This window comes from Clarias gariepinus, chromosome 21, assembly GCF_024256425.1.
Source record: "Clarias gariepinus isolate MV-2021 ecotype Netherlands chromosome 21, CGAR_prim_01v2, whole genome shotgun sequence".
Lineage (NCBI taxonomy): Eukaryota > Metazoa > Chordata > Actinopteri > Siluriformes > Clariidae > Clarias > Clarias gariepinus.
Genome location: NC_071120.1, coordinates 11281688 through 11425866, shown reverse-complemented (window position 1 = coordinate 11425866; position 144179 = coordinate 11281688). Strand labels below are relative to the sequence as shown.

Below are 144179 nucleotides of genomic sequence, written 5' to 3'. Positions count from 1 at the left end.
AAACCACACTAAAAACAGAATACATTTAAGGAATTTTTACTGGAATATTATTAAACTACAAATTCAACTTCTCTCATCAACATGCTCTCTCATTTCTTTGTCTTTGCCTCTTCACTTTATTGAACTTATATAAAATATATTTAATATTCAACGAATTGTTATTTATATAGTCTATTAATTAGGCGAAATATAATAAAATGTTAAATTCAACCTTTAAAATCCCAGTCATATAGCATAATTCAATCTTTATTGGCATGTCGAGCATTTACAGTAGGCTATCATTTTAGGAAAAAGGAAAAATGAAAAATTAGGAAAAATTCTTTTGACTATGTAAAGCTGCTTTGCGGCAATGAAAATTGCTAAAAGCGCTATACAAATAAAATTGAATTGAATTGAATTGAATTTACATTCAGAACGTAAAGAGATCGAAATGAGGGGGAAAATCGAATATAAACAAATATAAAAATATTACCAATAATTATTTAATAATAATAGTATACAAATATTACGGGGAAAAGACGATCAGTTAATGTACTTACAAGACTGTGGGATGGATAAAAATTATTTTTTGTGGGCTTATTTTATTTTATGTTTTATGTAACAATTATTAATGGGAAACTTCATTCGAATGCTGTCTACACCACGTATAGACACTAGAGAGCATCGCCTATGGTTAATAGAATAATTTAATAAATTTACTAATTAAATAGAATAATTTATTAATTCAAAATAAAATGTAATAAATCCTAATATTATGCATGGTCAAGCAGGTTTGTTTACGCATTGAACTCGTTGTTCTTTCTTTTCTTTTTTGATAGATTAACATTATTTAACATAATAAATTCACAGATCCATCAGATAGGCTACTGTCTGTTAATGTTTATTTAAGATGTTACAGACTTGTCATAGCCATTCAGACTGCTCAAGAAAAGACACAAGAGAACTATTCTGTGTGTGATGTGGGGTTGACGATTAGCTACCACTTAACTAGCGTTAGCAATTTGATCTTGAGGTAGTAACAGACTTACTCTGTTTGGCAGTCTTTTTCAACATATGTTCAATATTCTGCAATAACGACGCTGCTGCCTGCTTTCTCTTCCATCTCTCCTGCTCTTTTCGACCCATATTATACACCGCTGGATGCCGCCGCACACATTTAAAAAACGTCAGTTGCTGCGCAGATTTGTCACGTCGCGTTTTTTTTTTTTTTTTGTGTAAATTTTTTGTAATAAAGTGTTATTTTAAATAATGCCCAACAATTTTAATCTGTCTCCAAAATAAAAAAAAAATGTAATAATAATAATAACAAAAAATTCTGGACCTTTGGCAGTGGGGGGTGGGTCTTTCGAACCACCCGAACCCCCCTCGGCTACGGGCCTGTATGTATAGATAGATATGTATAGCGCGCCATGTTTATTGTCTTTATTTTACAAAAGCACAATGTTTTATTGACATGTGAGTGTAAATTAACAAATAAAGACCCTTTATAGATTCAAATGATGTTTTACACTTATGTGTATGATTAAAAATGATGGAGCATTTTAAGTTATTTTTCACGGTTACCAAAAAAAATCCAAGTGGTCCCACCCCCAGAACAGCTGACCCCATGATGCTGGTTCCAGTATGCTGGTAACCCTACTGATGCTGGTGACCAGCATCATAATGCTGTGATGCTGGTACTGGTATGCTGGTCATCAGCATACCAGCACCAAAACAGAACATATGCTGGTATGATTGCTAGTCAAGCTGGTGACCAGCTTATGATAGTCTATGCCAGTGGTTCTCAAAGTGTGGGGCGCGCCCCACTAGTGGGGAATACAGATATGACAGGTGGGGCGCAATGAACGGGAGGAAAGTACCTATTCTAATTCATGCTTTTCTTTATTGATTTATTTAATCTTTATTTTCTTTATCGGACACTCGAAACTAAATAATGACACACAAAGAAATAGATTATTAATACAAGTAAATTAAAATAACATCAGAGAAAAAGTGGAACCATATTGCAACAATAACGGTTTAACGTCGGCATGTTAATTGCAGAGGAACGATATATAAGGAAACATTCGGTATTATATATGTCATTTTATTTATTTCAATGTGTATGCTGATGTTTCTGTATTTTTGTTAAACATTAATATTTTATCATGCAGTCCTAGTCTGGCATTTCTAGTTTCCAGTGTGGCCACAAAGTAGCTTTTTGATCCTTCAGGCGCTGAACAGAAGGGAAGATCAAGATCATTCTACGCTTTTTGTTGGTGTGCGGCATTTTGCGATGATCCCTAAATCATTCGTTGCACCGTAGAGAATAATGGTGTTTATGCTTTTAAACATGTATAATTTAAGAGAGGAAATATATCTGGGTATCTTATTTGCGGGTTTATTTACGCAGCTATTGAATTCGGAGATGCGAATATCAAACTAACTTTACTGCGGACACAAACAGGTGTTATGCGCTAAAATGCCCCCCTGCCACGGATTGCCCCCCTACATAATCTCTATCAATTATTATATTAGGACATACATTTAAAGGTTTATTATTATCAAATATATTATTACTATTATAATTAACACTAGGCACGTGACCCTCGTCGAGACGATTAATACAAATCCCCAAAAATGATTATTTTATGGCACATTTATTTTGCAGGGGTTTGTCAATGTACAAATAACAAATTATTTATCACAAATTACACTAAATAAATATTGTTCGTGGTGAAAAATTACAGGAAAAGATTTTTATTATAAAATAAGCAATATAAAAATATACATGTGGTATATGAAAAAAATATATAATTTATATTTTTTATAAATTAAATTTTTATATTAATTTATATAATTTTTATATATTGCTTACTTTATAATTAAATTCATTTGTTATAATTTGTAATTTGTAAACCATGAACCTATGAATTTAGGTGGGCAATCCGTGGCCTAGGTCGGGGGCATTTTAGACCATAACACAGTAGCGTACTGTATGTAGTGGGCATAATAACATCAATGGATACATTTGTTACATGGACCACAAATAAGCAGGTGATTCAGCATCATCAGCCTAATCAACCAAAAATCCAGCCGGAAGGAAAACATGATGAAGCCTATGTTGCGTTTTGTGTCTTAAACCGCTGGCAGCAGACAGCATGAGACAAAGTAGGAAGACACTTATCGACAACACACCCCAGTCACGTTAATAAGCCACTTAACTTTTTTGAAAGAAAGCTCTAGATAAGTGACAAAGTAAGCCTGTTATAACAATTGCACGTGTATTTTATTTGTTTTAAACTTGTTTTTCAACAAGATCAGATAACAAACCAGTTATATCAAATTGGTGTTATTTGATCTTACTGGTTTAGAAATTGATTTTTCAATAAATAGTACACTTGGCCGTTTTCGTTATCATTTTGTTGACAAGTGGGGCTTGAAAATTCGCCCACCACCTTAAGTGGGGAATGACAGAAAATGTTTGAGAACCACTGCTCTATGCTTTTGTTTTGTTTTAATTGATTGCCATTGATTACTTTTTAAAAATATGGATTCATTGCCAGTGCATTTATATAAAATGTTCATGTTTTGCACAACCCAGCAGATATTTAATAAATATTAAATAATGTGGTATACATGTTTTTGGTAAATGGATTATTTTCGTCTCTTGTATGTAAATGCATTTAAAGATAACACTACACGGTACATCTATTTATATCACACACTATTTTTAATACTAGCTGTTAAAATATAAGATAATGAGCTACAATGGTAATAGATTTTAACTACCAAAACCTTTGGTGGCCCAGCATATAAATCAGGTCTTCCATTAGTTATGCTGGTTCACCAGCTAAACCAGCACCAGACCAGCACTAACCAGCAAGACCAATGCTGATTGTAAGGTTTCATCAACGTAGATATGCTGGTCTTCCATTCGTTATGCTGGTTCACCAGCTAAACCAGCATCAGACCAGCACTAACCAGTATTATCCAGCACAGACCAGCATATAAATCATGCTGGTCTATGCTGGATTTTTCAGCAGGGTGCTACAGTACATTAGGTTGAGCTAGCATGTACGGGCTATGCTAACTGCTAATGGCTAACCTTGAGCCTTCTTTAGCTCTTAAAAGGGGTAGGTTAGCAATTAGCAGTTATTGGCTAACATTTAACCTATACTCAGTTTTAACTAAAGATTTGCTGCTCCACTTACACAATAAACCGTATGTTTATCTCCTTGGCCATGTCAATAGCTGTGAACTAACTGTAAAGCACACAACCTCCTGCTACCTCTGGGGTAACGCTATAATGAAAGTAGCAAGTCTAGACACCATAGTAAACTTTTTAAATTTATTTTAGTTATTTACTTAACTAGAGATAGTACCATCGTCACGGGAAAATAGTTTTTAGAAAAAGTTAAAAAGTTAAAGCTACACAAATAAGCTAATCAGCTTTAATGTAATCAGTGATATTTCTATTTTACATTTGGGCATTTGGCAGACGCTCTTATCCAGAGCGACTTACATTTTTATCTCATTACACATTTGAGCAGTTGAGGGTTAAGGGCCTTGCTCAAGGGCCCAACAGTGGCAACTTGGTTGTGGGGTTTGAACCGGTTTGAACCTGGGAACCTATTGGGCCCTTGAGCAAGGGTCAAGATATGTATCAGGTAGTAAATCAAAATAAGAGTCTATGCATGTTAATTTATATGAGCTTTATTGTGCGTAAAGACATTTCTTGCTCTCTCTCTCCGGTTCTCTCATTTACAGATTTTATAGACTCGGTATCATGGACACATGTTTGTTTTACAAGGCAAAGTCATCAATACTCAACATCTGAGTTTTACACACTATAATTAATAGCCCTCTACTAATTTCCCACAAATCCTTTTCCAATAAATGTACACCGCCCTCTCTTGAGGTGCTCTGCTGCATCCATTACGATGCTGGACAGTTTTACAAATTCTATTTCATAGCATCAATGTTCAGTGAAATACACTGACTGGATTATAAAATCAACAAATGCAAAAATATGGCATAACTTCCACAGAAGTGTTCTTTATCTTTTTAGCTAACACACACACACCCTGCCTCATGCTCTGTTCTATAATAAGGGCACTGGAGCATACTGCCATATTATCAGGCAAACAGTATCGCACTCATACCAAGAAAGAGGTCTATTGACAAACGAACGCTCAGCCACATTGCTCGTCATTTGTAAAATAAATACTGACCCATATTATATATCATTTATCTTTTACAATATATTTGAAGTAAAAGGAAACACAAACTAAGTTAAATGCTAGCCATTAAACAGTGGTGATGATTATTTTCAGTCGGTTGCAGTGCAGGAAGATGAGCTTGATTGCATCCATCGCCCATGTTTGAGTCTTTTTACTCCCCAAGGTGGTTCTCTGTCTCTGATTGGGGAATGGGAGTGTGGCATATACTGTAAAGTACACAACAGAGCTTGGAAGTCATTTAAATGTTGAAGCTCTCTCCACAACCACATGTTCCCTTGATGTTTGGGTTGTGAAACACAAACTCGCTGGAGAGTTTCGTCTCAAGAAAATCCATCTCTGTGCCCAACAAGGTCAGCTGAGCCTTCTTCTCAATGAAAATTCTTACACCTGAGAAATAGAAAACATGCATTTAAATTTACAGCATGGAATCATAATTACCCATATTCATTGGGAACTGCTGTTTTAATTAACTCAACAGGTGAAAAACAGAAGCTCTCTGCTGTTGGTTTGTGGACACTCATGGCTAAGACAAAGGAGCTCACTGAGGACCCGTGGCTGCACATTGTGGCTGCTCACAAAGTAGTATTAAAAAATACAAGACATTCCGCACTGTGAAAAATCTCAGAGGACGTGGAAGCCAAAAGTGACACCTCTGCTGGCCAGGGGGATAGTGAGAGAAGTAGAAAGGAATCCAATGATCACCAGCAAGGCCATCCTGATGAATGGACTCTGCTGGTGGCAACATCTCAAGGCAGACAGTCCAACAGACACTTTACACCGCTGGGTTCCACGAACACAGACCAAGGAGGACACCACTTCTCCAAATAAGGCACACAAATGCATGCTTGCAAATGCTCATCTGGATAAAGAAGACGATTTCTGCTCTTCTGTTTTATGGTCAGATGAAACAAATATTTAATTGTTTGGCCACAATAATGTGGCATTCATTTGGCATAAAAAAAGAGAAGCCTTCAACCCTAAGAACACCATTCCCACTGTCAAACATGGTGGTGGGAACCTAATGTTTTGGGGGTGTTTCTTAGCCGGTGGACCAGGGAACCTAATCACAGTAAACGGCACCATGAAAAAAGAACCAATACATCAAAATTTTCAACATCATCAGGCAGTCTGCAGAGAAACTTGGGTTCAACAGAAAAGACATTTTCGACTACAGGTTTAATACACCACCTTAAGTCAAGACTTAATTAATCTTAATTAATTTGTATTTTTTTAAATACAAACAAAAAGAAAATATTTTAAACATGTTTTTTAATGAAGCCATTTTCGGTTTCGGTATCGGTTTTCGGCCAAGTGCATCCAAAAATTTCCGTTTCGTTTTCGGCCCACAATTTTCATTTCGGTGCATCCCTACCTAAAACATTATACAAAGGTAAGACTACTAAGTTTTTATTAAAAGCTATACATTTGCCTTGTTTAACACAATTTTCAAATCCTCTTCGAAATTCCCCTTTGTCATGGCTTATGGTCTTTCATTGCACTACAGAATGTTTATGGAGATCACATAATTGATAAGAGCAATGTGCACACATGGATGAAGTAAGAAAAAAAACAGCATGGGAGACAAACAACACAATGGAAAAAACCTAAAACTGCGACAAAGCAGATTTTCAAAGAGGATTTGGTAGTCTGGTTCAACTATTACTCAACTGCATGGCTTGTGAGAGACTATGTTGAGTTCTACCTCTCCCTCTACACAAAGGTAAAACTGATCTGCAGACAAAGTAAAAGGTATGTAATGCACATCAGCCACAGTGTTGTAGAGAGATTTAATAATATTTTCGTACATCTCTGTTTGCTATCTTTATTAGCAGTAAAAAAAGATCTTCGTCTCTCACTCTCTGATCCTGATTTTCTACAAGTTCAGTATCCTATAAATTCCAGCATCTCTGGAGGTCAATATACATGTTTTTTTTCTTACAAAATAGAATGCATCAGATCTTTTCCTCCAAAAGTCTTCTAGAGTAATTTTTTTTACCATACCAACAGTTTTAAAAAAAGGAAACTGGAAGCTAAGTAGTAGGGCAATGTGCGCTGGCTTGCTAATTCCTGCAACCAGCTATAATCAGCATTGACACTGTTTCAGTACAGAGCTTGACCTTTACCCTCAACTGTCCTGTTTGGACAAGATACTGTTCTTATTTTTAAGACAAAGCATTTCTACACAATGTTTTAATGTACTTGTTTGTGAACATCTTATCACCACTCACCATCCTGTACCACCTCCTCATCTGATCTGTCCTTCTCCTTGGTATAGTCGAGTGTGTAAGTGAGGCCGTTGCATCCTCTGGTCCGTACACCAACCTTGAGCCCAATCTAGACATGTAAAAACGGTTATTTTACTAAACTGTCTGAGAAAAATATAAAAATAAATAGGCAATCAATCAACAATCTAAACATGTCTACTTACATATTGGGGCTTATTCTCTAACAGCAGCTTGACTTTATTTACAGCTGAAGGTGTCTAAAGAAAAATACAAGTCAACGTTACTTAATTTATTTTATAAATCTATAACTCTCACCCAAATTACTATTTAGTCACACAATGCTATAATTACAAGTTGCAACATGAATCAAGAAATGGTTGTTACAACAAGCAATAGACATACTAATTTCTTACTGATTAAATGTGGGTTCGAAACAAATACAGACCTGGTACTGATGGATATTGACTAAGAGTATATATTAGAATGTACACTGCCTGGCCAAAAAAAAGTTTAGATTTCAAAAATTATTGGGCTGCAACAAGCAAAGAAAACAACTAAGGAGTTATAAAAATACTGAAACTGGGCTAAGAACTCTTCAACACATTATCAACACCTGGAAAGATAGAACTTAACCATCAACTTGTAGGAAAAAATGAGTTGAGAAAAAAAAAAAAAAAAAAAAAAAAACATGCACACACTCACTACAGACAATTCGGGAATGGCAAGTAAGCTAATCTGTATGTGTTTGGGTTGTGAACTCTCTGCCTAACTTAATTAATAAAAATAAATGAAAACTTGTAAGGTTGAGTATTTTATGCCTTGTTTATGTAAAGTTCTTTCATCATTAGACAAACATACTTCCTATTTGGTAATTGGAGAGTAAATCACAGATGAGATTAAAAAGGTAGATCAGATAAAGATTAGGTTTTGTATTAGAACGACTCCAGCACGGTTAAATTAACTTGTACCACTTCAGCGGTAAAAGCATTTCAAAGCATATAAGCATTTAAAAGCATATAAGCATTTCACTGCATATCGTACTGTGTATGACTGTGTATGTGACAAATAAAATTTGAAAAAATTAGAAAAATATTAACTAAACCCAGTAAAAAATATTGACTTATATAACTATTGGGGCAGGCGTTTGTTTAAATTGGGCAAGTGGCTTATTTGTAGCTTTTAGTATAAGTAGTAAATACTGCCAAAATGTCATTAAATTCTGTTCATCAAGTTTTGTGCGGTGCTATGACAAGTCTGGTTGGACAAACGTACCAAATCTTTTTTGATGAATCGAGTTTTATGTCCTCCAGTGTAGTAGACGTAAAGATATCATTTAAAGAGCAAGTTCTGACCAATGTACAGATAAAACCTTTATATAATTATTATTTTTATTTGCATGGTTAATTTAACAGTCGACTAGAGGATCCACATGTCAAACAAAGCTAACAGTAATAAAGCGATAGGGATTATAATTGGTACAGCATATTTCTATTTTTCCTAGTTTAATTTAATTTTTTCTATTTAATTTTTCTATCTTATTTCTTTTATTCATATTTATTTCTTATTATAAGCTTTAATTCTCTTTTAGGGTCACTGGCAGTCGTATAAGCATTTCACTACATTTCGTACTGTGTATGTGACAAATAAAATTTATTATATTATATAACAGCACATCAATAAGTGCTACCGCTATGTCAGGAACTGATACCGCTAGTAAATCTGTACTATATATTTCTTATATTATTTACTTATTTATTTATTGCAATGCTACTAAAATATAGGAAGGAAATATAAAAAAAATGTATAATTATACATTTCTGCTACCAGTTGCACATTCTGACAGGGAACACTGGGGTTGTGCACTGAAATGCCCCCCCCAACATAATCGCTATCAAATATTAAATTAGACCATAAATTCATAGCTTAATGGTTTACAAATTACATGAGACAATAAAATAAAATAAGAAATATGAAAATATATATGTTGTATATAAAAAACTTTTTTTTTTCATAAACATATATATTTTAACAATATTTATTGTTATTATATATAAATGTTTATTTGCATATTCATGACAAACAGCTGAAAAACAAATGAGCCACAAAATAAACATTATACAAGAATTTGTATTAATGGTCTTGACGGCTGTAACGTGCTTAGGGTTTATTATAATAGTAATATCATATTAGACATAATATGTGATATAATCTTTGATAGCGTTTTTTTTGGGGGGGTGGGGGGGCAATCCATGATCCGGAAACACTTTCCTGTGCTGTTACACGAAAATGAATGCACATCTTCTGACCGATCATACACGAGCATTTAATAAACAGCGGCGTATCATTTAATACAGCAGTACATTTTTTGTGTAATTATTGATTAAAGCACTATATTACACCTAGAATCAAATGTACTGTTTTCTGCTTCAAGCTTTTCACCAGCATAATCCATACAGTTAAGGCACTTAAACTAAATCTTAATCCAGACCACTAAATAAACTGTATAGATGAGGAGATGTTATGTAATGTTTGTACAGCTCTATCTCAGGAGGATTCTCTAACCGTTTCTCTTCAAACACCCGCCCTGACATCAGGGAGCTAAGGTCACACTAACGCTAGATAAACCGCGTTACTATCCACAGACATACAGGCATTATTTCGCAAAAACAACGTGACATTTTTACTGCAGTAATTAATGCGACAGGTAGATGTTCAGAAGTTAGTGCACCTCAGAAAGAAACTTCCAGAACACTAGCTGTGTAACCTTGCTAAAGCTAAGTTAAGCTAGCACTGAGATGTTTATAGTAATCACGCAGTTTTTCTCGCGGTCTAACCCGTGTAACCCGTTGTTCTTACCGTATCTACAATGTAGTGAAGAAACACTTACCAACGTCAGAGCAGCTCTTGTAGATAAAATCTTTCTTCTGCTCACCGCCTTTACAGTAGCTCTGACTATGGGAGCAGACATGTTGGTTATCATCAAGTTCTCTCTGACTAGATGTAAACACCAGTGGACAAGGAAACACCCGCCGAGATCCGAGCCGTCATTGATTGGTTGTTGATTTGACGAGCAGTCGCTTTGTCCTATCAGTAACCTTGCTGCTCCTACAACGGCATAGACTGTTACGCAACAAAGTGCAGTTTGTTGTGCAATGGGATTATAATCAAATAATGGGGGAATTTGCAAAGGTTGAGAACACTGTGAAACATATTTTGGTAAACAGAGAAAGAACACAAGGAAGAAAGTATTTGATGGGTTTCTTAAGGGCGACGGAACTATAAAAGAGGATTTAAAAGAAAAAATGAAGCAAATAATGACCAGAAGGTGGCGGTATTTCATAGCGGATGCCATCCATCCATCCCTCTAAAAACATCTGTAGTCCAACTAGAGACAATGGAGGCCAGAGGTGATGACAAATGTATTCCCACACTCTACAGCCAATTTGGGAACGCCATTTCACCTCACTTGCATGTCTCTGGACTGTGGGAGGAAACCTGTCTATACCGCCGCATGTCTCTGGAGTGGGACCAAAAAGTGGCCCTGGACTTCCTGGCCCACAGCAGCCCACATCATAATACATTGGCTCAATAATGTAGAGATACATTTTTAACATAGAATGGGAGGTTTGCGTCAGGAAGGGCATCCGGCGTAAAACCTGTGCCAAACAACATATAAATCTATAAAGATAATATTTGAAAAAGAATGGCAATAAAACTGAACAGGTAAGCTGAAATAAAATCAGTATCAGCATTAGCTCATTCTAGTAAACTAGTTACTTATTTTAATTATTATGGTAGTCAACAATAATTCAAAATAATGCTGAGAAACGTTATTTTTAATTAATATTGACGACCATAATGAATACTAGCGCAAGTTAATGCTGCTACTGATTTTATTCCAGCTTACCTGTTCAGTTTGATTGCCATTCTTTTCACTCGATTCTGGTAGATCAGGGGAGAGGTGTTGGTCATCATCAGCAGGCACTGGTTCATCATCATTGACCTGCTGCACTTACAGCTTACACTGATGAGTGGTATATCTTATACTGACTGCATGAAGATGATACCCCCTGCAGAATGTGCATCTCACAAACAAAAAAGCCAATTTGTCTTTTCCTTATAAAGTATTTAGCTGAAATTCCACCCATACAAGTGTGACAAATATGCAAAGAAAAAAATTCAGAAAGGGGCAAATACTATTTCATGGCACTGCACATGTGGTCAGATTGTTCCACTGGAATGAAACTGTGCCAGGTGGAGTTATAGCACTTTCAAAATTATACTAACTTTACTCTGATCTGAAATATAAATAACTTTAAATAATTAATTAACACACTTGTGACTCAATAAGAGTCAATGCAGAGAATATTTTCTAACAGCCTGTAAATGATACATTTTGGCAGTATTGTCTTGCATCTTTTGAAATAAATAAATAAATAAATCACAATACTGCCAAAATGTCTCATTTTGCTGTCAAACTGTTTAAAAGCCTCCTGGGTCTCTGTGAGACTGGTGCTACTGGACACTGAAAATATTGTCATCATACGTGGTTTTATATGATGTTTGTCTTATTGTACTTTCCTTTGTTTCTTTGTTTTACAAATATGACCCAATATATGTTCAGTGATACTTTTTTTTTCTTTTTTTTTTGAGTCATTTTCTCAAATATATGTATCTGATTCAGTCTGTGTCCATTCTGTCAAAGTAGGTGGGTGGGTCTTTATTCAATTCACTGTAATTATCTTCCTAGCTGTTGTTAATAATATATGTAGTATAAAAAGGTGAGACTTACTGAACTGATCAGGGGGGAAACCATATCCTAAAACTTTACTAATCTCCCTTTTAACTTCCTGCCAATACACTTGTATTTTGGGACATTCCCAAAATATCTGAACATAATCCCCCACTTCTCCACACTCTCTCCAGCATTGTGATAATTGTAAAGAACTATCAAATTTGGCAACCACTAATGGAACTCTGAACTCTTCATCTTCCAGTCGAACTCCTTCCATATTCGACTACTTACGACAACTGGCACATATTCTTTCCCACATCTCATCCTCTATGATAGTGTTTAACTCTAATTCTCTATTTCTTTTGATATAGTAGGAGTCATCAAATTTATCCTGCATTAATTTTAATTATGTCCCATTGTTTATGGTTTGTGATATAGTGTCATAGTTGTAAATATCTAAAGAAATCATTAAATTTCAGAGTAAATCTACTGGATAATTGAGAAAAGGATATTAAGGTCTTCCCATTAAAAAGTTGATTAATTATCATTAATCCATTCTTTTCCCATCTGCTGAAGAGACTATCCCTTATAGATGGTAGAAAATCTTGGTTATCTTTAATTGGTATTGCACGTGATAAGGCTATTGTTCCAAATTTTACAGTGTGTTTTATTCATATACTGTATTTGTTTTTTTTCACTTCCTTTTGTGCGTGCAAATCCATGAATGGCAGGATTTTCAGTGATATGAGATATTTTTACATTGAAAAGATACCTCATTGTCTAACTGCGATGGCCAGTATCCTGATATCATCATTGCTTCAGACTTATCTGCATTTACTTTTTTATCCAGAGACAGATACATAATCTTCAAGGCATTCTAATAGGGCTGGTATAGAAGTAAGAGGGTTTTTAATGAATAATAGCACGTCATCTGCATATAACGATATCTTGTGACATTTTCCTCCTTTATCTTTTATCTCCTGTATTCTACTATTACTCCTTATTAATTCTGCTAGTGGTTCGATACTAAGTGCAAATAATACTGGGGACATTGCGTCTCCCTGACGAGTTTCCCTACCTAAAACAATTCTGAAAAATTACCATTGACTTGAACTCTTGATTTAGGATTCCTATAAAAAACCATTACTCATTTAACAAAAGTGTCATGGAATCCCATGTATTTTAAAGTCTGTTTTAAAAACACCCAGTCTACCCTATCAATTTTCAGCATCTAAGCTGAGGAGCATTGAAGGTGTTTTACTATCTTTTCCAATCGGCTGTAGATTTAATGTTTTTCTTATATTATTTATTGCATACCTTTCATTGATAAATCCAGTCTGATCTGGACTTTAATATGTTTTTGAATTCTAATTGCTAATATTGAAGTTAACATTTTTATATCTTGACATAATAAGCCTATTGGTCTGTAAGCCATACATTGTGTAGGATCCTTCCCGTTTTTATGAATTACAGTAATGATTGCATCAGACCATGAATGTGGTGAATCTTCATTCCGTAATACATAAATATATACCTTGCATAAATTTGGAACCAATTAATTTACAAATGCCTTATAAAATTTCCTGGGTAGTCCATCTACCCCTGGTGACTTATTATTTTTTTATTTTATTATAGTTTCTCTTATTTCTTCTTCTGTAATAAGGGATATTATTTGCTTTGCCTCTTCTTCTGTTAATTTATTGAAATTAATTGGTTGCAAAGATTTTTTTTACTTTTTCTTCCTTATTTGCAAGGTTCTGACATCTTCCTCCTTTTCATTCATGGAAATTATTATTAATTTGCTTAGAGAAATTTGCTGTATCGAGAAAGGATCAATATCTCTCCCTCCATAAATTAAAAGTGAAGAGGTCAGGGGTGGTGTTTCAGAACACGGATGGAATAGACCAAACTAATTAATATTGAGGGAGGGCAATACATCCGCATGCGAGGTTACATTAACACACGCTCTTTGTCGGCTCTTTGATTGACGCACTCATCCATATGCGTAGAAAGGAGATATTATGGTTTCCGTCATTTTTTATACACTCACCTAAAGGATTATTAGGAACACCTGTTCAATTTCTCATTAATGCAATTATCTAATCAACCAGTCACATGACAGTTGCTTCAATGCAACTGATCAAGACAATCTCCTAATCTCCAAACTGAATGTCTAAAAGAAATGTGATTTAAGCAATTTTGAGCGTGGCATGGTTGTTGGTACCAGACGGGCCGGTCTGAGTATTTCACAATCTGCTCAGTTACTGGGATTTTCGCGTACTGATTGGGCTGCCCACATTGGTCAGAGGCCCACCAGACAAACTCCCGGTGCTCCAGATGCAAGTGGTGCTCGCTGCAGAGCCAAATGGGAGGAGCTGGAGCTCCAGCTCCCCCTCGCTGGAGCTCTAGCTCCGCCTCGCTAGATCTAGTGGGCGGGGCTTGAGACGGTAAGAACACTGTACTTTAAAGATAAACTTTACATTAAACCATCTTACATTTATCGCTGTCTCGACATGACTATGGTTGCTATGTTTTCACACCCTTGAACAGAAACGTTAATCAGTTTTTTTTTCGCGTAACTAATGCTAGCATTCTCCCATCTCCCATGCTACATTTTAGCATGTGTAGTGTTTATATATAATCATAGTTTTATTTTTATTTTTATTATTTTAGATTAACCTGTACAGATGCATCAGACAATACTTTTGCGAGGACAGGATCCCCTGCTGTCTATCCAGAGATGCACAGTGTGCTGCCAAAAATACCACTGTACCTACTGTAAACCTGTTTACAACCATTTGCATGAGCTCCGGAATCATGTAGCTAATCACATGCGAAATGCAATTCAAGAAGAAGGTATGTGTGTTGTGAATAATTTTAATTGTAGTACTGTGCGTGTGAGAAACACATCATGCTTGTTGAACCTTTAAGTTTTTGCATTGTCATTTCTTCTTAGCATTTAAATCTTAAATATATTGTTCATTTAATATGTTCTCCTGTTGTGAAACTTTTGGGAATTTCGAATTTCACATACTTATGTTTTTTAGTTTTTTTAACTGAAATGTGTAGCGCATTATGAAATGTATGGTGGATCTGTTTGAGCTCATATTTTTATGTTTCAGCCAGTTATGGTTTTCAGTATTATCTAATTATACTTTAATCATGGTAAAACACAAACCCCTGGCTCTAACATAAAGCTCCAACATTTTTATTGCAATATGGTCAAATACATCTTTGTTTACATGTGACTGCCTGTAATTCCTTTAGAAAACTGGCAAGTCACATTTACCTGGCCACTGGAACATGTCTGTACTGGCAGATTTTAAGGTACAGCTTTTTAACTTCTTTGCTTGTGAACGTTTCATATCTGTAGTTGAGTGTTAAGAAAGAATGCAGTGCACAGATGTCACAAATAACCCGCTATGGGTGAACTGAGTTCAAAGAGCACTTTCTTAACAAAACTTTAAACAGAGACAAAACAAAAACATATACCGGACATGACAGCTACAGTATATAATGTATTTATTGAATATGGTCTAACTGTAAATTGTCTAAAATTTACAGGGTGCCCCTCTTCAGCTTGGAGGAATTGATTGTGGGGTATTCATGTTGATGGTAAGTGGTTTTATAATTGCTATGCAGCTGTGTTTGTGTGCTAAACACCACATTGGTTAATAAAGTTTTGTTTTTTAGTATGCACTCCATGTTATCTTTTATTAGTCTGACATGCCTATAATCAGGAAGTGGTGGTGCTATCAGCTAATTTGGACATTTCCTCTGACAAGGTATGGTACTGATAATCATACTTTTGATTTAAACATCCATACTGTGGATTTCCAGTGTGCAGACAATATATAAACAATGCATGCCTAAAACCATGCCTAATGTTTGTCACTTGGCACAGTCAAGTCCAACAACTAGTCACCCAGGAACAACTACCAAATCCAGATGACATGATGGAAGTCACTCCAGCTGAGTCAGATAGCTTGGAGATCACCCCATCCACAGGAATCTATGTATGTAGACACAATGTTTATGTATTGCTTGAATCGTTTATGCATTTACCTTTTCCGTTTTATATAGGTGTTTATAAGCAGAACTTCACTAATTACATTATTATTGGAATCCTTATATTGCACACAGGACTCAGCGGCGATGAAAAACATTTTGCTGGCCTGTAAGTGGGTGGAGGAGAACCAACACCAATTTGCTGGGAAGATTGAACTGCCAAAGATCCTGAAGATGAAGGAGGAAGATGCATTGTTGGCTATCACAATGCAAGACTTGTTCCTAAACACCATGTTTTATGAAGGTGAAAGGGATAAAGAAAAAATTTAGGCTCCCTTTCTTTTTACTTTTCAGAGAGTAAAGGACATAGACATTTTCTTGCAGGAAATACGAGACAAAAGAGACATCCGTGTGTCTTGTTTACACAACCCTCACTTGTGAATATACTAGTGGGGTACTATAATGTAAATATTGATTTTTGTTTTGTAAAATTTCTTTAATATTTTGTGTGAAAAATTAGTATTGTGTTTTTGAAATATATTTATTTATTTTAATATATTGTTATACCATTAAAACCTTGTGTGAAAAGAAGTGTTGTGTTCTTGAAATATATTCATAATTTTATGACTTCTTATTATGACATTTTATCTAAATTTAAGATTTATTTTGTGTTTAGATGCACATTTTCCTGTTTTAGGTTAACAGAAACAAATAAATCCAGCAAAAAACTTGTAGGACAGTGGAGTATGTGACCATTAAATGAAGTTGCATGGCTTGTTTTAGGCTACTGGACTGGTCACTTATTTCCATTTAAAATAATAATAATGAAACATAAAAAATAGCATAATGTGTAGCCTATCACATGAAGGTGGAGTCTGTCGAAAATTATAGTTAAAATTCAATCTAAATAAACTTCATTATTTATTATTATTATTATTATTATTTATTACATTATTTATCAGCCTTAGAATAGTTGATGAATTAAAGAGGGGTGCACAGAGAGTTAGCAAACAGTTTTATCCATAGCGCCTTATGTGAGGAAACTATTCATCCTTATAAATAGTAAATAAGACAAGCTTACATAAATACAACGTTTAAAAAGCTATTAGAAACACAAATATATATAGTGTGAGTAATGTTCTTATCAAGTATTTGCGTAAAACTACACTATTTGTGGGCAATAAAGCAATATTAAAATGAAGTATTTACGTAATGCCGTTAGTCACAAAAATGGTACTGGCCATACTGAAAATAATAAATCATAATCATGAAAAATATTAGAGAAAGATAAGCATTTACTTCCATTATGTTTGAACTTGCACTGACATTAACATCCGCTTGGTAGCGCTTGATACCGTCTCAAGCCCCGCCCACTAGATCTAGCGAGGCGGAGCTGGAGCTCCAGCTCCTCCCATTTGGCTCTGCAGCGAGCACCCTCTCGCCAGCAGTGTTGCCAACTTAGCGACTTTGTCGCTATATTTAGCGACTTTTCAAATCCCTCTAGCGACAATTTTTTTAAAAAGCGACTAGCGACAAATCTGGCGACTTTTTCTTGTGTTACTGGAGACTTTTGGAGACTGTGATGTGTCTGTACTGACTCTTCTCAACTTGCCACAGCAGCTGCCGCCGCCGGCCCCACCCCCGTCCCAAAGCACGCACAGACAGGCCTGTCCTCTCACAGGAGTCCCCCCCCCCTAGTGTTAACTAGTGTTAGTGTTGAGGGGGGTCTGGAAAAAACAAAAAAATTTGGACTACTCTGTTAAATTGTTAATGTATATGGTATTTAATTTTTTTTTTTTTTTTTTACAATTTTATGGTTAAACTGTTCATGTTTTAAGGTTCTAAGTGGATTATAAGATTATAAAGATAAAAACAAAGCAAGCAAAAAAAAAAAAAAAACAGAAAAAAAAAAAAAAACTCCGCCAAAGTGTCTCATTTGGGTCACTTTTGCCGGTCCCAAACCCGGGTAAAGGAGGAGGGTAGGAATTGTGATATTAAAAAAACTAAACTAATGTTAACCAGTAACACAAGCTTTCCTGTTCTTTTTGTTTACTATATTTTTTATTTTATTTAGGCTATTATATATATATTTTAAAAAAATAAAAACAGAGGCCTACCATAAGCATGTATTATTCTTTTTCTATTCTATTATCAGCATTTGCTAAATGCACTGTGTATAAGCTAACTGAGACATGGCATAGCATTTGCATGTCTTTGCTCTTTTGTTGATTTTAATTCCTTTAAATGTCCTCATTTATAAGTCCCTTTGGATAAAAACATCTGCTAAATATGAAAAAAATGGTGATATATATAGTAATATATATTTATATATCTATGTATAAAAACTACGACGGTACGATGGAGCTTTAGTGCCACGTTAAAAAAAAAAAAAAATGTAAATCTACAAGAATAAACTCAATGTTATGAGATAAAAGTCGAAACGTTACAAATGGGTTTGTCAGATACTGTACAAATACACATTCTTACCATATTTCAAGCTTCAAATAAGTGTCACGTAACTTTATGAAAGCCATATGACAGAATTGTCTCTTACTTTCGGTTTCTGAATTTGCAAATAACTTGCATGTGCAGCGTATATTATGCAAATTACGTGATGACGTCATCTAGCGACTTCTAGCGACTTCTACGACAGCCAATAGCTACTTTTCTTACTGACGAGTTGGCAACACTGCTCGCCAGATGGCCAGTCCGTCACTGTGTTCAAGTCACATAGGATTTGTGTTCAAATCCTAACACAGTTAGGATTGTCTGGACTGTTGACACACTGACAATGGCAGCAATGTTGTGGATTGTTTTTCGACGGTTATCATGCTCAAGTTGATGAATGTTTTCGACATTTTCGGGGGTAAAAAATTAAAAAATATATTTTTTTGTATTAAGACAGAAAGTCCTGACAAACAGAAAGACAGGAAGACATGTACGTGGGCTCCAACCTAAAATAGAAATATCACTGATTACATTAAAGCTGATTAGCTTATTTTTGTAGCTTTAACTTTTTAACTATTTCTAAAAACTCATTTTCCCTTCAACACCGGGTACTATCTCTAGTCAAGTAAATAACTAAAATAAATTAAAACATTTTGCCATTGTGTCTAGACTTTATTTGCTACTTTCACTATAGCGTTACCTCAAAGATAGCAGGAGGTTGTGTGCTTCACAGTTAGTATACAGTAATTGACATGGCCAAGGAGATAGAAAACATACCGTTTATTGTCTAAGTGGAGCAGCAAATGTTTAGTTAAAACTGAGTATATGTTAAATGTTAGCTGATAACTGCTAATTGCTAATGGCTAATCTAGCCCTTTTAAGAGCTAAAGAAGGCTCAAGTTTAGTCATTAGCAGTTAGCATAGCCTCTACATGCTAGCCTAACCTGACGTACTGTAGTATCTAAAATGACACCCAGAGAACAGCTCTGCTGAACTGATGATGAGAAATGTTAATGACGTCATCGTGAATGAACGAACGAACACACACATCTATTTTGTTTATCAGAAATGCGGTGCATTCATAAAAATACAAGTCTGTTTCATCACAAAACTGTTGAGGACACTAAATGCATATGATTTTTTTTTTTAAACAATCATTAAACCACTTATTGCACTCACTGAAGTTAGCAAAGCAGCATGTGGGACATGACAAGATTACACACATCCAGTCAACATGAAGTAAATAAAATTAGGGAAATATATATATATATATATTTTTAAATGATCATTAGACTGATGTTTGTGGAAATGTTTCATCATTTATAATAAAATCTCAAAATTAGTGTTGATGACTGAGGCAGTCCTGATCTACTGCAGCTTTTTTGCCTCCTGACAGGAAAAATAAAATAATAAAAAAGTTTTGATTTCCTTGTATTTCCTTAGCTCCCTAACATTTGTACTCAGCCCCCCTAAAAATTCTCTATAAACTTCACACAAATTGCTGGTCGCCCATCGTCCCCTTTAAATTTGATATGAAAGCGGCTGCAGACTTCGGCTCCTTCGGCTCCTCCCCGTTTTTAGCGGGTCTTCAATTCGCCATCACAGAGGGAGGATTAAGGCAAGGTGTGTGTTTTTCGATTAATTGTTATAACTGCATCAGTGCAGTCCTTTCTTATACATAGTTTACAAAATGTCATGAGGGATGAATCAGTTAAATCTTCGCTGTGTTCACCCTCATCACACCAGCTGTTTCCTCTAGTGAAAATGAAGCCCCTAATACACACTCTATGAACCTATAGTCTACTTTATAAAATAATCATGCCGTTACTGTTTTAATTGGAAAACCTAACTGTCTATATAAATTATTGCACAGTTAATTACCATAGAGTTATGCACATAAATGATTAAAAATAGTGACAGACAGCATTCAGTGCACTAGCTTTAACTGCATAGCAGTGTGATTTACAGAGATAGAAAAATACTTTTTTTGTAATAAATGTATTGTATTAAATAATGTCCCAAATCGTAAAATACATTTGTTAGCCTTAGAATAGGGGCTTTGTCACTTTGATTTAGAAAAAGTTACTTTTTTTATTAATAGTAACAAAAAAATAATTATATTAAAAAAGATGCTTTGTGTAATTATATAAAACAATGTTTGTCTATATTAATGAACTTAAATAAATAGCCTAGTAGCTATAAATGTATGTAGCTAAAACACTGAATTAAACTAGATAACATGATTATCAAAGTTTCAATAGGTATATTTAACTGTAGATGAAAGGTTTTTCAAGTCACATGAAAAAAAGATGTTCTATTCTTACCTGCTGCTCATTTGGAGACCTGCTCCCATGTGACTTAAAAAACCTTCAATTGTCAAAGAATTAACAGATAAATGTTTGCCATTATTGGCACCCACACAGTTTATTCCCTTGTCAATCCTCATAGGTGTGTTGTTTATATTGCTAATCAATGTAAGTTTAAAGTTATATGCTGTTTTCTGGTTACATTTTTCTGATTGTACCTGTACTTAGAAAAAAAGTTTATACGGTAAACAGAGTGTGTGATCAAGAAGACTCATTTGAGTACTGATTCTGAACAAGCCAAATATGTGTTAAACATCTATGGGGACTGGGCCCCCCTTAACTGAAAATCCTAGAAACGCCCCTGCTGTGGTGCATTAGTGATGATCAGATAGACATTTTATTATGCAAATAATTAATTAAAGTGCAAAATTTCTTTTTATTAATAAAAAATATTATTGGTTAATATTAGTCATTAATATCTAATCAAAACTATACTGGCTCTTTATCGTTTGACACTGTAGGCCTGTAACTGTGGCGGCGGGTCACTAGAGGGCGCTCGGGAACCTTCCAAGAGATTTTGAGTGTAGATTTTGTCTGCAGTTGTTGGGGCTTTAAACATTAGTTTATTTCTTTCTTTTTTAAAACATACCGGTGTTAAGTCAGTGTAGCACATCCCTACATACAACATTTTCCACCAGCCGCCACTGCTGTTCACACAGTACTAAGATAATATTTACTATTTATATATTGTTAAAACATAAATATGCTACATACTGTGAATAAAAATATACAATAAAATATAAAAACCCAAAGGAAACATGTTTTTTTTTAATGTTAATAACTGGATAGAAGATAATATGAAGGAACAGCGCGTGCCGCTTGTCAGGTTGCCATGGTGACGGCGTCAGTTTGCGTCATGTTTATTTTCTAACTGCCGTGACGCGCTATATCAAGCCGAGTTTGACTTTGTGAGCATTTCTGCAGAGACGTCACTACACCGTATAAGAGATTTTCTGCGCCGACTACAATTTATCAGTGAAATTAATCTTTAGATTACTGAGATTTAACAGCAACCGAGATGAGCGTGTGGAGGTGGAGAGACTCCCCGCGACTCCGGCAGGAGGAGAAGAAACCTCAGACCTCAGGTGAGTTTATTACCGAGTTCTGTTTGCTCTCTCTCTCTCTCTCTCTGTAGCACAAAAAGGGTTAAAACAGGAAACTAATCAGGAAAATGAAAAAGAGGGATAATTTTGTGTAGAAATAAAGCACTCGGCTAATGTTGGTGATAATGATTATGGCTTGTTATCACTTGATTTTACTTTAGTTAAAACAAAGAGCTATTTTAAAATTATTTTTACTAAAGTCAGTTGGAAAAAAAATCAACAACAACAATAACAGAGTTAAAATCAGGACAAATGCTTACAATCATGTTAAATGTGTCTAACCTGTTATTTATTCATAAATCTATGAAGCTGTGACTGTAAACCTGTGAGTGTTTATGTGATCAGACTTTAAAGCAGGGTTTCTCAAAGTCCCCAAAGCACCCAAGTGCATCGTTTTTCCCCTCGTGTACCCTTTTGTTGTGATCATTTATTTTTAATTAAATGTTTAAGCTTAATACTATTTAAACTTAATAAAGGTATTTTCGGTGCTGGAAATCCATTTAAATGATGCAGCTTCCTCGTTGCCATGGAGCGATGCCATGAAATCAGTTTGTTATTCAGGTGTCTTGTTTTGGTCCTTTAAGGCCAGTTGTTTAATCGATTTATTCAGGCATAAAATGAAATAGACTTTGCTAATTTGGTTTGTTTCAGTTGAAAAATTAAGATTTTTATCTTGTATCTTTTGTTAATTTTTATCTTTAAAAACGCATGTGAACTTTGTGATGTTAAAAGCTGGAGCTGTTTAGGTTCACAAACAACAATTTGCAAGCAGATAGTGCCATTACTTTTGCACTTACTTGGAACGGATTTTGAATCTCTCTGACACTTTTTTCCACAAGACTTAAAAGTATTTTGTTTTAGACTTTCCTAAACGTGAGCGTACCATGCTTGCAAGTAAGTTTTTAAAAAGTAATTTGCCAATCACTATCTGTTCATCACTGTTCTTGACCTTTGACTTTAAATACAAATCAAATTCGGACATTTAAATATTTTGAAAAGTTTAAGAACCTCTGTCCTAGATTGTGATAGCAGTCTCATTTAAATGTTTTCTAGGTACAGTATCTCATTAGGCATCTGCTATAACACATTTATTCCCCGAATTTTTTATTCCCTCCCATTATTCTTTATTTTCCCAATTTCTTCGATACATAGACATCTAGTCTCTCAGGCTCTGAGGAAAAACAACATATCGAAATTTATGATGGTATCTGTATCGAAACAAAAAAAGCAAAAAACAATAATCAGAAGAAATAGGGTTCATTTTTTTTACTATTTAAAAATTAATAGCCATTGAGAGCATAGAAATATCTTTAATTAAATGAAATACATTTTTGACTTGCAGGTTTTGACTTGACGGGACAGCACGAGTCTGACAACAGACGAGAGTCTCCACAGCAGTCTGTATTCGAGAGAGATAATGAAGAGATCACAGGGCGAGCCAGGGAGGAAGGCCACGTGGACGTGATATTTCCGGGGCCAGTGACACATCATAGCTGTTGTATTTTCATCTGTGAACTCCTTAAGTCTGTCCTGTACCAGAGACAACAGCTGCCCATGACCTATGACCAGATGGTCTCCTTCCGAATGCAGCAGCTTGCAACAACACAGGTAAGAGAAAAACACATAGATTTAAACAGAGAGAATAGGCTGAACAGTGCTGTAAAATGAGTTCAGTTATGATGTACAAATATTAGGCTCATGACTACTATTTTCTGCCCACAGCTGGAGGAAGGAGCTGTTAGGAATACCATCAAGTCATCAGAAGACTTAACTTGGCAGCGGTGTGAGCGTACACTCCAAGAACTGGAGGAGGTGCTTGATCACCTGGAGGAGCTCTTCTCCCTGAGTTACGTCCCCCGTGTGCTCTTCATGCTTGGAGGCTCTGTGATCCTTCCCACCGAAATATACGAGATCAACATGGAGGCTTTGGTGCGGGAAGGCAGTGTGAGGAGTTTGAGAACTTCCCTGTGTTTGCAGCAGATGTTTCACACCCTTTTCTTGGCAGATTTGCTCTCTGACGTTAAGCCGGTGCGTCTCATGGGCACCACAGTCATGGCGCTTGCTCATCGTAACTGTGGTGTGGAATGGTTTAAGCCTAAGGTTGACTTCAGGCTTCCCACTAATGTAAAGAGACAGATGATAGTTTTAGCCAGTGGTGGGTCTGGAAGTGGCCAAATGAAGGCTGACCCTAGAATCAGGGATGATTATATTTGGTTTCAAACACCTGTAGCGATTAAGGGTTTCTGTAAATAGTATAGATAATAGCATAGGTGAGGTTCAGACTGTGTACAGAGTTCTGTTTTAAAATAAGAAAACCAAAATCAGTAAAAGAGGTTCTTTAAAAAAATAAAAAATAAATACATTTTGTAGTATATTGTTATATTGTAAATAGTTTTATTTTGTTCAAAATATATATGTATATGTTCTTTTGTACTGGTCTTGAAAATGTAACAATAATATTACATAGAGTAATTGCACTGTACTTTTGTTATAATTTTAAACAACTTGCATTTGTTTTCTAATAAATATAATTTTTGTAAGCATGCTGCTTCTTTATTTATTGAAAGAGAATAAGAAGTGAGATTTAATGGGTTGAAGTTTACAGGGTTTGTAATGACATCTCTCAGCTATTCTTTGCTACTTCACTATGCAGGTGGAAAAAATTTCCGAAGGCACACTGTAAAAGCAACCCAAGAAGTGGACTGTTATACAATGACTAAGTCTGTCACTTGACATGAATAAAAGATGCCAGTTTTAGGTACATCTGGCTAAAAGTGTAATCATTCGGTCCTGCAGCAAATCCTCCTATAAGAAAGTGATATTCAGGATTAGGTAAAACTGTATGATCATTTAGGAGGCTGTAGTTTGTGCTGCTGTTGAACTGAACTCTTATTACTCATTAGAAATACAGTTGATTGCAAAAAACCATAAACAACTGTTTACGCTTGTAGGAGGTTTCTGAATGTACTATAGTGCTGTCTTTAAAGATTTTGTCTATGCTTTTGTCTGGATAAATTATGTTAAAAAAAAACTTAAACCAGCAGTCACCTCTGACCCGGTCCCACAGTCCATAGGAAAGCACAACAGTCCTGTGAATAAATCACAGATAAACATAACCTTTATAAAACCATTAAACACACAGTATTAGTACTACATCCCTAAAGTGACAAAAAAAACATTAATTTAGTGTAGAAAAAGTGTATTTAAGTAAATGTAAAATACTGTACACCTTCATATCTTGTGCACTACATAAGTATGACAAAAAAAAGCATTAAAAATGTTTGTTTGCCAAATAAATTTTGTAATGATTTCCCGCTAATGTTTTTATAAAGGTATTTTTAAGGGTTTGTATCCTAAGGACCCAACACTGGGTTCCACCCTTAAAAGTCTGGCAACCAAGTATTTCAAATCTGGCAACATAAGTATTTCAAATCAGCACATTCTCATGAACAGTTTAGGAGTAATGTGGGAGTAAAAGCCTCCAAGTGTCACTGCCACACAGCTCCAAAGCCTTTGCTTTGATCCTAAGCTCAGTTTATTGTCTGTGTGCACATTTACATGTTCTTCCCCTTTTCTGTGATGTTTCCTCTGGGTTCTCTGGTTTCCTTAGACTTGTACACATGGAATGTGACTCTGATCCATCTCTCTGTATGAATGTGTGTGTGTGGTGCCCAGTGATTCACTGATTTCAAATTCAGGGTGTATTCCTACCTGTACCTCCCACCTGCTCTTTCTGGGATGGACATGTAATTCACCCCCACACTAGGATTGCTAACTGTCCCATAAAGTAAGGACTCGTCCCATGTTTGGAAACTGAAAGATCAGTAAAATAAAATAATCTAAAACTAAAATAATCAGTTCAGTGAAATCTGTGGGAGAGAAATATTACAGGTTAGCCGACAATGTGATTTGTATGACATGAAACAGTCAGTGGATAAAAAGAAAACCCTCCTCCTCTCCTTCAGCATGTCTGTCACGTTTTCTACCAAAACTTATCATCTGGGGATGAACTTGGCAGCAACACACTACATGTTCAAGTTCAGGGGCGGACTGAGACCAAAAAGTGGCCCTGGACTTCCTGGCCCACAGCAGCCCACATCATAATACATAGATAAATAGCTAACTAGTCAAAGATAACATAATTGAACACAAAATGCATTTTTTAAATGAAGGTTTACGTTATTAAGGGAGAAAAAAAAAAACTCCAAATCTACATGGCCCTGTGTGAAAAAGTGATTGCCCCCTTGTTAAAAAATAACTTAACTGTGGTTTATCACACCTGAGTTCAATTTCTGTAGTCACCCCCAGGCCTGATTACTGCCACACCTGTTTCAATCAAAAAATCACTTAAATAGGAGCTACCTGACACAGAGAAGTAGACCAAAAGCACCTTAAAAGCTAGACATCATGCCAAGATCCAAAGAAATTCAGGAACAAATGAGAACAAAAGTAATTGAGATCTATCAGTCTGGTAAAGGTTATAAAGCCATTTCTAAAGCTTTGGGACTCCAGCGAACCACAGTGAGAGCCATTATCCACAAATGGCAAAAACATGAAACAGTGGTGAACCTTCCCAGGAGTGGCCGGCCGACCAAAATTACCCCAAGAGCGCAGAGACAACTCATCTGAGAGGCCACAAAAGACCCCAGGACAACATCTAAAGAACGGCAGGCCTCACTTGCCTCAATTAAGGTCAGTGTTCACGACTCCACCATAAGAAAGAGACTGGGCAAAAACGGCCTGCATGGCAGATTTCCAAGGCGCAAACCACTTTTAAGCAAAAAGAACATTAAGGCTCGTCTCAATTTTGCTAAAAAACATCTCAATGATTGCCAAGACTTTTGGGAAAATACCTGGACCGACGAGACAAAAGTTGAACTTTTTGGAAGGTGCGTGTCCCGTTACATCTGGCGTAAAAGTAACACAGCATTTCAGAAAAAGAACATCATACCAACAGTAAAATATGGTGGTGGTAGTGTGATGTCCTGGGGTTGTTTTGCTGCTTCAGGACCTGGAAGGCTTGCTGTGATAGATGGAACCATGAATTCTACTGTCTACCAAAAAATCCTGAAGGAGAATGTCCGGCCATCTGTTCGTCAACTCAAGCTGAAGCGATCTTGGGTGCTGCAGCAGGACAATGACCCAAAACACACCAGCAAATCCACCTCTGAATGGCTGAAGAAAAACAAAATGAAGGCTTTGGAGTGGCCTAGTTAAAGTCCTGACCTGAATCCTATTGAGATGTTGTGGCATGACCTTAAAAAGGCTAGAAAACCCTCAAATAAAGCTGAATTACAACAATTCTGCAAAGATGAGTGGGCCAAAAGTCCTCCAGAGCGCTGTAAAAGACTCGTTGCAAGTTATCGCAAACGCTTGATTGCAGTTATTGCTGCTAAGGGTGACCCAACCAGTTATTAGGTTCAGGGGGCAGTTACTTTTTCACACAGGGCCATGTAGGTTTGGATTTTTTTTCTCCCTAAATAATAAAAACCATCATTTAAAAACTGCATTTTGTGTTTACTTGTGTTATCTTTGACTAATAGTTAAATGTGTTTGATGATCAGAAACATTTTGTGTGACAAACATGCAAAAGAATAAGAAATCAGGAACGGGGCAAATAGTTTTTCACACCACTGTATAATACAATACAGAAATCAATGCTATTTAAACATATTATTTGAAGTAACACTGAATATATATATAGGGTCATATTAGTAAAACAAAGAAACAAGGGAAAGAACATCAAGACAAACAACATACAAATCTATAAAGTCAATATTTTAAAAAGAATGGCAATAAAACTGAACAGGTAAGCTGAAATAAAATCAGTAGCAGCATTAGCTTACACTAGTAAACTAGTTACTTATCTTAATTATTATGGTAGTCAATATTAATTTAAAATAATGCTGAGAAACGTTATTTTGAATTAATATTGACGACCATAATAATTACTAGCACGAGTTAATGCTGCTACTGATTTTATTCCAGCTTACCTGTTCAGTTTTATTGCCATTCTCCTCACTCGGTTCTGGTAGATCAGGGAAGAGGTGTTGGTCATCATCAGCAGGTTCATCATCACTGACTTGCTGCACTTACAGCTTACACTGATGAGTGGTATATCTTATACTGACTGAATTTTTTTTATTACATTTTTGTATTGTGTTATATTTTTATACTAGTAAGTAGTTTAAAAATTAACCTCCACTTTAATGAGCCAATGTATTATGAGGAGGAATGTGGTGGGCTGCTGGATCCAGCCTCGCTGTCCCTGACCAGTTACAGGCAAAATCTGTTCATTTGAAGCATTTCACAGCATTTCCCTCAAAAGCTTTTTCTTATTTTCGCATAACTTTTAGCTCCATCTTTTCTTCATCCTCCTTTTCATTCATGGAAATTATTATTAATTTGCTTAGAGAAATTTGCTGTATCGAGAAAGGATCAATATCTCTCCCTCCATAAATTAAAAGTGAAGAGGTCGGGGGCGGTGTTTCAGAACATGGATGGAATGGACCAAACTAATTAATATTGAGGGAGGGCAATACATCCGCATGCGCGGTTACATAAACACACGCTCTTTGTCAGCTCTTTGATCTGACAAAGAGCTCATCCATATGTGTAGAAAGGAGATATTCTGGTTTCCATCACTTTTTATATATTTGCGTACTAATTGGGCAGGCCCACATTGGTCAGCAGCCCACTGGGAAAACTCCCGGTGCTCCAGATGCGCCACTGATCCCGTATATAGGGTTGTAGGGGTGGGGGGACCTAGAGTCTATCCCAGAAGACTTAGGACACGAGGCAGGATACACCCTGGACAGGGTGCCAATTCATCGCACGGAACACACTCACATGCTCATTCACACACTACGGGCAATTTGGAAATGCCAATTAACCTAATATGCATATCTTTGAACTGTGGGAGGAAACAAGAGTACCCGGAGGAACCCACCAAGTATGGGAGAACATGCAAACTTCATGCACGCAGACTGTAGAAAATATTTTTGAATTTTAATTTGATATCATTAGGTATCCTTTTATCTCATATATCAAAAGTATCTCAATCAAATCATCATGCAAAGATTGGGAGGTTAGGCCATAAGGCCCAAAATGTTTTTAGGGAACATCTGCTCAAAACTGCTTATCTGAGCACAAAGCAGGAAAAGGTTCACAGATGTCCTAACTTCCCCTTCTTAGGGATCATGTAAAGTGCTGTAATCACAGCAAATAATAATAATAATAATAATAATTATTATTATTATTATTATTATTATTATGTCATAAATATTAAACAAATATTATTTAATCACCCATCAGAATTATTATCACAGGTGGGATCAAGAATGATAAGGCTATCAGAAAAAATGTTTGACTGTTACTGTTAGCTATACAGTGTATAAAAATCACATAATATGAAAATAGGTATAATAGCATAAGCATATGATAGGGGGCATAATAGAATATAATGATGTCTTTCGCATTAACCTTTTAAACTTGACAGTTAAATATTTGATATACTAAACACATAATAATTAACAAATAATAGATCACAATCTGTTTAGGAGCACAGAAGGTAATATTTATGTTTATTAGTAGACTTAGTTATATTCCAGTAATTCTAAAGCATAAAAGGCCCCACAGGCCAATAAGAGGGAAATCAAATGCCTAAAACACGTATACATTATGGAAGCAGGTCAGAAGAAATATTGAAGCAACATAAAATTATCTGATGGAATGCCACAAAGAATCTGGTCAAACAGAGAGAAAAAAAAAAAAAGAAATTAAGAAGGCAAGTAGGCCATAGCAAAAGGTGTGGTCTAACTCGATAGAAAAGGGGTGGGAAATAAAGTGGGCTTGTATATTATATAAAAATTATAATATACAAAATAAATTAGAATATAACTATTATATATAAAATATATTAGCATTTTTATGTGGGCTGTTTTGCTTTTCTTTGATGGCTTTTGTTCTCTTTTGGTTTTGGGACATCATGGAGCATCTGTCTGTCTGACCTGTTCATATTTGTCTAAGTCTGTCTTCAATTAACTTGATTTGCTTTTCTCCATTTAAAGTTTGCCTAGTGACTTTTTTTGAAGATTTTTGGAGTTTTAAAAATTTGCCATGGCAAGACCCCGAGGCAGGAACCGAACCCAGACGTGCAAGGTCATAATGCTAACCACTAAGTCAATTTGCTTTACTTAAATTCAATATTAAATTTATTTTTTCCCATTACAAAGAACACTACTCTTGCATAATTCCTTGCAAACCCTGGCAGGAAAGCAGGGAAAATTAGGGAAGACAGAAGGATTGGGAAAAACTCATCAGATTGTAGAACTGTAAGGGAGTACGTATTATACTAAAAAGGAAACCAGAAAAAGATGCCAGTGTACCAGGGATCAATTGCATTCCATTGAATGACATTCCACTTACTCATTTATACCACTCCTGTATTCAGGGTCATAGCCTATCCCAGCAGCTTAGGGCACAGTACACGTTGGACAGGGTGCCAATCCATCGCAGGGCACACACACATATACTTTGTTGTTCACAATTTGGGAACACCAATTAGGCTAATCTGCAGGTCTTTGGGAGGAAACCCTACAAGCACAGGGAGAACATGCGAACTCCATGCACACACATGGCCGGGAATCGAACCTGGACAGGAACCAAACCCAGACTCTGGAAGTGCAAGTGCTAACCATTATATTCTATTATTTAATAATTAGACCACCGTGCCGCTGCTTTGACATCTGATTAAAGAACGGTACTGACAGGCTAGCATTCTACCTGGAAAAGGAAGGTCTGATGGCTACTTAGAAAAGGATTCAGAAAAGGAAGGAACACCATAGACCCAGTAATAATAAAAGGTATAGAGCACAAATTATGAAACAAATGAAATAAAACGGAAAACAATTTATGAAGAGCTCATGGTACAGTCTAGCACAAGAGATAACACCCATTGGTTGGTAATCTTCCAGTGAAAGGCACAAAGCCTCATGCCACTTTTAGTGAAAAAGGAATTCCTTATAAAACAATAGGTCTGGAATAAAAGAGATATAGTGATTGTAAATTATTCCAACCCATGCAAAAGACTGGTGTTAAGAAATGTATCAAGTATTTATCATTACAGAGAGAGAGAGAGAGAGTGAGAGAGAGAGAGAGAGAGAGAGAGAGAGAGGTGAATTGAACTGAGAAACATTTATTAAACATTTTTGTAATAAGTCTACATTGTAACTACAATCAGTGATAAAGCTAATTATTGTGGTTTTACAGTTAGCAATGAGAAGCATAAAACTATTAATGTGGTACTACTATTAAAAATCTTGATTTTTTTTTTTTGGTCCATGCAAACATAGTTTGCCAAAGGTGGAGTAGAAGAACTCAGGATGGCCTGCACAGAGCCCTGAGCGTAACCCTACATACTGATATGATGGATATAAGGAGTCCACAGACGTTTGGTCATGTTCTTTATTAAACAATAGAATAATTACATATTAAGGAAGTCAATTAGATAGTTTATTTGATAATTATGCTATCGCTTTCCATCAAAGAAAAAACAAATATTAGTCTGTTCAAAATAATAGCAGTGTGGAGTTCAATTGGAGAGGTAAATTATTCTGTGGAAAACAGGTGTCAAACAAGTTTCCCTTATTTAAGGATAAATGCAGAAAAGATTGTCCTTTGCATTTTCCTCTAAAAATCAGAGTAAAACGGGTTGTCCAGATATTGTTCAGAAGAACAGCATACTTTGATTCAAAGATGGTTAGAGATGGAAAAACAAACAAAGAAGTGCAGAAAATGATAGGCTGCTCTGCTAAAATGATATCAAATGCTTTAAAATGGAGACCAAAACCAGAAAGACATAAAAGAAAACGGAAAACTACCATTCGAATGGATCGAAGAATAACAAAATTGACTTAAACAACATCTAAAGTTACTGTTAGTACTGTTACTATTAGAAGATGGCTATGTGAAGTCAAGCTATCAGCAAGAAGCCCTCGCAAAGTCCCATTGTTGAAAAAAAGACGTGCTGAAGAGGTTACAGTGCGCCAAAGAACACATTGACTGGCCTAAAGAGAAATGGTGCAATATTTTATAGACTGGTGAAAGCAAGACAGTTTGTCAGGCCCTCCAACATTGAATTCAAGCCACAGTACACTGTAAAGACAGTGAAGCATGGAGGCACAAGCATCATGATATAGGGATGCTTCTCCTACTATAGTGTTGGGCCTATTTATCACATTTTAGGGATCATGGATCAATTTGAGTACATCAGAACAGTTAAAGAGGTCATGTTGCCTTATGCCAAAGAGGAAATGCCCTTGAAATGGGTGTTTCAACAAGACAACGACCCCAAACACACCAGTAAGAGAGCAGCATCTTGGTTCCAGACCAACAAGGAGTGGCCAGCCCAATCCCCAGACCCTAATCCAATAGAAAACTTGTGGGCTGACATTAAAAATGCTGTTTCTGAGGCAAAACCAAGAAATGCAGAGGAATTGTGGCATGTATACAATTTTCACAGATGTGAAGCAGTTCTCAGAAACCATGGTTATACAACTAAGAGATGCACAAGAAAGATTGAACTTCAAGCATTTCTGTTTAAACGGTAAATTCATCACTTCGTAAAGATGAATGATGACACTGCTATTTTTTGAACAGACTAATATTTGTTTTTCTTCACTTACTGTAAACTAATAATCCATTAAACAGATTTTTTTTTATGTTGTGATTCAGAAGTGCAGGGTGTCCAATGCATTTATGTGATTTAAACTAAAAGTTATTATTTGGATATGGAGCTTTACTCACTTTTTTCAACACACTGCTATTATTTTGAACACAACTGTATGTTAGAAGGCTTAAGATTTGTCAACTTTCCACATTACCAGCTGTATGTTTTGTATGCTTTCTACATCACAACTAAAGCCAACATCAATACATTTGAAATGAAAGAAACAGAATTTCACTGCATGAAAAAAAATTATAAATTCTGGCAAAAATAAAAATTGTTACATTCCCTTACTGTTACTACACTTATGGGCTGCAAGTTAATCTGGGTGTTGGCATGGCAACACATGATGCTCTATTCAGATGTGGCTTTTCCCAATGGTGCTCTTGTGCTGAGTATCAGTAAAAATGAATTTTATGTTAATGAATAAAAAGTACACAAACACCTGATGAAATAGCAGTCATTTTAATTGTCAAATGCTGTAACATTATTATTTTTTTGCACATTAAAACTGTTCAGTAAAAATGCCATTATTTATATACTAGAAACACACAGACCAAGTGAGCATTAGGATACATTTAATTGTTAAAAAATACAATTATTAGTTATTTTAGGCAAAACCACATGAACGGATACAGTATCCCAGGTCAGGTTGTGACTATCAAAAATACTATCCAAGTATTTATTTAAGACTGAATAATGTAGTGTTTAATTCTAATATAATTATATTAGAAAACAATTAAACAATTATGTCAGAGCTGCATGAATGTCTCTACTGTACAGTAAGACAATGCTAGCCACAAAGGAAAGTGATTATCACAATACTACAAAAAGAAAAAAAAACTGATGCTGATACAGATTAACCTACAAGCCCTGTTTCCATGCAGCCTTAATGATCTATTTTATTAGACTGATGTTTATTTAGAAACTCCTTCATGTACTCAGCGAGGGCCTGAGTCTCTTCCAGAGTCACTGCATTGTACAGAGAAGCTCGTATTCCACCAACACTTCTGTCAAAATAAAAACACAAAATTAAAGCTGCATCAGGTGTTGTTGGTGTTCTGATGATAATTATTATGGTTAGTTAAAAAAAATATTTAGTTCCAAACTAGTACAGTAACTGTATAATGTAACTTACAGTGTAGTCCATATTACATTTGTGCATGATGTGTAATACCTGTGTCCTTTTAATGACATCATTCCAAGTTTGGAAGCCCCTTCCAGAAACTGTTTTTCCAGGGCTTCGTCTCCTTTTATGTTTCCAATGCGGAATGGAATGTTCATGCGACTCCGGCACTCGACATCGATGGGGGATCTGCAAAAAGAAAATGCAATAATATAATGAAAGTGTGCTAATCAGTAATTCATTACTTCTGACTGGCAGTTTTTATACTAGTTTCTTGTTTTTAATTTTGATAAATTTATTAAAACTAGGCACGTCCTGTCCCTGGTTAAAAAGATTTTCCCTTAAAATATTTTTTTAACAAAAATCCGAAATGGAAACCACTGAATCTAAAGATTATTTCCCCCAAAGCTGTACAAAAGACTCTGAATAAATATTATTTATGTAAATATTTTTCACATCACATTTAAAGGAATGAATCAAATTTCAAATGATAAATTAGGGTTTTTAATTATGAAACAATTTTTACTTACGAGTAAAATCCATTGGAGCTGTCGATGATGTCGTAGATCAGAGAGGATTTCTGCTTGCTCAGTTTCTCCATGACATCTATGCCTCCATTGTTTTTGATCCACTCGAGGACCAGTTTCACAATGTAAATACTATGAAAATCAAATAAGAACTTAATAAATAAAAGAGCATGGCTTTAAAAACAACTGCAGCTAGGACTTACAACAACTGGAATTACACTGTGTCTGATTCTGTATGAAAAAATATACAGCAGGGACCCAATTGATATTTAGTTAAAATGTGACAAATGTACAGAAACAGTTCCCATCTTAAACCACTGACACCTACCTGTTATACATTTCGTTCCCGACCACAAATAAGCAAATAAACATCAGAGGTTATCTAGTTACCTGAATTTCCTCTTTCTTTCATCTTCAGAATTGGCCATATCTCATAAAATCACTAATTTTATTCTGCTACCTTTTTGTTAATAATTCTTGTAATTAGAACTGTATGAACCCTTTTGAATTCATTAAAAACTCATAGGCTGTACCTGAAGCAAGGTGGCGTGTTGTAGAGGGAATTATTTTCAGCTTGCAGTTTGTAATCAAATATAACAGGACACTCCTTCAAAGCTTTTCCCATAAGATCCTCCCTTATGATCACGATAGTGACTCCTGCACATCCAGCATTTTTTTGTGCACCTGCGAAAATGAGCCCAAACTTGGAAGAAGACAAAGTAACACAAATTTAAAACCACTGAAACAACACAACAATGACACTATCAATACAACTACAACCTAAATACTGAAGAATATATCCCACCTTGGACACATCTACTGGTTGTGAAAGGAAATTTGACGACATATCACTGACAAGAATCACATCCTTGGTGTCAGGAATGAAGTTAAACTCAATGCCATGGACTGTTTCGTTGCAGCAGTAGTAAACGTACGAGGCTGAAGGGTTCAGTGTCCAGCTGCTGCTGTCTGGAATCCCTAAAGTAATGCAAAAGATTTTTTAATTTACAAAAATATCTAATCAACCGGCATTACATGGCTTAATCTTAAACGCCATTATTATTTAAAGCAAATGAGTAAAAAGTTATGGGATTTTTAAAAAATTAAACACAAGGATCTTTTTGAAAATCCTGAAAAGGACAGATGCAGGTGGGTGTTTTTGAACATCTTTAGCATTTCTATTTAAATTAATGCTTAAAACAAAAAAACAAATCTACCCAAGGGTAAATAATTTGTCTACGCAGAAGAATCAACGGACAGCAGCATGATAGTCTGTGCCATATTGGCTGCTTTGAAACTGCTGATCTCCTGAGATTTTACACACGATGTGGAAAAGATACCATGACAACGTTTACACAGAGGAAGAGACTTAATCATGTTCTCTCTGTGGATGTTGTCATGAACATGCGCAAGTGTAACGCATTAGGGGTTTAACTAAATAAAAAGACAATACGTCTTCAACAAACAACAAAAAATAATTGAGTTGCTGCCATTCGCGTATGTAAAAGTGTAAAATGTATAAGTTGGGACCCTTCACCTATAAGATGGCCTATTTTTAATAGACCTAATTTTTTCATCTTCAACAAGTAAATCTTAACACATGAAAAACAGGCCGAAAAAGCTTAATGTAAAGACATGGATTATTCTACTTTTCTGTTTTCACACCCTATTTTTACATTGCACCAGGAACCAAAAGTTCCTGCTCATGCTGTACTGTAGTTTCTAAAGAACTCACCAGTGTGACGGTCTACTTTTGGATTTACAACGTTCACTTTGCCGTACTTCTCCGCCTCTTTGACAGCTCTTGCAGAAAAGTTTCCTGTTACAATATAATCAGCACATCTGTCCTCCTTCAGGCCCAACAGATTCAGAGGAATAGCACTGAACTGGCCTGTACCACCGCCTTGCAGAAACAGAACCTTGTAGTTTTCTGGTATATTCCTGAATTCAGAGTAGTCAGGGTGAAAACAGGTAAAAATCCATTATCGGTGAAAAATGTAACATACATGTGCACATGTTGCATTTCCATATCATAAGGACATACATTTCCTAAAGGTTCATGATAATATGTTAGGAAATATGTACGCATAAAATAGGGCTATAGCAAATAATCCTCACCAGGATGTTGTGATGAGGCTTGAAGTGAAGCAAGGTTACTATAACCACTTTAAAGTTTAATTATTATTGTATCACAGCAAAGTGATTTGCAACAGCTTAATTTTTTTATTAAGAAGTAAACATTTAAACCAAAGTTTAAACCATGTTAATGAAAATAGGAGTGACAAAATTAAACAAAATTGTGGACATTAGATCCTAGTTAAGATAAAAGTTATTCATGGAGCATCTACAGTAAACCCTTAAAAGAGCTCCTAAGGTGAAAAATTGTTTGGAGTAGTTAGAAGGACTTTAAAGAGCCTTAGGAGTTTCTTAAGCAGAGGAGCAAATAGTAGAAAGATGGAAATGAAGTACTTGCTCCTGGGTTTGCTACAGTACATAAAAACCAACCTCAGCACTTAAACTGACAGGCACAATCACATCAAAGAGCCAGACCATTTTCTCCTGTTACTTACAAATAGATTATGCACAAAAATTATGAACTTAAAATAAAAATAAATAAATTTACGTGCAAGAAAATAGACGAAATAGACTTGTTATATCAAGGTAATAGCTTGTAATATATTATAATTAAGAGAATGTTGTTGTAATGCACAGGAATGCTTACCCATCCATTTATTCAAGAAATATAGTATGTTTTAACACGAAATTATTCTTAGAAACTTTCTAAATACAGCCCCAGATTTGACCCTTTGTCTGGGTTAAGGACTCACAATAGTTCTCGAAGTAGAGTTTCAGCTGAGTTGACTATCTTGAAAAAATCTGATGACCTGTGGCTCATTTCTAGGTAAAAAGGAAGAAACATTAATGTTAGCATAAATTACACACCAGCTGAGCAATTTCATTTTATCTAAACAACGCTACTTACCAAGGACACTCATTCCGAGACCATTATAATCCAGCAGTTCTCTCTGAGCCTGGATCATAACCTGAGAAAAAGCCAGAATAATTTTTTCATTAATTAGTACAGTTACCCCTCAGAGTCATAATCATTGTTTTTGAGCAGCAGCAATGCAAAAAGACTAGGGTTTATTTCGCAGGTGAATGTAGAGAAGTTCTTCCTAGCCGGAACTAATACATTTGATTTGTTATTACTAGGTGCGTTTACATGAAGCCTAACCTTCCACTAATAATTGGAAAAAAGCCCAATCAGAACAAAACTGCATTATGTTAATACCTCAGTTGGAATGGTCTCACAAAATCCAGCCATGAAAAAGAGAGGTGGTGTAAACTTTTGATCATCCCTTTAGAAGGTAAATATTAGACATGTAAACACTTAATCCAAATGTTTCTCTTTATTCAGAATAAAGATATTCTTTCTGTGCAAGTTTGCAGTTTGTGGGAACAACTCTCTCCCACCACATTTTGTACATAATAAAGCATGTAACTAATCATAAATGAGACTGCATTGTTGTAACCAATCACAACGCAGAAGTTTAAACGCTTTACAGAAGACATCACTATGATGCTCATCAAAAATTTTTTTATTATGAATTAAAAAAAGACATATCCTTCAGCATGTATATGTGTATCTTTCTGAATCAGAATTTCAATCGATTGAGTAAATATTGTCCATGTAAACAGAGCTACTGTTGAAATTTAATTTCAACCAACTAATTTGGTTTATGAATTAATTTGGTCATTCACCACCAAAGTGAAAAGATACACTGACGGGGTAACGTATTATAGTTAAGACATTAACCCGAGACATGGCTGCATCAAATACTTTTGGAAATTTCTGCAACATGTTAGTAATTAATTTCTTAAAATAAAAATTTAAAATAGCCACTATAAAAAGGATATAACTTAATGATTTTGGCCATACCATTCTTGCCCAACTTCTGTTGTTTTATTTCAATTATTTTTTTTTTAAATAAAATGTAATTATTTAAAGGCTTTTGCTTGAGACTTTGTTCCGTCTGGTGCAAAATGCTTTATTGTTTACAAATGCAGTATAAACTATAAGAGAACCGATTATAAAAATTCTTAACATTTTTTTAATTGTGCCAGGGTTTACTTCACAAGAAGCATCATTATTTTTGACAAGCCTATTCAAATTTTCATTTGTGTATAAAGAGGGACCAAGGGTTAGTAGGACACAGAACTGAACATGTCAGCAGACTGCATGAGGTCCAGACTTGGGGAAGAAAAAACATTATAAATAGGCCCTTAACAACCATTTCCAGCCTCTTTCATTCACAAACAACTAAGTCTTTGTCAACAAGTCCACAAGTTGAGTGAATAGGTATTGGTCACAGGCATGCATGAAGTTCTAACATGCATTTAACTCCTACTGAGCACTGCAACTAATAATGAACCTTATAAAAAAAAAGAAAAAAAAAAATGAAAAAGTTATGAATTAATTAATGAGCTACAATTATACACAATATTTTTGGTGTGCAAGTGTATATAATTAAAAAATATATATAAAATATTATGGTTTTTGGCCACTTGATAGTGTGGGGAAAGGGGACAGAGATTTAGTCAAGTGCTTTACATTGTATATTTGTTTCAAAGGCTTAGAAGGCTACTTTGGCGGACTTAAGAACAAATCTGACTTACAAACATGCTCCCGAAACAAAAATTGGACAAATTGGTGAGCAAATCCGAATGAATCAGAACTGAATGGACTGAAATGACAAAGCATAAAGGAGTAGAACATATCATCTGTAATGTTTTTAAGGAGCAAGTGTCAGCAAAGTTCCAAAAGAACTCACTCACACTCAGTACTTAACTTAACAGCTGTTTTACTTAGAGTACTGTACAAATGTCTTTGTAATACAAAAAAATCCATAAGAAAGATGCTTTTGAAAACATTTCTACACTTCTTTTTTTTGAAACTTTTATAAAATAAAACTTCAATATTTTTTGTCAGACTTTTTATTAGACTCCTTTTTATTTTTATGCAAAACTCATGAGCCTAAATTACTTTTTCTTTTTTATCTGTAAACTAGTCAGTCATTTAAAATATTGCTTTCTTAAGAGACATGTGAATATTCTTCTGTAACCTTATTTATTTAATGATTATGTGGTAGAAGTAAATTGTGAATAATGTGAATCATGCAGACAGGATAAACATATAATATCTGTACTACAGATAATACGGTGCCTAAGACTTGCACAGGACTGTATATAGGTAAGAAATCACCTTCATCACCACGTCTAGTGCTAAACAAAGTTAGAATGCAATTTTACACAGGACGCTGTGCTGACTGTCAATGTGTGAATAGTGTAGAGCCCCTACATTTTACCACCATTGTTGCCTTAAGCTACTCATTAGCATACCTGATTAAACTTAAGACATTAATTAGCCAAATTAGACATGCTAGGAGTTAATTCTGGAAAACATACAGGTGCTGTGACAATTTCAAACACCAGGATGCTTTATGGAGAGGTTTGAAAATTGAATTGATAATCAGATTAAAGATAACAGAAAACTGTACTTGAAAAATATGGAATTTAATTAGGCACATATAAATGTAAGAAATGAAGTAAGTTGAGAGCAGAAACTCCTGTGCAAGAATAAATCACCCCGTATGTGTTTATATAGGTTAAATCTAAGGATGTAGTGGTGTTCACTTATGTACAAGTGTAGATCTAAAAGTTCAATACAATTAAATTGTATTTATCTAGTGAAGAGAGATGGAATAGTGTAAGAATAGTCACTGTCATAAAGCAAATGTCAAAGGTTCACCTATTACAGTTTTATTTTTATTGTGATAGAAATAAATAATGTCTATTATATTTTGATAGTTTCTTAAATAAATGCTTTTGTTCCAGTAAAAAGAGGTTTTCACTCAGCAGTTCATAATCCCATATAAATCCCACAAACATTCAATTACTTTATCTTTAGACAAAGAAAACAAACACAAACAAGTCGACTGGATTTCATTTTTGTGGTCAGTTTCGATACAGAAAGAACGTACTACCTTCAGATATCTCAGCCTGCAAACATGTTCTTTAGCCAGTACATTTAAAATACTTTAGACAAAAAAAAAGACTTTTTTTAGCATGAATGTAGGCTTTTAACTTTCAACAAAATTTTAAGTAGCACAGTGTACTATTAAATGTTCACAATGTGGGAGTTAAGATTTTATTTTTAGGCCTAATGACTTTTAGACAATTGCCATAAAAAATAAATTTACCATAAATAAATCTTAAAATGTTTCTTTGATAACCTCTGTTGGGGAAGGACAGCATAACCCATTTCTCTGATGTGTCCTAGGTCATATTGTATGGCTTGGCAAACAGATAAATCCAACAGATAACCTTTCATGCATGGAACAACATTGCTCACACAATCAATCAGGGAAATGAACCCAAGTCCTGTTTATCAGCACTACTTCGCTATAAAAAAATAAATAAGTATCTCCTCTGTGGTACAGCACAGAGCATATGTTCACTATAACCTTTACAACTTGTTAGGTTAACAGAAAGATTAAGCCATAGTTTTTTTCTGGCACATTTAAGATGACTGAGCTAAGACTATGTACGGTATATCTAGTAGACCAATCATTATTAGCCATCTGCACATCTGAAATTCTGTTAATGTTTACAGGAAAGTCTTAACTAAACTGGCAAAGGGATGTCTCAGGACCACGTTCGCTGCTTAAATAACTTTAACAGTTTTTTTTTTTTTACTATATTTGTCAATCAAGTTTCATTTGCTCAATGCACACACAGAGTTTAAAACTGTACAGACTAGTCCAACAACATTCCTAGGATAGATTATACTTAGACATGCCATTGTCCTAGCCAAATCACCATGGTAGTTCATGAGGAAAAGGTAAGTATATCTTTGAAAATTAGTAATATTTCAATATTTCAGGTTGCCAACAGGTTTGTGACGTGACAACATACTGTCTTATGAGATCCTAGGACTGCTTAGGGTTCCGGTTCTTAAAAAAAGCCTATGTTTTAGTAGGGTTTAAAAATAATAAATCATTCTTTTGATTATGTGAAACTGCTTTGCGACAATGACAATTGTTAAAAGCGCTATACAAATAAATTGAATTGAATTGAAAAACACAAAATTTGCATCATCAATAAATGTAATACGAGACTAAATTTGAACATTACCACATTAAAAGAAATTTAATAAACTGTAAAATCTACTGATCAACCAATTTTGGGGGACAAAACCTAGACAAATCAAAACTGTCACTTTCAGGACATAAGTCCTGAAAATATTTAAATGTGGGATTCTAAAAAAATTGTTTGGCTTAAAATACTAAAATAATCAAGTAGCCTAAGGTGCAGACAGAAAAACAAGCATTGCATGTCTACATACAAAAACCTCATCCATCATAGTGCAAAATAAAATTGTTTAAAAAAATATGATGGGTAAGTATATTTGGGCTTCATTTTTTATTCCTGAATTTAAACTTTTGTGTTTTTTCCCCCTTTGTTTATTGCTGTTTGCTTGCATGTACACAAATTATATTTTTGCTTGCTCAAATATTATCTCATGCACTGGCTATATATCCAGAAAAGTTGCCATGTTTCACTAACAAAAACTCCTATGCACTGCTAAAACAAACTCCAGGCCCAAATTATTTCAGTGTGAGAAGGCGTACTGTAACTCAATTATACTGTTTATGCACATACTCTGTTTCACCAAAAAAAAAAGAAGCATTTTGCAAGTCAAGCAAAATCTTATTTTTACTTGTTAAATAAGCGAGGTCCTGTTATACATGCACTTTGTCCGCTGGGCGTCACATGATCACAACTGAGACAAAGGCTCTTCTCTCTCTCTTAGTCTCAATCCGCGTGCATCATTTGTATAGTCAACATCCATGCGCACATGTACTGTTTACTATAACACTGTGACCACGTGTGTATGCACGCATAAAAGCATTTTTTTTGTCTCCATTTTTTAGTAACTGTACTGCAACAATGGCCTCCATTAAGAAATAATCTGCTTCTACCACATAGGATGCTGTGCTGCCTAGTTTTATCTTAACAAACAACCAACCATAACCATGGGACAATCCAACCCACATATTTTGAGATCTCTTACACCTACACTGTTTAGTGTACACCACCTGCAGGAATTTAAACAAATATAGTGGAACCTCAGATGTAAATCTATAAATTAGACATAGATTGCCTCGCCAAATAATTTTAAACATAACTAAATAGATTTTTAGATATTTCAGTTACTGATCTCTAATCAGTATCTTCTTCCTTTGAAAAAAAGGAAATAAAAAATAGCCCATGTCCACATAATCAAAAAAGTTAAAAAATAAAAAAGGCATGCTTCTTTATGCCTTTTAATTTAACAACAGCTGAGTTTTCAGTATTTCATGATTTTATTAAAACAGCAGAAATTTCTTGCTTTAAGCGTTAGATTGGTAAGAAATCAAAATTTAGTTGTCACCCTTTTTTTTTTAAATCTGAAAAACAACCAGATTTATAACCAAAACCATGGGACAATCTGACCCACATATTTTGAGATATCTTGCACCCACACTGTTAAATAATAACATTCATATGTTTGAAGGGTTTGGCAGGATATCTCAATAGACACCAAACAAAACAGCAACTCAAATGGATGCAAAGCAATCAACAGAAAAATGGTTGTGATCTGCTATGAATCTGGTTGTTTATAGCAACTACACCCTGCCCAAAAGTCGCTGCGTTGAGTGAAGCAGCTACACCCTGCCCGAACATCTCTGATGGAGCATCTGCAACCTGTCCAAACATCAGGAGGAGCAGCTGCACACTGCCGACGTGTCGCTGTCCCAGAAGGATCAGCTACTCACTGCCCACGTGCGCAGCAGGTTAAGGAGACCTCTGCGATTGATGACGTCATGCAGTTGGAAGCGCTGCGTGAGAACAGGGATTTCATCTTTTTTTTTTTTATTATGGGAAATCCAGCTAATTCTCTAAAAGTGAACACGGAATCTTTATACGAATACTGCAGGTCGTAACCAATCCAAAGGAGAAGACCATGTGGCTGATGCAACATTACCACGCATCAGCACCGAAGAGTCTAACTGTTTCTCCAATAATGCATGTGGCTTGCGCTCATATTTACACTAAGTCTCACGCAGAACTCATGCACACACGTTCTGATTTGCAGTAAACGTCGTTTGCACGGAGTGTAAGAGTGTTTCAGCTGCAGCCTGACTCCCAGCGCGGGGAGAGGAGAGGGGCAGCAGGGCAAGGAAAGCCTGGCACATACGAGAGGACGAGACTGGCATGAAAATAAACATCTTCTATGCATTTGCAAAAGAACGAATGAAAGAACGAAAGAAAGACTTACAGGTTCTGGAAGTTTCGCAGGTCCCGAACCAAAGTTTATAACTTTCTTTGTTGCCATTGTGTAAAGAGTGTATTACTGAAGTAGATGTGGAACCTGCAGAGAACTTATAACTGCCCCTGGAGTCGCGGCGCTCTCTCACACACTCGCAAACACACACACTTTGCGCTTCCGGGCAGGTGATGCTTGATCCCAGCTGGAGCGGCCCTTCTGCCTTACGATTGGCCGCTGGAAAAAAGAACCCGAAGCCCCGAGTTCTGATTGGCTGTGTGTTATGAGCGGGGAACATGATTGGCTTTTCTCTTCACGCCACTAAAACGTGATCGCTTTAGAGGAAATCTACAGTAAAATGGGGCAGCGTTCCGATCGGCTTGAAGTTCCCTGATCAGGGTGCTTAGTCATGTTAAGTGCGAATCCACAGGGGAGCTCAGTTCAAAAGGAAAGTGTGAATGGTGTAGAAAGCACAGTGAACAATGGTTCCCATCAGTCACTGCGCCTCAATTGTGGCAGGGGAAAATGGATTTGCCCATCATTATTATCGAGGATGACATAAAATAATATGACGCAAAAATATATTTTAATTAATACATCAATGTAATTCATTAACAAATAGTCTCATCTCACTTGGAAACTCTGTAGTCCAACTAAGGAAGTTATTATACACTATTGACTGGAGGACAATGGTGACCATTTTTATGACTGTGTAGGACCTCCAGTCAACATTCATACACTACTGGCAATTTGGGAACGCCAATTACCCTAACCCTTCATGTCTGTAACCTGTGAGAAGAAATCCACCAAGCACTGGGAAAAACATGCAAACTCCACAGACACAAGACAGGAATCGAACCCGGACCCTGGAGTTGCAATGCAACAGTGCTAACCACTAAGCCACCGTTGCCGATTGGATTAGCTAGTAATCTGTAAAAAAAAAAAAAAAAAAACCTGCACAGTAAAGATTTCTTTGTATATCTTGTAAATTTATTTTGTTATTTATTCACGAGTAAATACACAATTCAAAAGGATAATTGTAACCTTTTGTAATGTTATGAGTTTCTACTTTAATAATTATTTACTTTTTATTTTCTGTAGTGAAATATCCACAGTGGGTGGCACGGTGAGGTAGTTTTTAGCACTTCACGCCTCCAGGATAGAGGGTTCGATTCCCCAATTAGCATTCCCCAATTGTCTGTTGAGTGTGTGTGTGTGTGTGTGTGTGTGTGCTCCGCAATGAATTGGCACCCTATCCAGGGTGTACCCTGCCTCTTGCCCTAAGTTTCCTGGGATAGGCTCCAGGCCCCCACGACCCTGTTAAGGATAAGCAGTATAGACAATAAATAAATGAATGAATCAATGAAAAAAATTTCCACAGTAGCAGCAACAGTCATTTCAGGTGTTTATGTTTACTAGAGTAACACACAGAGGACGTGATGTCTGCACTGGTGATGTCGCAGTGTGACTGAGGGAACAGAGGGACTCTGTCAAGGGAAGTTCCCTTAACCAACATTTAAGTACTGTGTGGAATCAAACACAGCCGCTTGGTTTTAACATATGTTGCAGGAAGGCAGGACTGAACTTGTTTTAATTGGGGTAAAGGTTGTGGAAGAAGTGCACTGTCACTAATGCACTGGTTAGTCCTAGTGGACTGCTTTAGTAATTTGTTTCTTTTGACTTGCATAAATTCAACAGTTGTTTTAGACAGAATCAAAGTCATACAAGCAGCTTGTCTTTTTTTTTTTTACTTTTGATTTCTTATTTTTATGCTTAACTCCTTCTATATCTTGCAGTTTGTTCTTAGTTTTTTATTGCACTAGTAACTTCTGGTCAGTTCTTACATTACCCTGTGTGTACAGACGATATGTTAGATGTACAGCGTGCAATTTTACAGCCTGTCTTTTGTTACTGTCTCTTGTTACTGTCTCTATGGCTGATGGATATCTGGAATTTTCTTTGCTATCTATCTATCTATCTATCTATCTATCTATCTATCTATCTATCTATCTATCTATCTATCCATCTATCCATCCATTTATCCATCATCCATTCATCTATCATGTTAATGCTAGTTCTACTGTGCTTCTTCACTTCTTCTTAAGTCAGAAAAAATGTACTGTAAAACTAGACAGATTTATATAATATATTCTGTCATCTGCAAAAAAATATGGTGGCAGCATACCTAAATTCCCCAAGATTTTAATACAGCCATTAAAATTTCCCCAAAATGTTGCATCCTACTGTGCTACCAAGATAATTCTTCAAAAAATGTTTTTGCAACAGGTTTTAGTTAAGGTCTGTTATGTTACAGTGTAAAAAAGAAGATTGTGCTACATGCATTTTAGAGCAAACAGAGTTTAAATTGTTTTTGGGGGGCGTTTTCTAACTCCATGTGCATTTTGTTTAGATTCAGTTCTTGTCTCCATATTTATTGTCATTTGATTGCTTTTAGGTACAGTACTTACTGAATTTCTGTAATTAAAAACTACTGTACTATGTTGCAAAGTCTTATCATCCTTTCGTGTATGGTTTCTGAGTAAAGACTTTTCTAGTATGTCTCTGTCTGTCAGGGTTTTGACTTCTATTATACATTTAAATTATTTTTTTTTTAAATGAATTTAAGCACTTGTGTCATGTTGCTTACTACCATACTAGCGCCACCATCTGTCCTGTGTAATGCCAATAGTAAAGCATCTTGAGGGGTTGCTTCTCACTTGAGTGCTTTAATTCACAAATTTGCCCAAGAATACAGCCATGAATAAAAAATGGTACAAAAACATCCCAACCATCCAGAAACAGTTTGGTAACTAACAATACCTTTTCCAGCATGATGGAGCACCTTGCCATCATCACCAAAAATGATACTAAAACTAAAAATAATACTGAAACTAAATGTCTCCGGAAACACAACATCAAATTTTTGGGTCCATGGCCAGGAATGTTCACAGACCTTATTCTAATTGAGAACTCGTGGCCAATTCTCAAGAGGCGGGTGGACAAACCCAAACTCCCGCCAAATTGTGACAAGCTCCAAGTATTTATGCCAAGTATTTTTAATGTGTTTTCATTGTCGAACGAGGCCAAAAAATGCACGATAAACCTAGACTAATCTTTTTTTATATATATTTTCTGTCATCTGCAAAAGCTTATTATTAAAGAAAGTAAATTATAAATAAATGTAATAAAACTTGCATAAATATTTTAATAAATTATATATATATATATATATTTTAATAAATTATATATATACATATTTCTTATATGTAATATTTTTTTCTATGAATCATCAGAAGTTTCTATTATTTCTTATGGTGAAATTTGCTTTGATATATAAGCGCTTAGATATACAAGCACACTTCAGGAACAAATCATTTTTGCGATCCATGTTCGCGATGCATTTACAAAACCCAACAAGCACCATAATGAAACTGGATCACAGGAAAAAAGACCAAAACTTACCTGTGCTGCAGAGGAGAACTTCATTTAGAGTTACCAGCTAAGATTGTAACTCTAATTTCAGATTTAATTACAATTTTTCTCAACTGCTTTAAGTCATTTCTTACAACAGAACTGCATTTCTCAAAACTACTTGTTCCACTGTCAGATCCTGTTGTCAGTTTTTCACATTATATCAGCTATGTCTTTTTTTCATGTTGTGTTTTCATCTAATTGCAATTGCTTTTGGACAACATGCAAATAGTACATCTGTACATCTGTCAACTGTTTTTGACAATTCTTGTTGCTTTTGTCTTGCTGTGCAAAATAACTTGTCCTGGTTCTCAGCTGAAATGTCACAACCACCAAACTAATTAGTCTTTTTCTATCAAAAGGTCTGTACTATTGAAATGAGTAAACATGTTCTCAGAAATCTGTATTTCTATACAGATTTCTACAAATTGTACGTACATGTTTGCTAAGAAATATGTCCAGAATTAAGAAATTGCTCTCAGGTAAGTCTTCACCTTCGTTAACAAAGGGATACATGTGCAACTCTAGATTAACCAATGATCAACCAGTTCTGTGAAATAGCTCAGAGTTGCAACTCATAAAGACTGATTTGGCAGGGTCACATATAAATACAGTGCACAACACAAGTGTTCCCCTTTCTGATAATGGAAGCTGAAGGAAGAAGAAGAAGATTAAGACACAACAGAGGAAGGGGTATAAGATGCCAAAGATACACAGAGATTCCAAATAAAAACAGGGCCACACTGGTGGATCACGTTATCAATCATGGCCTTACAATGGAAGAGGCTGGTCGAAGGGTGCAGCCAAATGTTGGAAGAACAACTGTGTCATCAATAATTGAATCATTTCGTACAGAGAACAGGTATGTAATGTACTGTATAGTACAGTAATACTGTAGACTTACTGTTACATATACTGTAACACACCTTAGGTTATCCATGCATACAGTAATTTTAGGTATTTACTGTATGAATCAAAATCCTGAGATCCTTATACTACTGTAATTTACAGTTTTTCTCCATTGGTTTGGCTCATTTCTTGAAACAGAAATGACATTCTCAAAACATCATGGACAAACCTCCAAACCACTTGGCAATTGTTCCCAACAGAATTGAATTTCTCATTCATTTCATCAAATTGCAAATGTCTAAGTACATCTTTGCAAATGATTAAGTACAGATAGCCTACATTTAGCACAATTTCCAAGTGAATAGATCTTGTTGATCTAAACTGATTGTTAATTCTCAGTCTAATGGTTGTTCTCTCCAAAATGTGTCAGCATCATTTCATTGTATAAGTCATTACATGCACAATAGTCTGTTCAATTGTCAAAATTAGTCAAGAGCATACTACCATGAATACCATACAGTAGATCAATCCTTGGAACATTTGATTACAATTTATTACTGTACAGCAATGAACAGTCAGGTGAAACTAAAACTTAACTAATGAAGGAGGAGTTTCACACATCTCAGATGACCAATCAAACAGTATGTTTAGTTACCTGACAGGTGCTGCCCATGACTGTGAATGCTGCCAAACATGTATGTAAAGAGCTTGACCATGCAGGACCAGTACTATTTCTGAACATGGAGGCACCTGGCCAAGTAAATGAACAAGGGCAGCTGCCTGCTCGAGGAAGAGGAGGAAGAGAAGGAGTAAGGGTGCGTGGTGGAATAGGTGGAAGAGGCCGTGGTGCACAAAGACACTGTGCTGTTCCGGATGAAATTCGGGCCACAGTTATAGACCATGTCATCAACCATGGCCTCACAATGGCGGAGGCAGGTCGCCGAGTGCAGCCTAATGTGCTTGCTCTACAGTCTTCTCCATGGTGTTGTGCCGAACCATCCACATTATTTTGGCAAAAGCACCAAGAGTGTTGAGAATGTCCGGTCTGTTTCAAGAAATAAGCCAAAGCAATTGAGAAGGCTATTTGGCATTTTTTAAATGGGAAAGGAATTTAGTTTTGATGCATGAGTGAACTGTTTTTGGAGAGATACAGTATTAGCCTTTGCAGGTGAGCTATAGTGTTGTGCTAAACTGTAACACTGTTTTGCCAAATAATCTTAGAATTTTGAGAATGTAATTTCTGTTTTAAGAAATGAGCCAAACCAATGGAGAAAAACTGTAAAACATATCTTCTCATGCAAGACAACCTCGCAGGGGTGGCAGAGGGACCCTTTTCACCCCTCAGCAGGAGGAAGCTATTTGCAATATGGTTATGGCTAACAATGCCATAAGACTAAGCAAGATACAAAGTGCTATTGTTGAAGACGACATTATCTTTGAAAATATATAATCTGTGAGCATTTCAACTAAGACAGGGTCTTGAAAAGACATGTTATTACCATGAAGCAGCTGTACAATGTACCCTTTGAAGAAAAGCTGACAGAGTGAAATAGCTGTGACTCCAGTTTGTACAGGTATGTTGTATACCCACTATACTGTAAGAGTAACTTCTACACATTTGATATTGGTGTAACTTCATAGATTTTTACATTTGATGTAGCTGTAAAAAATGAAGACAAATACTGTAATTTATGCACACTGTGTTTTTTCTGGTATACTGTATAGCGCATAATGGAAATCAAGAGAATCACCTCTCAACTTCATATACTAGAATGAGGCTGGCTTCAACCTGGCCAAAGGCAGAAGGCGTGGTTAAAATCTAATTCGCCAGAGAGCTACTGTTAATGTCCCAGGCCAATGGGGAGGAAGCATCACTATGTGTGCTGCTATTTCATACCAAGGTGTGCTAGCTCATATTCCTATCATGGGAACGTACTGTACAACACACAGCATCTCCTTACATTCATAGACAATCTTTATAGAAATGTTATTCCTGAGGATGAGAGGGACCTTAATTGAGTTGATCTACCAAAGTGTGTAGTAATTTGTGATAATGTCCGTTTCCACCACTCTGACAACACCAGGCAGTGGTTTGTCCACCACCGCAGGATGCTGATTGAATTCCTTCCACCCTACTTCCCATTTCTAAACCCAATTGAAGAGTTTTTTCTCGGTTTGGAGGTGGAAGGTTTATGATCATCAGCCACATATGCGGATGACACTGCTGGATGCCATGGATGCAGCATGTGAGGACATCTCAGCAGATGCATTCAGAGGCTGGATTAGGCACTCAAAAAGATTCTTTCCACCGTGCATAGCAAGGGAAAATATATTGTGATATGGATGAGAATCTGTGGCCCAACACACAGGACCGACATGACGCATAAAACCTGCCACGTAATTTCACCTTTACTGTACCTTCTAATGTACATGTATGTTTTTACCACTTTGTCTTTTTCATGTTTCCATTTGTCGGTAAATAACCTACTGTATGTATAGTTTCCTTTGTTTTCTGTATGTAAGTACCACTACTGACAGTACAGTAAAAATGTGAATACAGTCTGATCTTTTCTTTCGATTCTTCCATATACTATTACGTGTGTTGATTGGTTAGATGAGGTTAGATGGAATAATTTAGAAAAATGATCTATTCTTACCATGTAAATTACTGTAATACCTCTTTGACACTGTAAATTATGACACATACCAGTACGGTAATTTAGTGGTTTCTAGTCATCATCATACTGATGTTGGGTCTGCAGTCGGGCTGGGTTATAAACAGCAAGAAACAAACTAACTAAAAAAATGACAACTCAATCGGGAGTGGAACACCGAGGGCTGAGTCTCACTCAGCCTTGACCTTAACCGTGACGGTTCTTTGTAACCCACGTGACGTACCCGTTCCTGCAGACACCGTTCAGTCCTGCAGTAGTTTACACAAACATCTGATCAATAACACTCACAAAACACAATATGGTGCACAGCAGTGAACAGACAAAGGGCTACGGGTTTAACTGGAATAAATAGGGAGACACACGGAGAAGACACAGGTAAACTTGATTTGGTGCAAAAGACATACATGTATAGTGAAACAAGTACACACGTAGACACACTAGGAGGAGACATAGCGGCGGCGGCTCAGTAAAAGCAAGACAGATCTTATTTCCCAAGGCTGAGGTGGGCCAGGTGTGACAGTTGTGCAGTTTGTACGTATTGTTTTGAGAAATGCACTTGGAGATCTGCATGACTGAAAGCAGATGAGAAAAACTGTAAAATTCAAATTTTATTTGTCACATACATAGCCATCCATACACAGTATGATATGCAGTGAAATTTTTAACAACCGCCCTTGACCTAAACTTTTTTAAAAATAATTTAATATTCCAAATAAAGAATATTACAGTATAGAAAATATATGAGCAGAGCAACATACTGTGCAATGTGTTATATATGATCATGAAATTATAATGTGTTTCCAAACTTTTTGAATGGTAGTGTGTATAATCTTTTTTTCTTTTTAACTCAGTAAAGTCAAAGAATAAATAGTTCATACATGACGAGAAGATTTGCAATCAATTTTATTTTTATATTTGAATCTTTCATACAAATTCTGTATATTAAATCTGCATTTTCTATAGTTATGCCACAAATAAATTTAATATAAGATTGTTAAACCACAATATTACAAATTATAATTGTTTTATCAAAATACATTATATGATACTACTGTTAATGTCAACAGTGTCTTAGACTCTCTAAAATGACCTGTAGGTTAGACATGTGTTTTATTTGGATAATGCTTCTTTAGAAACTCTTTCATGAAGGCAGCAAGAACTTGAGTATCTTCCAGACTCACTCCATTGTAGAGAGAAGCTCGTAATCCACCAAGAATCCTATCAAAATATAACAACATTATAGGTGTATCAGGTATTTGTAGATAGATAGATAGATAGATAGATAGATAGATAGATAGATAGATAGATAGATAGATAGATAATACAACAAATAAGCAACAAGCAAAAATCACAATGAGAAAATGGTAAAGTAAAAAAACACTGTACACTGATACATTGTCTATAATTTAAGGAGGTAAAAATGTGGTAAAATAATAAGAATATACTGTTTCTATGTACATGTACCATTAGTATGAGATTAAAGATCATTTAAAGAGCTCAATTAAAGAGCTTAGGAATAAAGCTCAATGATAAAAGATTATAGATTAGCACAGGGATTTTATATTTAAAAAAAACAGAAAATCTTAAGTGAGTATGTAGTTTAGATTATTTATAGAAATTATAAATTAAAAATGATAAAATTTGTTAATATTAGGTTAGCTAACATAATTAACTTATGAATTCACTGATGCATTGTAAGGCAGTGGTCTGAGCTTGGCAATATATTTACACTGTTTATTTTATTAATTATGACTTATGAATGAATGATAAAATATGAATGAATTATAATTCATTATAATAGTTATATGATTAAACTATGCTGTCTTTTTGATCGATATAATTTTTTTGGGGAAATGATCTAGATCTACTAATTAATTTTCATCCTTCAAATTCTGCTAACATTGTAAATTGTTATTTAAGTCATATTTGTGTATTCCGTAAATTTTAGTATACTGGATACAAGAGCCATAACGTATATACTAAAATACTTTAAAGCCCTCAACCCTGTCTGCTCCAGCTGCACCATATAATGGCTGATCTGGAAAACAATATATATATATATATATATATCAGTGTCTGACCCCACAAATGCGCTTCTGGAAGAAGGGTCAAAGATTTCCATAAACACACTCAAACCATGTGGAAAGCCTTTTCAAAAGGGTTAAAGCTGCTCTAGCTTTAAAGGAGGGTGGGGCCAACATCATATTAAACCCTATGTATTAAGAATTGGATGTTACACAAGTTCATATGCATGTAAAGGCAGGTGAGTGAATACTTTTCAACTCAATACCAGAACACCAGGATTTTCCTGCTATAAATGCTGCAGTGCTAAAAATAACACTGCAAATAATATGGTTATATAACAAAAAAAAAATTGCACGCTTTTCTATCACAACTGGTGTAACCAGCCTGAATACTGTTTATTGAAGTGCTTTAAAACCACAATTACTATTAAAACTTTTTTAAATCTGTTAAAGGATTTGGAATAAATGGTGTTTATTAACCGATTTTTGCTACATTTACAGTACACCTATAACCTATACACCTTTTACCTAGTGTAAAACTAACTTGTGCGACTTACAGTAATACCTGACTTGATATGACAAGTCACTAATTATCTGGCAAAAAAAGTAACTATATTATAACATAACTATATTATGTCATTCATTTCAGCAAAATAGTGTATTACTAAAACTTTCATGAGCCGATATTATGCTTAAACAAAACATTATAACATTTAAAAAACACAGATTGATGCTATATCCTCATCACACTGAAAGAACCATAATACTGTAAATGACCTTCAGTCCTCTGACCGTAAAAATGTAAAAAGTAAATTAAATTATATTACATTTGTGCACGATAGGTACCTGTGTCCTTCTAATGCCATGAGTCCAAGCTTGGAAGCACCTTCTAGAAACTGTTTTTCCAGGACATCGTCTCCCTCAGTGTTTCCAATGCGGAATGGAATGTTCATGCGACTCCGGCACTCGACATCTATTGAAGATCTGTAGAAAGATATAGATGTAGAAATGTGGCAGCCAAATACTCTCAATAATACATATCAAAATGTTCCACAATTTTAGAGACAATGTTAATCTGACAATTGTCATTCGGAATTGTTAGTTAAGCAACTGTAAAGCATACATTATACATGTGTTTTTTTACTCACATATAAAATCCATTGGAGCTGTTAATGATGTCATAAATCAAAGCAGATTTCTGCATGCTCAGTTTATCCATGGCATCTACGCCTCCATTACTTTTTACCCATTCCAGAACCAGCTTTGTAATGTAAATGCTAGAGGGAAAAAAAGGAAAAGCTAAATAAAAAAAATGGCTACTATAATTTTATCAAACCTTTAATTGAGAAATGATTGTATGATTTTTTTTTTTTCATTATTATTTTGTTTATTGTATTACTTATCACTTATCAAAGCAGGCAGCTCAACTATTGTTGTTGGAAAGATAAATAATTACTGTAGTTCTATATGTCACAGTAGATATGTGATCTTAATGATGATACTTCAATACTGTGATTTGTCAAGTAATAGTTGAATAGTATAGTTGCTGGCAACTGGAATCCACACGTAGGAGTAACAGTAATTAAAAAATATTCTTAAAATAGGGAATCACTCCTATCTCTACCAAAATTAAGGAGAGCTCTGGATGTGTTCAAAGTGGATAGAAAAAGCGAAGAAGGAAATGCCATTTTTTTGGACACGGAGCTCATAAAAGATAAAAATTGAATATTTTGTACTTTTTTACATGCAATATGCAACTGATTAAAGCAATGGCGAAGATGCAGCTTTTAAACAGTGATTATTTGGGTTTGTCATAGCCGACAATGCTGGAAATAAGAAATCAAAATTTGCTCTTACAGCAACACAGATTTTGCGCAGATTCATAAATTCCACCCAGTGGAGGACATAATGTTCCTATAATTATTTCTTTACTTTGTCCTACCTTCTCCGCAAGCAGTTAGATGTTAATTTTAAGCAGTGTTTGAACACTGTGGGATGTGGACTCATGTGTATCGTACTTTGGGAGGTTGCTTTGTTACGGTTGTGCGCAGGTGGAGGGAGCACTTTAGGAGGAATGGACTACAATACCCAATCACTCCAACATTATCTTCAAAGTTTTTTCATAGCACTGTAAGAGGGAGACCACTACAAATTTCTTTTGCTAAAGTTGCGAAGTGTATTTAAAAATCACAAATCATTTGAATATAAAAGCAGTTACCCTAAAGATTATCCCCAGACAAAAACAAGAGCATTCTGGTTTTACCTGAAGGTAGGTGGGGTGTTGTAGAGGGAATCATGTTCAGCTTGCACTTGGTAATTTAATATAGCAGGTGTCTCCTTCAAAGCTTTTCCTAACAGATCTTCCCGTACGATCACAATAGTGGTTCCTGCGCATCCTGAATTTTTATGTGTACCTGCAAATATGAGCCCGAACTTAAAAGAAGAAAATATAACACAAATTAAACCACTGAAACAAGACAACAATGGCATTGGCAAAAAAACCCTGCAAGTTTCGAACCTAACCAGTGTAAAATATATCCCACCTTAGACACATCTACTGGCCGTGATAGGAAATTTGACGACATATCACTGACAAGAATCACATCCTTGGTGTGAGGAATGAAGTTAAACTCAATGCCATGGATTGTTTCATTGCAGCAGTAGTAGACATAGGATGCTGAAGGGTTCAGTGACCAGCTGCTGCTGTCTGGGATCCCTGAGGTGATGCGAAACATTCTTTGATTATGAAAAACCTAAATCGCTCTGAATAAGGGCCATATGCCAACTGTCATAAATGTAAATGAAAATCATGAAGCACTGTATTAATCAGCACTAAAAGCTTTACTTTTTCAACTCTCTCTCTATTTATGCTCCTTTAAATGTAACCTAACTGTAAAGTAACATCAATATTTATAGATTTCTTTCTTTCATGTAAATATGTAATTTAGCTCACAACAGCTTTTAGTTTCTGAATAACTCACCAGTGTATCGGTCCACTTTTGGATTTACCATGTTCACTTTGCCGTACTTCTCCGCCTCTTTGGCAGCAGTTGCAGACCACTTTCCTGTTACAATATAATCAGCACACCTGTCCTCCTTCAGACCGATCAGATTCAGAGGAATAGCACTGAACTGGCCTGAACCACCACCTTGCAGAAACAGAACCTTGTAGTTTGTAGGGATATTCCTGCATACAGAGTTTGAAAAATAAATGTGGATGTTAAAGCTGATTTAATTTAAAACAATTACTACACAATAGGCTTGTGTGCATATTTTGTCTAACATTATGGCTGAACTTTTATTACTATTGACTAGGACTGCATGATTATGTCCAAAATGCATAATTATGGCCACAATTATTTTTATTAATATTGAAATTATGAGTATTTATTAAAATTTTTAATAACAAAAATGTTTTTCTTGCATTGTCACATAAATACACACGTGGACAAAATTGCTGGTACCCTTCGGTCAATGAAAGAAAAACTCAGAAATAAGGTCCAGAAATAACTTTAATCTGACAAAAGTAATAATAAATAAAAATTCTATAAATGATAACCAATGAAAGTCAGACATTGCTTTTTACCATGCTTCAATTAAATTATTTTTTTAAATAAACTCATGCTTCAGGCCTAGACAAAAATGATGGTACCCCTAACTTAATAGTTTGATGCACAACCTTTTAGGGCAATCACTGCAATCAAACGATTCCTGTAACTGTCAATGCAGACTGTCTTCTGCACCTCTCAGCAGGTATTTTGGCCCACTCCTCATGAGCAAACTGCTCCAGTTGTTTCCGGTTTGAAAGGCACCTTTTCCAGACGGCATGTTTCAGCTCCTTTCAATGCTTAATAGGATTGAGGTCAGGGCTCATAGAAGGCCACTTTGGAATAGTCCAATGTTTTCCTCTTAGACATTCTTGCGTGTTCAAAGCTGTGTGTTTTGGGTCATTGTCCTGTGGCAAGACCCATGACCTGTGACTGAGACTAAGCTTTCTGACACTGGCCAGCACATTTATCTCTTGATAGTCTTGAGATTTCATTGTACCCTGCACAGATTCAAGAAACCCTGTGCCAGATGCAGCAAAGCAGCCACACAACATAACAGAGCGTCCTCCATGTTTCACAGTAGGGACCGTGTTCTTTTCTTGATATGCTTCATTTTTTCGTCTGTGAACATAGAGTACCTTTTTTGTCCATAGGACATTCTTCCTGAAGCTTTGTGGCTTGTCAACATGTAGTTTAGCACATTTCAGTCTGGCTTTTTTATGAATTGTTTTTTGTCCTCCTTGGTCGTCTCCCATGTAGTCCATTTTGATTTGTCATCAATTTTCCTCCTGCGGCCACGCCCAAGGAGGTTGGCTACAGTCCCATGGATCTTAAATTTCTGAATAATATGTGTAACTGTAATCCTTGCTTTGCAGTCTATGGCAGAACATGCATTTTTAATATCAATTATGTACATTTAACCGTGGGAGGCCAAAAACATAATCGAGTTAAAAATTCAACTACTTATCCATAATTACATTTTATGAATAATTATGTATGAATAAAACATAATTAAGTACTAGATATAGATACTATATAGATACTAAAATATTCCTTATTAAGAGGACTGTTAGGAATTACTAAAATTCCTTATAAAGCGAAATGGGTTTGCACTACTCATAGATATTTAATGATCACAAAATCACATACTGTACAGTATCTGGTGTTGGAAAGTGTATTTGATTCATGTAAATGAATCAATATGAGATCAACTTTACAACTGTATAAAAAATTTATATTTAATTTAGAAAGTCAATATACTGTTTCCTTGATATATCATGTCACATTTTAACTATCCCAGTTTATGGGACATGCACATGCATCTACATTGTTTTCTGCAACTGTAGTCACAGGAACATCTAGCTGCTTGGAGATGGTCTTATAGCCTTTACCTTTAACATGCTTGTCTATAATTTTCTTTTGAATCTCCTGTGAGAACTCTTTCCTTTCCTTCCTCTGGTCCATGTTGAGTGTGGTGGTACACACCATGTCACCAAACAACAGTGACTACCTGGAGCCCTATATATAGGCCCACTGACTGATTACAAGCTTGTAGACACCTGTAATGCTAATTAGTGGACACACCTTGAATTAACATGTCCATTTGGTCACATTATTTTTAGTCTTTTATAGGGATACCATCAAGGCCTGTTCCATGAGTTTATTTTTAATTAAATTGCAGCATGGTTGAAAAGCAATGTCTGACTTTCATTGGTAAACATTTATAGAATTTTTATTTATTATTACTTTTGTCAGATTAAAGTTATTTTTGTGACCATTGTGAGTTTTTTTTTCATTGATTGAAGGGTACCAATAATTTTGTCCACATGTATAACATTACATCTTTGCAACAAAATTTAATGAAGATACTAGAATAATGTCACAATCAGTGACACAAATCACATAATACAATATTATTTATTATACAATAATAATAATTATAATTATTATTATTTATTTATTTAATAATAGTTATTATTATTATTATTATTATTATAACTTCTTGTTTTAATAACAACGACATATTTATCTATTACAAAAGAGGGGTATGGGAGCTAAAACATTTTGAAACAGAACAAAACCACATTGTTTAGCAGCGACAACAGCCTTATTAAGATCCCACATAACTAAAGATAAAACTTGGTCTGCACTACTCATAGATCATTGACCCTGGAATAAACAAAAAACTATGGTTTAAAATTTGTAATGTAATGTTAACATATAGTACTTTTTATTCAGAAAAAAACTAGCTTTCATTATATTCAAGCAAATAAATCATTCAAATTTTTTTTTCTTTCATCTTTAATATGTTGAATAATAATCATAAACCTAACCTAACCTAACCCAACAGCTCCACTGTTTACTCGTATTTGCTTACAGACCAGTCTTGTGATTTGCATTTGCTACTTGTTTAAATCCTTGTGGGTATTTCTTATTTAAGCTCGCTCATTTTGTCTGTATTCAAATATTATATGCTTGCTTTGCAGTCTATTGGCAGAACATGCATTTTCAATATCAATCAATTATGTACATTTAACTGTGGAAAGCCAAAAGCATAATCGAGATAAAAATTAAACTAATTATGCTCACTGACTATGTTTTAGGTTTAATGTGCACACATAATTAAGTACTAGATATAGAAACTATATAGATACTAGAATATTCCTTATAAAGAGGACAAATAATCACAAAATCACATTCTGTATCTGGTGTCGGAAAGTGTTTGAAAACATGTAAATGAATCAAAATGAGATCAACTTTACAACAATACTTAAAAAAAAATCCATTCAGAAGGTCAATATACGGTGTAGTCCTTGTGATATGTCACATGTTAAGTATCCGATTTTATGGAACATGCACATGCATCTACATTGTTATGGGGTTTAAAAACTTACACAAGTTCACAAAGTAGAGATTCAGCTGAGTTGATTATATTGTAAAAATCAGGTGACCTGTGGCTCATTTCTAAGTAAAAAAAATCAGTAAGGTTAGCACTCATCACACACACAGGCTGTGCAACTTTATTTTATATGAACGCTGCGCTCCTTACCAAGAACACTAATCCCGAGATCAATGTAATCCAGCAGTTCTCTCTGGGCCTGGATCAAAACCTGAAGGAAAGTCAAAGAATTGATTATATCAAGTACTGAACTGCAATACAGCCTCAACAGAATGGTATCATGCACTTGTTTATCAGTAAGTCAGTCAGATAAATGTCTATTTTTTGTGGACAAAAAAAATATATATATGTTTCGTTGTGGAGTACATTTCAGAGAACATATGTTTAGATAATAAGTTTTAGGAGGATAGATTTTAAGTTTTATTTTCAATGTGTTGGAAAGTTCTTAACTCAATTCCAGTTATTTTTGTATTTTTTTATTGTATTTTTTTTTCATACAGGCCAATAATTTAACTCGTTTGAAATACAGAACATCTCTTCCATAACACATTACATAGTGGACCATAAACCAATTAATCACTTCAATACTTATCATAGTTAAAGGTTTTGTTCAATAAGTCAGATAAGTATTTGCTTATTTAAATACAAATTAATCCAGTTTACACCTCATTTTGAAACAGGCACTGTATGATCAATGATAAAGATTTCTGTTAGGTCAGCACAGTCAGTTTCTAAATATGTCACAGTCTTCAGGACAGAGGACTTTACACATTATGGTTTCTTGGTGACAGCTATTTTTTTTAAATAAGTAACAGCAAGCAAGCAACTTTATATTATAACTGATATAACTGAAGCTTTATTAACCTGTCCTTTGACATTTCTGTTTAATGTAAACTTGACATTACTGTGACATGTTGATTATTAATAAATTGTAATCATTGGCAAATCCATGTGGCATACTGTACGTGGAATAACACCCTGGAATGGTGGAATGGCAAAGTGTTTATTCGATTATTGTTGGATTTTTTTTTCCATAACACAGCATGTTGCATGTTATTCCGTGCCTATCTGATATATTATAATCTATTATACCAAAGTTAAAATGAATGTCTTAATCTGATTACATTGCGTATATTTTGCATTTTTGACATTTAATGCAGCTGTCCAACTAAGGTAAGATTATTTTTGGTCATAGTACAAAGTTGTCTTGAGGTCTTTAGGACAAAAAATCGGTGCAGGTTTAAATTTTAACCAAGCAGGAACTACATCTGATTCGACCTCTTCAATCAGTTAATCTTGTATTTTAGTGGAATAGCGGTCTGACCCGGGGTAAAACCCACCCTTTCACTAAGCTTTAAATTATATTAAAAAAACTATTACATGCACTGTTTAAAATGTAAATTAACATAATTTTAATGAGGTACTTAAACATTTATATTTTGTATCGCAAGGCAAAAAAAAGGGGAAAGGGGGAAGAGGTAAAAAGAAGGATAAAGGATAGGTGTTCTGCAGTTATGCATTGTTGTCAGTAAAGTATTCATTGTGTTGTATTGAAAACATGTTGTGTCATAAACACAGTTTTTGTGCATCAAATCAAATCTTAAAACGAAGATAAAACATATTGTTCCACCACCAGAGAAGCCAAAATTTGTACTCAAGTAAGAGTAGCTGTACTCAAGTAGTATTTGAGTATACTGTACTACTATACTACTAGTGTTACTCAAGTAGAAATAAAAAGTAGTCATACAAAATACTGTTTAAGTAAGAGTAAAAAAGTATAAGACTACTCTGGTATTGAGTAACTGTTTTATCGACATGTCAGATTTTTTTTTTTTTTAGAAATCATGTAAGCAGCCAGAAAAAAAAGATAAAATAATGTACAAATTCTGACAAATAATAAAAAAAGGAAATAAATTAAATAAAAATAAATTAATAAAACTAAAGATCTTTACAAAATAGCAAATTAAGGAACAAGAAACACAAATTTTCTAACTAAATACTACCTTGTTTTACCAAAAGTTTTACAAAATTTTCTAAACTTGATACTACCCACTTCTGTCCACCACCAATAGTCAGACCACTGACTGCACTTACATAGGGCCTTTGAGGATTGGACAGGACACCATTGTACAGGCCTTTCAATAACAGTTGTAAATTATGTTTCATTTGCAACTGTTTCATCTGTTTGTTATCAACTCGAATTTGTTTTGAATGTGAAGTGTAAAAGGAAGACAACAGCTAAAAGCAAACAACACCCAAACTTACTGGTTGTGGAAGTTTCACTGGTCCTGGAGCAAAATAAATCACCTTCTTCATTTCCAATGTATATAAGTGTACGCTTTGAACAGATAAAGAATATGTATTAAATAATTGAAGATACAGTAGAAGTTCAGTGCTCAGTCTCATCTACCTAGTTCTTCTGCAGCTGTGTAATAATTAAAATCTCATTTCATGCTAGAGTAGTTATACATTTTTGTATCTGCCTTATGATTGGCTGCTAACCCTAATCCTCAGCTTCTGATTGAGTAGGTAGTGTTGAATGAGGAAAATAATTGGATTTTCACTTCATACCACTATAACGTAACGTGATCATGTATTATACACTCACACACACACACACACACACACACTGTATATACAGAAAAGTGAAATTATTCAATTCAATACACACTTTGTTGAATAAAATTTGAGAATAAGTAAGGTACCATTTCTAGTTTAAGCATAAATACTGCTTTCCATATTATTAAACAAATATTGAAATCTATTAAAATATAAAAGATTATTTACTATGTGGATGGGAAAGCTGAAGGGCTTTGCTGATACAAATGCAATGTGCTTATTAATTTCATAGACAAAACTTGCCCTCCCCTAGGCAGTTTACATTTTTTAAAATGTTGGTTTGTCTTTAACATTTGTTCCGGCAGACTAAACTGCCAAAAAGTTTTAGGAACCAAAGGCTGTCAAAACAACCAATTATCAACAAATGTATAAGAAAATAGGGAAAAAGGAAAAAACATATTATTCTTACTAAAATACATAATGCGTTTTGCTGAATTTTGGGTTCTATCATAACTTTGCACCTGGAAAAGTCCTGGCAATAGATCAAGGACTCAATTAATAATTTAAAAAAGTTAATTCTGCATGTTGCTGTTAGCAGTTATTTGTTTTGGATGTTATTTTATCAAAAATTTTGAATAAAATATATATATTTAAATTACAACAAAATAATATTTCAAACAATTTATTATTTACAAATTGGCTACCTTGAAAGTTTAAAAACCCATGAAACCATAAATCATGAAAATGAACTCTATAAGAATATTCTGTAAAATACTCACATGGCAGGCTGAAGTCAGGGATATTTGCAGATCTAAATAAAGAGAAATTTAAAGCCCACTGGGGCCCACTGGAGCACACTACCACCTGAGAGGAAGGCTGAGGGGAGAGTCACACCATCTTTATAAACCAGAGACCAACCAGTAAATCTAGTAAAACTAGTATAAAAAATGTGCTGTCATATTATCACTAACCACTTAGTTATCAGTAGTGACTTAATTATCCAAAGACTGAGCAGTTTGATAGTTGGAGATAGCTTTCAGTTGAGTCTAATCCAACAGGAACAGAAAGCAGTGTGGTGTATGGAGGAAAATGTAGTTCTACCCATCAACTGGGTCAACCAGTTTCAGTTCTCATTCTGCATAACCCAAAGCTTGCAAGCATGTCAGCTGTCATGGGATCAGTCCAACATACTGTAAAGCTGATGACAAAATGTAATTCTTCCCTTGTAATTCTCCCAACTACAGATGGCATTGTAGGCATAAGGATGCACTTCAATCCACAGGAACATCAGCAAGGGCATTGAAGATAAAACAGGGCTGGGTCTTTCAGCATGACAATGATCCCAAACACACCGCCCGGGCAACGAAGGAGTGGCTTCGTAAGAAACATTTTAAGGTCCTGGATTGGCCTAACCAGTCTCCAGATCCCAACCCCATAGAAAATCTTTGGAGGGAGTTGAAAATCTGTGTTTCCCAGCAACAGCCGCAAAATTGACGTGTCATATGGAACAGTCCAGGTAATTCTCATGTATGATTTAAACATGCGCCTGAACATGCAGCGTCTGTGGATAACCCATCCTTCACGTCGAGGATCATTACAGGTGACAAAACTCGCGTGCATGGATGAGACATTGACAACAGTCACAATCTAGTAACAGTACACCACTCTCAATTACTGTAAGCAAGCATTTTGGTGCAGTATATTTTCTGTTATCTGCAAAAGCTCACGATTAAAGAAAATAAATTATAAATAAATGTAATAAAACTTAACTGTATATAAAAAGGCAGACCGCAAAAGAATTAAGATTTGCAACTTTAATTCTATAAAATTTTGTAAACATGCACAGAGTGCTCCAAGAGGCCGCATCACATATGACTGGAATATGCTTGTGAAATTGTATCCACTTTCCAGTGAGATAAACGTTGCTTGGACACAGGCTTGCCTGTGCACTTTTTATCATAACATACAAATAATCGTGTATATGACTGCCGCAATGGACCAGTATGCTCAATGTATGTACACAGTGCTCTGACTGGACATAAGGAAGGGCTATTTAGCTCAGTACTTGACCTAGGGGATTCTGGGTGAAAAGCATCCAGCTCAATCACCTAATTTATTGTACCAGGTCTGAGAACTTTGGGTAGAAATGCCGGATTTGGCCAGAGAAAAACTCGTTTTCCACCCTCCATCTCAGGCAGTCCTCACTGACCGATAAAGCATGCAATTCACTGACCCTCTTGGCTGAACATATTGCCAGGAGGAAGACTGTTTTCCATGTCAGGAACTTCAAGCTGGCCTGATCTAAAGGTTCAAATGGTGTTTTAACGCAGAACAGTAGTAAGGTCCCAAGCAGGTGACCTTATGATCTTCCCTGGGCATAAGCGGTGTGCGCCCTTAAGGAACTGAGACACTAAGAGGTGTTTACCAACCTTACAACCTGCCCTGATGCATAAAAATGTGAGATGGCTGAGATGTATACTTTTATGGTGTTTACCGATTTCCCAGAATCCAACAACTGGAGGAACCGGAGAACAAAGCTAGTGTCACAATTGGTAGCATCTAGCTGCTGATCTCGGCATCATGTGGAGAATATTCGCCATTTGCTTGAATAGTTATTTCAAGTAGAGGGTGCCTTTGAGCTATTTATTGTTCTCCTTACAGCCTCATCTAAGCCCAGGTTAGAGAGGGGCTGAGTAGAGGCCACACCCACAATTGTAGAATTTCCGGCTTTGGGTGCCAAATTTGTCCTGCTGTTTGAAACAGGAGATCGGCTGTTTTTGGTAGCTGCCGAAGGGTAAACTTAAAAGTAAGTAACTTTGGAAGAAGTTAGAAGCGTAAAAGTGCTGGAGTTTCTTTGGCCATCTTGGGGCCACCAGCAAGACTTTGTGATGACCTATCGTTATTTTCCTTAGCATACAACAACTCTTCTGGCCATTCTTGAGATAGTGCATCTATCCCCAGGGGATCTCCTAGGCTGCTCAGGGAATACCACTGGGCGCAATGAGTTGTCTCTGCTGTTGCAAACAGATCGATCTTTGCCGTACCGAAGTGTTCCCATACAAGTCTCACTGTTTCGAGATGGAGACGCCACTCTCCTGGAAGTGGTCCAGTTCGAGGCAGCAGGTCCGCCGCTTTGTTTACTGCTCCTGGTATAAACGCAGCTTTAAGAGATATAAAGTTTGGGGATGCCCAGAAAAGTAGTTTTCTTGCCACCGGGAGGCATCGTGCTGATCTGGTGCCCCCCTGGTGATTGAAGTGATACACCGTGGACATGTTGTCTGTCCTTATTAAAACATGTTTTTTTTGTAATAACAGGAAAAGGCCTTCAGAGAGAGGTAGAGCTCCAATATATTTGTCAGGGATCGGTAGGGAGCGTGGTGGATCCAAACGCAGAAGAGACAGATCACTTTAGATAGCAAATGGAGTTTGGGTGCTTGTGACTTGGGTTGACAATGTTATAGTTTAATGCCTTGACCTTAATTCCGCGTAGAGCTGGGATTTGGAATAAATCCGCTGGAAAGCGGAAGCACGGAGCGCCAGCATGAGCGGGCCGAGGCAGTGTGTATGACGCTTGGCTCGCAGGAATGCGGAAGCGTGAGCTTTATGCCGGTATGAAAAAAGCCTGAGCCTTGCGGGGAGGCAGGAGCGAGCAGAGCCGGCGAGAAGCGGCAGCGTGAGTCCGGTGAGGAGAGGAGATAAATCGGGGTCGTGGAGCTGGCGAGGGTCGAAGCCGAAGAAAGGGGAAGAGGTCCTTGATCCAAATTCGTTATCGGTGGCAGGTAAGCAGTCGGTAACGGGAAAACTCCAAATGTGTCAAATCCAAAACGAAAAGGCAAAGTCGTAGTCAAAAGGGCGAAGCGAGGTCGATATTTGGCAGGCTGAGACGAGAGATACCGCTGGTAAATTGGAGCTGAGAAGGCACACAATAAACTGGCGATGTGGTGGTGTCAGCGCATGGCTTAAATAAGCATGAGAGGTGATGGCTGATAGGAGACAGGTGTGTGGAGAGCGGAAGGTGAGGTGGTGAGTTGGAAGGAGTGGTTGGGAGAAAGGAACGGGAATGCTTTAGTGATCATGGCGAGACTGTGGCTTGACGTGGCATGACAGTACCCTCCCCCCTACGAACGCCCCCGGGCGTTCTACCAGGTGCCTCGGGGTGGAGCCTGTGAAAATCAGTGATCAATGAGCGGTCTAGGATAATTCTTGCGGGTACCCAGCTTCTCTCTTCAGGACTGTAACCCTCTCAGTCCACTAAATACTGGAGACCACGCCCACGGCGGCAAGACTTGAGGAGTCTGTGAACAGTGAAGGCTTCACCCCCGTCTATGAGTCGGGGGGTGGAGGGGGTTGGGAGGGTGTGGACAGTGGGCAAGAGGCCATGCGGCAAATCGCGGCATGGATTAATAATGCGGTTAAAAGTGAAGGGACCAACGAACCTTGGAGAAAGCTTCTTCGAGGTGGTCTTGAGGGAAAGGTCCCGTGTAGATAGCATGACCCTTTGACCGACACGATACCTGGGGGCCGATGATTGATGACGGTTAGCATGACGCTGGAAGGTACTCACTGTGTGCAAGAGTTGCTTGCGGGCCTGCAGCGACGGACAAAGTTTAGCGCTGAGGGAACCGCCACCTCCTCTTCTTGGGCAGGAAAGAGGGGTGGTTGATAACCCAGGCAGCAGTGAAAGGGGGACATGCCTGTGGAGGAAGTTGGGAGCGAGTTGTGGGCATACTCGACCCAGGGAATGAATCTGCTCCAAGAAGATGGGCCTTCAAGAAGCCATGCACCTTAGGGCCTTCTCAAGTTCCTGGTTCATTCGCTCAGTTTGTCCGTTAGTCTGTGGGTGAAATCCAGATGAGAGGCTGGGGGTGGCACCAACAAGGTTGCAAAATGCCTTCCAGAACTGGGCCGAGAACTAGGGACCCCTGTCCGAGACGATGTCGACAGGAAGCCCAGGAAGTCGAAAGACATGATTGACCAGGAGCTCAGCTGTTTCCTTGGCAGACGGAAGCTTGGGTAGTGGGATAAAGTGGGCCGATTTAGAGAACGGTCCACAATGGTCAGGATGCAGGTGTTATTCTGTGACGGTAGGCCAGTGACGAAGTCGAGAAATATGTGAGACCAGGGGCGGTGAGGGATGGGGAGAGGTCTGAGTAGGCCCTCCGGAGGTCGGTTAGTGATCTTGTTTCTGGAACAGATATCGCAGAAGGTCACAAAGTTCTTTACATCCTCTTTGAGGGTGGGCCACCAGAAGCGTTGGTGCAGGAGGAAAAGAGTGCGTGCTGCTCCTGGATGGCAAGCCAATCTGGAACCGTGGGCCCAGTCCAAAACCTAAGGGCGCACGGAGGCTGGAACAAAGAGTTTATTCGTGGGAACGATACTTGGGCCTGGTTCTTGTTCCAGGGTCTGCTGAACCAGGTGCTCTACGTCCAGTTGGGTGATTGCAACAAGGCAGTGAGGGGGTAGGATTGTCTCTGGCGTGGACTTGTCTTGAGGGGTAGAGAACTGTCGGGAGAGAGCATCAGGTTTTACATTCTTGGTCCCAGGACGGTAAGACAACGTGAACTGGAAACAGGAAAAAAACTGTGAGTTCAGCCTGGCGTGAGTTCAGTCTTTTAGCTGTCTTCAGATATTCAAGGTTTCGGTGATCCGTCCATACGAGAAAGGGATGTTCCGCCCCTTCCAACCAATGTCTCCATTCCTCAAGTGCCAGCTTGACTGCCAGAAGCTCATGATCCCCGATGCCATAATTAGGTTCAGGGGGGGTAAGTCGGCGAGAGAAGAAAGAGCAGGGGTGGAGTTTATTATCCTTTGGAGACCTCTGTAACAGGATAGCTCCTACTCCAGTTTCTGATGCATCTACCTCCAGAACAAACTGGAGGGCGGGGTCAGGAAAAATGAGGACGGGTGCTGTGGTTAAGTGGTGCTTGAGTTCCCTGAAAGCCTGCTCAGCCCGTGAGTTCCATCGGAATGGCGTTTTGGAAGAAGTTAGTGCCGTAAGCGGGGCTGCCACCATGCTATAACTTCGGATGAAGCGACAATAAAAGTTGGCAAACCCCGGGAACCGCTGAAGTTCACGTCGCGAGGAGGGTACTGGCCAGTCAGTGACTGCCTTGACCTTTGCGGGGTCCATCTGGATGCTTACCAGGGAGATGGAGTGACCTAAAAAGGAAGTGGAGGTGCAGTGGAACTCATATTTTTCTGCCTTAACGTAGATCTTGTTTTCCAATAGCCGTTGCAAGACCTGGCGGACATGACATTTGTGTTCCCTTACAGAACATGAAAAAATTAGGATATCATCCAAATAAGCAAAGACGAAAACATTGAGGAAGTCTCTAAGGACATCGTTTATGAGGGCCTGGAACACGGCCGGTGCATTGGTCAGACCGAATGGGACTACAAGATATCCGTAATGGCCCGTGGGGGTGTTAAAGGCAGTCTTCCACTCATCACCCTCCCGTATCCTGACAAGGTGGTAGGCATTTCTTAAGTCAAGCTTGGTAAATACACGGGCATCCTGAAGAAGTTCGAAGGTGGACGTTATCAGCGGGAGGGGGTAACGGTTCTTTACTGTGATCTTGTTTAAGCCTCTGTAATCAATACAAGGTCTGAGGGACTTGTACTTTTTTCAACAAAGAAAAACCCAGCTCCCGCCGAAGAAGACGACGGACGGATTATGCCTGCTGCTAGTGACTCGTTAATGTTATGATTCATGGCCTCTCTCTCTGGGCGAGAAAGAGAGTAGAGTCGCCCCTTGGGTGGGGAGGTGCCGGGAAGCAGGTCAATCATAGGGCGGTGAGGTGGTAAGGAGATCGCCCCTGACTTAATGAACACCTGTCGCAAATCGTGATATTCAGCGGGAACCTTGGTTAAGTCGCGGATCTCCTCTCGTGATGCTGGCGAGGTCCGGTCCACAGGGCCTGGGGCCTGAACAGAAAAAGGCTGGCACAGGGGAGTGAGAGGGATTTGGAAGTTGGAGGCAGTAGAGGAGGAAATTAGGTTCTGGTCCGCCCCGGAGTCCACTAAGGCATAAGTGGCATAAAACCGATCATCATGGGTCACAGTCACTAAGAAAAATGAGCGCTGGTCCGGGGAAGAGCTAGAAGTTGGGCCCCCCTGCATCCCCAGAATTACGGGGGGGCCTGCCCTTTTAGTGGGCAGGATCGCACGACGTGGCCTGTCTGGCCGCAGTAGAAGCAGGCGCCATCGTCTCTGCGGCGCTGACGCTCCCTTGTCGAAATGCGCGTGCGACCTATCTGCATGGGTTTAAGGGGTGTCTCGGGGGGGACTAGGACAGGTACTGGGGTGTAAGGAGCGAGCGAAGGCTGCCGTTCACTTCGCCGAATCCTTCTCCGGGTGTTGCTAGGTCGATGAGCCCCTGCAGATCCGAGGGGAGATCTCAAGCCGCGAACTCATCTTTGATTGGATCTGAGAGTCCATGGAGGAAGCAGTCAAAAAAGGCTCTTTCATCCCAATCACAGGAGGGAGCCAAAGTCCGGAAATCTATGGCGTAGTCTGAGACGGAGCGTGTTCCTTGACGAAGCTGAAGTATCTGGGTTGCCGCCTGATGCCCCGTAAATGAGCGATCAAAAACTCTTCTCATTTCGTCAGTGAAGGTCTTATACGTGAAACAGCATAGAACTTGGGCATCCCATGATGCCGTCCCCCACTCTCTAGCCTTTCCAGTGAGGAGGGTGATAATATAGGCGACATTGGAACGCTCTGTGGAAAATGACATAGCCTGCAGCTCTAGCACAAGAGAGCATTGGAATAAAAAAGAGCGACACGTGCCTGGGTTGCCATCATACATAGGTGGAGCAGGGAGGCGTGGCTCCTGAGCGGGAGGAAGTATCTGAGTGGGGGTGCGAGGAGTGATGCAGGAGGTGGCCGATCCTGAATCTGAGCAGAAAGAGATTGCAAAGTTTCTGTAATGGTTTAAAGAGTATTAGTTATCTGAGAGATTTCCTGCTGGTGAGTGCCTAAGAGGGCTACTTGGCTCTCTAGTGCCCCCCTCAGGCGAGCGGCTTCTGCTGGATCCATTCCTTGACCAGTTTATTCTGTCCGGGATCGGTAGGGGGCGTGGTGGATCCAAACGCAGAAGAGACAGATCACTTTAGATAGCAAATGGAGTTTGGGTGCTTGTGACTTGGTTGACAATGTTATAGTTTAATGCCTTGACCTTAATTCCGCGTAGAGCTGGGATTTGGAATAAATCTGCTGGAAAGCAGAAGCCCGGAGCGCCGGCACGAGTGGGCCGTGGGAGGAGGTGGTGTGTATGACGCTTGGCTCGCAGGAACGCGGAAGCGCGAGCTTTATGCCGGTATGAAAAAAGCCTGAGCCTTGCGGGGAGGCAGGAGCGAGCAGAGCCGGCGAGAAGCGGCAGCGTGAGTCCGGTGAGGAGAGGAGATAAATCGGGGTCGTGGAGCTGGCGAGGGTCGAAGCCGAAGAAAGGGGAAGAGGTCCGTGATCCAAATTCGTGGTCGGTGGCAGGTAAGCAGTCGGTAACACTCCAAATGTGTCAAATCCAAAACTAAAAGGCGAAGTCGTAGTCAAAAGGGCGAAGCGAGGTCGATACTTGGCAGGCTGAGACGAGAAATAGCGCTGGTAAATTGGAGCTGAGAAGGCCCACAATAAACTGGCGATGTGGTGGTGTCAGCGCATGGCTTAAATAAGCATGAGAGGTGATTGCTGATAGGAGACAGGTGTGTGGAGAGCGGAAGGTGAGGTGGTGAGTTGGAAGGAGTGGTTGGGAGAAAGGAACGGGAATGCTTTAGTGATCATGGCGAGACTGTGGCTTGACGTGGCATGACAATATTGATGTGTTCTGAGGTCTAGGGAGGGTCCTAGGTGCCCCTGACAGATCTGCCTTCCCAGACTGCTCCCCTTCCTGTTAGGGAGGCGTCTGTTGTTATCACAGACCGTCTAGCTGGGATGTTTCCTAAGGGTGTCCCATGTGATAGTAGCCACTTGCTCCACCAAGGGCATAGCATCTGGATACACTTCTGTGTAATTCTTACACATGTCTTCACATGTCTGTTCAATTTGGGATGCAGATTGAAACTGTGCACCCACTGTTGTAGCGGGCGGGCTCTGAAAAGGCCGAGGGGAACCACAGTTGCTGCTGCTGCAATCATACCCAGCAGCTGCTGGAACTAAAGTAGTTTTACTTTCTTGTTCAGGTGAAATGACTGGGCCAGACTGGATAATTTTCTCACTCTCTGATGGGATAATGAGGCCATCATTAGGTGAGAGTCTAGGGAAATCCCTACAAAGAGTGTATGATGTCGAGGACTTAAATTGGTTTTGTCCCAGTTTATTTTGAACCCGAGAGACTTGACATGTTGGATTACTGTTCCAGTGTCCCTTATAACCTGACTGCGGGTAGGTGAGCAGATTAACCAGTCGTTCAGGTATGCTAGGATTTTTATTCCTGCACACTGAAGGGGATGAAGGGCTTTTAAAACCACCCTGGTGAAGACTCTTGGAGATAACGAAAGGCCAAATGGTAGGACCTTGAAGTGGTAAACCCAATCCAGAAAGGTAAAGCGAAGGAATGGGTGATGATCTGGACAGATGGGTACATGGAAGTACGCGTCCTTTAGGTCTATGGAAGTCAACCAATCGCCTGGCTCTATGGACTGTAGAATTTGTTTTGTTGTCAGCATTCTGAACGGCAGCGTTTTTATGAACCGATTCAGTTGCCGCAAGTCCAGGATTGGTCGAAGTCCACCATCCTTTTTTGGCACAAGGAAATATTTCGAATAAAGCCCAGTGGGCTGTTCGCTGAGGCTTATCTGTTAGCTTGTATCCGTTCTTGACATTACCTAGGACCCCGGCGATCTGATGTATACTTTTCCCAGCTATCCAGGCAAAGCTGGGAGCATGCTCCGGCGGCCCCGAGACCGTTATGCAGGACCTCCCCGGGGTTTGGACCCCCTGGGGGTGCGCCTCCTTGGAAATCCTCCATGTGCTGGAGGCTGATCAAACTGGGGAGTATGGTAGGATGGTCTGGTGCTCTTTTCATGGAGCTGGGAACCCTTAGTTTGTCTCCTATCATGCCCCCAATGATCCAAATGGTGGGAGTGTGGGGGCCGAAAGAGCTGAGCACCTCTATGGTCAAGTTTAGTGGATGCCATATGACCAAATGTTTGCTAGACAGACTCCCTCCTGCGCCTTGCCAGGTCGGCGGTGTCCAACATGGACTGAAAGTCATTGTGAAAAACTCTACCAGGAATCACCGGCATATTGGTCAATTATTTTCTAATGGTCTCAGGCAAGGATGTTTGAGCCAACCAAATCTGCCTTCGGGCCATGACCGCTGAAGACATGGATGCACCAATATCCCTGGTAAGTTGTGAACAACTGGCACATTAGTCGATCTGTCTTCTGACATTCTCTACCAGGACACCTAGGGTTATCTGTGACCCGGTCAGGACCTTAAGAGGTTAATGCTGCAATTTCTCTTTCTACTGGAGGCATGTTATCCATGCCACTCTCAGGAGCATAATTTATTTTGGCAAATCGCCTGCATACTGCATTAAACTGGGGTGCTACTTTTGGATTATTCCATGTTTCTCTCAACATTTGAGACTAATCCTCAGGGCCACAGGGATATACACAGGGGGTTAAGCATGGGAAATACTTGCCCAGACACCTTGCTGTGGGGTTGAGACACTAACATCTTCTTTAGTTTTAAGACCCAATAGTTTTGCAGCACTCAAAACGCGAGAAAGAATGTCATAGTGTGGAAGCACCAGATTTGGATTCATCCTCATCATCCTCTTTAGCGTTCCCCTTGCTGCCATAATGTGAGTCACTTGCATGCAGTGAAATAACATCTACTAAATCATCTGTCCCCTCCCGGTGTGATTGCTCATCACCTAAGGAGGTTGTGGGTGGTTGTGCACTCCCAGTAGCTGTATGTGTTTCAAATTTATCGGCTAAATCACATAAAGCAGCTAAAATCTGTAACTGGGTATCATTTTCAGGTTTCTGATTTATTATGGTCCTCCCATGTTTAGCTTGCAATACATCAGAGCGTGAGGACATGGAGTTATTGGGGGTGCGATTCCTCCTGCGCTTACAGGGATGTTCGCCGGCGGCGCATCCTTCTTGTTACCATTTGAGTGCCTGGCTCTTGCACTCTTTTCTGAACAGGGATGCTCAATATCGTCAAGATAAGGTTACAAGTTGAACTGTGTATATATATATATATATATATATATATATATACACACACACACTACTGTTCAAAAGTTTTAGAACATTTCTAACTCTATGATCGTTCCTTATTTTTATTTCTTTCTACATTGTAAAGGAATGCTGAAGGCGTCCAAAAATGCATTAATCTCCTTTGAACATTTGATTATGAGATGTTTCTGCTACTTATGCTCTGTAAAGACTTCATAATGCCTCTGATCTGAGGTGCTGTTAATTGGTCATTTTTCAGGCTGATAACTCTAAATGAACTTCTCGTCTGCGGAAGAGGTAGGTTTTGGTCTCGCCCTCCTGGGATGGTCTTCATGAGAGTCAGTTTCATTGTGGTGCTTGACGGATTTTGCAAATGCACTTGACAATACTGTTTTTGCAAGATCTATAAGAGAAAGGCTAACCTCTGTGTCTTAAAATTGTCATGCACTCCACCACGTTCCTGGGTTTTGTCATCTCCCCCCAGGGTGTGTCCATGGACCCGCAGAAGCTAGAGGCTGTGCGTCATTGGCCCCTACCCAGGACGCTCAAACAGCTTCAACGGTTTCTCGGGTTTGCGAACTTCTATCGTCGCTTCATCCGGGGCTACAGTACAGTTGCAGCACGACTGACCAATCTGACCAGGCCCGCAACTCACCCCTTCCAACTCACTCCGGCCGCCACCTCGACATTCAGAGAACTCCAGGGCGCCAGTGAGCCATTCATCGTCTGGACGGATCACCAGAACCTCATCACCATCGGGAACCTCAAGCAACTTAATCCACGACAGGCACGGTGGGCATTATTCTTCGAACAATTCAACTTCCATCTGTCACACACGGGGTCCCCGTGCCTGTCCTACCAACTTCACGCATCGTGGCACCTCTCCAGTGGGATCTCGAGACAAGGGTTCGCCAGGCTCAGGCTGCGGAGGCCAGGGCCGGCAGGTGCGCCACCTGGACGACTCTTCGTGCCCCAACCACTAAGAGCTGAGGTCCTCCAGTGGGGTCACTCATCGCCCGTCGCCGGACACCCGGGAAGGGGAAGAACCTTGCAGTTCGTGAAACGGGCGTTTTGGTGGCCCTCCATGAACAAGGATATCGAGGAGTTCGTTCAGGCGTGCCTGGTGTGCGCCAGGGCCAAGGATACCAACCGACCAACCCCCGGAGAGCTCCAACCTCTTCCCGTTCCTCGACGGCCCTGGACGCACATCGCCTTGGATTTCATCACAGGCCTGCCGGTTTCCGAAGGGAAGAACACCATCCTCACGATCGTCGGCAGGTTCTCCAAGGCAGCTCACCTGGTGGCCCCCACCGGACTCCCATCAGCTAAGGACACCGCCGAGCTGATATTGAAACACGTAGTTCGCCTGCATGGGTTCCCCAAAGACATCGTCTCGGACAGAGGGCCCCAGTTCACCGCCCGGTTCTGGAAGGCCTTCTGCCGTCTGATCACCTCCACCACTAGTCTGTCCTCCAGATACCACCCCCAGACTAATGGTCAGACGGAACGGACCAACCAACAACTGGAGCGCTACCTGAGATGCTTCGTGTCCGATCACCAGGGCTCCTGGGGCTGCTACCTCACATGGGCTGAGCTGTCTCACAACTTTCCTCACGTCTCCTCGGCTACCAACTTGAGCCCATTTGAGGTATGCTATGGTTTGGTTATGGTTGACGTACCCTCAGCCCAACAGTTGGTCCGTAGGTGTTGACGGCTATGGAAGCAAGCCAACCATGCCATCCAAAGTACCAACGCCAGCTAAATCACCCAACACCGCCGTCGACACCCTCCGGGACAGTTGTTCAAAGTAGGTGACAAGGTCTGGCTCTCAACCAAGAATCTCCATCTCCACACAGAATCCTGGAAACTTTCGCCAAGATTCATCGGCCCGTACTGCATCAATCTACAGATAAACCCTGTCACCTACCGGCTCCAGCTGCCTGCGGCGCTCCGGATCCATCCAGTATTCCACATTTCGCAACTAAAACCCTTCACCACTTCACCTATGGTTCCACCCACCCTCCCTGCTCCTTCTCCCCGAATCATTGACGGATTCTACACCGTGCAACGGATCCTTGATTTGCGCCCTCAGAGCAGAGGCACCCAGTACCTGGTCGTTTGGGAAGGCTACGGCCCCGAGGAGCGATCTTGGGTTCCAGCACGGTTCATCCTCGACCCCGAGCTCATCCGGGACTACCGTCACAGGGTATCCTCCACCTCAGGACCGTCTGGAGCCGGTCCTGGACAGGGGGGTACTGTCATGCACACTCAGAACGCGACCGGCACTGGGACCCAGAAGTTAAGCGGTCGCGAACCAGGAAGTGTAAAAGAGGTAAACAAACCATAGCACTTCGCTCAGTCATTGAGTCGCCGATGCCACATCGGAATTCTCCAACAAACCGTGAGTACTCACCTTCTTGGTTTAATTTCCTGATCGAGTGTGTATTTATAGGACGCGGGTTAGATTGTGTCTTTCCCTTACTTCCCATTCGTGAGAGTCCTTAGACTAAATAGCATGATTATCCTGCCTACTCGTGTTCTTTTGTTTACCATTCACGCAACAAAGGGCTAACCGCTAAAGCTACGCCTTCTGGTCACTCCAGGTTAGTTCTTGACAAAAATAACAACTAACTGTTGTTTCTCTTGTTGTTAGCTAATTCCCTAATCCCATATGTGTTATTTTATAGTTTTGAAATCCCCAGTATTGTTGTAGAATGTAAAAAATAAATGACTAAACAAAAAAAAGAAATTTGCAAGTCTTCTAAAACTTTTGAACGATAGTATTTATATATATAAATATCATTTAAAAAATGATTTTATGTAATAATTTTTTCTTTGAATATTTTCAGGCAGTGGAACAAAGCATCAGATGTTTCATGTTTCATGTACATGTCCATTATTTCTTATGATGACATTTGCTTTGATATAAGAGTGCTTAGATATACAAGCACGCTTCCGGAACAAATCATGTTCGCGATCCAAAGTTTGACTGTATATCTATAATAAAGTATATCTACTGTATAATAAAGCTGACATCACTGAATATGTGTACAAATTAGCTCTGATTATATAAATATATCTTTCTTTGTTAAACATGATTTATGTATTTACAAAACTCAACAAGCACCATAATGAAACTGGCTCTCATGAAGACCATCACAGGAAAGCAAGACCTAAACTTACCTGTGCTGCAGAGGAGAAATTCAATTTAAGTTACCTGCCTCAGAAATCACCAATTAACAAACCTCAGATTGAATTCAAATTCAAATTTTATTTGTTACACACACAGCCATACACAGTATGATATGCAGTGAAATGTTATAACAACCGCCTTAACCTAAAAATTAAAAGAATAATTGAATATTTTTAAATAAAGAATATTACAGTATAGAAAATATATAAAAAAAAAACTATACATTATGTACAAGTAATAAAACAAAAAAATAGAATTGAAATGGAAATGAGCATAGCAGCATAACAGTGTGCAAAGTGTGTGCAAATGGGTTAAATGTGCAAATCTGCATTGATGTTTAATGTGCAATGTGTTGTATGATTAGGAGCAGAGTGTTTTGTCCTGTATGGTGTTGTGATTTAGAGCCCATATAGCCTATGGGAAGAAACTTCTCCACCGTGTCTCTGTGTTGGTCTTCAGGGAGCGGAAGCATCAACAAAGAGAACAGTCTATTGTTGCGATTAGAGCCCATATGAAGGTTTTACAGAGCATAAGTAACAGACACATCTCAACATCAACTGGTAAAAGGACAGTATTGTCTATTTTAAACACCTTTAGCCAAAAAAAAATCAAAAACAGGAAAGACCATGAAATTACAATGTGTTTCCAAACTTTTTGAATTGTAGTGTGTATAATCTTTTTTTATTTTTGACTCAGTAAAGTCAAAGAATAAATAGTTCATACATGACGAGAAGATTCGCAATCAATTTTATTTTCATATTTTAATCTTTCATACAAATTCTGTATATTAAATCTTTATTTTTCTATTGTTATACATCGAATAAATTTAATATGAGATTGGTAAACCACAATATTACTAATTATAATTGTTTTAATAATTAAAAGACATTATATGATACTACTGTTAATGTCAACAGTGCTAAAGTCTTAGACTCTCTAAAATGACTTATAGGTTAGACATGTGTTTTATTTGGATAATGCTTCTTTAGAAACTCTTTCATGAAGGCAGCAAGAACTTGAGTATCTTCCAGACTCACTCCATTGTAGAGAGAAGCTCGTAATCCACCAAGAATCCTATCAAAATATAACAACATTAAAGGTGTATCAGGTATTTGTAGATAGATAGATAGATAGATAGATAGATAGATAGATAGATAGATAGATAGATAGATAGATAGATAGCAAAAATCACAATAAGAAAATGGTAAAGTAAAAAAACACTGTACACTGATACATTGTCTATAATTTAAGGAGCTAAAAATGATGTAAAATAATAAGAATATACTGTTTCTATGTACATTAGTATAAGATTAAAGATTAATTAAAGGGCTTAATTAAAGAGCTTACGGATAAAGCTCAATGATAAAATATTATAGATTAGCACAGGGATTTTATATATATATATAAAGAAACAGAAAATCTAAAGTAAGTATGTAGTTTAGATTATTTATAGAGAATATGCTTGTTAAAATTAGGTTAGCTAACATAATTACAGTAAGTTATGAATTCACTGATGCATTGTAGGGCAGTGGTCTGAACTTGGCAATATATTTACATTGTTTATTTTATTAATTATAAATGATAAATGAATGATAAAATATGAATGAATTTTAATTCATTATAGTACTTATATTATCAAACTATGCTGTATTTTTGATCGATATAAAAAATAGAAAACAATCTAGATCTATTGATTAATTTTCATCCATTGTAAATTGTTATTCAAGTCATATTTGTGTATATTTTAGTATACTGGGTACAAGAGTCATAAAGTATATATAAACGGTTTATACTTTAAATCCTTTAAATACTTTTGGCTGACCCGTGAGCCAGGCATTCTCGTCCAACATCAGTGCCTCTGACCTCACAAATGCGCTTCTGGAAGGAGGGTCAAAAATTCCCATAAAGACACTCCTAAACCATGTGGAAAGCCTTCCAAAAGGCAGGCGAGTGAATAGGATTTCCCTGCTATAAATGCTACTAGTTGCTAAAAATAACACTGCAAATAATATAGTTTTATAACAAAATAAAAAAAACTGGTGTAACCAGCCTGAATACTGTTCATTAAAGTGCTTTGTAACCACAATTACTATTAAAACTTTTTTAAAAAAGGAAGGATTTGGAATAAATGGTGTTTATCAACCGATTTTTGTTACGTTTACAGCACACCTACCACACTCTATTGGCCATAGTGGAAAACTAACCCATGCGACTTACAGTAATACCTGACTTGATATGACAAGTCACAAATTATCTGGCAAAAAAAGTCATAACTATATTGTGTCATTCTTTTTAGCAATTCCAAACTAAAAAGTAAGCTAAGCAAAATAGTGTATTACTAAAACTTTCATGAGCTGATATTATGCTTAAACAAAACATTATAACATTTAAAAAACACAGATTAATGCTATATCCTCATCACACTGAAAGAACCATAATACTGTAAATGACCTTCAGTCCTCTCAACATACTAGAAAAAAAAACACTGAATGTAAAAAGTAAATTAATTTTATATTACATCTGTGCACGATAGGTACCTGTGTCCTTCTAATGCCATGAGTCCAAGCTTGGAAGCACCTTCTAGAAACTGTTTTTCCAGGGCATCATCTCCCTCAGTGTTTCCAATGCGGAATGGAATGTTCATGCGACTCCGGCACTCGACATCTATTGAAGATCTGGAGAAAGATATAGATGTAGAAATGTGGCAGCCAAATACTCTCAATAATACATATCAAAATGTTCCACAATTTTAGAGACAATGTTAATCTGACAATGGTCATTCGGAATTGTTAGTTAAGCAACTGTAAAGCATACATTATGCATGTGTTTTTTTACTCACATATAAAATCCATTGGAGCTGTTAATGAGGTCGTAAATCAAAGCAGATTTCTGCATGCTCAGTTTATTCATGGCATCTACGCCTCCATTACTTTTTACCCATTCCAGAACCAGCTTTGTAATGTAAATGCTAGGAAAAAAAAAAGGAAAAAGCTAAATAAAAGAAAATGCTATTTTGAAATTGCTATTTTGTGAAAATGCTATAACAATTTTATCAAACCTTTAATTAAGAAATGATTGTATGATTATTTATTTTTCATTATTATTTTATTTATTATATTACTTGTTACCAAAGCAGGCAGCTCAAGTTAAGTTATGTTAAGTTAAGCCTTTATTGGTCACATATACATTACAGCACAGTGAAATTCCTTCTTCGCATATCCCAGCGTAACTGGGGTCAGAGCGCAGGGATTGAACCGCCGATCTTCCGGTCAGTAACTCAGAGCCACCACTGCCCTCAACTATTGTTGTTGGAGAGATAAATAATTACTGTAGTTCTATCTGTCACAGTAGATCTGTGATCTTAAAGGGGTCATACAGGCCTACATGCACTTTTTTAAGCTGTTTGGACTGAACTGTGTGTTAGGAGAGTGCGTACACAACCACTCTACGGTGATAAAGAGCCGCCCAGTGGTTTTCTTTTCATTTATTACAATAACATGCCTCTTCTGAAATCAGGCCAATCGCAAATGCCTGTCACTGTGACGCCACACCACAAGAGGCCGCTCCTACACTAGTTGATTGACACTGGTGTTTTAGCAAAGACCCGCCCCAAGTTAGAAGAAGTCGGCCATTGTTTTTCGCCGCTGGAGCAAAATGTCGCCTAAGCGAGTGTTGTGTACAGTTGTTGGGTGTAATAGCGAACACAGCAGTTGTCATTCACTACCGACATCTGAGCCGCTGAGGACGCAGTGGCTGAATTTAGTTCTTAAAGCTAACGTCCCCGCCAATTTACTAAATGCGTTCATGTTTGCGATAATCATTTTTTACCAGACTGCTTTATAAATGCGGGTCAATATAAAGCAGGTTTTACTAGGAAGCAGCTCCTAAAAAATGGATCTGAACGCTTCATGTTCCTGCTTCATCTTCACCAGGCTCAGTGAGTAATTTCTTTTTCTATGAATCTTTGCAGATCGCCTTTTCTAATAATCACGATGAATGCGGAGTGTAAGTTAACTTATACTCTCATAGAACATGGTTATGGCTTTTTCTCTGTGTACATCCGTCTCTAAACAATGCATTAAGGTGATTGTCTAGTTGCAAATTGTGTACGTAGTCGGAAAACTATATTATGCTTACCTTTGTTACGTTAGATGGTTTATAACGATGTCTGTCGAAGATTAAGAAGTCATGTAAACACATCAGTAAACACATCGCGTTCGTATCTCTCTCAGTAAGTTTTTCCGCTTTTGTTGTTGTTGCTCGCGGCAGCGTAACAGCCCGTTAATTCATGCCCATGCAGTGATGTGAAAGACAAATCAAGTCGATGCATGTACATACTTTTAATTTCTGTGTTGTCAGGCGATATTACAAACTTCCGTGTAGGTTCCGTACTTAAATTCAACCAAAAACTAAAACAGGCTCAGGCTCTATATTCCAGCGTTTTCCAGTTTGGACTGCATTACCCACAAAGCACTGTGTTGTGGGCAATGCTTTGTGGGTAATGCAGTCCAAAGCATTGCCCGCACTGGACTACACACCCGTGGCTATACCCCACGTGTGTTGTGAAGACACGCCCCACAGAACTGCACAGCAGAAATCATAAGCATTTAAGAAAACATGCACTGAAATAGGTTGCTGAGAACAGAGCTAGTTTTGTGTAAGTTACTTTAAGTTGTGTAAGTTAATTTTTTATTAAATATATTACAAACTTTTCATTAAGACCCTAAAGATCATATTAACATTTAATGAAATATGTTTCTGGATGATCCTTTTAATAAAGATACTCCAATACTGTGATTTGTCAAGTAATAGTTGAATAGTATAGTATCAGTTCCTTCACAGAGGTATCAATTGCTGGCAACTGGAATCCACTCGTAGGAGTAACAGTAATTTAAAAATATTCTTAAAATAGGGAATCACTCCTATCTCTACCAAAATTAAGGAGAGCTCTGGATGTGTTCAAAGTGGATAGAAAAAGCGAGGGAGGAAATGCCATTTTTTTGGACACTGAGTGACACGGAGCTCATAAAAGATAAAAATAGAATATGTTGTACTTTTTTACATGCAATATGCAACTGATCCATTAACAAACATTTCACGTTTTTTAAGCAATGGCGAAGATGCAGCTTTTAAACAGTGATTATTTGGGTTTGTCATAGCCGACAATGCTGGAAATAAGAAATCAAAATTTGCTCTTACAGCAACACAGATTTTGCGCAGATTCATAAATTCCACCCAGTGGAGGACATAATGTTCCTATAATTATTTCTTTACTTTGTCCTACCTTCACCGCAAGCAGTTAGATGTTAATTTTAAGCAGTGTTTGAACACTGTGGGATGTGTATCGTACTTTGGGAGGTTGCTTTGTTACGGTTGTGCGCAGGTGGAGGGAGCACTTGGAGGAATGGACTACAATACCCAATCACTCCAACATTATCTTCAAAGTTTTTTCATAGCACTGTAAGAGGGAGACCACTACAAATTTCTTTTGCTAAAGTTGCGAAGTGTATTTAAAAATCACAAATCATTTGAATATAAAAGCAGTTACCCTAAAGATTATCCCCAGACAAAAACAAGAGCATTCTGGTTTTACCTGAAGGTAGGTGGGGTGTTGTAGAGGGAATCATGTTCAGCTTGCACTTGGTAATTTAATATAGCAGGTGTCTCCTTCAAAGCTTTTCCTAACAGATCTTCCCGTACGATCACAATAGTGGTTCCTGCGCATCCTGAATTTTTATGTGTACCTGCAAATATGAGCCCGAACTTAAAAGAAGAAAATATAACACAAATTAAACCACTGAAACAAGACAACAATGGCATTGGCAAAAAAAAAAAAACTGCAAATTTCAAACCTAACCAGTGTAAAATATATCCCACCTTAGACACATCTACTGGCCGTGATAGGAAATTTGACGACATATCACTGACAAGAATCACATCCTTGGTGTGAGGAATGAAGTTAAACTCAATGCCATGGATTGTTTCATTGCAGCAGTAGTAGACATAGGATGCTGAAGGGTTCAGTGACCAGCTGCTGCTGTCTGGGATCCCTGAGGTGATGCGAAACATTCTTTGATTATGAAAAACCTAAATCGCTCTGAATAAGGGCCATATGCCAACTGTCATAAATGTAAATGAAAATCATGAAGCACTGTATTAATCAGCACTGAGAGCTCTACTTTTTCAACTCTCTCTCTATTTATGTTCATCAAATGTAACCTAACTGTAAAGTAACATCAATGTTTATAGATTTCTTTCTTTCATGTAAATATGTAATTTAGCTTACAACAGCTTTTAGTTTCTGAATAACTCACCAGTGTATCGGTCCACTTTTGGATTTACCATGTTCACTTTGCCGTACTTCTCCGCCTCTTTGGCAGCAGTTGCAGACCACTTTCCTGTTACAATATAATCAGCACACCTGTCCTCCTTCAGACCGATCAGATTCAGAGGAATAGCACTGAACTGGCCTGAACCACCACCTTGCAGAAACAGAACCTTGTAGTTTGTAGGGATATTCCTGCATACAGAGTTTGAAAAATAAATGTGGATGTTAAAGCTGATTTAATTTAAAACAATTACTACACAATAGGCTTGTGTGCATATTTTGTCTAACTTTTATTATTGACTAGGGCTGCATGATTATGGCCACAATAATTTTATCAATACTGACATCATAAGTATTTATTACAATTAGTAACAAACATATTTTTATTGCATTGTCACATACATAACATTACATCTTTGCAACAAAATTAAATGTTGATACTGTCACGTTTGGGGTGTATAGGCGGATGTTGATCACCGTGGGCGGAGAGAACAGGCATACCAGCAGTTGTAACAGAAATAATAAATACATAAAACAAACAAAGGTACAAACAAACTCAAACAATACTTAACAGAATGGGGTTAAACATGGACTCTATGGCAGGACACAGACAAAGGGACATTACCAGGCACTAATACCTGTTACACCAGGTTTGAGATTGGTAGTGAAACACAGGCTAAAGGGTGCCTAACACACGTCCTGTGGTGAAACACAGGCAGACAGACGACTAACGCTCGTCCTGTGGCGAAACACAGGCAAACGGATGCCTTACACACGTCCTGTGGCGAGATACAGGCAGAAGGACGACTAACACATACCCTGTGACGAGACACAGGCAGAAGGATGACTAACACATACCCTGTGACGAGACACAGGCAGAAGGATGACTAACACGTAACAGGACACACAAACCACACGCGGAGCTGAAACTAGACACAACAAGACAAGACGCCCGACGAGACGGGAGAGATGGGAGACTAGGAACAACACGTAGAGACTAGGGACAAAGAGAGAGACGGGACTAGGGCTAAAGACATGGCAATCAGCTAGCTAAACATGGTTAAGTGGTACTTAACCATGACAGTCAGCTACACATTCACCTAGCTAAGCACGTCTTTAGCCCCAACATGCACTAAGCTACACCTACCTAATATTTTAACACACACTAAGAGATTGGGACACAGAAACACAGACGGAGGATACCCAGTGGCTAGGCTAGGGGACACTCAAATGCTAGGCTAGGGGACACTCAAAGGCTAGGCTCACTGGGACACTAGGGAGACAGGAAACACAGCACAGCTAGAGACACAAAGGGGCTATGGCTAGAAGCATGCTAGTTAGCTCAACATATATTTTAGCTAAACACACTCCTAGCCAAACACACACCTAGCTACTTACCTGGCTCTAGCTAAACACACAAGAAACAGGGGGACAAAACCATAATACTCACACCACACAAGACATGACTGCATCAGCTCCACAAACACAGACACACAGAACATATACAGAAACATTGCCAATATGAGAGCCCAAGTCAACAGAACTTAAATCAAAATATAAACTAAAAGAACTAAACACAGAATGCCCACACAAATGACAGCAGTATAACTAATAATGCTCGACCCAGTTTCCCAGACTAAACAGCTGGGAAACTGAGTCAGCCAACAAAAACTACAACTAAAAAACAGTGACCTTTGGTGGTGGTCCCTTACAGATACTAGAATAATGTCATAATCTGTGACTTAAATCACATAAGCCCACAATAATAATAATAATATTTAATAATACACATAATAATAGTTAGATAGATAAAATATTAATACATGATTAATATAGTAATAATAATAGTATTTTTTATTATTATTATTATCATTATTATTGTTGTTGTTATTATAACTTATTGTTTTAATAACAATAACATATTCATCCATTACAAAAAAGGAGTATGGGAGCTAAAACATTTTGCAACAGAACGGATACCCTATTGTTAAGATCCCACATAACTAAACATAAAACTTGGTTTGCACTACTCATAGATAATAAACGCTAGAATAAATAAAAAAAAACATTATTTCAAATTGGTTGAGTAATGTAAACATATAGTACTTTTTATTCTGAAAAAAATAGCTTTCATTATGTAGAGTTTTTCTAAAGTTAGGTAGTGTCACATCTGAGCCACCTCAGTCCTGGGGAGTAAGATCTGGCTCACCTGACTACTAAGCCGTCGCTTTGTCTTCCCCTAGTGTGTCTGCGTGTGTAGTGTTCCCCATTAACCCTGTTTATTACTAGATTACGTTCACCTGTGTCTACCCTATGTGTGTCCCTATTTATACCAGCCAAACCCGTAGCACTTCATCTGGTCTCCGTTGTGCACCCTTTGTATTGCTTGTTTATTCATCCTTGTGTTTGTATATGTTTCTACCCAGGACTGAGGGGAGTCTGCAGGCGAAAGCTCTTTGTTTTTCTCAAGTTCAAGTTCAAGGCTGACCACGAGTCAGCGCAGGGTCCGACACAGAGGCTGAGTAACCAGTTTGTTTGGTGTGGCCTAGCTAGCTCTATTAAGCCGCCTGCAGACCCAGTCTGGTGAAGTAACCCCAGCCCTGTTTTTTTCCTTTTGTGTTTATTTTGTTATTGGACCTTTTACTTTAACCATTAAACCTTGTTTTCGTTATAACCCTGCATCTGCGTTCGCCTCCTCCATACACAGTCATGACACGTAGTAGGAGAGGCGAGTTGCTCGGTCTGTCCGCTGTGCTTCGGTAAGCTTCTCTGGTGCCAGGAGAGACTCAGTCAAACACACACACAGATGTTGTCTGACAGAAAGGTCTCTGTTTATTAACAGCAAAAGATGGGGTTTATATATGTTTGACCAAACGCCTGTGCCATAGACATATGTTACTACAAGGAACATGAACCATTGGAAATGTCCTGGTGAGATCCTGAAGAATCAAAGGAGAAAAAGATAGAGAGGTGTCCGTCCAGAGATAGATCACAAGATGTTGGCTCGAGTTAGGGGGAGAGGGAGAAGGAGACAGAGGGGGAGAGAAAGAGAGGGGGAGAGAGACATAAAGAGAAAATGGGAAGGTGAGCGTGCGAGCGTTTACACCTTAAAGAGCAGATGCAAAAGGAGACAGGAAGATAGCAGCAGGAAATTTTTAACACGTAAATATCAGATCTACTGTATGAGGAAGAAAGCAAGAGAGTAGATATTACTCCTTTATATATAAAATAATTCTAACACATTATATTCAAACAAATAAATTATTCAATTTTTTTTTCTTTCATGTTTAATATGTTGAATAATAATCATAAACCTAACCTAACCTAACCTAGCAGCTCCACTGTTTACTCGTATTTGCTTACAGACCAGTCTTGTGATTTGCATTCGCTACTTGTTTAAATCCTTGTAGGGATTTCTTATTTAAGCTCACTCATTTTGTCTGTATTCAAAAATTATATGCTTGCTTTGCAGTCTATTGGCGGAACATGCATTTTCAATATCAATCAATTATGTACATTTAACTGTGGAAAGCCAAAAGCATAATCGAGATAAAAATTAAACTAATTATGCTGACTGACTATGTTTTGGGTTTAATGTGCACACATAATTAAGTACTAGATATAGATACTATATAGATACTAGAATATTCCTTATAAAGAGGACAAATAATCACAAAATCACATTCTGTATCTGGTGTCGGAAAGTGTTTGAAAACATGTAAATGAATCAAAATGAGATCAACTTTACAACTATATCAAAAAAATCAATTTAGAATGTTAATATACAGTGAAGTCCTTGTGATATCATGTCACATGTTAAGTATCCGATTTTATGGAACATGCACATGCATCTACATTGTTATGGGGTTTAAAAACTTACACAAGTTCACGAAGTAGAGATTCAGCTGAGTTGATTATATTGTAAAAATCAGGTGACCTGTGGCTCATTTCTAAGTAAAAAGAATCAGTAAGGTTAGCACTCATCACACACACAGGCTGTGCAACTTTATTTTATATGAACGCTGCGCTCCTTACCCAGAACACTAATCCCGAGATCATTGTAATCCAGCAGTTCTCTCTGGGCCTGGATCAAAACCTGAAGGAAAGTCAAAGAATTGATTATATCAAGTACTGAACTGCAATACAGCCTCAACAGAATGGTATCATGCACTTGTTTATCAGTAAGTCAGTCAGATAAATGTCTATTTCTAAAAAAAAATAAATAAATTTGAGAACATGCTGTACTTAATAGTTCAACTTGAATTAAAAAGGTGGTACTTCTAGTTTTAAGTGAGGTACACTTTTAGGCAAGTACTTTTTGTTAAGTACTGGTTTGTGTACCTTTCTTAATTTGTTTTTAATTTGGTTTTAAAACAAGAGAGCAAATAGAGCTTGTGCATGTGAGAGATGGGAAACCTGCTCATCTCTCACATAAGGAGAAGGATAAATAGTGTATTTATGTTCAGATAATATGTTTTAGAAGGGCCAAGAAATTTTTGTGCGTGCAAATGCTCCTTCTTTTAAACATGGATGTAAATTCTTCTGATGATTTTCATGATGCAAATTTACCAAGCATTTAAGAAATCTCTAATCACGGTCATTCATGATTCAGACTACATTTGTTGTTGTGTCCTCACCATCAAATTCATCTGAATTTTGCAAATAAAATAAAATAAAATTTAAACAAGGTTGAAAGTCCTGGGGACAGATGAGGTTAAAGTGGAACTTTTTGGCAGCAATGATCAAAGGTATGTTTGGAGAACAAAGGGTACAGAACTTCATTAAAAGAACACCCGGTGCAACTGTGTTAAGCAAGGACGTGGATCATACTTTGGGGCTGTAATGCTATGCAGAACATTTTACAGGTAGAGAGAAGAATAGATTCAATTAAATTCTGGAAGCAAACATGGCTTCTTCAGGTGAATCCACACCACTATGGACCACCTCAAGAGGTTTTGCTGTAACCCTCACAGTCCCCTGAGCTAAACATCATTGTAAATCTGTGGATAGAGCTTAAAAGAGCAGTGCGTGCAAGACGACTCAGGAATCTCACAGAACTGTAAAACTGTTATAAGAAAGAATGGGTGGAACTCCCTCAAACAAGAACTTAAAGACTCCTGGCTAGCTACAAAAAGAATTTACCATCTTTGACACTTGCCTAAGGGGGTGCTATTCGGTACCAACTTTGCAGGGTTTCCCAAACTTTTGCTGCGGGCCCTTTATTATTTATTTTTTTTTTTTTGATATTTTTTTATTATTTAAAAGATGAAAATAAAAGAAATGGTTTTGTTTAAAATATAAAGGGAATGTGTCATCTGTAACTTTGTCTTTTTTTGGAGTTTTCCTCTTGTTTAACTGGCCACAATAACAAAAATTTTGACCAGGGGTGCCTAAACTTTTGCATGTCACTGTAAGTTGGGTAAGTATTTGCTCATTTAAATCCAGTTTACACTTCATTTTGGAACAGGCAGTGTATGATCAATGATATGCCAAAGATGTCTGTTAGGTCAGAACAGTCAGTTTTCAAAATAAATCACAGTCTTCAGGACAGAGGACTTTACACATTATGGTTTCTTGGTGACAGCTATTTTTTTTAAATAAGTAACAGCAAGCAAGCAACTTTATATTATAACTAATATAACTGAAGCGATAACAGATATTAACCTGTCCTTTGACATTTCTGTTTAATGTAAACTTGACATTACTGAGACATGTTGATCATTAATAAATTGTAATCATTGGCAAATCCATGTGGCATACTGTACGTGGAATAACACCCTGGAATGGTGAAATGGACGCTTTGCTTTTTTAAAATTAAATTGCAGCTGTCCAATTAAGGTAAGATTATTTTTGTTCATTGTACAGTGTTGTCTTGTTTATTTACGCAAAAAATCTATGCAGGTTTTCATCTTTACTAAGCAGGAACCACATCTGATTCGACCTGTTTAATCAGTTAATCTTGTATTTTGGTGGACTAGCGGCTTGATCCAGGGTGAAACCCACATTTTCGATAAGGCTAAAATTATTCAAAAAACCTTTCACATATGTTGTTTAAAAATGAAAATGAAAATAATTTTGCTTAAACATTTTTACTTTGTAAGCAAGGCAAAAAAGGTGGAAGAGGAGAAGAGGAAAAAGAGGGATGAAGCATAGGTGTTCTGCAGTTATGCATTGTTGTCTTTACAAGTATTTGTTGTATTGGTTTGAATACATGTTGTGTCATAAAGACCGTTTTGTGTATCAAATCAAATCTTAAAAAAAATATTAAAACATATTGTTCCACCGCCAACAGTTAGACCACTGACTGCACTGTACATGGGTCCTTTGTAGATTAGAGAGGATACCCCTTATACAGGCCTTTCAGTAACAGCTGTAAATTTTTATCTTATTTCCAGCAGTTTTATATGTGTTATGAACTCGAATTTGTTTTAAATGTGAAGTGTAAAAGGAAGACAACAGCTAAAGAAAAACAGCACCCTTACATTTACAATAAACGTAGTGGTGGTGAAACTTACCGGTTGTGGAAGTTTCGCTGGTCCTGGAGCAAAATAAATCACCTTCTTCATTTCCAATGTATATTAGTGTACGCTTTAAACAGATGTATTAAATAATAGAAGATACAGTAGAAGTTCAGTGCTCAGTCTCATCTACCTAGTTCTTCTGCAGCTGTGTAATAATTAAAATCTCATTTCATGCTAGAGTAGTTATACATTTTTGCATCTGCCTTATGATTGGCTGCTAACCCTAATCCTCAGATTCTGATTGAGTAGGCAGTTGAACGAGGAAAATTTAATTTCTCTTCATACCACTATAACATGATCACTGGTGAAGTGTTATACACACACACAAACAGACACACATAAGAATATGCTCATTCATTTCATTTGCAAAACCTGCCACCCATGAAAGTCAGGGATATTTGCAGATCGAAATAAAGAGAGATTTAAAGCCAGTCTAAATGCAAATACTGTAAGTGCCCCCAGAGCACACTACCACCTGAGAGGAAGGCTGAGGGGCGAGTCACACCATTTTCATAATCCAGAGACCAACCTAGTAAAACTAGTATAAAAAATTTCACATTACAAAGAGGGTGCTTTCTTATCAGTAGTGAGTTGATTATCCAAAGACTGAGCAGTTTACTGGTTGGAGATAGCTTTCTGTTAAGTCTAATCCAACAGGCACAGAAAGCAGTGTGGTGTATGGAGGAAAATGTAGTTCTACCCATCAACTGAATCAACAGGTTTCAGTTCCTATTCTGCATAACCCAAAGCTTGCAAGCATGTCAGCTGTCATCTGTGGGATCAGTCCAACATAAAGCCGATAACAAAATGTAAATTTCTCCATTTGTAATTAACTCCTGATGGAATTGTAGGCATGAGAATTCACTTAAATCCAGAAGTTAAAAGTCGACTGAACTCAGTCGGCACCAGATAAACCACCTTTTCCCAGCCTCAGGAAGAAGCCAAGCCAGTTTAGAACATTTTGGAGTGTTTTGCCTACTAAAATTAACCAGCCCCATCAAATCAAATTCAAATTTTATTTGTCACATACACAGTCATACACAGTACAATATGCAGTGAAATGCTTACTGGTCTCATCCCTGTGACTGAGGAAGGTTTAGATCATTTAACAGGTTTAGATAATTAAACACTGCAGACCACAAAAGACGCAGTTTAATAAATTTCCTGGCCATAAAAGAGTTGCATATTCTAATACTTTACTCTTGGATAAGTAAAAGCCTTTAGCTTGGATTACAGTGTGCATTTGCCATGACATTGTTTCAACAACCTTATGCAATGTCATGACATTTACTTACATCAAGAGTTTTTAAAGTTTTGGCTGAGACCTTATTAATGGTATTGGTGGCATGATAGTCAAACCACTCTATAAGGTCTTCTAAAAAAGACTGGTCAAAAGTTCTGTTATCATGTTCAGTTAAACAAGAGGAAAATGAAATGATCTCCAACAGCAAATTACAGATGACACATTCCCTAAAGATTTTTAACAAAATAATTTTGTTTTCATCGTTTACATTTTTAAAAAATAACAGAAAAAGTAAAGGGCCCGCAGCAAAAGTTTGGGCACCCTGCAAAGTTGGTACCTAATAGCACCTCCTTAGGCAAGTGTCAAAGCTTGTAAATGCTTTTTGTAGCCTGCAAGGAGTCAGTTCTTGTTTGAGGGATTTTCACCTATTCTTTCTTACAACAGTCTATCAGTTCTGTGAGATTCCTGGGACAGATTTACAAGGATGTTTAGCCCAGGAGACCGTGAGGGTCACAGCAAAACCTTCAGCTTGCACTTCTTGAGGTAGTCCATAGTGGTTTTTGAGGTGTGTATAGGATCCAATTGTAGAACCCATGTTTGCTTTCAGAATTTAATTGAATCTATTCTTCTCTCTTTGTGAAATGTCAAAGTATGATTTACGCCCACGCTTAACACAGTTGCACTGGGTGTTCTTTTCATGAAGTTCTGTACCCTTTGTTCTTTAAACCTTTGATCATTGCGGCCAAAGAGTCCTGTCCCCAGGACTTTTTTACAAAATGTTTTTTTTTTCTGAATTTTTATGAATTTGGTGGTGAAAACACAGAAGAGGTTTTCTTCTGATGACTCTTCCATAAAGGCCATATTTGTGCAGGTATCACTGAACAGTTTACACGGCGTACCATAACTCCATAATCTTCCTGGAGTTCTTTTGCAATCACTCAGGGGTTCTGCTTTTCTAGCAATTCTACAAGTCATTCTCTCTGATATTTTTCTTGGTCTTCCAGACCTTATCTTGACTTCCACTGTTCCTTGCATCCCGAACTGAGAAAATAGGTAGCTGAAAACACTTTATCTTCTTATAGGCTTCTCCTGCTTTGTGGGCATCAATGATTGTAATTTTCAGGGTGCTAGGCAAGTGCTTGGAGGAATCTATGGCTGCTGATTGTTGCAACAAAGAGTCTGGGTATTTAGAAAGCTTAGAAATCACCTGGTCTTTCCTAAAAATGACAAGCCATGACCCTAACACACTAATTAAGGTCTGATACCCTGTGTTTCATGTTGAACTTTATGCCTTTTGGAGATCATTCAATCTTCCACTAGATTAAATGTTTAATGTTAATAGAAACCAAACCAACAGTAGACATTCAGAACTATCAACTGTTTAAATAGTCAATCCAACAGAGCAAACCTGGACAACATGAAATACATGTTACGCGTATGTTCCATTATTTTTGATCAATGGACAAAAAGGCATGTGTTCAAATAAAATATGCCAAGACATTTGTTTAACATATCTATAGATGTAAATACAGTGAAACCTCGGATTACGAGTAATGTGGTTTACGAGTGTTCCGCAAGACGATTTGGAAAATGAACAAGCCTTGGTTTATGAGTACCGAGTATCATGTATCACGCATGCCCTTGTTTTGACGCCGAGCGTCACGTGATCACAACTTAGCCAACGGTTTTTCTCTCTCTTGAGCTGCGGAATTGTAGGTAATCGACTCCCCTGCTGGGTCTTAATGCTGTGTGACCCCACGCGCGCGCGAGAGAGTGTGTGTGTGTGTGTGTGTGTGTGTGTGTGTGTGTGTGAGTGTGAGTGTGTGAAGCAGAGAGGGGGTGCTTTACACACACACAAACACACACAGAAACTCTTTGTCGAGATTCTTTTTAAAGGTAAAGTGCTGGTTCATTTCCTTGTAAATTTTTCAGACAAAACAGTCTTTCCGTTATTGTGTTTATGTGAAATTTTTTTACAGTTAAAAATCCATTTCCTCCCTCAGCCTCTCTTATGCGCGCACGTAATTTGACAATGTGCCGGTTTACACACTCTCTCTCGGGACAGGAGGGGCTTCACACACACACACACACAGTGTAAAACTTTTAAATGGAAACATTTATCTGTCTGGATTTCTTTTTACTTTTTTAAAAAGGTAAAGTGGAGGTTAATTTGTTTTATTTTTACTCTATATTTTGTGTTAATTATATTTATGTATTTATTTTTTTGGGCTGTGGAACAAATAATTTGTGTTTCTATTATTTCTTATGGGATATTTTCATTTGGTTTACGAGTGTTTTGGAATACGAGCCCACTTCCGGAACGAATTACTCTCGTAATCCATGGTTCCACTGTATCAGGAAATAAAAACTGAAACATCAGTTCAATCATCTCATATTTATCTTTTGATCTTAAACACAATTTTCTTTACTCTGGAGCAAAAATAAATAATATAGCCTTGTCTTTCCAATACTAAATAAATGAGACTGTGAAGCTGCAGCTTTCTCTATACAGTAATTTAATTATACGTTGCATATCCAACAAAGTAAATAATGGATAAAGGAGTAAAGGATGGAAAATTTTGCAGAAACACTCCAACACAGGTTCGTGGAATTTTACAAACAGATAAAATGAAATACAGTATGTGGTTGCATAGAAAAAAAATGTAAACTTAACACTGCCATCTCATAACTTTGTATTGCAATTTCATTTGATAAGACTGTATATTTCAAAATTACACAATTAGACTACAGTATATCTGAAAACTCATGAAGTTCATTAAACCATGATGTCTTTCACTGACATTAACTCTCATTTAGTCCACTTTCTGTTCAAATAATCAGTTATATAAAGATGAAGATAAAAAACATATCATACACTATTATTATTTTTATATTAATAGCGCTGCAGTATTGCAGCATTAACACAAAATCTCACTCCCGTAATCATAGCAGCTATAGAAAAAAGGGTTTAATGAGTAGCGTTCTGTGATCAGTAAGGCTCTGAAGAAGTGGATAAAAGCCTAAAACTCATCCTCATTGATCAGTAGAGGTGTCACTTTGAGTCACTTCTGCCGTTAGCAGTTCCGGGCTCAGGTTGCGAGTTTCCGCAATGAGGCGCTTGACGCCCACCATCCACTGGCTCACTTCGTTAACGTAGTCCACTATCAGGGCTCGGTGGATCTCATCCGCTTTGTCCCAATTCTTATTGCTCAGCTCTAAGAAAAGAAATGTGTAATTATTTACATTTTCTCAGGAACAACATTTTAAAGCAAAATGAATCCTGATCCAGTTTAATGCTGGGTAAGCTAGTGTGAGCAGTGTTGGATGGGAATCACTAGGGATCAACTGGTGTTAAAATGTTTAAAATTTCTTTACAATCCTAAACAAACTTACTACACAGGATGTTGTGCTGCCTGCCAAAAAGTGAATAGTTTAAATTGCACCACCTGTTGGATTATAGCGGTACAGCAATATCTTAAATGTAAACAAATATACAAAAAAAAAATTTTTTTAATAGAAAAACATTTTGGAGTAGAAATTGCCACACAAAAGAATCGCAATACATACCTAAATCATTTTTTTCCTGCCATCTCTAATACCACATGGTTTTGAGTATAATCAATTTTATAACATTAATGAAACCCAACTTAGTTTAATTAATGTTATAAAATATAGAAAAATGTATGTGAAAGTGTGTGATGGTCATGCTTTAACTATTCTGAATATGCTATGCATGATCATAAACAGAACCATGAGAGGCCTTGGGCTTGAAAAATTAGATGACATTTCAGGATTTCAGTGACATTGAATTAATAATCTAAGTGGGTATATGCTAATAAAAATTTAAATAAATAAATTAATTAATTAAAATCAAGCTCTAAAATGTGTGAATTCTTTAATTAAAGATAAATGTTGTACAATTAATCATTCTTCTGAGAAAAATATCAGTTAAAAAAAAGTGTTCTTGAGCACGCGTGCATGCCAGAGCATGTATGATGGTGTCTGAATGATCTCTTTGGTTTATTCTGCTCTACTACATCAAAGCCACATTGTATAGAAATCCAGGGAAACAAGTATGTTATGGTGAGCCATCGGAAGTACTACAAATCAAATCGAGAAAAGCCTGGAAAATTATACCATCTAAGAGAAATGTCAGAAAAACAATTGTTTTTAGAAAAGAGAAAAATTTGGAATTTTGAGGACTCTGAGTGGCGCAGTGGTGAAGTTCTCGCCCTGTCATCTGGAGATCGCAAGGGTGATGCTGTAACCTCTCGCAGCCAGAGGTCTAGAGAGAGCTGATTGGCCGAGCTCTCTCAGAGGGGAGGGATGAGAAGTACTTCGTGCTCCCACATTAATTACGGTTCTACAGCCAATCAGGGGCCTCTGTGAGCTCATGAAAGCGGAAGGAGCGGATAGCGCTGTCCTCCGTGTGTGTGTGTTACACCGCCCCCAATGGTGCGTGAGCGAGCAGTTCGAAAAGATGCGGTCGGCTGGCGTCACGTGGTTTGGAGAAATCCCCCCTTAGTGACGGGAGGAACTGGACACGAGGAAACATTTAGGAAAAAAAGGGGGGGGGGGGGAATTCCCCCTAAAATTTGAAATTTTGGATTTAATACTAGCTATAAATTCACATTCTAACCTTATGATTCTTCGACTCACCTTGGGCAAGTCCATTCATTCTACATTTGACCGGAAGAGAGAGTTTTTCACTTCTCCACATCTCCTCAAACACCTTCAGTCGCCTCTCGACATCATCACACACCTGTTTCTGGAAAGACAGAAGCAAGGTCGGATTTAATGCTCCCACATTTCAAACAGCTTCAGTTTCAGACACTGTCCTGGCTGATGCAAACAGCCGGAATAAAAACTGATTCCAGCAATTAAAAGAAGTTGAAACTGACTTGCATTGTCTGTTACAGTTTATGGAAAGGCAATTCTGAGAGTTACTAGTTTCCACTAGGTGTCACTGATATTATATGCACATTAAACTTCAAATTTTATTCAGATTTCCAACCCTGTACTAAAAACTGCTCCTGAACAGGTGTGACTGAACATTTAGCACCACAAAAGGGGATTAGATTGGTCAGATTACACACATATATATATATATATATATATATATATATATATAATTTTATTTATTTATTTTTTTTTTTATTACCTTTACAGTTTGTCGACACGTTGTCAGTGCCCAGAAAAGCGGTGCTTGAACATTGTTAAAGTTTGGTTCTTTCTCCAGCTGTACAGTCGAGTCACTCTGGACCTTTGGAGAACCCTGGTGTGAATCTGCTGCTCCACCGGAAGGAATTTTACTCTTGGGAGGTGGGGTAAATCCTGCCACAGGCGGGGGTACTGAATTACTTGGAGGAATTGAACTAACCGCTGGAGAGGAACTTAACCCGGATTCAGGACCTGCCAACACAGTGCAGGAAATAAATCAGTCTTAATGTCATCTGCACCTAATGTCACAGCAACTGCCTGTTGTTATTTTAAGACATGAAGGTCAGCTGTTCTGGAATAGTTCTTGCAAGAACAATATTGTCAAGTGCATTTGCAAAACCCATCAAACACCATGATGAAACCAAAACCAATAAGACCAAAATTTTATTCACTAAAAAGTTCATTTAAAGTTACCAGCCTCAGAAATCACCAATTTACAAACAGCACCTCGAGTTAGAGCCGTTACGCGTATACGTAGCAGACACGTCTTAATAACAACTGTTTAAATGAGATAATTTCATATTTTGGACGTCTTCAGCCTTGTTTTATGGTGTAAAAAGAAATAAAAATCAACAAAGACCATGGAGTATGTGCATCTAAACTTCTGACTGGTAGTGTATATCTCCTGTCATGCTGGAATAAAACATTCAGCTATCTGATCCTTTGTGGATAAGACTGATAATGGTGTAGCTGCCAACATACACTCTTTATCACACTTTATCCTGTATTCAGGGTCGCAGGGGGCCTGAAGCCTATCCCAGGAGGCTTAGGGCACGAGGCAGAGTACACCCTGGACAGGGTGCCAATCCATCGCAGGGCACACACTCATTCACACACTATGGGCAATTTGGAAACACCAATTAGCCTAACCTGCATATCTTTGGACTGTGAGAGGAAACCGGAGTACCCAGAGGAAACCCACTAAGTATGTGGAGAACACGCAAACTCCATGCACACCGAGATGGGAATCGAGCCTGGCCGGGAATAAAAAACCCAGACCCTGGAGGTGCAAGGCGACAGTGCTAACCACTACACCACCGTGCCGCTGCCAACATACCGTATGTGAGTATTTTCAACAGTGCTCTGCTACTTATCGACAGCCCTAGTAGTGTCTTGATCTCAGATGAGATGGTCTTGACTACAGCACTAGCTTAGATAAATCAAACAGTCTGGGTCGTAAGGCAAACATCAAGAGGGCATTTTAAACAGTTAGCAAAAGTATCATGCAACTGACTGTGCTGATATAGAGCAATAAAGCAGTGATGGATATTACCTTTAAAAGTTTTAATGATAAAACAGTTACCAAAGAAAGAAACTTTGGTAAACATAAAGAAAGAAATCTTGAGGGAGGATTGATGGAAGAACTATTTTATACCAGGTATGGCAATCACAAGAAATTACCCAATCCGATATTATTACGATAACTCAGTGCCGATTCGATTTGTAATGCGATTCTTTAAGTATCACGATTTTATAAGTATCCTATTGTGGGATGTTCCTGGTCAGCAGTGGTTAGGACTTACCAAAAGCGCTCTAAGGAAAAAAAAACAGGTGAATTGGCAACACGGTGCTCCCTGTGCTCAAATGTTTCAGCAGATATATTATCCCCCTCACAGCATGATATTGTGGCGTGGGCGGGGTTTTGGAACTAGTAACCATCATGCTTTGCGGGAGGGGTTGTTAGGTGTTTACCCTGTCGAGGAAAGGTGTTTGGGTTAGTGGCTTCGGCCAGGGTGTGTGTGTGTGAGTTAGAAGTGTGTCTTGTGGATCTGTGTTGAATGTGTGACTTATCGTGCTATGTTCAATAAATTACTCCCAGCCATTTGCATTGGGCAGCAAGGAAGCTCACTCGTCTCTCCACCATCCTTCCCGGCGATAAAACGCTACAGTGGTGTCAGAAGTGGGATGAAGAGTAACGGGTTAGATCGCACCCCGGAGCAAGCTACAGCTCCGTGCGCCGTCAGCCGGCGAAGCGACCTGCAGCTGCACCTGCCGTCCTACAATGGCGCTGTCAAGCCCCACGCGTTCATCGCCCAGGTGGAGCTAGCCGCCGACTTTGCGGGCTGGTCCCCGGCGGAAACAGCCGTCCGGGTGGCCCTCTCGCTGGAGGGCAAGGCGCTCCGTCGTTGGAAGCCCTCCGGGCGGATGAGAGAAAGGACTGGGCGAAGCTGCGGGAGTCGCTCCACTTCCGGTTCGGCGCGGGTGACCGCCAGGAGGCCGTGTGCGAAGAGCTAGCGACCCGCGAGCGGAGCGCCTCCGAGCCACTGGGGGCGTTCGCCATGGATTTAAGATCTCTCGCACGCCAGGGCTACCCGGAATTCGGGCCCGTCCAGCAGGAAGAGCTAGCTCGCCGTGCGTTCCTGCATTGAATTCAGCCGGCGCGGCTGCGCGAGCACATCCGGTTAGCAGCACCGGCTTCCCTATCTGAGACGCTGCGCGAAGCCAAGCGTGCCGAGCCAATCCTGGCAGAACACCGCGGCGAAAGAGCCGAGCGTTTTCCCGTGGCTCGGGGCCGCTCGGTAGGTGAACCTAGCCGGGGACAGGGCTACCCGTCGCGGCTAGGCCTCGACTCAGCATCCGAGATTCCGGGACGACAAGGACCGCCGGATCACCGCGGCAACGTTCCCCGGCCTGAGGACAGCGTACCCCAGCAGCCGTTACAACTAGCTGCGGGGAAGCCGCCTCCCACAGCCGTCTCTGGTCCCCAACTGCCGGGCCCAACTTCCGGTCAGGACGTGTAGGAAATCGCGCGGGCGTCTACGTGAGCTGTGACCTGGACAACGTTTCGCTACGGGCACTCGTGGACACCGGCTCTATAGTTTCGCTGCTGCGCTGTGGAGTATTAAAACAGGGCGAGCGCGGTTGTATGCTGCCGGCCCCAGCCTTGACTATTCGCACCGTGTCGGGGAGCTATTTGGAGATACGGGCCTGTCGCACTGTGCGAATACAAGTAGGTGCAATCAGTCTTTCTCATCCATTCTTTGTGGCAGACATTGAGGACGATTGTATCTTGGGGTTGGACATTTTAGAAAGGTGGGGTGCGGTACTGAATCTCGCTGATGGAACGTTACGTGGTAACTTCGGGTTAGCCAGGTTGCTAGTTCCCAAAGCGCAGCCGGACGTGTTAGTAGCGCGCACCAGGGGGGCGGAACTTCTGGTGGACGCGCCATGTAAACATCCGGTAGCAGACCGAGCGAGAATAATGGCCGAGCTTATGCAGCGTAGCAGCATGGGGCTGAGTCCGACACAGACCGACACAGTGAAGTACCTTTTACATGAATTCGCGGACATTTTCGCGGTAGATGAGTGCGAGTGCACACATACTAATTTGGTGCAGCACACGACTGATACGGGTAATGCAGCTCCTGTTCGGTTACATCCAAGACGCCTTCCCTTAGCTAAACGAGCTATCGCCGAGCAGAAGCTGCGTGAGATGGCCGACTCGGGCGTCATCGAGCCAGCGTCCGGACCGTGGTCTTCACCGGTTGTGTTGGTGCGTAAAAAGGACAAATCGTGGCGGTTTTGTGTCGACTACCGGCAGTTGAACGAGGTAACGCGCAAAGATTCTTATCCGTTGCCGCGAATAGATGATGCGCTGGTTTAGCTCGTTAGATCTGCGTAGCGGGTACTGGTAAGTAGAGCTCGCCCCAGAAGCGCGACCTAAAACCGCGTTCCCGATCGGGCAAGGGCTATGGCAATTCCGGCGCATGCCGTTCGGCCTATGTAACGCTCCAGCTACGTTCGAACGGTTGATGGAGAAAGTGTTGGCCGAGATTCCTCGCAATCGTTGTGTCGTCTACCTGGACGATTTACTGGTGCACGGCAAGGAGTTTGAGGTCGCGCTAGCTAATCTACGGGAGGTATTTTTGGCTATACGGCGGGCGAATTTGCGGCTCAACCCGAAAAAGTGCCAGCTGTTGCGGCAAGAGACCGTGTTTCTGGGACACGTGATTAGCGCTCAAGGGATTGCCACCAATCCAGCCAAAATTGCTGCGGTACAGAATTGGCCTGAACCGTTAAACGTTTCGCAGCTACGCACCTTCCTCGGGTTAGCCTCGTACTATCGTCGGTTCGTGAAGGATTTTGCCACGACCGCTAGTCCGCTGCACGGGCTCACGAAAAAGAATCAGCCGTTTCGCTGGGATGGGGTGCACGCGCGCGCTTTCACTTGGTTACGGGAAGCTCTGGTCACGTCGCCCGTTCTCGGATATCCTGACGCGTCTCGTACGTTTATCCTCGACACGGAAGCAAGCGATGTAGGGCTAGGGGCTGTACTGTCTCAGGTTTCCGAGGGTAAAGAGCCTGCTATCGCCTACTTCAGCCGCGCGTTGTCTGGACCGGAGAAAAATTACTGCGTCACGCGGCGCGAGCTGTTAGCGGTCGTCGCGGCCCTTAAACATTTTAGGCCGTATTTATATGGGCAATCCTTCTCGCTGCGGACCGATCACGCTTCGTTGGTGTGGCTGCTTAGCTTTAAAGAGCCCGAGGGGCAGTTAGCGCGCTGGCTCGAGCGGTTGCAGGATTATAATTTTACCATTCAGCACCGAGCGGGAAAACTGCATGCTAACGCCGATGCTTTATCCCGCCGGCCGTGTAGCAAAGAGCGTTGTCGGCACTGCGAGCGGGTTGAAGAGCGCGTGGGTGGTCGCGACATCGAACACTCTCCGACCCCCGTGAATGAGAACATCCTCCCTGCGCAGTCCTCCGGGTAATCAGCCGACCGAGCCAACGTGCAGCCGAGTGACTGCGTCGCCTAAATCATCACCTGTAGTCGTTCCGCCTGTGCCGCAGATGGACTGTGATCAGCTCATTGCCGAGCAGGAGAAGGATCCGGCGCTGCAGCGGGTACTAGGTTGGGTTAACGCGGGCCAGAGACCAGATTATGCCGCGGTTGCTCACCTGGGACAAGAGGAAAAAGCCCTCCATTCGCAGTTTAATCGACTCGCGTTGCGGGGGGGCTTACTCTACCGCCACTGGGAACGGCCGTGCGGCGTTGGCGAATCTTTTCAGCTGCTGGTGCCGCGGACTCTGCGGGCACGTGTGTTAGGGATGGTCCATGGGCACTTTGGAGTCACTAAAACGCTGCGGCGGTTGCGCGCTCGTTTCTACTGGCCGGGCTGCCACACGGATAGTGAACTCTTTGTTCACAGATGCGACGTCTGCACGGCAAAGAAGGGCCCTACCCAGCGCTCGCGAGCACCCCTGCAAGACTTTCGGGTGGGGGCACCTATGGAGCATATGGGCGTGGACATTCTCGGGCCGTTTCCCATTTCCGATCGCGGGAACCGGTATGTGCTAGTGGCCATGGACTACTTCACCAAGTGGCCGGAGGCATTTGCTGTGCCGGACCAGAGCGCTTCCACCACCGCCCGAGTGCTGGTGGATGAGGTGTTCAGCCGATTTGGCGCCCCGGAGCAGTTACACAGCGATCAGGGGCGTAACTTCGAGGCGGAGGTGTTTGCAGCGGTGTGTAAGCGCCTCGGGGTGGAAAAGACCCGCACCACGCCTCTTCATCCACAAAGTGACGGCCTCGTGGAGCGGTTCAATCGGACGCTCACCACCCAACTCGCCATGCTAACCAGCGACCGGCAGAAGGATTGGGACGAACATTTGCCTCTCGTGCTGTGGGCATATCGCACAGCAGTGCAGGAGTCCTCTCAGCTGACGCCAGCTGCGCTAATGTTCGGGCGCGAGTTGCGCACGCCTGTGGACCTTGTGTTCGGGCCACCTCCCAAGTCTGATTTACCCATGAAGCCTGGGCTGGATTATTTTTGTTCATTAAAAGACAAACTGTTCCGTGTCCATGAGTTGGCGCGTAGACACTTGGCGGACGCTAGTGTTAAACAGCGCCGCGTGTATGACACTCACAGCCGAGGGCGAGACTTTGCCACTGGGGAGCAGGTTTGGGTGTATTCCCCCGGAAGGAAAAGGGGGCTCTCGCCTAAGCTCATGTCTCACTGGGTGGGCCCCTGTACGGTAATCGCCCAGCTCTCTGAGGTAGTCTACCGGGTGAGGTTGACGGGGCGGTCGCGAGTGGTCGTGCTCCACCGGGATCGCCTCGCGCCCTACCAGCCCAACGCCAGCGGGACCTTGAACTCCGTGGAGGCCGGTCCGCCTCAGGGAGAGGGTAGCGGCCCTCCTTCCCCCGCAAAAAGACCCCGGCGTTCACAAGGCCAGCGCCGACCACCGTCACGCTTTCAGGACTGAGTTCGCCATCGTGACCGAGGACGGTCACAGCTCGGGTGGGGGCAGTGTGGCAGGGGCGGGGTTTTGGGACTAGTAACCATCATGCTTTGCGGGAGGGGTTGTTAGGTGTTCACCCTGTTGAGGAAAGGTGTTTGGGTTAGTGGCTTCGGCCAGGGTGTGTGTGTGTGAGTTAGAAGTGTGTCTTGTGGATCTGTGTTGAATGTGTGACTTATCGTGCTATGTTCAATAAATTACTCCCAGCCATTTGCATTGGGCAGCAAGGAAGCTCACTCGTCTCTCCACCAACCTTCCCGGCGATAAAACGCTACAATATAATAGGTGACAGAGGTGTGGACTCGTGTCATGTGACTTGAACTCGATTCAGACTCAAGTCATGAATTTGATGACTTTAGACTCAACTTGACAAAATATAAAAATACTTGCAACTCGACTTGGACTTTAACATAAATAACTCGTGACTTTCACTTGGACTTGCGCCTATTGACTTGTAAAGACTTGCTACTTCCCATGACATGTTTACAGCCTACAAGTGACTCAGCCGAGGTTCATCATTCTAAATATGTCCAAGATAACATGGAAAACACATCCTGTTGGCTAGAGTTCGCCAGGGATTAAAAAACACTAACTGTCCTTTTTATATTTTACCACACTCTGTAGAATCTCAGTGGTCCGCGCATAACCCTTCGCGGGCGAGCCTTCTCCTAAATGCGCGTTCCCTGTGGCCTTTTCATGGGGGTGGGGCTTAAAAAAAAAAGCATCCTGACGGGGGAACCAACTTCGACACAGCACCGGATTGTTTGTATGAGGTAGCCTACGTGAGTGCATCACACAAGGTAGGGAGCAAAGTTCTTTAATGTTATGTGAAGAAAACAACGTTATTGTTTGTATAAAGTAGCCTATTTCATTGAGAATATGTGCTACCATTTTACATTGCTACTAGCATTTACTAACATTTGTATTTTTATGTATCTGAGCAATGTTCTTTCATAAAAAAGGTTTGTTTAATAAATACAAATCTTACAACCATACATAATCTGTATACATTTTATTTTTCTGCTAAAAAGACTTGAAAAGACTCGAAAGTCAAACCGTAGGACTTTGGACTTGACTTGAGACTTGTTGGCCTTTGACTTGGGACTTGACTCGGGACTTGCCTGTCTTGACTCGGGACTTGAGGGCAATGAATTGAGACTTACTTGTGACTTGCCAAACAATGACTTTGTCCCACCTCTGATAGGTGATGATCCTGTGTACTGTAACATTCGATGAAACTACCTACTGTTACAAGGTGAGGGGCGTCTGCTACACCAGCCAAACAGAATTTATGTTTTACACATATAAATCTATTTATTAAAAAGTTTACTTTACAGTCAGTGTGTCACCACCATCAAAGAGATCACGATACATCACTGAATAGATTTTTTCGCCCACCTCTCCTTCACAAATATACATCGTAGCAGATGTAATATTGTTGTTGTTATTATTATTATGGTCCTGTGACATGGAGAATAAATTAGACATACAGTATCACTGACTAAGCATGAAGTACTTATATTTCACACACCACAGAATACCATGATAAACATTTAATTTACAACCCTCATCAAGTTTGAATATCTTAATCAGAGACCTGGATCAAACTATCAGTACCAGATCTCAGTGGATCTGACTCACTCTGAGCTGAGAGCTGGGGTGGAGGAACCCTCTTGTTGAGAAGATTCCGCTTCTGTCCACCAGTGTTGGTCTGCAAGCCGTATGAAAACTGAGGCGGGTCATTCCAGCCCCGATCCTGATTCCCTAAACAAAGCAGAAATGTATATTACTACACACTTTCATTCAGTGCTGTTGAAAGTTTTTTTCCCCCAACCGCATTCCGACAACTTCCGCCTCCGTAAACAAAGACTAGAGTCAGTCCTAGAACAGAACGCGACGAACGAGCCAATCCGAATCAGGAGGCGGGATAAGTAACAACCAATCACAGAGTGTCTCAGAATACGGGTACATTAAAAAAACGCTACGTGGACTGGTCACAGATATACAGCTGATTAGTTTACAGCGACGACAGCCGCACATCCTAAACTATTACTTCTCGCACCTGTGTATGATGATTGTTTTTACCTGGTTTAATATAAAAGTCGCTCATAGCAGCCGATTACAAAACTTAAGACAAGGCAGGACAGGACAAGATGCGGATGCCGACACAACACCCGGAAGTGTGAACACCCGAAACATTACGACTTTCTTTAACTCATTTAACTTCAGAATAAAAGTCACTTTGTGACCGCGATGTCTAGGTTAAATCCTCTTGACCACCTCTCGAATCCTCTTGTTTTTAAGTGGAACATTTTAATAATTTAATAATTTAACGGATTACATCATTTCATTACATTTATAGGGTTTTTCAAATATACATTCTATATTTATAAACATTAGGATACTTAAACACATCAAACAAAATGGCTAAATATACAGTGCTGTGAAAAAATATTTGCCCCTTCCTGATTTTTTCTTGCATACTTGTCACACTTTAATAATTGAGATAATCAAACAAATGTCAAGATTATACAAAGATAACCCAACTAAATACAAAATGCATTTTTTAAATGAACCTACCTGACCCTGTTTAAAAAGTAATTGAACCCTTGCAAAATAAATCATGAATGAACTGGGATTATTATTATTTTTTTTAGTTAAACTTTTCTTGCCACACCCAGACCTGATTACTACCAGATCTGTTAAAACACGAAATCACTTAAATAGAACTTGGCTCACAAAGTAAAGCATGCTAAATGGTCTAAAAAAGCAACAAGATCTTAAGAAATTCAAGAGCAGATGATAAACAAATTAATTGACATGTGTCAGTCTGGAAAGGGTTACAAAGCCATTTCTAAAGTTTTGGGACTGCAGTGGACCATGATAAGAGCTATTATCCACAAATGAAGAAAACTTGGAGCTGTGTCTATCAAAATTACACCAAGAGCACAATGACCCTCATCCAAGAACCCAAAACAATAACTAAAGAACTGCGGGCCTCAAGAAAGACACTGGGGCAAATTAAAGGAAAAAAGGGGGGGGGGGAGTTCCAGGGCCCGGACAACTTGCTATAGTTGATGGAATCATGAATTGTTAGCTCTACCAGAAAATCCTGAAGGAGAACATTCAGCAATCATTTTGTGACCTTAAGCTTAAGCACTCTTGAGTTATGGAGCAGAAAAAAACCCAGCAGGTCCACTCCTGAATGGTTAAAAAAATTATAAATAAATAAAGGTATTGGACCAGCATAGTCAAAGTCTTAACTTAAATCCGATTGAGATCACCTTCAAGTTCTAAAACCCTCCAATGTGGCTGAAAAAAAATAATTCTGCATAGAAGAGTTGGCCAAAATTCCTTCTCAGCAATGTGCAAAACTCATTGGCAGTTATCACAACTATTTGACTGCAGTTGTTTAAATGAAGCAAAGGATTCGGGGACGATTATTATTCACATGGTGCCAGGCAGGTTATAACAGCTTTTTTCCTTTAATTAATTAAATAATTATTTAAAAACTGCGTTTTGCGTTTGCTCAAGTTTATCTTTGTTTTGATGTCATTTGACATTTGTTTGATCATCTGAATTATTTAAGTGTAACACACATGCAAAAAAAAAACAGGAAACTGGGATTTGTCTGTATGTTTCTAATTTAATCCTTGTTAAATCTGCACAGTTAAAAGAGTGATGCTAATCCTAGAATTTTCCTTATAAAAAAATTCTGGCCACGGCTGTCTGTGTCAGTAGAAAACCCACACACCTGCTTTGTGCGTGTGTCAGTGTGTAGCACTGTGAACATAAATTGTGAATTGTTGAAATTTTTATTTCTAAGCAGAATTTGATAGATTTGGATGGTGACCAGGATTAAAGTCCGGGCATGCTATCAGTAATTTGAGCCTGCCATAAACACCCAACACTGAAAAATGTTAATGTTCCTATTGTAATGCAAGTATTGTAATGTCATGTTTGTTGCTTTGTCATTTTGTCGCTTTTGATTGTACAATTGCATGTGCACTTTATGTTGTCTCTTCTGTAAAAAACATAGATAGTTCCCTGTTAACTTAAAATGTCAATCTGTCTTGTCCCAGCTAGCCAGCTAATTAGGTCTCTCAGTGAAGTCTCTCTTTTTTTTGTTAATTTATTATGTCATGTCAATCTGTCTTTTCTCAGCTAGACAGCTAAGTAGGCTTCTTAGTGAGCCAGTTAGTTTTCTGTTCATTCATGCTGTAAATTTATGTTGTATGTACTGTAGCACCTTGGTCCTGGAGGAACTTTGTTTCATATACTCTGTACTAACTGTACATGCTTGAATTGACAATAAAACCTAATTGACTTGAGTCAGCAAAAACCTAACAGTTAGTATAACTGACATTGCCAGACTGATATACCAGTACTTTTGTATTTTTGTCTGAGAGCATAAGGAAGTAAAACAGAGGATTACATACAGTATTGTATAAATCATGTCTGTGTGATTAAGTGGTGGACAGCCGAGAGAGGCTGAACTCAGATCATTTTAGCCATTATTTGTAAATGAACATATATAGCGCTCAATTTTTTTAAATGCAAATGAATAAAAGTGATATTTTATATCTATATGTATTGTTTTAGTTCCCTAAACTACTGTACATGATTGGTTTGTTTTGAATTAAATTAATAAGCTCTTGAAAAGAAGCTTTTGTAATGGCCATGCTCTTGAGTATTTTTGCGTATTTTGAATCTAATATTAATGTGTGCATATAATTTTGTAGTTGTAGTCTTTTATCTACATTACATATTTATTTTTATGCATCATTGAATCCAATGGATATAATTTTCAGCAATCTAACCAGCATGGCCTGTTCTTTTTATTTAGAAATAACCAACTGTCCTGACTATTTTCTTTTTCTTTACAAGGCATGTCAAATGTCCAGTTTTGATTTTAAGCTTTAAATTTACAATTTTATGACTAAAAGTCATAGGAGCTGTATGAATAACTGAGAACTTGTAACTGCATATAGTTAGACTATATAGTAGTGGCTAAACAATATTTCTTATGAAGAAGGATTAAATAATAATGAAAAAAAAAGTCTTAAATGATTGTGTCAGTTACATAAGTGGCTTCTATCATTTGAAAACCTTGCCTGATGAGGGTGCTGTAAGAGTTAATTTAGTTTTGTTACAGTTCGCCTTTATTGTGAGTGAAGAACAATGTCAAAAAAAAAGAAGAAGAAAATGAGTGCCAGAGTTTTGAACATAATCATCCTGTCCCAAAATTAAGAACTTTTTTGTACTAATTTACATATCATCCTGTACTGGGTGATGGGGAACCTGAATCCAAAACACTTAAGGCACAAGGTGCCAATCCATCACAGGGCGTGCACACGCACTACAGGCAATTAGCCTAACCTGCATGTCTTTGGACTGTGGGAGAAAACTAGAGTACCCATGGGAAACCAACCCATTTTTGCCACAATTTTGGCAAATGATCTTGCATTAATTCAAATATGTGTCTCCAATTCCTTCCCGTTCTGGTTCAAGCTCAGATTTCAAGAGTAAATTTTTTGAAAAGCCAAAATAAACCAATTCTTTTAAATCTGCCTCTAATACACTATTTAACAAATATTAAGATATACTAGAAGGTTATTTTCCATCTAATTATCCTCATTATGTTATTTAAATGTTTGTCATATTGTTTCTTATTCTTAGACATTCTTGTTTTTGTGAACTTAGCTCATTAAAACTACTCAATTATGCCACATTGATTTAAAATAAATGTTTACATTTAAAAGCGTCCATTTATCTTTCAACAACCATTTACAGTTTTCAGGAAAAAAAAATAAACAAAATGCGAAAAATAGAGGAAGTGTGTGTAGACATATGTCTAATTCGCATTTATTAAAAGAAAATGCTTGTGTTAAACACAGGAGGATTTCTCCTCAACTTTGTGATCGAGCTAAATAGGGCTGGGTCGATCAGCTCTACCGTTTCCTCTGAAAAATGTTGCAACACTCTCCATTGATGCACTGCATGCTAAGCAGTTCATGCAGAGGCCAACATCCTGAGTGTTTTTTTTTTTTCTCTCTTTTTACCAGTCAAGTATGTAATATAATTTTATTACAGGACAAATTAAAATTGTGTGGTTAATTATTTTCTTACCTTTGATATAATTGAAAGAACTAGTTTACCTGGATTACCCTGCTTTAAAAATTCACCCTGAAGTGTTTCATGGCAATTAAAATCTGCACATTCTTATGATGCTGGTAAAGTGGTATTGCTGACATTACTGATACTTTTAAAGTCTAGCCAGCATTTTCCTTATGACAGATCACCCCATTAAAACTTTTCTTTTGCTTTTTTTTTTATTCTGAAGCAATTCATATAGTAAACTTTATTTTTTACACACACTTACATTTATATACATTATAACCCAACGTCTAGTGTAGGATGGGTACTGCCATGGAGATATATTTATTGATACTGTAGCAGTTGATCATGGGATGAGTTGCCAGCTCAACGCCCAATTGTCATTCACACACTATAGATAATTTGGAAATGCCAGGAAACTAACCTAGGGTACCCGGACAACCCACCAAGCACCAGGACAACATACAAATTTCAATCACACAGACAGAGGCAAGAATCAAATCCAGATCCAAAGAGATTTGTAATAATAGAATATTACTTTATTAGCAATCAAAGCAATCAAATTAACCAAACAACTAAATCATGTTTAGGATATTTAGATTTATTTCTATTTCATCTAAGCATGGTTATTAAATGTCTCCGAATTTCAGAAACTACCGTTCAGGTCTACGCACATATTTTACTTATCTCTTGCTACACCTCGCACCACACACTTACACATGAGCAAAAGAGGAACAAAGACTGACGTAAAAAGTCATTCAAAGATTTTTCCATGATAGTTGAAAAATGTTGTGAATGGCCAGTGTTTTCCCCAATGTGACATCACATGTTGATGTATAAAGCCCTTATATTAAAAACAATGCTCAAAAAGGTCACTAGATGAAAGTTCGATTTACTATTCCATTTAAAGAAAATCCATTAAAATTTGTATTTATTTGTACCAAAAAAATCATAATACTTTAAATATTAATAAATAGGTTTTTTTTTTTCAAGTTTATGTTTTAGAGTAGGAAGTCTTGAACAAAATTTGGTTTCTCCAACATCTTATAATATATATATATATATATATATATATATATGTATATATATATATATATATATATATATATATATATATATATATATATCTTTCAGTTTAGTCCACATTTCGTGTTAACAGCTCTGTTTATGAATTACTTCCCACTCTGCTTCTCCTGCTTCCACTTTACACACAACCTACAGTACATCTCTTAAATTACTGCATTACAAGAGCCTACCCATGATCTGTGTGCTACTTCATGACCAAAACAGTGCATGATTTTCTTAATTTCAGAAAGAAGGGTCCTCCCAGAGTATTCCTTCTCACACGGTAAATGTCTTTTCTTATAAATAAATGTAATAATATTATTTCTGGGGTGGATCAAATTAAAACCGTGTTGCTCCCAGTGCTCTTATTGCACCATAGACATGATTGGCAGTTGACTTCATTACAGACATCCCAGTTTCCCCAAGATAACACTGTCATCATGTTCATCACAGACAGAATCTATACATCCCTGTGGCTGCTCCCACTACCCATTACCTGTCCGGGCTTGATTCCCGTCTCTTTGTGCATGGATTTTGCATTTCATTCTGTAATGGAATGCGTTTTGGGACCTATAAATCCCATCAGCCTCAGCATTAGATCGTAATGAGATGTCACAAACCTAAATAAAGGTTAAAAACTATAAACAGATAGTAAAGGTATTTATTTTTGTCAAAGCATTGTTTATAAAAGGAAGTTTTTAATGTTATGATTTTTTTTATATTTTAAACATTTTAGTGATGTTATGTAGTAATGCAGTGTAATGGGTTGTGTTTTCCCTTACAGGGAGGCAGAATTATCGTTTATTTTACTTTGGTTTACCCACTGGCAATATTATTCTTTGTTTTGTTGTAGCTCTTGACCCTATGGTGGCGGCAAAAGTTGACCTCACTGGTGGATGGCTGTAGTGTGGTGGCTTGGTCAATTTATTCTGGTCCTTGTAGGTTTGCAGTGTGATTTGCTGTGAGATGGATTATAATGAGGGCACGTTTGTCTGTAGACCAACATAGGTAGCCTATGGCCATCCATGTGTTATTTTCTGTTTTTAAGTATTTGCATTTGCATTATGTCCTGGTATGGACTACATAAACTTAAGTATAAATAAGCTCTTGCTAAAATAGATTACATGTAGTTGTTATGGTGTTGCATTGTAATTCTCTACATATTCACCAGGTGTGGCTAATTCTAATTGTTTCAAAAAGTTTGCCCGCTTTATGCATGAGTCAAAGCTATCATAAAAATGCACTCTTTATAATCAACTTTACAGTTGTTGGATAAACAACAACTTCACAGGTTTTTTTATATATATATACACACACACACACACACACACACACACACACACACAGTGTACATGTATTTAATCTATTACATATTTATACTTAAACACAAAACATGCCCTGTTTCCCATGAATAATGATCTGGTAAATAATCTTCTTTAGTATCCTGGGTTAAGTGTAAGAATATTTAAGCTATGAAAACACAATTTAACCCAATTTTTGTCCTTGAATAGTAATTATTTCAAATTAGCTTATACCTAAAAACATTGTAAAATTGGTAAAAATTTCCTTCAAACTTTGTTTTTATGATCAAAAATATATTTCTGAAATTCACAAAGTATTCATGTGAATTTGGCTGAGGGGAGCTGGGACAGGGGAACAAAGTGAGCAGCCCTAGAGAAGCTATCAACGACAGTCTGAGAATCCTGTGATAAAGTCTAACGCAATATGAGACCATGGTCTGTATGAAACCTGGTGTGGTCTAAGGAGATCCGCTGGTGGTTTAGTACTAGTTTTGTTGCGTGCGCAAATGTCACAACGCTAACAAACTGCCGTGTATGTTCTCTGATGAAAGGCCACCAGACAAGTTGTTGGATGAGTGCTAAGGTCCAGGCCCCACCGGGATGACAGGCCAATCATGAGTTATGGCCCCATTCTAAGACCTGGAAGTGTACAGTGGGTGGAACAAAGAGCCAGCCTGGCGGTGTCTCTGGTGGGCTGGGCTCCTCATTCAATGCCTGCTTGACTAGGGTCTTGATGTCTAAGAAAGTTGCTCCAACAAGGCAGTGAGGTGGTAAAATGGTTGATATGGTAGAGTCGTCTGTAAACAAGGCAAATTGACGTGAGAGGGCGTCACGATTGGTGTTCTTGTTACCCAGTCGGTGGGACAGGAAGAAATTGAAGCGGGAGAAAAACAGCGACCATATGGCTTGGCGGGAGTTCAATCGCTTGGCCGACTTAAGGTACTTCAGATTCTTCTGGTCCGTCGAGACGAGAAACAAAATGTCAGCCCCCTCAGGCCAGTATCTCCTGGTCACCAATCCCATTGTTTCTTTTTGGAACAGAAAGGCGACGGAGAAGAAGCAGCAAGGATGCACTTTACCATCAGCCGGTGACTTCTGAGAGAGTATGGCCTACGCCAGAGTCCGAGGTGTCAACCTCTACTATGAATTGGTGTGCGGGATCTGGCTGCGTGAGGATGGGCGCTGAGGTGAGTAAGATCTTGAGTTCATTGAATGCCTCTTCTGCCTGGCTAGACCAATGAAAGGGGTTTTTAGAGGATGCGAGGGAGGTAAGTGGGTGTGGAAAAAAGGGAAAGCATAAGACTTCTTAGGCCCAGACTTAAATAAATATGAGATGGAAAAAAGAAAAAAAAGAGATTATGCAATTGGGAGGCGCTACATCAACCTAACCTAGGCAAAATTGGCTTACATCTAATAAATATTAAGTGATTTCTTGACTTAAGGAGGAGCAAACAATGATGTAAGTGTTAAATGAAGGTATATAAACCATGTAAATTTAGGGAAGTGAGAGGAGGTGAGAGATAGACAGCTTCGCAGTTTGTCTGTTTGTCTTTTGTCTGGCTGGCCCAGTGCTGTCCATTTACTTTTGGCTGCAATAAACTCTTTTGCTATTTCAGTGCTTGAGTAGTTATTGATTTTGTTTTGGAAATTTGGCATAGTATACAACAAATTTGCCACGACATGGGGCAACCACTGAACAGTAGTTCCGGATGCGCCTGCGGTAAAAGTTGGTAAACCCAAGAAAGTGCTGAAGGTCCTTTTGATTCGCTGGCCTGCCTTTACCTTGGCTGGGTTTATTCGGATCTTTGACGGGGCAATGATAAAACCAAGGAAGGTTCACACTTTTCTGCCTTCACAGAAAACAGCTGGTTCTCCAGAAGTCTCTGAAAAAGTCCTTCAGCATGACCAGGTATTCGTAATGACTTGATGGCGTGTTGAATGCTGTCTTCCACTCGTCTCCCTCCATGATTCTGACAAAGTGATGAAAAGTGCAGGTCAAGCTTTGTGGGAAAATTGGCTCCTTGTAGGAGATCAAAGGCCGTTGACACAAGGGGGAGCGGGTACCAATTCTTAACTGTAATCTCGTTTAGACCGCGATAATCAATACATGGCTGTAGCATCTTAGCTACAAAAAAGAAACCAGCCCCAGCAGGAGACGAAAACGTGTGGATGATCCCAGCAGCAACTCTGGGGGCGGGGGGGGGCGGGGGGTTATGCCCAGGAGGAGATCGTTGGCACAACCATAGTGCCTGTGGGGTGCTAGCGTGAGGACTCCATGACTTGATGAAAACCTGTTTGAAATCTATGTATTCAGGAGGGACGTTGGACAGGTCGGGGAAGTCCTCATCGGGGGGATATGTAGCAGGCAGGTAATAGACTGACTTGAGACAGGATGCCAGGCATAAGGGACTCCGACTCCTCCAGTGCCCCCAGTTTCACCAGAAACATCTCTACGAGACAACCGAGCATCTGTGCATCCTGCTAGCTCCTTGAGACCATTTAGATCGCTGTGCAGCTCTTGAATAAGCAGGTCATCCTTGTTCTCCTTAAAAAGGCTGTGGAGAAAGGCATCATAGAGAATTTGGGTGTCCCAATTCGTGGTGCGACCAGTATGTGGAACTCAATTGCATAAACATACGCAGAGCGAAGGCCTTGACGGCGCTCCAGTAATAGCCTGGCGGCATCCCTGCGTCTGTCTGAGTTGTTTCAAATCTGCTGGGTTCGTCAGAGCCGATGTATGCGGTGAATAATGTGTAAAATAAAACACCTGGTAATACCGGCAGAGCTGGCAGTGTGTTGCAGTGGTGGCTTGGTGAGCGTTTGGAGACTTCCGGAATCAAAGGGGAATCCCCAATGGCGTGGAGGGGTTTGGTTGATGAATTAGATGGATCCCAAAAAAACTGGGAAGTTGAGTCTGGGAGAGGATCTCCTGTGATAATTGTGTCTTTGAGCAAATACAGAGCACGTGCAGCTGCGGCATCTGATCCTTGGTTGATTATTCCTGCACAAGGCAAAAGATCTGAGTTGTCAGTGAAAGCAGTTTCTTTTAAAGATGCAGGAGAGTAGCTTGATTATTGACAGGTGTGCTCAGGTAATTGGCTAGGAGAACGGTAAACTGCATGGATCGGGGTTATGACCTGGAAGTACTAGGGTGATCAGGCTGGCTCGTGACAAACCAGACCAAAATTATAGTAAAAAACATTCAATTTGAAATTGCGCAAAGCATTTTAAAAGTGAGTGTTTTTTATTTTATTTGCTTTAAGCAGAAAGGGACGTTCAACTAAATATAATGTTTGCTGTATGTATATTTTGACCCTGTGTTGATAATAGAAAAAATATAAACTTGTGTGCCAAAATCCTTTCTATTAAAGATAAACAATTGTATGAGGTACAGTTAAAGTCCAGTTCAGTGTGCTACCACTGACAACTCGAATCTTTTTGCCTCGTGCCGGAATAATTAATTTCGGTGCAGAAATTGCAAGCCCAAAAGTGCCATGAGATTCATGTATATGCTGAGTGTAAGTTAACTTCTGACCACAACTGTACATTTAACCCCAGGCTATGTTGCAACTAACCGGTAGTATGTGGCAATTGTAACTTCATAGTTTGTTGAAGGTAAAAGACTTAAAAGCTCACATTTAAATGCCATGTTTTAAAAGAACTATAAGATACAGACAGAAATGCATAAAAAGAAAAAAGAAATGTTATGACTAACACTGATTTTACTTGCACATTGTCATGTTGTTAACATCCAATTCTTTATTTAAAGTACTTCAAAATTGCATTAAAAGTATTATTTTTAGTTATTTTCTTGCAACAATAAATTATATTAAATAAAATCAGTAAACCTGAACAGACCATCTGATCAGCCAAGGTTTTATGAAAAACAAATTATGCAACATTCTTAATACAATTATGGTCATACAACCTAAAACTAGCTATAAATACATAAGGAAGCTGTATTTAAGATTTTTATTATTATTCTTTGAGTGTGCCTAATCATTAGTAAAATAAAAAAGGACTTTTGCAGGTTTTTTTATGGTATTTTTTATTTATTTTTGTATGCGACAGATTACACCCATTTGGCTTGTGCCATCCATGCTTGCTGAGCCAGCTTTTCCACATGTGTATGTGGATGACTATTTGTACTGCAAAATATTGTGAAACAGTACTGATGGAAGCAAATAGGAGTGTGATTCCTTTTTAATTGCGTCTCTTTTGGTGAAATGGAGACAGTGAAATTCTTAAATTCATCCAGAACATTAAAAGTAAGTACATTAAAGTGTATTGTACAAAGGTGTTATTATATTAGCATTTTATTTGCATGTACCACTTGTTAGTTCACCTTCCTTTTTGGGTAATGCTTTTGGCATAAAACTAAGAGAGGGCGTATAAGATAATATGATGTGTGAAAATTTCCCAGAACCTTACATCTTTTGACAGAGCACTTGTTAGGACTTGATTGCACAATAATAATTCTAATGCGGGTATGCATGACAGATCAATCTTATCTCAGTAATCAGGTGCTCGATTACAAGAGGGGATGTTTTCATTTTTAGACAAGATCTGTACCTTGCAATGTTGTGACTTGTGGAGGTAAATATTTTTGTGTAAAATATTCCTACAATAACCATGCAACATCTAAAATAACAATTATAAAATCATCTGAATATGGCTTATATATTCTGTTCTTTAAAATATGTTTTCTATATTTAGGAAGTCTTAGACTGATATTCTTGAAGCATTTAAGGAAGTGACAGATACTATTGCTGTACACTTTGCGACATCTTTGGATTCACCAGAAGTCAATACTACTAAACCATATGAATCAGAGAAAAATCAAAATCAGTAAATCAAAGGTAAAATGCAAAGCTGGGGAATTTCCCTAGGAAACCCCAATCACCCTTCCAAACACTAATAAAAACCGGAACAGTGATATCACTGGGCAGGTTTACTCCTAATGTTATAAGAGTAAACCGGAAACACTTTTTTATTTGGCACTCTAATTGAGCTAATGTAACCCCTAGGCCACTAAATGTTGGACAAGGGGAGTTCAGGACCAACAAACTCACAGTGTAATGTGGATGAGGTGCATTAGAAGAAATGTAGTACTTAAAAGAGACTTGTATAATAATCTACCCTCTGTAATGATACCACGCACCATTACAGAACATCTTGTTGTACATAATGATAACTTAGAAGGCAAGAGACAACCTGGCCTTTTTCCCCATCAATTTGTGACTCTTAGTAAACATGTGTCCTAACTGGTGTGGAACCTGATTTTTTTATCTTCTTCTGTTGTAGCTCATTTCCCTCATAATTTCTCTGATGTTTAGTAATGTTTTTCTCTAAGCAATTTTTCTAATTTTGATTCAGCTTTCAGATGCTCTAATGTGAATGTGAAAAATCTATTTTAAAAAATGCTGAATTTGATTTGAGATTTTACATTTACATCACAGCAATTGGCAGATATTTTTTAACTGTATTGGTTAATTTTTTGGAGGGAGGGGTGTTAACCCAATACCAGTGACTCAGCTGTAAGTCTCTTTGGAATGTGCTGCTGGAACCAGGCAGCGTTTCTTGAGAATTGGAGTAACCCTTGCTTTCTTAAATTCAGTAGGAACAATAACAGATGATATGGAAAAGTTGATGATAGTTGTGATAAAGGAGTGGAGGTCCTGTAACATGGCATGTTGGATCTCTTCGGTTGTCAGGTTGGAAAATTGTGCTGGGGGCCGGGGGTCCTGAAATTGTACTACAGGTGTTATGGTGAGAGCAGTGATAGCAAAAGATGAAAAGATGGCAAAGTCGCCAGGAGTCAGGGAGGATGGAGCGAAAGGAGACAGTGGGCGAGTAACGAAGAGATGATGATGTAGAGCTTGCAAGGATCATTTGCAGAAGCTTCCAGCTTTTCTCTGTATTTCTAATAGTAGAAGACAAGGAATCAGAGTCTTGGAGAAATAATAAGCTACAGGAAGACACATAGGAAGGGGAGATATAGTGGAGATTACTGTGGGTAAAAAAAAAAAAGATTTTAATGGTTGGTTTTAGGCAGGATAGGAAGGTGAAGGTGAAGGATACCAGGTAATGATCAGATGAAGTAGTATGAAGTAGGATGGCAGTGATATCTATAGCTGGAGAGGGGTGGCACAAAACCAGGTCAATGGGATTCTTTCTTTTGTGTTGGGGCAGCTGTTAAATATGTTAAAAGTGAGAAAAAGCGGGAGCTTGTTAAAGGGGAGGTTAAGGTCTCCGATAACAGTAAGAGTGTTGTCAGAAGGGAAAAGACTAAGAAGCATGTCCATTTCATAAAGAAAGTCTCCTAGATAACAATGATGTGGAGGTTGATGTGAAGGACCATCTTCTAGACAACAGCAGACCTCTACCACAGCTTATGTGCCTGGCAATGGATTGGCATTTAGTCTGTGATGTCCTACTAGCCCCTTGGGATAGGTACATCTGTGCTATAGAGAACAACTTTTTGACAGTTAACACTGCCTTTATTAGTCTCAGCCATTAAGTTGCAAAAAATTTTATAACAGTTCCAAACATACATGGCCATGAAAAGGTATTCGTCCCTTTCCTGAATTTTATTTGTATTTTTTTGCATATTTGTCATACACTAAGTGGAATCATTAAACAGATTTTAATATTACACAAAAATAACCCATTCAGACACAAAATGCAGTTGACATTTAAATGATGTCTTTTATTATAGAAAAAAGCTGTCAAAACCTACTTGGCCCTGTGAGAACAATTTCCCCTTGCTAAATCATAAATGAACTGTAATTTTTGGAAAGCTGAGTTAAATTTCACTTGCCACACCCAGGCCCTATTACTGCCACACCATTTAGATCGATAAGTCACTTAAAATCGAACTTGTCTGAAAAAGTGAATCACTCTAAAATATCTAAAAAAGCAGCACGATTTAAAGAAATTTTAAAGCAGAAACAAAATAATTAACATGTATCAGTTTGGAAAGGGTTACCAAGCCATTTCTAAGGCTTTGTGACTGCAGTGAACTGAAGAGAGCCATTATCCACAAATGAAGAAAACTTGAAGCAGTGTCGGGCCTACCAACAGACCACATCTAAAGAACTGAAGGCTTCATTTGCCTGTGTTATGGTTAGTGTTCATAATTTAACAATAAGAAAGAGACTGAACAAATAATATGTAAATCATGAATTCTGTGCTCTACCAAAAAATCCTGACCTCAAGCATTTGGGCTATGTAACAGGAAAATGATCCGAAACACAACAGCAAAAAAAAAAAAAAAAAAAAAGTAAGGTGGCCTCCGAGTGGCGCAGTGATAAAGCGCTCGCCCTATCATCCGGAGATCGCTGGTTCGAACCCTGGGTGATGCTGTTTTCCTCTCACAGCCGGAGGGAGCTGATTGGCCGAGCTCTCTCAGGGGAGAAAGATGAGAGGTACTCGCGCTCCCACATTAATCACAGCTCTACAGCCAATCAGGGGCGTCTGTGAGCTCGCGCACGCGGAAGGAGCGGCTAGCGCTTTCCTCCGAGTGTGTTACTCCGCCCCTAACGGTGTGTGAGCGAGCAGTTCGAAAAGATGCGGTCGGCTCGCGTCACGTGGTTCGGAGGAAACACGGGATAGCTTTCGCCCTCCCGACTGAGTGGTGGTAGTAGCCTTAATGTGGGAGCCTCCTAGTGACGGGGAGGAATTGGCTACACGACTAGATTGGGGAAAAAAACTGGGGAAAAAGAATTTGACAGGACTAAATAAAATAATAATAAGGTTTTGCAGTGGCCTAAAATGAATCTGGATGGGGATGCTGTGGCATGACATTAAACAGGTTAAGCCTCTAATGTGCCTGAATTAAAACAATTCTGCAGAGTGGGCCAAAATTCCTCGAGTTTAAGGGAGTATAAGGTAATAAATATGATGAGAATCCCTTCAGCGTGCTTTCTGGAGCATATGTCATAACATTTCCTATAGACCGTTTCCAAACAGCTCATATCTGCTGGAACCCTGGGAAAATACAAATGTATTTCCTATCGTCTCTGGATATGACTTGTTAATGACTGGTTCTTTTGACGTCCAGGATATACGTGACGCAGGGTACCTGGCCAAATTTTTTATCTTTAATTGATGATAAAAAGAGATCTTTAGAGATCATGCTCTCCTGGTTAGAACGTCAGACAGGAAATGTATTAAGGTTACACAAGATGCAATAATTCGTCTTCTTTTAATTCATCTTAAAACGTAACATTCCGGACACTCTTCCTCTTAAACCTCACTGGGGCAATAACTTTTTCACAAAGGGCCAGGTAGCTTTTTCACTTAATAAACGAAATCATTGTTCAAAAACTGCATTTTGTATTTTCTCTTTTTATCTTTGTATAATATTAAAGATTTATTACTTTAGTATAAATCATTTAAGTACAAAAAACAGGTAGATCCTATAAAACCAATAATTACCAAAGCATTGTGTGACAATTATTTCAAATTTCTTTTTACTTAAGGGTTTTTTCAGTAAAAAAAAAAAAAAAAAAAAAAAACAGCCATGTGTCACTTTTTCTTTTAAAATACTGTTTATCTGTTGTTGAAACACTATTAGTTAAATTAGACATTTTTTGCAATTGTTAGTTAGATTAAAGTGAGATTTAAAATAAGTCTTATACCGGGTAATTAAAAAACAATAAACCAATTTCATGACTAATTACTACAGTTCTCAAACATCATTATGGAATAAGTCAGTGTCATTTGTAAGATAGGAAATAAAATAAATATTTTATGCAAATAAAATTGTGACTCGGCTGAAATTTTGTATTCCTTTTCCTTAATAAAATATTGCCTAGTAAAAACCGTTCATTCTTTTTAAATTTTATAAAAAACTTCTATACTCTTTTACTTCTTAACTATACGTCTATTAATTTATTAATAAATAAAAAAATCTCAATTAAGTTTATACTTTTTGGCTTACTAATGTCCTTCTTCTCAATATTGACCTTTTTACAAAATAACCTGGAACAATGGAAAAAATTTTTGCAGTGTGGCTCATGTGTGAAAAACTGAAACAAAATCCCCAAGCAGCCAAAAATCCATCACGCAGATGTTATCAAAGAGATGAGCAAGAAAACAGCTTATATACAGAGAAGATCCCCTCAATCTCAACTGAGCGCACTAAAGCACACCGGCGTTGCTTCTCAAAATGTTCAACAGAAATAATCTCCGAGCTACTGGTAAGTGGGCACTAATACACTTTATGCTTTTTCACACAGCAATCTGACATGTCTGACTGAGTTTTTGACAGGGAGAAGATTGTGCAAGGTTATTAACATGAATAAACTTGTATTTAAAGCATGGCTTTTAGTTAGAAAATCTCAAAAAGCACTATAATAAACAGCAGCATAACGAGGCACAATTTAGCCAAGGAAAAACTTTTGGTTTTATGGCAATATTAATTTCGGTACACGTTAAAATTAACAATTATTGTGTAATTTTCTTTTTTAAAAAAACTGATAAGACAAACTGATGTAGTTTAATGATGAAACATCTGCGAAGATGCGGTGTAGATTTTGGTTTATAGAAAAAACATTTCCCCCTTTCTTTTTACAGCTTTGTTCACACTACTTCTCATAACTGAAGCTGCGTATGCCTCACCTATAAGAGAAACAAAACGTTTAATGAAACCATTGGTTCATAAAGCACTCAAAGACCTGGTGAGTAACTATTTTAACAGATTGTGTATAAACGCTGTTGTTGTGGGAATAAGGTTAAAATAAGAATTGTTGGTTAGAGCTAGATTACAAATGATCCCATTTAACAAAAAAATGTAACAATTATTATTATAATTTTTTTAACAGCAAAATGAATCACTTTGTAAACACAAAGATTCCAAGGTCGTCCATACCATCGGATGTCTCGCCGAACTCAAGAACAATGCTTCTGACTGTGAGCTTGTCTCCATCCTTGGCACTTACTTTACCGAGGCAACTGACTTAAAATTTCAAAAGCTTTTGCACGAACCTCTTCAAGTAATCGATCAGTATCTTCAGAGCTTAGGAAAAGAACTCTGCAAGTCAAAGCCTGAGGTGAAGCACTGTGGCTTGGCCTTTAAGAAGAGTGATGGAGATTATGAAAAAGTCTGTAAGGTGACAAGCCTTTTAGAGCATCTCTCACACTGGTTGTTTAGTTAAGACTGAAAACCTCAAGACCCCTGCTGGTTATGAATTCACATAAGTTATTTATATTATTTATTTATTGTTTGTTGGATTTTAATTAGCATATCTTTAAAAAATAAATTTTTCATGCACTAAAAAAGATTTAAAGCAGTGTTTTTTTTTTTTTGCCTATTAAACATCCAGGTTATACATAACTGGTTATATTCTGAATTATAAACTTACTAATATTTTTTTAAAAAGACATCTGCGTAAACAAGATTCAAGAAAACAGACACAATGGCATAATAAATCTAAAATATACTTGAGACAATCAGCAACATGCATTGCTTTTTGTTACAGACTTGCCTAATCCTTTGAATGTAACACGAGATCCATGTAATTCACAGACAATCATAATTTTGGTGATATTTATTAATTTCTTTTAAACTCATTTCACAATAAGGCCATTGGGAACAAACTGCAAACCACATACTATAAAAACTGATCAATTTTTGACGACTGATCAATTTTAACTAACACTTCAGCGATTTATTGTAACACCTGCAATTCAAAGCTGCTACACATCACACAGGATTGTACCGCCCCATTGGAAATTCTGTAGTAAAAGATTCCACCACACTCAATTTAACAGCATAGGATACGGTTTTGTTTTTTTGTTTTTGTTTTTTTGGAATTATGACAATAAGCAAACAAATAAAAAAAATTAAATGCTGCATATAATACATATTATTTTAGCAAGTTTACTCTTAGCCTTATTGTTGCTTTCCTTTAGTGAACAGCCAAATCAAAATAATTCTTAAATGACAGAGGCTCTAAAATCTAGAATAAGACACACAAAAAAGCTTAACCGTAGGAGAAATCTCAAAGCTGGAAGACACAATAGAAAAAAAATATATACACCTGTTAATAGTGCTTAAATAGTTTCTATAAGGCTTAAAATGAACAAATTGCTGTAAGGGTGTAGTGCAAGAGTCACTTTTAATCAACTGCAAGGCCAGCAATCAGAAAACTGAGAGGTCAGATCCTCAGACTGGAAGACGGTTACTGCTTGAGCCAAGCACTTCACACTTCCAAACTGCTTGTAATAAATCGTCAAAAATGTAAAATTGCTTTGATAAAAATGAAGGAAAGAATAAAAAACAAAAAAAATTTTGGGACAATAAACCAGAGCCATTCCATAATTCATCATACGCATGTTGATCTATTTGCTACAACTGGAGGATTATATCAAGGCTTTTTCCCTTTTTAAACATTTTAAAGATGTTAGCTCTTTAACTGTGTTTCCCTTTCCCAAAAAGTCCATTGTGTCTATAGCAGCGCCTTTAACACTTAAAAAAAAACAACTATGGTTTCCTCCTATTGCTATAAAAGCAGAGAGGATGGCAAGGAGGAATACTCCTCTAGCATATTTATTAAGCTTGACCTGACTGTAGATAAATATCACGGGGCACACAGCACATAAAGCCATGAAGTCCCTCTGAGCCTCTTGAGTACGTTGTACAGAACTGCCTTTTTGAGAGAGGTCCCAGTTAAAGCACAGTTTGAAGGCAAGTAAGAGGCTAGGATTTCGTGTAGTGGTGTCTGGAGTTAACAACGGCTTGCTTAGCTTCTTCTGGAAGGAGTGCTGGGTCAGTCAAGATGGATGTGGTGGTGCTTAGCTGTCTCAGGGTCCCTAAAACCACTGGAAAGTAAAAGGATAGGGAGGAAGAAGAGAAAAGAGAAATTAACTTTGTAAATAGGTTCACAAAAACCAGCGCTTAACAGTTACTCAGTAATTCTGCCTTCAGACTCACTTCTTATCGTTTAGTGGAAGTTTGCATCACTATCAGCTCCTTCGCTGTTTGATCACTGAATATTATTGATGATTAATGTGTTAATTATTGCTCATCATTTTGATTATCAAAATACCATCTGCAAAACTGTGCAGTTCTTCTAAGTAGGACTGCACTGACAGGTTTTTTTTTTTTTTTTTTTTTTTTTGACGCTTCAATTTTATACCGGATCTTCATCTTTTAAATGTGTTTTAGACATAATAAAATAAATGAACCCTAACCACAACCAGATTTACCACTGTGCTTCTCTGGTTTAGCTCAAGATGTTTTCACACCTGCCTGGTTTGGTAGAGATGGTGGAAAAATTGATTCAGAAACGGTGCCAATCCATGTATCGCCACATTGACTTCAAAATAGATTTTTAAATGACTTATTACATTTATAATAGAGATGAGATTAACAGATAACTGATGTTAAGCCTATGATCTGCCTTTTTTAGTCTTGAAACAAACTTTATTAACTTTCAAAGATAAGACTATGCCGCGAACATCGCGGAAATTAGATCACATGTCCGGCATACATCGTCACATGTGTGCAGCGTGCATCCTCTGCAAGTGCAGTACAAGTCCATTATGTCTGGAAGTGAACGTAAAAGCAATAACAATGGAGACAAAAGTGAAAATAATTGAGAGAATTGAGCGAGGTGAAAAGATGGCAGACATTGCTTGTTCTTTAAACATGAATCGTTCAACCATCGGCACAATTCTAAAGAACACTGAACTGTAATACACTGTGTGTATAGCCAATTGTGTTAGTATTCTAGTACTTAGACAATGTTTATTGGACTTATGAACAAGCTCTCAGAACAGAACTCATTGTATTCGTATGTAGGTGACTTGCAGCCTGGTATACTTGGCATATTTGCATAATTACCAGAAACATCTTCAGGTTAACAAAGTGAAGTTTGTACTTTAAAGCACTTAAAAGGTGCTTAACCTTCACTCACTCACTTAGATGAATGCATGTTTTCTTATTTTTTTATTTTAATTGTACAATTTTTTTTCATATTCCCAGATGCAGAAAACTGAAAAGCTTCTTATGCTACCATTTTAATTCCTGCCCCAGGTTAATTTAACCAATAAGCAAAAAGAACATTCTCTGTGAGGACACATTCTGTTTTGCTTGAAAATATGCAGGCCAACTGCACTCCAAGCTGGAACTCCCATCATGACTTACTGGGTCTGAGAACGGGCAGTGCACAGTCTCGGTCTAGCCACTGCATGGTGGTCTCACACAGCTGTCTCTTGTTGGTGGTTGACACACTCCCATTAAAGGACTCAAAAAGAGGCTTGATGATGATGCTAAACTGGAGAAGTATTGTTAAAGATAATACTTTGATATATACAAGAGATAAACATGTGTGTCTAAATGTGAAACCTGATCATGACGGTGAGTATGTCAGATAGGAAGAAAAGGTGTTGAGTAGGGTGGAGGTCCGGTACTCTCAAGTACTTCCACTTTAACCTTGGCGAGCCATGTGTTTATGGAGCTCGCTTTGTGTAAAGGAGCACGGTCATGCTAGAGCAGGTTTGGTCATCTCAGTAGCATAGCAATGCTACAGCAGTTAAAAAAGGGGGGGGGGGGGGGGGGGGGGGGAGACACACGTGGACAGGCGTTCGCATACTTTTGCCCATGTGATGCATGTTCTATTCTAGCCATTGCTAGCCAAGCTATTCCCAACTATGTGTATGTTACCTGCAATAAATTGTAGCCTTTTTTGATTAAATAACTGAATTGGTCCATATTGCGATTTATGATTAATTTTGTGGGACAAAGAAAAGCCCAGACTCTAGGCTGAGTGTCGTATGTTAACAAAATCCAACTAACAATAGACTCAGCATCATGTCTGCAGGTCAGATGGTCAGAGTGATATATCAAATGTGAAACGAACAAAATAAACCATCAGCGGAAGGAAAAGGAAAGATGGCTGCAGGACAGTGGCCTTTACTGCATTGGTCATCTCATACACTGTATTATGATTGTACTGGACAAATGCATGCATGCACACAATTACAAAACTTCATTCAGGTGATTTCTATTGTGCTTGTTTCACTGACAAATTTCTATTCAGTTAGGCTGGTGTAGAGCAAAAGGATACGATCCAAAACTTCCAGTTCTGTAGAGTTCTGTTTTTTACATATTCATCAAACTTCTCCTTCATGTGATCAATCCGGTGACGTGTAACAGGGGCTCCTGTGGCAGGAAGCTGCTCCTGGAATAAACTGTTAAGAGCACAGTCAGATATGAACAACGTTCTGCAGCTGGTTTGGTAGTCAGTCAGTCTGAATTACAATTTTGATTATATTAGTCAGCTGGTACGCTGTGTTTGACACCGTTACCGTTGTAATTAGTCAAACATCACTCGCATTAGAAGCCACATGTGCCCGTGCGCACGCAGCCGCTTAACCTGTGCGCTCACTGTTTGGACTTTGGAGGCATTTGAGGAGGCAAAACGTCGCCCTTTCTTATAATCCTACAGGCAAACTATCTACACAATTTTATACCAGGTTTGTATAGAAATAGTAATTATGGAGGAAGACATAGATAAGTGCTGCTTAAAAGAAATGTTAAACCCTTGTTTTTAAATTGATTTTGTATTATTTAAATGCTGTGCTTAATTTTTAAGTAAGGAAAACTAATTTAAATATCACAGAAGCAGGTCTTCTAAATGTTTTGATTGTTTTTATATGCAAAAAATATGATTATAGAATTAGAAATTGGTAATATTGATAAAAAAAAATTTGGGGGGGGGGTGCATTTATATTCTTTTCTATGGGAAAATGCGTTTCACAATACAAGAAATCGCCTCTGGAATTTGTTTATTTATTCAGCATTTTTTTAGTCAAGCACAAACTTACAGTAATGTTAAAATTTGTGACGGAGACTATTCCAGCACAATAGCTTAAATATTACATAGCTTTTTATTTTAGGATTGTACTTTACATTTTTTAAAATTTTTTTCGTATTTTGGATCATACTTGTAACATACTGTGTCACAGTTTTTTGGGTTATAGTTATTTTATCTTCCAAAAAATCTTGGGTTTGTGTTAACCCTTATTGAACGTGCATGTTCATAGGAATTTCTGAAAAATCTGTGAAATAAATGTTTCTCTGCTTAAAGAAACTCTGGCATTAGTACGATGTTGATAATTAGAATAACTCCACACGTACTTTATAGATGCGTTGAGTTCTTCGATTTCCTCCCGCAGTCTCTTCGTCTCCTCCTGCATCTGGTGCCTCTCCTGCTGCAGCTTTCCGATGTAATCCACGGTCTTCTGAAGGGTTGTAGCGTAACTGGCTTGCTACACCAAATACATAGGGGAAGACGTAGCTTGAAAACTCTTTTACATTTACACTCATTACCATGACAAATTTACACAGTACTTCAGACAGATCCTTTTATTCCTTCTTATTTTGCATTGAAATCATTTAAATGTAGTCCTGAAAAACGTAGGTAATGAGGCTGGTAATTAGTATTCTTGGTGGTTGGAACAGATGAGAAGGGAAATGAGGTTGTTGCTGAGGCTTTTTACATTAATATAAGAAAATTTAAGAGACACAAATCTTTTACACAGTACAGTACACACACACACACACGCATCTTTTCTTTCTAATAAAATACGTTTCATTATCCCCTGAATGGGAGGAGATGATGGCACAATTCTGTTTTTCTCTTAATTATGATTTATGGTAATTTTTTCTTATTACACAAATTCCAAAATATTCAATTACATTTCTAAACCTTTGACAGAATCTAATGAACACATGACCTTTTTTTTTTTAAAAGATTTTTGCTTATTTTTTCATTAAAGATCTATTTGTCTTCTTCTAAATTAATTAGATCATGTAACAGTCCTAAACTGTGTAAAATACCAGGTTCAACATTATATATACTGTATATATTATATATATTTGGTTAACTTAAGTTGTATATAAATACATTGGAAGATTTTTTTTATTCATTATGCAAACATAGTGTTTGAAAGAAAGTTTGAATTATAAATAAAGAATATATGCTTCAATGGCTACTTAATGAAAAAAAATCATTTGGTAATTTGTTAGATATTATAGAAACCCATTAACAGGTTTTAGCTGTCGGTTTGTGACCAACCCTATACACTGTGATGCAGATTTTGTTACAGAAATATCTTAGAGAATTGTGATATATTTGCGTCATTTCTTTACCCCTACTTTACGACATGCTTTTTCCACTCGATCATATCTCATGTTGAAGAAATGGAATAATAAAAATAGTTCTCCATTACTGTGGTCTGCACCCTGGTGGGCGTTTGAAGTATAACTCTACAGTCAGAAATGCCCGGAGCAGTTAGTTTGTAATGTTGACGTTGGGTGACTGTTTAAATCTTTAACGTAGACCCTCATTTAAAGTCCAATAAATATCTGTGAGCAGGAACCTAATAATAACCTGCAAAGAATTCAGCCAACATGCAAAACACAGTGTGTATGTAAATATCACCGGGACTAACTTCAACAATTTGCTGTTACGATTAGACTGAAATGAGGCAGTCTTATTCAAATGAAACGGAGAAAGCTGATCTAGAGCGTTAAAAATCTGACCAGAGTCATACTGATATCATAGGTCAGTGCCCACGGATCAAACTCGGCATGCCACTGCTGTAAGCCAATGTGTTTATGGATCCCAAAGCAAATGTACAATACCAATATCAACTTGCAGGCAGAAAGAATGAAATGGCTGCTGTTTTTACATTGGACTGTGGTTTGACAGAGGGAACGAGGCTGCTCAGCGTCTTGAAGCTGATGCTGATGTTGGATCGTCTTTTCTGCTCGGCTGATTTGTGTTTCACACGATGATTCTGATTTGTTTTATAAATAAGAAGAAAAAAACAACGACAAGAAATGAAACAAACAAGACAGAAAAAAACTGACATACACCATGCAAAGCAACAAGCTCATCATTAACAGGAAGAAAAATCGATGTACATAATATCTAAAATTAGAACAAGAAGAAGTAGGCAGGATGTAGCTCTCACTGATTAAAACTGTGATTTCAGATAAGCAGAATTAACCAAAACATGATAATTCTATTAAAAAAAACATGTTATCTAATCAACCTCAGCTATGCTTTCAAGTCACCAATTGTATTTGAATTTGGACTACACTAGCATGTAATAAAACCTTCTAAAATGCTGGTTCTGTACAACCAGTGTCAGAGTCCATGTGCTGAGAATTAACCATTCATATCACATTACACCAATCAACTACCATATGAAGGAAAAACACGATACATGGTAACAGATCACTGAAATTTATGCTGGTTAATTGCGCATATTAAATGTAAATAAATCTAAAGAACTCTAATAAAAATGGACCTGATTGGGCTCGTTCTTGGCCAGGCCTGAGGTGCAGCTGCCGTGTGGGGACTGTGGGCTCGGCACCTGCTCCGTCCCTAAAGGTGAGCCCTGACCAGAAGTCCGTCCATCTAATGCTGCTGAAAAACAGTGTGAACACGGTGAGGAAGTAAATCTTTTGTCCTGAGGTCAGGTCGCAGAGCATCTGACCTTCTGAAAAAAGGAAGAGAAGTGGAGTTCTGGTTCTCACCTGTGCAAGCTGCTTGAAATGAGGTCTTGTTACTGGGTAAGGTGGTTTCCTCTTTAGGCACAATGTGCTGAGCAGAATTCTGACTTGATGGGAGAATGTGGAAGCCAGGCCCCTGTAAAAAGGACGTTCACACTTTAGGATAAACTGGAGGAACTGTTAAAACTCGGCCTAAAAAGATTTAACAACAAAAGCGATGACAAGAGAGGGGGCTTACACGTGGAATACTGGCGGAGGTGATGACCACACCAGCAGCAGAGGCCACGTCGGTTTTAATAGCAGATGGCGTGACAAGAACAGCACCTTGTCCTGGAGAAAAATCTAATTGTTACAGATATCCAGGCTGTGAGGCTTTACAAAGCTCAGTATGATTTGAGTATTAACCACTATTTTGACTACTGAAGAAATTCATCTCAATTGTTTTGTGGTATTTTCAGAGACAACATAAGTGTAACATGATCTAGCCCTGGCCTGCATGACAAGACAGCGTTGAAAAAATATATTTACCCAAGGGTGTATATATTTACCCAAAGAATCTCAACAACAAAAAAAAAACTGCCTTGCTGCTGCAATATTTTTGAAGCATGTTTTATACTTTGTTAATGTTTAGTGTTTATAGGAGGGACGTTCTAGTAAAACCAATACTAGTAACCATAAAAAAGGTGTAAAACTAATCGATGTTTACAGAAGACTTTAAGCACAGTACAGTGATGAGACTCTTGGCCACAGTAAAACGTTTCAAACATTTTATAAAAGTCTGTGAATGACGACTGTGGCTGAGGTGGCTCAGAGCCCAGCAGTCGTTCCTGCGAACATTCAGCCACATTCTCAGGTTTTCATGAGTTAAATAAATATATAAAAACAATTCAATCATTTGTCACAAGTGTTATTATTATAATTTTTTTGCATATCCCCATTAGGAAGCTGGGGTCACAGCACAAGGTCAGCGAGGATACAGTGCAAATAGGGAGCAAATAGGGTAAAGGGCCTTGCTCAAGGGCTCAACTGGGGCTTGAACCCCCGACCTGTCGATCAGTAATCCAGTAACCCACAGCCTTCACCATTTGAGCCACCACTTTCCCAATTCCTGGGAGCTCCGGGAGGCCGGTGTTTCAGATGTGCAGCAGAGAGTCCAATCATGTGGGGCTGCAACTAACGATTATTTTGATGTTTTTGATTAATCGATTAATTGGATAAAACCTAACCGCTTCTTAAATTTGATATTTTGCTTATAACTATTTAAAAAAAAAAACATAAATCAGGGTATTATTTATGTATAAAAATAAACTTTTAAAAATGCAAAAGCCACATATAGAGTTTAATAATCTTTAATTTTAACATTTTAAACCTTAAATGAAATGTAGTATATAATATATATACATATATATATACACACATACACACACACACACTGTATATATATATATATATATATATATATATATATATATATATATAGTTTAAAAAATACACTGATATATTCAGTTGATAAGATATAAACAGCTAAAATAATGTAATTTTGTATAATAAAATGATGTATGCATAAGTAAAACCACAGTAAATTACAAGTTAACTTTGTAGTGGACTATAAAAAAAAAACTGTAGAAATGCAAAAAGCTAATAGTCACAAATATACTGTTATTTGCGTTCGCTGAAAACCACAACAATCACTAAATGTAATATTCTACTGTTATTCGCACCGTGTAAATTAAGCTAATCTAAAATAGCGCCATTTAACTTATCACTATTGCTCATGAGGTGATTGCGCAATGTGATGCGAGTAGCACGTGAACAGATCTAGCGCGACTGTCCCGAAGTTAGCAAACAGTTTTTAAAAAAGCACTTAAACTATACAACTTTTACACGATGAAGAGATAGAGTTTTTACCGACCCTGCTGACGTTTCGCCATCCGCAACTTTTTAAGTGTTCGTGCATGACATGCCATGAAAGCTCGGTCTTGCATAGCGTGCAGGTTACCGTCTTCTTAGAGGCGTTTAATGTGAACTGCTATCAAACCTTGGAGGACTCGGGGCGCGCGCTTTTTCCTGCAGTGGCTCCTGTAACCTCCATTGCGCGAGCGGCGGTGTATCTTTGTGTATTTGTGCATCTTGTGGTCGCGCTCCTCAGTGACGTGAGCAGCCCAACTAATCGATAACGGCATTCGTTGACAACGAATTTCATTATCGATAATTATCGATTTTATCGATTAGTTGTTGCAGCCCTACAATCATGGCTCTGACATACTGAGAAAGCTTTGTACATTGATGGTACCCGAGCACTAGGGAAACACTGGCTAAAGTGCATTAGTGTAACAGTACTAACAACAACAAAAAAAGGCTGGAAATACATTTTCTTTTTCATTTATTTAAATTTTAATAGGATTCCATTTTGGGCCCGATTTACCCCACCATGTTATCCGGTGTGTTAGATCATCTGCGGTGCAAAACTTGTCCAGGGTTTTAACACAACTTTTATAAAAGTTGTAAATACTGTATATTTTGACCCTGATGTAGGGAAAGACACTCACCTGTCAGTATGAGATGAGATGGTTGAACTGGAGTCGCAGGGACTATAGGCACGTGGCGGCTCTTTTTAGTGGAGCCGGCAGGCTGAATGGGTCGCGGGAGGGCAAAGCTCTGAGGCTGAGGGGGCAAAGAGATACATGGGAGAGCCTGATCTTGACGAGAAGGCCGGGGTGAAAGAGCATAGGTTGACCTGTGTGTCGCGTTGGTGCTGGGCGTCACTGAGGAAGAGCCGGAGTGTGTGGCTGTAGATGGAGATGAGCTCCTAGGACGAGCGCCAACAGACTGGCACTGCAGCGAGTGAGAGGGCGGAGGAGGCGCTGGGGGGAGCATGACGGGGGCTGAGGCAGGCGGGGGTGGTATTTGTTCTGTGAAAAGGGGAATGTAGTCCTGTTGGTACGCAGGGCCTACAGAGCTTATGGTGTCCTGACTGGATATAGAAGGAGGATTTGGGGTCAGTGAGATAGACAGCTCTGACGACAAGTTGATTGGAGATAACAACGAAGTCTGGGTAGAGAAATAAAACATCAGTGAGTAAAACTATAGCTAAATTCTCATGCCATAAAACTCTGTGTCTGATGCACTCCAAAGTGCCGCCAATCCGTCTCTTATTACAAGGACTTAAACTTTCAAGAGGCAACTAAAACGAGTCAGGGTTAGAGGAAAAGTGCAGTCCCGCTGTAAATAACGTGTGTCAGATGTTTGTAAAATATGCATGGATCTATAATGCTGTTATAAATACTGGTGATTATATTACAGTTAATAAATATGGCACGCTTGTCCTGATACAAAAGAAATGAATGAAATGAACTTAGAAACCATTGCCCTTACAATAAATTGTTTTTTGGAACATAATTAAATTGCTAGGAAGCAAAACAAAGCAATAAAAAACTCCACCAGCTCTGTTTAAGACCCACTTTTAATCAATTTAATCATTAGGACAGGAGCAGGTTGTGTTTATGTGTGCGTGTGTGTGTAAGAGAGAGAGAGTGTGTGGATCTGGAGCAGCAATGGTACCTGTGTCTGGGTGTTGCTACTGCTGCCGGATAAGGGGGTGGTGGTTGGGGCAGTGGGTGAGGTTGTGGGGTAGAAGGGCTGACGCAGGGAGTGAAACAGATCTGGTTAAGAGGAGAAAACAGGGAAGGAGTGAGATAATGAGGAGTTCGTGCAGCTATAACTATAAACTGCACTAACCAGACTTCATGTGATTTTAATTAGACGTCTGTATCGATAAGTAATGTGAAGAAGAAGGCTAGTTTAGGTTGGTGATTTAGTAATTAAAGCAGGAAATAATTATTGTATTTAGCACAAAGAACCAGAGTGAGTGCTGAGTTCGGAAACAAACATTATCTTGCAGGAACAAAATAAATCAATCAAAAAACCTACTGCGCTACATCATACTGAGAACATGACGAGAGACATTCCCCAAATGGGGATATAGAGCACGTTTAATTACCCTCCTTTTGGCTACATACTGTAGCACTGGTACTTAACCCTACTTTCACCTGTTAATTTAACTAATGGTTGGCTGCTAACTCTCGCTCGCCAGTTAAACTGGTTAAATAAAGATACACATGTTGATAATAAATGCTGTTTGTGGAACTGTTGAATAAAAGCAATATCAACACTATCTTCAGAATGTAAGCTGAGCCCCACTCCCCCGTGCCTACAATCGTATCACAGCCATGCTCCCCGCCATATCACAACAGCACTCCCTCTTGTGTGAAATGGTTTAATTAATACAAGAGAGTAAAATTAGATTGCACACAATAATTTCCTGATGCTTTACCCAACTCAAAAATGACAGATCGTAATATTATGCCTGGTTATCAGGCATTATGAGCAAAATCACAACACAGAAAACCACACTGCGGTACGCTCAAGTTGGTGCCGTAATATCAGCACTCTTTAAAACAACTGTTTTGCCATCCATGTAATAATAACTAACCACAGTGTAATCTGATCACATCAGACACCAAAATCCAGCTTCATATGTTCATGGACGTCAAAGCAGGCTGTTCGATTCATAAGGTATATTGTTTCTTCTATATATATATATATATATATATATATATATATATATATATATATATATATATAAGGCAACCGTGCAATCTCAATCTTGGTCAATTATCTACAAAATATCTGATAAAAAAAATAATAAAACATGCAAGTAAGTGATCTAGGATGATGTGATATGACCCAACCTTGAAGAGGCTCGAAAGTGTCCATGAAGTCCAAGTTGGGCTGCAGGGGGATGAGGCCCGGCTGGATCATGTCTGCATTACCTGCATGTGCTGGGAGTAATGAGACAGATCAGAGACCATACTTAATAATTACAGAAGGCTAGCTTGATTCGTATTATGTCTTGTATTATGTTATGTCCACCGCGTCGAGAAGCTCAGCAGACGCTCTCGTTACTACGCTCTTACCGATCTCTCTGGGATTAGGCCAAGCGACGGGTTGGTGAGAGGAAAGCGTAGAGAAGAGCGTGTCAGAGAACTCCGACATGAGCACGTCCATGTCGAAGATGGGGTCCATCTCCATTGGTATGGGAGATTCCCGGCTCCTGCGGGAGCTGCGGCGAGGGCAACCCGCTGCCTCGTCATCCTGGCAGAAGGGTATACGGAGTATGTCGGGATGCACTTCGCCAAAAAGCGAGAACTGCTCCTCTGCCCCCTTCAGCAACAGTGCAGGGCAGGTTAGTGAACAAACGAGGTTAGTGCAAGCAAAATAACTTCACAAAGACCATGAAGAGCTTTTAAAATAGGAGCTTTTCATGTGTTACAGTGAAAATACAGTGGAGTCCAAAAGTATTAAGCCACATTAACAATATGAGTTTTAAAAGGAACGTTTCAAAAGAAACCTTTTAAACAAAGAGGGAAATGTCTTCAGGCTTCTGGACCCCACTTTAGGTCAATCTGTCAACCGCAAAAATAATCTGTTCAAATAATTACTCCTCGTTTAGCTTGTATCCAATATCGCGATATTAGACGCTAGGTACTTAAAAATGACAACACAAGCAGGTATTTAGTAGAAAAAGCATGCATGTTTAATTACATTACATATAAACTAACAAATAGTCTGTTTAATCTGTTAAAATTTCAAGCCCTTTTGTCCTTTGTGCTTGCAAACTCTAAAACCTAAATGCCAAAAAAAGGCAGTTACACACATTACCAGAGTAGATGCGCTTCGCAAACACACAGATTAGCATTTTTAAGTATGACAATTTAAAACTGCAACTTACTTCACACGAATAATGTTAGCATATTAAAAAAAATGCGTTTATCTTTTCAGCTTGTAATGTGGATGCTATTAGATCCGCACAGTACTGTTATACAAGCTCGCTAGTATTGTATAAGATTAGGACGTAAAGTGCATCACATGTAGAGGAAACCAAAACATATAACATAAAATATTAATGTGGAACTATTAACGTAAAGTGCATTGTAAGCACCACACAGAAGCGGGCATCTGGGCAATACAACGTTTCCATCCGAACTGCAAAAAAACAATCAAATTACCTTGAGAAGGCTGGAAAGGTCGTCATCTTTGTGCTTCTGTAACTGGGAAATAATACAGAAAGTAAAAAAAAAATCTGACATTCAATATTCGTCATTTGTTTTGGTACCAAAATGCAAAATATTATATTATTCTTAATGAAAAAAAAACACGATATCTATTATCCAAGTTATCTAAGTAAATACAGCTCAGTGGAGTAGAGACAGCAGGGACATTTCTGGCTTTGTGAGGCCCAACTAGGACCACCGAGGACAAAGTCACTCAAACCGTTAAATAGGAAACCTACCCTTTTCTTGAAGTATGTCCTCCATTTATGATACTCTCGTAGAACGATTTCGATTCTTCTCTTCCAGTATTTTCCTTCTGTGGCTATTGCCTTAAAAGACACACGATCATATTAATATAAGTAATCAGTGTTCAGCTTATTAAAGGTAAGTATCATTAAAAGTACATATCTATTTATTAAAAGGCCAGTGTAGGTCAGGGAGAAGTGGGATGTTAAGAGCTGTATGGCCATAAAACTGACTTCCCCTCCACATTCAGTCTGAACTCTTACAGGTTTCATCTCCAGCCTTATCCTACACTGTGTATTTGCATAAAGGTGCCCCTTATCTGTTCTAGATTGTCTTAGTTTGCCCAAGTCTAACTATACAAGCATTTTGCACTTTTGCATAAAACCTAAAACGTCCATATTTGCCCTTGGGTGCAGGGTTTTCCTGAATCCTGAAATGAGAGTGTAAATGTTTGCACACGTGCATGAACTCATATTCCACCTCAGGATGCGCGGAATCTATATTCAACACGGCATCTTTAAACACTGTTTCCTCCGTCTCCTTTAATAAAGATGAGCAGCAACAAGACGACATATTCCAAGAGTTAAATCCCACTAGGGTAGAACACGATCTACACCTACATTCTGTCCTTCTGACAGTGCCATGAAGAATGAGAAAGCTTCTTCAGAAACTAATCAGTACAGCATAAAGATGTAGAGGATTAAAGACAAACAGTACTAAGTGTGTTGAAAGAAGTAGGTGTGTTGTCTATTATGACTGTAGCTGCAGTTATCAGAAGTTACTAAACTGTTTTTGGGAAATGCCGGTTTTTCACAATCCACAGAAACAGGAGGTGAGATACGAGTGCAGAAGCAGGGCAACGGAGCAAGAGAATAGTATCAAAGCCGCCCTGCTCTATTGTTAAGTAAAGCTACAACTAACACTAAAGAATACTTCTTGGGCTGCAAACTTAGTTATTTACTATCTATCATGTTTAGCACTGATGTATCTTACTATCTTCTTGAACAAATTTGCCATATTCACCAGACAGCTTCACTAAGCAGCAAGTCAGACATTTTTTATTATCACTTAGCATGTCTCAGCTTAATGGTAGCATTATTATTAAATAATTGCTTTTAAAAAAGTGTTATTAAACTAGATATAATTCCTATAGAAACTGTGAGGTAAGGGTGCAAATGGTGCACACAGTCCATATGGTTACAAAGATACGAGTCTGTATATTGCCTGAGATATCGGGTAGTGTGTGTGTGTGTGTAAGAGAGAGACAGAGAGTCGCGAGAGGGCGTGGCTTGGGCCCACTCACTGCAGCCACCCCTCCCCCACTACATGTGAATCTCTCAGTTCCTCCGAAATCGAGAGACCCGGCTGACCGTTTTGTGTATTTCAGGGCGACAGGCCGCCCAGTCCAAAATCAGAAAAAAACAAGAATCTTATGAAAATCATCAGTTGAATTCGTTAGACAAGTAATAGGGAGCCGGAGCCCGATACCTCCACCATTAAAACGCGCATTAATCACCAATGCTGCTGCCACCCCTACTCCCACAGTAAATATACATGGTTAGTATTATCGTAATTTGTGTATAATAATGAGATATGAGAAGCAGCTGATATTTAAAACTGTAACGTTCAAATAAAAAAAAAACTTGTGAGCAAACCTATAAAACATGGTGCAGATTCTATATCGTAAAAATGTCTACAAGAATCATACATGATGTGATATTTTTGTCATTACGCCAGATCTTATAAAGGTCTTTATACACAACGCAATAACTATTCATATCCAGCTCTCTACTCATGCTTCTCTGGCATCTCACCTCTGCAGGTCGATGGACTCCTGAATCCATGGTCCCATCCAAAGGCGTAACAAAATGACAGACTGGGTTCTCTCTTTTCTCCACATCTGCACAAGATGAATTCATGAGAAGCAAAGATAAAAGAAATGATGGGGCAAAGCTGAGAAGGTGTGAATGTGTGGTCAGTGGGCCTTACACTGGATGTACCAAGCCCTCCAGATGGCGTTGTTGAGGCGAATCTTGTCTCTCCAGAGAAGTTTCAGGCCTTTAAAGTTTTTCCATTTCGGGGACACCAATCTCCCACTGAAACACACAACTGGTGTTACAAAAGGTTTTTTGTTGGAGTGCTTAAAATAACTTTAAATCTGTGCTTCGCCAGTAAATACATGCAAACACACACACACACACACACACAGGTTTAAATAGCTATTTAAAGGGGGTTTCCACACCTGTGACTCATTGTAATTGTAATTAGTGTCTCAGCGCACGAGGTGACGCACTGACTTGGCTGGATACTGCACCATGGAGAAGACAAAAGAACTGACAATGGACTTGTGTAATAGGAAAACGCAACTTTATGTTGAAAATGTCAGTCAGTAATAATTAAAAATAAAATGTTATGTCGATACTAAGCCACAGTCAGGTAAACCAGGAAAGATTTCACGCACTGCCATAAGAATTGAGGCTGCTCTGGACAAAAGTGGTGGTGGTGGTGTTTCAAGGAGCTCAATAAGGAGGTATTTAAACACAAATAACCTGCATGGTTGAGTTGCCAGAAGAAAGCCGTTACATACCACAAAAAGGCCCGCCTACAGCACGCCAGACAGCACCTAGACGAGTCTTACAGCTTCTAGAGCAGAGTCATTTGGCGTGACGAGACCAAAATTGACCTTTATGTTTGGAGAGAAATCAACAAGGCCTACTGTGAAAAGTCCACCATCCCCACTGTAAAGCATGGGGGTGGATCTCTTATGGTTTGGGCTGTGTGCACATCAGTGGCACAGAGAGGGAAGTCATAATTGATGGCAAGATGAATGCAGCATGTTTTCCAGGAAATACTGGCAAAATCTGTGCATTCTACAGCACTAAAGCTGAGCATGGGACGCTGTTGGACGTTCCAACTAGGGATGCACCGAAATTTCGTCCGCCGAAATTTTTCGGCTGAAATAGCATTATCGGTTTCAGCCGAAACAAAAGAAAGCGCCAAAAATAAAAGCCGAAATTGTCGCCACGCCTCTCCCATCCTCCCGTCTCGTATGTCGGCGGTTTGGAAGCACTTCAAAGTTTCAGATGAGGACAGCAAAGTTGCAATATGCAACATTTGCTCTGCAAAAGTTTCAAGAGGGGGTTCAACAGCAAAGACATTTTCGACTACAGGTTTAATACACCACCTTAAGTCAAGACACGCAATTGAATTTGAGAAATACCGTCAAACAACATTGGTTAAAACTAAGCCAACTAGCACATCAACACCCTCGATTGCCACAGTTTTCAAAACAATTAAGAAATTTGCAAATGACAGTGCTAAAGCACGTGACATAACAGAGAAAGTAATGGAATTCATTGCTTTAGATGACCAGCCGTTTTCAGTCGTGGAGGAGCTAGCACAGACTGAGTGATTTTATTCAGTGCAGTATGTTCTTCATGAGAAGAGGAACTGTGTCTTCAGCCAGAAAACTGAAAAACTTTTGTTCATAAAGATAAACCTGCTTCTTTTGCTTAAATTAAAAGCAGACCAATTTAGTGTGTATAGTTATGTTGTTTACAGTAAGAGGTTGGATTTATTTATTTTTCTTCTGTTTGTGCACTGTTGTTTGGTACAGTAATTTAAAATTGAAGTAAAAAAGCAGCTAGCATTTTTTTTGCACAATTTTGTTACAGAAAGAACTTTTATTTAGTTTTGTTATTGTTAAACAGCCTTATTACTGTTATTTATTATCAATAAAAGTTTGATTGCTTAATTAATTTGTAGTTTTTTTAATACAAACAAAAAGAAAATATTTTAAACATGTTTTTTAATGAAGCCATTTTCGGTTTCAGTATCGGTTTTCGGCCAAGTGCATCCAAAAATTTCGGTTTCGTTTTCGGCCCAGAATTTTCATTTCGGTGCATCCCTAGTTCCAACATGACAATGATCCAAAGCACAAGGCCAAGTGGACCCTCCAATTGCTATAGCAGAAAAAAGGCGAAGGTTCTGCCATCACAGTCTCCTGATCTCAATATTATTGAGCCACTTAGGAGAGATCTCAAACATGTAGTTCATACAAGACAACCAAAAATGTTTATAAGAACTGGAGGCATTTTGCCAAGAAGAATGGGCAGCTATATCAGCTTCTCAGGCTATTTCATGGCAAGATTCATATCAAATAGTAAGCTGGTTTATTCAAACCAATTTTATATTATGTTATAATGTAAGTGATTGAGAGTTGTGGGAAAGTAAAAAAAGGATATAATAATATTTTTATAATATAAAAATAATTATAAAAAATAAATAAATATTACACTATAGCATGGTCTTGGCCAGAAGAACAAGACTTTACCCTATGGTTCTTTAGGTGCACTTTAGATAGAAATTGTGAATGTTTTTCGGGTTTTGTCTTGCAGAATAAACCACCTGAGAGAATGAAGGACCTGACACACAATTATTACAGAAGGCTGCATGCCATCCTAGATGATAAAGAGAGCAATACACAATATTTAAATAAAAGGTGTGCCAACTTTTGAACAGGGATTATTTTCTCATTTTCTTTATTGTCATGTTTTGTTGGACAATTGATTGCATAATTTTTTTATGCCCTACATATAAACTTAATAATAAAATAAAATACATTTGTCTTTTCTTAAAGGTATCCAAACGTTTGAGCACAACTGTGTGTGTCTGCGTGTTTGTATAAAATATGGACAAAAGTATTTGGCCAAAGCTGTTAATTACTGAATTCAGGTTCCAATCAGGCCCCTTATTTTAATGCTTCAGCATACCAAAACATCTTGCACAATGTCATGCATCCAACAGTTTGGGGAAATCCCTTTTCTATTCCAACATGACTGAACCCAGTGTCCAAAGCAAGTACTATAAAAACATGGTGTGAGGAGTTCAGTGTGGAAGAACTTGACCGGCCCATACAGAGCCCTGACCTTAACCCTATCAAGCAGCTTTGGGATGAACTGAAACCGGGATTGTAAGCCAGGCCTTGTCATCCAACCTCAGTGCCTTCTGACCTTATAAATGCTCTACAGAATGAATAGGCACGAATTCCCACAGAAACACTTCATAATCATGTGGACAGCCTTTTGGAAGCTGTTATAGCTGCAAAAGGGGGGGAACAACTGCATATTGAAGTATATGAATTTGAATGCAATGTCAGTGCAGCCTTGGCCACGTACTTGTCACCATATAGTATGTGTATATAAAAATATTATCATACCTTTAACATATCTATTTCTAAAGCATTTGTTTAACTGTAAGTCTCAAATTTTACATCCTGGATCTAAACAGCATCTACTTTTTTTCCTTTCCAACACTTGTCCTTGTGCGTGTTGTTTTTCCTGATCTCTTTTTCCAGTCTTAGCCGGTTTCCTCACAAAGCATCCCCTGTCACATGATGAACTGCATGTGTGAGTGCTTGTGCTGTTTCCTCTTAAGCACAAACTCTATTCTTTAAACTGACTCTAGCACAATGTCATAAGGCCTACATTTTTCCAACACAAACAGGCACAAGAGCCATATGAGATTTAAAAATTATTGGACTGCATGAAGCAAAGAAAACAACTAGGAACCCCAGACATTATTAAAACACCTGAAAGGGTGGTGCTGAACCATCAACTTTGCATAAGAAATGTGGTTGGAAATAAAGTCATGAAGGGAGTTCACTTTAACACTTGGTGAGGTTGCATTATATAAAAGTTGGAGTAACCATAGCTATGTTTAATAGGGAAAGTAAAAGCTTTTCCATACACACACAATGTGAAAAGAACATACAAGATTGAGTGTCCATAAGAAACCCATTTGTTAGTGAGATTAATCAGACATAAAGGCTTTGGGTTGCTTAGGAGCATAAAGATTGAACTTTGGAGCAATGAAAAAAAAAAGTCATGTGGTCTGATGAGTCCAGATTGACTCTATTCCAGAGTGATGGGTGCGTCAGGTTAAGAAGGAAATAATGTATAGAGGCTACTGCACAAGCCTCTGAAGGCAGTGTTATGATCTGGGGTTGCTTTAGTTGGTCAGGTCTAGGCTCAGCAATGTTACGTGGCAATAAAATAAAGTCAGCAACCTGAATGTACTGAATAACCAGGCTATTACATCTATGGAGTTTTTTCTTCCCTAAAGGCATGGACATATTCCAGGACTGAAATTAAGTCCTTGTCTAAATTCTTTCCACTGAAATGACTAGAGCTGTAAATCATAGGTAGACATGAAATTCAACAATTTATTTATGCTGAAGTGTAATGTCTGATTTAAAAAAAGTATACAAGTATCTAGTAAAACATTGAATGTCATGTAAAGCCCCGTTTACACTGCAGGTCTCGATGCCCAATTCTGATTTGTTGCCTATATCAGATTTTTTTTGACCATCTGTTTACACGTTCTTTAAACTATGACCCATATCTGATTTAAGTGTTTACACTTGATATACCATCTAAAACATCACGCATACTTAAAGGGAGGTTCTTGCGCTACACACTAGCCAAGATGGACGAAGGCGAAATATGCTTGACGATAGCTCTGCAATATATGCAAAGTTCGCAAAACGTCACCATGGTTTTGAAACGGAGGATGAAGATAAAACGCCATAATTGCAGCTTGTGCATATGCTTTATTCACCAAATACTGATTTCTTAATGTTATTTAGCCTAAATAAGCATTAAGGGGGCTTTTTCCTCTTCCATGTCACCTGCAATGTCATCACTCCACACGCGCTTCCACCTAAGAATAACATTATGTCATTAAACCGCAAAGAAGTCGCAGTTTTAATGACGTACAGAACACAATGCCTCAGGAAATCCGATCTGTCTGTTTACACGACAATCACATTAGCACATATCTGATTTATATCTGATTTATTTCCACATATGAAGGAGGCCTGAAACCGATCTCGAAATATCGGAATGCATGCGTTTTTTTCCTGTTTACATTGACATAGAACATATCTGATATGTGTCACATATGAGCAAAAAATCGGAATTGGGTCACATTAAACTAACAGTGTAAACGTAGCTTTATACAAAACAATATATTTCTCTATTTATATAAACTCGAGTCTAGTAGGTTGCAAAATAAAATCAAAGATAAAAAAGTGATAATCTTGCAAACCATAAGTACTGTATTGGCAGATATAAGCAGTTTATGTTCTGCCACAGCTGAGGGTTTTTCCTTACTGTTTTCCTTCTTTGTTGTTTAACAGCGGTTGGAATCCAGTCAGTTACATTACCGCCATGTGTAGGTCTCATTCTGCCTCATTTTCCCGGCCACTTAAAGTCGATTTTCCAGATCAGCCTCCCTTAAAAACGTCTAATACATCCTTGTTCTGAGTCTTTAACTTTCGTCTGCTTTTATCCGGTACTGTACTTCCACACACTCTTTTCAACTCATTTCCCTTTCAGTACCACTCAGCATCTAGTTGCATCACAGCCAGCTACAGACCTCACTCTCCTCAGCTTCCCTGTCCTTTAAAACAAACCATACAATCTAGTCTTCCTCAAAAACAACATTAAATGCTTCCTTCCTTGATCGATGACTGTTTTTTTATTCCTATTATTATTATTCATAAATTTTAGACTCTTTAGAGTTTTGTATGTTTACCTAAGTAATTTTAAAAGTGCCCACAACTTGGCACAGGTTTTACGCTAGATGCCCTCCAGGATTCCATCCTGGTTCAGGACCTGCAGTGCAAAGTAGACTCTTGGCTGATATTATTTGCAGTTTTAGCTCATCCACCTCAAGAGCTGACAGGTTGTGCAGTCTAGTTATCTGTCTCACCCTACCATATCCGATCAGCTCAAACCAATCTGAGAGAGAAACAAAAGAAATGATGCACAAATGCGCGTATTATCTTTAATAACAAGATGAGAATTGCATTATCATTAAACTGCAAGACTATCTGCTGTGAGATAAGTACAACTACAAACGTACAAGTCAACAAAGTGTACAAAAAAAAAAGAGAAGCGCTCTGCCACAACCGCGCACAGAGCAGTGTTTATATCACATGCTAAGGAAATGAGTTAGCAATGTGACTGTGGCTCGGTCATAAAGGGGAATAGTAAAGAGCAAGTTACACTACAGAGTCATTTATGTGCTGAAGTGCAGAAGAAACTCCGCAGCACGCGCTTTGTTTATTAATATAAGCACTGGCAGGCTCGAGCGAGGCTCGTGCGTCACTCTCGCGCTGAAGGCACGGTTAACGTTTATTAGCCGAGATAGCAAAACTTCAGTTCTGACTGATACACACACACACACAGTGTTCAGAAAAAAAACAGTGACACGTACACGCAGTGTTCCTACTTCAGATTATTAGAGAGAGAACAGGGTCAGGGGTGAGGCTAAGCTAGTCGAGCTAATCATCTGTTTGGGGTGAAATTTAATACTGTCGCGCATATCCTCTGGCTGAACGCACGCACGCGCACACACGCGCACGAGTCTCACTTTCCACCCGAATTGTGACCATAAGTAAAAGTAAGATAGCTTGTTTTTTGAAACACACAGCTGCTGTGAGTGAGTGAACTCGCCTGTACGCCAGCGTCATGCACTCGAACAGTTTGGTGAGAGACGCGTCGATGGACAGATGCGATGCGCTCGCCTTGCCGAAGTGATAAGTCTGACAAGTTTGTTTATTCACAGTGTCGAAGTCGTAGCCTTTCTTCGGCGGATGCTCGATGTGAGGAGTCGACACCATGAAGTGTCCGCTGTGGATGATCTGCGGCTCCCTGCCGTCGGGTTTCCTAAACTCAAGCTCAAGCCCAAACCCGAGCCCGAGGTGTGTCTCCTCCGTGTCCGAGTCGTCGTCGTGCTGCTCCTGCTTCATGCTCGGGGCGACTCGCCTGTGTGCACGGGTAGCCATGACACTCTCTCACTCCTCCTTTGTTCCGAAACTCTTCTGTCCCACTGTCCCGTGATGTCTCACTAATGTCCTTCTGAGACTCGCGAAGTCCTGGGGAAGCAAACAACACGCGTACTGCTCATTGTGCTGGATTGCACCCTACTCTAAAAATACACCCGTTTTCTTCACTTCACTAAACCGACACACACACATGCTGTAGAGAGGAAAGCCTCGAGACTGCAACGTTTTTTTTTAATTGGGTTGCCAGAGTGAGTTTTATCCCTCCAACGGAATGGGTTGAAATTCATGCTTGTGTTTAGACCATCTACAGCTTGAGTGTACACACACTTATCATGAACATGAATGCCATGCCAATATTAAGCTTGATGTTAATTTTAAACTGTCATTTAATTTTTTTTCCTATACAGATTCATTAGAAAACATCACAAATAGAACAACACAAATTTTCATTTTCTTTGGTTTTCCGTGAATAACACAGTGTTGGAAACATACATACAGTACATCTAATGTTCGCTTGAACGTCCATTAAAAAGTATTACCTTTTGGTAGCCATCAACAAGCTTGTCCACGCTTCTTGGCGAAATTTTTAATGCTTAATTCAGTTGGTTGGTTTCCTGACATGGGCCTGATTTTTAATTCCAGTCAATAGATTTTCAGCATTGTTAATTCTCAAAAAGCTTAAAGTTATCCAGCATTATCAATTCCATGGTTCCTAGTTTTTGTATGAAATACATACAACAATATTTAATCAATCTTTAGTGAAATGTCATTTGCATATGCTGCTGGGCTGTCAATGAATGTGAGCGTAGTCTGCTTGCTCAGTTATACCAGGATCTCAGTTCAGGTATTTTACCACGCTCTCACCACAGACTGTTGCGGACCTGTTTGCTCTAATGACCCATGTTTTGCCCCATAGTGGTGCTTCACATTACTGCTTTTTATTATTTTAGACGAATTGGTTTTAAATGTCCAGCTGGAAAAATAAACAAATATTTATCTGTCTTATCATATTTGAAGGTTCGGTTTTCAAAGTCTACTTTCCTTTTTTTGTGAATAAGCCATTCTGTGTTGGGCTTTTGTTTCTGTATCTTCCGCACAAGCTGTCTATACACAAGTCAAGTCAAGTCAAAATTTTTTTCT

At 38.4% G+C, this 144179-nt stretch overlaps 6 protein-coding genes across 11 annotated transcripts; 1 reads left to right on the top strand and 5 right to left on the bottom strand.

Annotated features, from left to right (window-relative positions):
- Positions 1–4679: 4679 nt before the first annotated feature.
- On the bottom strand, positions 4680–10470 carry isca1 (iron-sulfur cluster assembly 1). Its single transcript, XM_053480504.1, has 4 exons — positions 10335–10470; positions 7651–7704; positions 7451–7556; positions 4680–5609 (listed from the first exon to the last, which is right to left on the bottom strand). Exons 1-4 carry the CDS (start codon positions 10425–10427, stop codon positions 5461–5463), a joined length of 402 nt encoding a protein of 133 aa, XP_053336479.1. The 5' UTR covers positions 10428–10470; the 3' UTR covers positions 4680–5460.
- An 11482-nt stretch (positions 10471–21952) lies between these two features.
- LOC128509776 (MAD2L1-binding protein-like) lies at positions 21953–24432 on the top strand. The gene is made up of 3 exons (XM_053481613.1): positions 21953–22089; positions 23450–23715; positions 23830–24432. The coding sequence occupies exons 1-3, from the start codon at positions 22023–22025 to the stop codon at positions 24358–24360; spliced, it is 864 nt and encodes a 287-aa protein (XP_053337588.1). The 5' UTR covers positions 21953–22022; the 3' UTR covers positions 24361–24432.
- An 8900-nt stretch (positions 24433–33332) lies between these two features.
- LOC128509464 (phosphoserine aminotransferase-like) lies at positions 33333–44043 on the bottom strand. Its single transcript, XM_053481220.1, has 9 exons — positions 43869–44043; positions 37470–37530; positions 37315–37384; positions 36222–36427; positions 35292–35464; positions 35020–35189; positions 34490–34618; positions 34011–34148; positions 33333–33843 (listed from the first exon to the last, which is right to left on the bottom strand). The coding sequence occupies exons 1-9, from the start codon at positions 43923–43925 to the stop codon at positions 33723–33725; spliced, it is 1125 nt and encodes a 374-aa protein (XP_053337195.1). The 5' UTR covers positions 43926–44043; the 3' UTR covers positions 33333–33722.
- Positions 44044–51948: 7905 nt separating this feature from the next.
- Positions 51949–66608, bottom strand: LOC128509071 (phosphoserine aminotransferase-like). Its single transcript, XM_053480642.1, has 9 exons — positions 66511–66608; positions 65357–65683; positions 64926–65027; positions 55857–56062; positions 55419–55591; positions 55139–55308; positions 54024–54152; positions 53722–53859; positions 51949–52069 (listed from the first exon to the last, which is right to left on the bottom strand). Exons 1-9 carry the CDS (start codon positions 66606–66608, stop codon positions 51949–51951), a joined length of 1464 nt encoding a protein of 487 aa, XP_053336617.1.
- A 10474-nt stretch (positions 66609–77082) lies between these two features.
- LOC128509843 (phosphoserine aminotransferase-like) lies at positions 77083–89184 on the bottom strand. 2 transcript variants are annotated; one of them, XM_053481700.1, is made up of 10 exons: positions 89105–89184; positions 86625–86685; positions 86470–86539; positions 82576–82781; positions 82139–82311; positions 81855–82024; positions 79101–79229; positions 78799–78936; positions 78084–78139; positions 77206–77335 (listed from the first exon to the last, which is right to left on the bottom strand). In XM_053481700.1, the coding sequence occupies exons 1-10, from the start codon at positions 89153–89155 to the stop codon at positions 77295–77297; spliced, it is 1095 nt and encodes a 364-aa protein (XP_053337675.1). In that variant the 5' UTR covers positions 89156–89184; the 3' UTR covers positions 77206–77294. The 2 variants fall into 2 exon arrangements, with proteins under 2 accessions (XP_053337674.1, XP_053337675.1); XM_053481699.1 differs by lacking the exon at positions 78084–78139 and having other exon boundaries at positions 77083–77335.
- A 31755-nt stretch (positions 89185–120939) lies between these two features.
- mlxip (MLX interacting protein) lies at positions 120940–143537 on the bottom strand. Of its 5 annotated transcripts, none has more exons than XM_053480985.1 (17): positions 142708–143537; positions 136178–136284; positions 136003–136088; positions 134182–134271; positions 133898–133939; positions 132806–132983; positions 132581–132670; positions 131391–131491; positions 130379–130880; positions 128068–128159; positions 127854–127965; positions 127625–127743; positions 127001–127108; positions 125445–125575; positions 124372–124495; positions 123450–123579; positions 120940–122122 (listed from the first exon to the last, which is right to left on the bottom strand). In XM_053480985.1, exons 1-17 carry the CDS (start codon positions 143037–143039, stop codon positions 122001–122003), a joined length of 2466 nt encoding a protein of 821 aa, XP_053336960.1. In that variant the 5' UTR covers positions 143040–143537; the 3' UTR covers positions 120940–122000. The 5 variants fall into 5 exon arrangements, with proteins under 5 accessions (XP_053336960.1, XP_053336959.1, XP_053336961.1 ...); XM_053480984.1 differs by having other exon boundaries at positions 132806–133052; positions 133898–133933; XM_053480986.1 differs by having other exon boundaries at positions 133898–133933.
- Positions 143538–144179: the final 642 nt, after the last annotated feature.

What these genes read in the sequence shown, in the direction of transcription:
- LOC128509071 (XM_053480642.1), bottom strand. Translation starts at nt 66,608, where the DNA reads ATGCCCACAACTCGCTCCCAACTTCCTCCACAGGCATGTCCCCCTTTC. An exon ending in CAGCTCTACGCGGAATTAAG is followed by an intron (nt 65,028 to 65,356) that starts GTCAAGGCATTA and finishes CGTTTATACCAG; the next exon opens with GAGCAGTAAACAAAGCGGCG. An exon ending in AACACCCCACCTACCTTCAG is followed by an intron (nt 54,153 to 55,138) that starts GTAAAACCAGAA and finishes TTTTCCCTCTAG; the next exon opens with CATTTACATTACAAAGCTGG.
- LOC128509464 (XM_053481220.1), bottom strand. Translation starts at nt 43,925, where the DNA reads ATGGCAACAAAGAAAGTTATAAACTTTGGTTCGGGACCTGCGAAACTT. An exon ending in ACTCTACTTCGAGAACTATT is followed by an intron (nt 36,428 to 37,314) that starts GTGAGTCCTTAA and finishes CTCTGAATTCAG; the next exon opens with GAATATACCAGAAAACTACA. An exon ending in AACACGCCACCTTGCTTCAG is followed by an intron (nt 34,619 to 35,019) that starts GTACAGCCTATG and finishes TGATTTTCATAG; the next exon opens with TATTTACATTGTGAAACTGG.
- mlxip (XM_053480982.1), bottom strand. Translation starts at nt 143,039, where the DNA reads ATGGCTACCCGTGCACACAGGCGAGTCGCCCCGAGCATGAAGCAGGAG. An exon ending in GGACATACTTCAAGAAAAGG is followed by an intron (nt 133,940 to 134,181) that starts GTAGGTTTCCTA and finishes ATTATTTCCCAG; the next exon opens with TTACAGAAGCACAAAGATGA. An exon ending in AGAACTGGAAGTTTTGGATC is followed by an intron (nt 123,580 to 124,371) that starts GTATCCTTTTGC and finishes ATACTTCTCCAG; the next exon opens with TTTAGCATCATCATCAAGCC.
- LOC128509843 (XM_053481699.1), bottom strand. Translation starts at nt 89,155, where the DNA reads ATGAAGAAGGTGATTTATTTTGCTCCAGGACCAGCGAAACTTCCACAA. An exon ending in AAAAGTGGACCGATACACTG is followed by an intron (nt 82,312 to 82,575) that starts GTGAGTTATTCA and finishes GCATCACCTCAG; the next exon opens with GGATCCCAGACAGCAGCAGC. An exon ending in GGCCAGTAGATGTGTCTAAG is followed by an intron (nt 82,025 to 82,138) that starts GTGGGATATATT and finishes TCTTCTTTTAAG; the next exon opens with TTCGGGCTCATATTTGCAGG.
- LOC128509776 (XM_053481613.1), top strand. Translation starts at nt 22,023, where the DNA reads ATGAGCGTGTGGAGGTGGAGAGACTCCCCGCGACTCCGGCAGGAGGAG. An exon ending in GAAGAAACCTCAGACCTCAG is followed by an intron (nt 22,090 to 23,449) that starts GTGAGTTTATTA and finishes TTTGACTTGCAG; the next exon opens with GTTTTGACTTGACGGGACAG. An exon ending in AGCAGCTTGCAACAACACAG is followed by an intron (nt 23,716 to 23,829) that starts GTAAGAGAAAAA and finishes TTCTGCCCACAG; the next exon opens with CTGGAGGAAGGAGCTGTTAG.
- isca1 (XM_053480504.1), bottom strand. Translation starts at nt 10,427, where the DNA reads ATGATAACCAACATGTCTGCTCCCATAGTCAGAGCTACTGTAAAGGCG. An exon ending in CAAGAGCTGCTCTGACGTTG is followed by an intron (nt 7,705 to 10,334) that starts GTAAGTGTTTCT and finishes ATTTTTCTTTAG; the next exon opens with ACACCTTCAGCTGTAAATAA. An exon ending in TAGAGAATAAGCCCCAATAT is followed by an intron (nt 7,557 to 7,650) that starts GTAAGTAGACAT and finishes TTACATGTCTAG; the next exon opens with ATTGGGCTCAAGGTTGGTGT.